This window comes from Pleurodeles waltl, unplaced genomic scaffold (genome assembly GCF_031143425.1).
Source record: "Pleurodeles waltl isolate 20211129_DDA unplaced genomic scaffold, aPleWal1.hap1.20221129 scaffold_125, whole genome shotgun sequence".
In the NCBI taxonomy this organism is placed as follows: Eukaryota; Metazoa; Chordata; class Amphibia; order Caudata; family Salamandridae; genus Pleurodeles; species Pleurodeles waltl.
In genome coordinates this window covers 704987-849165 of record NW_027149831.1, presented here as the reverse complement: position 1 = coordinate 849165, position 144179 = coordinate 704987, and the positions used below count along the sequence as shown (strand labels likewise).

The 144179-nt window shown below is 47.5% G+C and overlaps 1 pseudogene; it reads right to left on the bottom strand.

The window, feature by feature from the left end:
- Positions 1 to 54199: 54199 nt before the first annotated feature.
- On the bottom strand, positions 54200 to 128160 carry LOC138273932 (zinc finger protein 135 pseudogene; annotated as a pseudogene).
- Positions 128161 to 144179: the final 16019 nt, after the last annotated feature.

Here is a 144179-nt window from a genome sequence, read left to right as displayed (position 1 = left end):
ATTCATCAATATAAGATCATTTTATAAACTCTGCAACTAGGAGTCTTCTAATATCAAAAGAGCTTCTTTGTAGGAAGAAAGACTATCATGTTATTAGACACTTCTCTAAGGGGAATTTCCTCTGCATAGTAAGAGGGCCCTGCCTTGAGTGCCCAACTACATATGAAAATGGTATTCTTACATTCAATTTGGCCCTGACATCATGATCATCTAGTGTGTGTGCAGAAGCATAGGTCACCCCAGACAATGTAAGGTCAAGAGTCCGCCCTGTGACCGGGAGGGGTACATCAAGTACGAGGAATTGGAATAAACTCCTTGTCCTGGTTGTCACATGAAATAGTGGCAGCACACCATGACCTGTGAACTTGTAGGGCATGTCACATAAAATAGTGCCAGCACACAATGACTTGTGAACTTGTAGGGCATGTCACATAAAAAATAGTGGCAGCACACCATGACGTGTGCACTTATAGCGTGACCAGACCTTTTTCTCTGAAAAAAGCCCTGAAGGACTGGACCTGCTCCAAGAGTCAGTTTGTTGACCTCCTGTGTAGCTCAAGCGCCACAATGAGGCCTTTTCCCTGAGGTGCCTACCTGACCAGTAAGAACTGGTCCTGACCTGGACCCTGCTGGTTGGCTCTGCTGGATTGAGTCTTGACCCCCAAGTGTTGTTTCTGAGGTTCTGGAACCCTGGGCTCTGCCTACCCAGACTTCCCTGACCACATCTAAAAAGGCTGCGACTTAGAACCTTTTTGGACTTCCAGACCAGGACAAATGACCCCAGTTTATCAGCCCATGGCCAGACTCCTCTGGGCTGAGGAAACAGGTTTCTACCACTCAGAGCTTTTCCACAGCAGCCAAGCACATTCAGCAGACCCTTGTCAATAAGGTTTCCAGCCTTATTGGTGGATACAGACTCCAGCCTTGTCCCGCAGGAGGATTCTAATCTCTGAAAAAGAGAGGCCATAGGTATCTTGCGTGGGCTAAGGCACCAGAAGTATCCGAACAGGCAGTGGACTTTCCTGGATGCAAAGTTTCAACTTTTCCTGCTCTGAGCTTTTCCTGTCAAAACCATCAGCTTCAGTAGATTTTTGTTGATTTGGTTTATTTTACTAATTTGATTTGGGATCCAACAATAGATGGTGGATTTCTGTGCAGCCTTTACCTTCTTCACTCCAACATATCCCATGAAGAGTTGGTCAACCACAGAAAACTCTTTCATGAGGTCAAAGTTGAAGAACAACATTCTTTTTGGGTCCAGAGGGTGAATTCGCTTCTCTTCCTTGGAGGGATGTGGTAGAGCGTATAGTAGGCAAGGTGATGGGTTGGCCTACATGAAAAGTGGTGACAACTTTCAGCAGAAAAGAAGCCCTATTACGCAAAATCAGGTAGTGTAGATGGATGCTCATGTATGGAGGATTTGATGATAAGGCCCAAAGCTAACTGAACCTCAAGGCTCATGTTATTGTCAAAAGGAAGGTCATCTTGATGGTAAGAAGCCTGAAGGGAAAATTATGTAGAGGCTCAAAGGTACAACTCGGCTTGAGCAGAGGATCAATGGTCATGCTCAGAAGCTCAGGCTACCAGACTCTCCATGCTCAGTGCAGAGCCACAAGGATAACTTGGGCCCCGGTCCTTGGCCCGACCTTCGTGAGAACCCTAAGAAGGAGCATTATGGCGGAAAACTGTACAGGATGTCTCAGCTACACTCGAGACAAAAAGTGTCTTCTATGAAGAGCGATCTTAGAAACTACAGAGAGCAAAACTGCTGACTTTGCACGTTCTCGGCAGAGGCAAACAGATCTAACCAAGTCTCTGTCCAATGCTGAAAGAGACTTTGCACCACTTCCGGGTGGAAACGCCTTTTGTGATATTCTAGGCATCGATAGCTGAGTTTGTCCACCCTGGTGTTCAGGGAACTGGCCCGGTGCTGAACCACCAGAGATATGCCCTGTTGTTTCAGCCATGTCTAGAGATGCAATGCCTCTTGACAAAGGGTCCACAACCCCACCCACTCTGTGTGTTTCAATACCATATGAGAGTGGTGTTGCCCGCGAATCTTCCCTTGATGGAGGGTAGAAATTCTTTCAATGCCAGCCAGATCGCATGGAGCTCCAGCATGTTGATGTGGAGTCCAGATTCCGCCGGAGACCAGAGTAATCTTATCTCTACCTCTCCCAGATGCCCAACCCGTCCCAGGAGTGATGCATCTGTCACTACTGTGAGATCTGGCAGGGGAAGGGAGAGGTGTCTGCCTCTGACACTATTGCGGTTCGTAAAACATCACTGCAGGTATTTTGCAGTTCCCTCTGAGATCTGGACCATGTCGGAGAGATTCCTCAGATGCTGCGCCCACTGGAACGTCCGGTCCACTGCAGAGCTAGCATACGCCATCTGGCATGAGTCACCAACAGGATGTGGGAGCCCATAAGGCCCAGCAGCCTCAGGGTCAGACTCACCAAAACTCAGGATAGAGGCTGAAACATCAGTATCATAGCCTGAGCATCCTGCACTCGCAGCTAGGGAGGATAAGCCTGAGACTGCACTGTGTGCAGGACAGCTCAGATTAGAAGGGAGCATCTGCGAGGGGATCAGGTGTGACTTCAACATCTTGATAATGAACCCCAGTGACTGCAGGAGGGTTGTCGTAGTCTGGAGGTGGGAGACACCAGCCTGGGGTGAGTCCACCTTCCGCAGCTAGTTGTCGAGATAGGGAAAGACTAGGAGGAGGCCGGCCTGGCTTGTAGTGGGTACCAGAGGTAGTTACACCTTGTGCCAGGTCCAGTTATCCCCTATTACTGTAGAAGAGGTGTTTCTAGCAGCTTAGGCTGATAGAAGGTAGCTATGGTAAAGCAGATTCGGCTGAACTAGGAGACATGTAAAGCTCATACTTTACCACTGGTGTCATATGCACAAAATCATAAGAAAACACAATACACAGAAGTACTAAAAATAAAGGTACTTTATTTTTATGACAATATGCCAAAAGTATCTCAGTGAGTACCCTCAGTATGAGGATAGGATATATACACAAGATATATGTACACACACCAAAATTATGCAGGTTAGAGCAAGAAAAGTAATGCAAGCAGTGTAAAGTTACAATAGATTGCAATAGGAGCACATAGGTATAGGGGCAACACAAACCATATACTCCAAAAGTGGAATGCGAACCATAAATGGACCCCAAACCTATGTGAGCTTGTAGAGGGTCGCTGGGACTGTAAGAAAACAGTGAGGGTTAGAAAAGTAGCCCACCTCAAGACCCTGAAAGGTAGGTGTAAAGTGCACCTTCTACCCCAGAGAGCACAGAAGTCGTGATAGGGGGATTCTGCAGGAAGAACAAACACCAGCAATGCAACAACAGTGGATTTCCGGACCTGAGTACCTGTAAGACAAGGGGACCAAGTCCAATAGTCGCGACAGTGTCGAGAGTGGGCAGGAGCCCAGGAAATGCCAGCTGAGGGTGCAAGGAAGCTGCCACCTGTTGGAAGAAGCTTAGAGTTCTGCAAGAAAGAAGAGGACTAGGAACTTCCCCTTTGGAGGATGGATGTCCCACGTTGCGGTGAAGCTTGCAGAGGTGTTCCCATGCAGAAAGACCAGAAAGAAGCCTTGCTAGCTGCAAAGGTTGCGGTTAGGATTTTTGGGTGCTGCTGTGGCCCAGGAGGGATCAGGATGTCGCCACTTGGATGAGGAGACAGAGCGGGCACGCAGCAATGTAGGGAGCCCTCACAGAAGCAGGCAGCACCCGCAGAAGTACCTGAACAAGCACTGGGAAGAAGAGTGAACCGGAGTCCACGCAAAGTCACAAAAGGGAGTCCCACGATGCCGGAGGACAACTCAGAAGGTTGTACACTGCAGGTTAGAGTGTCGGGGACCCAGGCTTGGCTGTGCATGAAGGAAATCCTGGAAGAGTGCACAGGAGCCGGAGCAGCTGCAAATCACGTGGTACACAGCAATGCAGTCTAGCGTGGGGAGGCAAGGACTTACCTCCACCAAACTTGGACTGAAGAGTCACTGGACTGTGAGAGTCACTTGGACAGAGTTTCTGAGTTCACTGGACCATGCTCATTGTGCTGAGAGGGGACCCAGAGGACCAGTGATGCAGTCTTTTGGTGCCTACGGTTGCAGGGGGAAGATTCCGTCGACCCACAGGAGATTTCTTCAGAGCTCCTGGTGCAGAGAGGAGGCAGGCTACCCCCAGAGCATGCACCACCTGGAAACAGTTGAGAAAGCTGGCAGGATGAAGCGATACAAGGTTGCTAGTAGTCGTCTTGCTACTTTGTTGCGGTATTGCAGGCGTCCTGAGCAGTCAGCGGTCGATCCTTTGGTAGAAGGTGAAGAGGCTGATGAGCTCTTGCATTCGTTGTCCAAAGAATTCCCCAAAGCAGAGACCCTAAATAGTCAGAAAAGGAGGTTTGGCTACTTAGGAAGGAGGATTGGCTACCAAGAGAGGTAAGAGCCTATCAGAAGGAGCCTCTGATGTCACCTGCTGGCACTGGTCACTCAGAGCAGTCCAGTGTGCCACAAACACCTCTGTTTCCAAGATGGCAGAGGTCATGGACACACTGGAGGAGCTCAGGGCACCTCCCCTGGGAGGTGCAGGTCAGGGGAGTGGTCACTCCCCTTTCCTTTGTCCACTTTTGTGCCAGAGCAGGGCTGGGGGATGCCTGAACCGATGTAGACTGGTTCATGCAGAGATAGGCACCATTTGTGCCCATCAAAGCATTTCCAGAGGCTGGGGGACGCTACTCCTCCCCAGAACTCACACCTATTTCCAAAGGGAGAGGGTGTTACAACCTCTCTCAGAGGAAGTCCTTTGTTCTGCCTTCCTGGGCCAGGGCTGCCTGGACCCCAGGAGGGCAGAAACCTGTCTGAGGTGTTGGCAGCAGCAGCAGCTGCAGTGGAGACCCCGGAAAGTCAGTTTGGCAGTACCCGGGTTCTGTGCTAGAGACCCCGGGGATCATGGAATTGTCCCCCCAATGCCATTCTGGCATTGGGGTGACAATTCCATGATCTTAGACATGTTATATGGCCATGTTCGGAGTTACCATTGTGACGCTGTACATAGGTAGTGACCTATGTACAGTGCACGCGTGTAATGGTGTCCCCGCACTCACAAAGTCCGGGGAATTTGCCCTGGACAATGTGGGGGCACCTTGGCTAGTGCCAGGGTGTCCACACACTAAGTAACTTTGCACCCAACCTTCACCAGGTAAAGGTTAGACATATAGGTGACTTATAAGTTACTTAAGTGCAGTGGTAAATGGCTGTGAAATAACGTGGACGTTATTTCACTCAGGCTGCACTGGCAGGCCTGTGTAAGAATTGTCAGAGCTCCCTATGGGTGGCAAAAGAAATGCTGCAGCCCATAGGGATCTCCTGGAATCCCAATACCCTGGGTTCCTCAGTACCATATACCAGGGAATTATATGGGTGTACCAGTATGCCAATGTGAATTGGTAAATTTAGTCACTAGCCTGTTAGTGACAAATTTGGAAAGCAGAGAGAGCATAACCACTGAGGTTCTGGTTAGCAGAGCCTCAGTGAGACAGTTAGGCATCACACAGGGAACACATAGAGGGTCCCAGTGACACATAGACTAAAACAACATATATACAGTGAAATATGGGGGTAACATGCCAGGCAAGATGGTACTTTCCTACACACCCCCCGCCCCCAAACGAAGGACAATAAGACTAGCCATGACCTGATGAGTCTTCATTGTCTAAGTGGAAATATCTGGAGAGTCCATCTGCATTGTAGTGGGTACTCACAGGTCTATGTTCCACTGTATAGTCCATTCCCTGTAGAGATATGGACCACCTCAACAATTTAGGATTTTCACCTTTCATGTGTTTTAGCCAAAGTAGAGGTTTGTGGTCTGTCTGAACAATAAAGTGAGTACCAAACAAGTATGGGCTCAACTTTTTCAGTGCCCAGACCACAGCAAAGGCCTCCCTCTCTATGGCAGACCAACGCTTTTCTCTAGGGGTCAACCTTCTACTGATAAAAGCAACTGGTTGCTCCTGGCCCTCAGAATTCAGTTGTGATAAGACTGCCCCTACCCCTAATTCAGATGCATCAGTTTGAACAATGAATTTCTTGGAGTAACATGGGCTTTTTAGGACAGGTGCAGAGCACATGGCCTGTTTGAGCTCCTCAAAAGCTTTCTGACAGCTAGCTGTCCACAATACCTTTTTAGCCATCTTTTTACTAGTGAGATCATTAAGAGGGGCTGCTATGGAGCCATAGTTTTTAATGAATCTCCTGTAATACCCAGTGAGGCCTAAGAAGGCTCTGACCTGGGTCTGTGTTGTAGGGGGAACCCAATCCACGATTGTCTGGATTTTCCCCTGCAGTGGTGCAATCTGTTCTCCACCTACCAGGTGTCCCAGATACACCACCTTTCCCTGCCCTATCTGGCACTTTGAGGCCTTGATAGTGAGGCCTGCCTTTTGCAGGGCCTCCCAAACTTTCAAAAGGTGGACCAGGTGCTCATCCCAGGTGGAGCTAAAGACAGCTATATCATCTAGATATGCTGCACTAAAAGCCTCCAACCCTTGCAGGACTGTGATCACCAACCTCTGAAAAGTGTCAGGTGCATTCTTCAAACCAAAGGCCATCACTGTAAATTGGTAGTGCCCTCCTATAGTTGAAAATGCAGTTTTAGGTTTAGCATCCTCAGCCAATTTGATCTGCCAATACTCTGCAATCAAATCAAAGGTGCTTAGATACTTGGCAGATGCCCGTGTATCTATGAGCTCATCTGCCCTGGGTATAGGGTGAGCATCAGTTTTTGTTACCTGATTGAGACCTCTGTAGTCTACACAAAACCTCATCTCACTTTTTCCATCTTTTGAGTGAGGCTTTGGTACATGACCACAGGACTCGCCCATGGGGTTTCAAAAGGTTCAACCACTCCTAAATCAAGCATTTTCTGAACCTCTTGTTTTATGCAGTCCCTGACATGGTCAGGCTGCCTATAGATTTTATTTTGACAGGCAAGCTGTCTCCAGTATCAATTGTGTGTTCACACCAAGATGTGGTGCCTGGCACAGTTGAAAAGAGTTCAGAAAATTGTCCAAGAAGATGTATGCAGTTGTCTTTCTGTTCTGCAGTAAGACAGTCTGCCAAAACTACTCCCTCCACTAAAGCATCTGATTCAGTGGAGAAGAGATCAGGGAGAGGGTCACTCTCTTCTTCCTGTCCTTCATCTGTTGCCATGAGCAGGGTGAGATCAGCCCTGTGATAGTAGGGTTTTAGGCAGCTGACATGAATCACCCTAAGGGGACTCCTGGCATTGCCCAGGTCTACCAGATAGGTAACCTCACCCTTTTTCTCAACAATTAGATGGGGTCCACTCCATTTGTCTTGTAAGAGCTCTTGGGGACACAGGCTCCAATACCCACACCTTCTGTCCTGGTTGGTACTGGACCAGAACAGCCTTCTGGTCATGCCATTGCTTCTCGAGCTCTTGACTGGCCTGAAGGTTTTTACTGGCCTTTTTCATGTACTCAGCCATTCTGGATCTTATGCCAAGTGCATAGTTCACTATGTCCTGTTTGGGAGCTTTTAAAGGTTGTTCCCAACCCTCCTTCAGAAGTGTTAGTGGACCTCTTACAGGGTGTCCAAATAGGAGTTCAAAGGGGCTGAAGCCCACTCCTTTCTGGGGTACCTTCCTGTAATCAAAAAGGATGCAAGGTAACAGGACATCCCATCTCCTCCTGAGTTTTTCAGAGAGTCCCATTATCATACCTTTGAGGGTTTTATTAAACCTCTCTACCAGTCCATTAGTTTGTGGATGATAAGGAGTGGTGAATTTGTATGTTACACCACATTCATTACTCATAGCTTTCAAGTATGCAGACATAAAATTGCTACCCCTGTCTGATACAACCTCTTTTGGGAAACCCACCCTGGAAAAGATTCACAGGAGGGCTTTTGCCACTGCAGGAGCCGTAGTGGTCTTTAGAGGAATTGCTTCAGGATATCTTGTGGCATGGTCCACAACCACCAAGATAAACCTATTGCCTGAAGCAGTAGGAGGGTCAAGGGGGCCAACTATGTCAACCCCTACCCTTTCAAAGGGGACCCCAACCACAGGTAGTGGAATAAGGGGAGCCTTTGGTGTGCCACCAGTCTTGCCACGGGCTTGGCAGGTCACACAAGACTTGCAAAAATCTTTATTGTCCTCTGACATCCTAGGCCAGTGAAACAGGGGGACAAGCCTTTCCCATGTTTTCATCTGGCCCAAATGCCCAGCCAAAGGAATGTCATGTGCCAGAGTTAGGAGGAACTCTCTGTACTGCAGGGGAATGACCAATCTCCTGGCTGCTCCAGGTTTTGGGTCCCTTGCCTCTGTGTACAAGAGGTTATTCTCCCAGTAAACTCTATGTGTGTCACTGACATCCCCATTTTGCTGCTTGACAGTTTGCTGTCTGAGACCCTCTAATGTGGGACAGGATTGCTGTGCCACACTCAGCTCTTCCCTCGTAGGCCCCCCTCCACCCAAAAGCTCAGCAGTGTCTGCTGCCAGCTCATCTTGTGAAGGTTCTGCATAGGGAGGAAATTCTTCTTCCTCAGAAGGAGAATCATCTGTAGAGGGAGGGATAGTGGGTAGGGATTTACCCTTGCTACCCCTAGCTTTAGGGAGCACTTGGTCCATTGTTCCAGGATCCAAGTTACCCTGTCCTTTTTGCTTTTTGGCCTGAGCCCTTGTCAAAGCAAAAATATGCCCAGGAATGCCCAGCATTGCTGCATGAGCCTCCAACTCCACTTCTGCCCAAGCTGATGTCTCTAAATCATTTCCTAGTAGACAGTCTACAGGTAAATCTGAAGCAACCACAACTTTCTTTGGACCAGTAACCCCACCCCTCCAGTTGAGATTCACAACAGCCATGGGGTGGCTAAGAGTGTTGTTATGAGCGTCTGTCACTTTGTACTGGTGACCAAGTAGGTGTTGTTCAGGGTGCACCAGTTTCTCTATCACCATGGTAACACTGGCACATGTGTCCCTGTAGGCCTGAACCTCAACACCATTTATTAGGGGAAGTTGCTTGTACTTATCCATGTTAAGTGGACAAGCAACCAAGGTGGCCAAATCAATGGCACCTTCAGAGACTAACACAGCCTCTGTGGTCTCCCTAACAAGACCAACCCCAACTAAATTACCAAAAGTGAGCCCAGCTACTGCCTTGGATTGGCTATTAGTAGGTTTGCTCCCACCACCACTGCTATTACCAGGGGCACTAGAATTTTCAGTAGGGGTTGTGGTAGTGGGAGATTTGGTGTTCTTCTTTGGACAACTGGAATTAGTTGTCCAGTGGCCTTTGACTTTACACAAATAACACCAAGGCTTTTTAACTTGATTATTGGAAGAGAATTTGGACCAACCACCCCCCACCAGACAATTTTTGTGGGCCTGATGAAGACTCAGTTTTACTTTTGTCCCCACCCTTGTCAGAAGACTTACCATCCTTCTTCTTGCCATCCTTGTCACCCCCTGTATGAACTTTTCTGTTCACTCTTGTTCTGACCCATTTGTCTGCCTTCTTTCCCAATTCTTGGGGAGAGGTCAGATCTGAGTCCACTAGATATTGGTGTAACAAGTCAGACACACAGTTATTCAGAATGTGCTCTCTCAGAATAAGATTATACAGGCTTTCATAGTCAGAACCTTTACTGCCATGTAACCACCCTTCCAAGGCCTTCACTGAACAGTCAGCAAAGTCTATCCAGTCTTGTGAGGACTCTTTTCTGGTGTCTCTGAACTTAATTCTGTATTGTTCAGTGGTTAAGCCAAATCCATCCCAGAGTGCATCCTTCAAAACTGCAAAATTGTTAGCATCACTTTCTCTAACAGTAAGGAGCCTACCCCTACCTTTTCCATTGAAATATAGCCACAATATAGCATCCCACTGCCTTTGAGGGACCCCCTGTACCATACAGACCCTCTCAAGTGTAGTAAACACTTGTTGATGTCACCCCCCTCTTTGTAAGGGGGGACTATCTTGTGCAGATTTGTGGAATCATGCTCTCTAACAGGATTACCATCAGGAATACTGCTGATGCCACCATGGGGTCCAAACTCCAATCTATGTCTCTCGTTCTCCAGGTCTAGGGATTCCCTATCTAAGGCCAGGTGTTGCTGTTTAAGCTTCAGTCTGGTCTCTTCCACTCTCAACTTTTTGAGTTCCCTTTCTAACATGTTGTCTTCAGGGTGGGTGGGTTGGGAATGCTTGGACGCAGAAGATAAATTGGAAACAACAGAGGGAGATCTGTCCCTAACTGACTGAACCCTAATAACCTGGCCTCCAGGAATAAAGACACCCCTACTATGATGGGAGCCTCCATTACTACCAGCATTACTAGGTGGCCTGCTAGGGGGCAGATTTGGAACAGAACCCTCCCCACCTCCCTCAAGGAGATCCCCTGAGTCAGAATGGGAGCCTTCTATTAACCTCTCATTTGAAGTGCCTGCTTGGGACTTATCATTCACAATAAGCATGTTCTATAGAAACTCTTTTGTAGGGTTCGTTCCTATCACCAAACCTCTATCTAAGCAGAGACTCCATAGGCTCTTGTAATTCAAATTGTCATAGGTAGTATTGACCCTTTTAAGAGCAGACTCTACATCAGACATGATAGAAGAAGGTTTAGAGACAGTGAGAACGAAGAAAAAGTTTCAGAACTTTTTAAAGAACAGAGAAAAAAAACTTTTTCTAACTTTTAGAAACTTTTAGAAGTTTTAAAGTACTTTTCAGAACTTAGGGGGTCATTCTGACCCCCTCCGGCGGCGGATGCCGCCGGCCTGGCGGGAACCGCCAGAAGACCGTACCGCGGTCAAAAGACCGCGGCGGTCATTCTGAGTTTCCCGCTGGGCTGGCGGGCGACCGCCAGAAGGCCGCCCGCCCGCCCAGCGGGAAACCCCCTTCCACGAGGATGCCGGCTCCAAATGGAGGCGGCGGAGTGGAAGGGGTGCGACGGGTGCAGTTGCACCCGTCGCGATTTTCAGTGTCTGCATGAAAACCGCCAGAACCAGGCTGGCGGGAAGGGGGGCGGAATGCCCATGGCGGCGCTGCTTGCAGCGCCGCCGTGGAGGATTCCCTGGGGCAGCGGGAAGCCGGCGGGAAACCGCCGGCTTCCCTTTTCTGACCGTGGCTTTACCGCCGCGGTCAGAATGCCCCCGGATGCACCGCCAGCCTGTTGGCGGTGCTTCCGCGGTCGTTAATGACCCCCTTAGCAAAAAGTTTAAGAGGAGAAAAGCAAAACTTTTTGGTTAGGTGTACATACACTGAACTTGTTTTGTATATTATTCTCTAATGAAAAGTACAATATGACAAAGTGGTAAGTAGTTACAAGTACTTATCCCACCGTTGCACAACCAATGTAGGAGGCTGGCCTGGCTTGTAGTGGGTACCAGAGGTACTTACACCTTGTGCCAGGTCCAGTTATCCCTTATTAGTGTAGAAGAGGTGTTTCTAGCAGCTTAGGCTGATAGAAGGTAGCTATGGCAAAGCAGCTTAGGCTGAACTAGGAGACATGTAAAGCTCCTACTATACCGCTGGTGCCATATGCACAATATCATAAAAAAACACAATACACAGAAGTACTAAAAATAAAGATACTTTATTTTTATGACAATATGCCAAAATTATCTCAGTGAGTACCCTCAGTATGAGGATAAGATATATACACAAGATATATGTACACAAACCAAACTTATGCAGGTAATAGCAAGAAAAGTAATGCAAGCAGTGTAAAGTTACAATAGATTGCAATAGGAGCACATAGGTAAAGGGGCAACACAAACCATATACTCCAAAAGTGGAATGCGAACCACGAATGGATCCCAAACCTATGTGAGCTTGTAGAGGGTCACTGGGACTGTAAGAAAACAGTGACGGTTAGAAAAATAGCCCACCCCAAGGCCCTGAAAGGTAGGTGTAAAGTGCACCTACTACCCCCAGAGAGTACAGAAGTCGTGATAGGGGGATTCTGCAGGAAGAACAAACACCAGCAATGCAACAACAATGGATTTCCGGACCTGAGTACCTGTAAGACAAGGGGACCAAGTCCAATAGTTGCAACAGTGTCGAGAGTGGGCAGGAGCCCAGGAAATGCCAGCTGAGGGTGCAAGGAAGCTGCCACCTGTTGGAAGAAGCTTGGAGTTCTGCAAGAAAGAAGAGGACTAGGAACTTCCCCTTTGGAGGATGGATGTCCCACGTCGCTATGAAGCTTGCAGAGGTGTTCCCACGCAGAAAGACCGCAAACAAGCCTTGCTAGCTGCAAGGGTCGCGGTTAGGGTTTTTGGGTGCTGCTGTGGCCCAGGAGGGACCAGGATGTCGCCACCTGGATGAGGAGACAGAGGGGGCACGCAGCAACGTAGGGAGCCCTCACAGAAGCAGGCAGCACCCACATAAGTACCTGAACAGGCACTTGGAAGAAGAGTGAACCGGAGTCCATGCGAAGTCACAAAAGGAAGTCCCATGACGCCGGAGGACAACTCAGAAGGTTGTGCACTGCAGGTTAGAGTGTTGGGGACCCAGGCTTGGCTGTGCACGAAGGAAATCCTGGAAGAGTGCACAGGAGCCGGAGCAGCTGCAAATCACGCAGTACACAGCAATGCAGTCTAGCGTGGGGAGGCAAGGACTTAACTCCACCAAACTTGGACTGAAGAGTCACTGGACTGTGGGAGTCAATTGGACAGAGTTTCTGAGTGCCAGGGACCATGCTCGTTGTGCTGAGAGGGGACCCAGAGGACCAGTGATGCAGTCTTTTGGTGCCTGGGGGTTGCAGGAGGAAGATTCCGTCGACCCACAGGAGATTTCTTCAGAGCTCCTGGTGCAGAGAGGAGGCAGGCTACCCCCACATCATGCACCACCTGGAAACAGTCGAGAAAGCTGGCAGGATGAAGCGATACAAGGTTGCTAGTAGTCGTCTTGCTACTTTCTTGCGGTATTGCAGGTGTCCTGAGCAGTCAGCGGTCGATCCTTTGGTAGAAGGTGAAGAGGGAGATGCAGAAGGACTCTGATGAGCTCTTGCATTCGTTATCGTAGGCTTCACTGGGTATTACAGGAGATTCATTAAAAACTATGGCTCCATAGCAGCCCCTCTTAATGACCTCACAAGTAAGAAGATGCCTAAAAAGGTATTGTGGACAGCTAGCTGTCAGAAAGCTTTTGAGGAGCTCAAACAGGCCATGTGCTCTGCACCTGTCCTAAAAAGCCCATGTTACTCCAAATAATTCATTGTTCAAACTGATGCATCTGAATTAGGGGTAGGGGCAGTCTTATCACAACTGAATTCTGAGGGCCAGGATCAACCAGTTGCTTTTATCAGCAGAAGGTTGACCCCTAGAGAAAAGCGTTGGTCTGCCATAAAGAGGGAGGCCTTTGCTGTGGTCTGGGCACTGAAAAAGTTGAGGCCATACCTGTTTGGCACTCACTTTATTGTTCAGACAGACCACAAACCTCTACTTTGGCTAAAACAAATGAACCTGGCTAAATTGTTGAGGTGGTCCATATCTCTACAGGGAATGGACTATACAGTGGAACATAGATCTGGGAGTACCCACTCCAATGCAGATAGACTCTCCAGATATTTCCACTTAGACAATGAAGACTCATCAGGTCATGGCTAGTCTTATTGTCCTTCGTTTGGGGGGGGGTTTGTGTAGGAAAGTACCATCTTGCCTGGCATGTTACCCCCAAATTTCACTGTATATATGTTGTTTTAGTCTATGTGTCACTGGGACCTAGTGCTCATAAGTATGTGTCCTGTATGTGTTCCCTGTGTGATGCCTAACTGTCTCACTGAGGCTCTGCTAACCAGATCCTCAGTGGTTATGCTTTCTCTGCTTTCCAAATTTGTCACTAACAGGCTAGTGACCAATTTCACCAATTCACATTGGCATACTGGTACACCCATATAATTCCCTAGTATATGGTACTGAGGTACCCAGGGTATTGGGGTTCCAGGAGATCCCTAAGAGCTGCAGCATTTCTTTTGCCACCCATAGGGAGCGCTGACAATTTTTACACAGGCCTGTCAGTGCAGCCTGCGTGAAATAACGTCCACATTATTTCACAGCCATTTACCACTGCACTTAAGTAACTTATAAGTCCCTATATGTCTAACCTTTACCTGGTGAAGGTTAGGTGCAAAGTTACTTAGTGTGTGGGCACCCTGGCACTAGCCAAGGTGCCCCCACATCGTTCAGGGCAAATTCCCTGGACTTTGTGAGTGCGGGGACACCATTACACGCGTGCACTGTACATAGGTCACTACCTATGTACAGCGTCACAATGGTAACTCCGAACATGGCCATGTAACATGTCTAAGATCATGGAATTGTCACACCAAGGGGGGACAATTCTATGATCCCCCCGGGTCTCTAGCACAGAACCCGGGTACTGCCAAACTGCCTTTCCAGGGTCTCCACTGCAGCTGCTGCTGCTGCCAACACCTCAGACAGGTTTCTGCCCTCCTGGGGTCCAGGCAGCCCTGGCCCAGGAAGGCAGACCAAAGGACTTCCTCTGAGAGAGGGTGTAACACCCTCTCCCTTTGGAAATAGGTGTGAAGGCTGGGGAGGAGTAGCCTCCCCCAGCCTCTGGAAATGCTTTGATGGGTACAGATGGTGCCCATCTCTGCATAACCCAGTCTACTCCAGTTCAGGGATCCCCCAGCCCTGCTCTGGCGTGAAACTGGACAAAGGAAGGGGGAGTGACCACTCCCCTGACCTGCACCTCCCAGGGGAGTTGCCCAGAGCTCCTCCATTTTGTCCCAGACCTCTGCCATCTTGGAAACAGAGGTCCAAGAGTGGGGAAAAAAAGAAATAGAAATATACTTACCGGGACTTACGTGGGATGGGTCCCCCATCCTGTGGTGTCCCTCTGGTGTGGGTGGGGGTGTCCCTGGGACCAGGGAAGGGCACCTCCGGGCTCTTTCCATGGTCTCTGACCATGGAAAAAGGCCCACAGGCCCTCTAATGCCTGCCCTGACCCAGGAGTTAAATCATGACGCTAAGCAAGCGTAGCGCCATTATTTAAGCCCACGTGCTAGATTTTAGCACAGGGAATAAATGTGGCACAAAGGCCATGTCGTCCTTTTCTGGATGGGAATGCCTACCTTGCATCTCATTGACGCAAGGTAGGTTTCCACGTCCAGAAAATGACGTTAACTCCATAACTTTGGCGCTAGACGTGCCTAGCGCCAAAGTATAAATATGTAATTAAATTTGCGCTGGATTAGCCTCAATTATTTTGACGCTAATCCAGCGCAAACATAGTATAAATGTGTCCCTGTATACACTCCTTTTTTGTTCTATGGTTCTTAGACTGTGTTATTTCAGAATAAGTCTACAATGAAGCACTGTTGTTTGTTATATATCACAAAAAAATGACAACAAGAAAACAGTGTACAATATCAGTAACCGAAACTGGCAATAGTGAAGGCACACAATGAGCACCCATCGGAAATGTCAAAACAAGGTTCAATTCCCATTGATGCATAAGAAAGGGAGTAGGTGGAAACATGTGTCAGTCCCTTCAAACATCTGACCATAACTGGAGATTGGGAGAAGCATGCCTGATGGCAGCAATGTAGCCTTTGCCGACTGCACAACTCTGCGGGGCCGGCGACGGAGCACAGTGGAAGACTTGTGAAAGGAGTGCATTCAAAGGTTACACATGATCAACACACCAGACGAGGTGTGTGTTTTACCTTCCAGAACAGACCGACTAGGTGGAGGAGCAACAAGCTGACAAAATAACATTGACGGCTTCTATAGCAGATGCAGGGAGCTCCGATGCCCCTCTCAATCACCAGACATGAAGGTGGAGGCTCTGGAGAATGAGGTGGAGGTCCATCCCCTCCAACTGGCAAAGAAGGTCTACCCTGAGAGGCAGAAGGAGCAGGTGGTACAAGGAGAGGCGCAGAAGGACTACATACCACACCCTTCTGGCCAGTCATGGTTGGTAAGAATGGCTTCAGGCCAGTCATGCGGAATCTCCCTGAAAACTGGAGGAATTAAGGAAATGGGGTGAACAGTGTAGTGAAGAGGACAACTCCGTCTCAAACAAAATGTGTCCGTCAAGTTTCCCCGCAGTGGAAACTGGAGGGCACACACTTGTGGACCATGGCGAGGGTGTTATCATAAGAACGAAATAGGTCAACCTGAGGGGTGTCCCACAGGGCTGAGATGTTCTGCACCAGCTCCAGATGGAGAGTCCGAAGTGAAGACATGTTAACTCCAAGAGTCAACACGCAGAAGGAGTCCACAGAGGAGACCTGCTAAGACTTAAAAACATACAGGTAGAGCTATGAAGACTAAGCAAGGGATAGTCTTGTGGGAACCAGAATAGTTATTTGCAGGTCACTCTGGCATAAAGCAGGAGATCTAGCACACGAACGCCATTGCAGGATTGTGGCCACCACAAAATTATTTCAAGAGGGCTGGTTTCTTGGGATAGATACCCTGGACAAAACTGACACAACAAGCCGGTTCTGTAAAATTACTGAGAAGACACTTCTCCACCAGTGCAGCTCTGAATGTCCTACCTCAGATACAAAATAGTGTGCCAATTCTCAGCCATCTTTGCCCTGCTACTTCCATTACTAGATGACATGTTTGGATCCTGTGACATCCAGCAGTATTAGAAATGAACAACAGACCACCATTCCCAGGAGACGAGTGCCTCTACCCATGGAAAACCTTATAATAAAACATAAAAAGATAACCCCCCTCTGGCCACAATTTGATGGCCTGACTGAACTGTTCATGTCACTAGTCAGGAAGGCTGTGAAGTGAGCCAGGTTATCCCAACTATCAATCAGACAAATCTTTTGTCAAGTGCTCAGAGACACACCACGTAGGTCCAACAGAACAAATGTTTGGAAGAAAGAGCCAGACCAGACTGCCACAGGAGGAAGGTGACCCCTGTAAAAGCAGGAGAGCATCTGACCAAGAAGCAAACGCCAAGATGAAGTAATTTGCTGACAAGAAATGTCAGCGACCATTCACTAATGGTTCCTGGAGCCTAGAGCTGGCAGGCAAGTCAATGACACAACAGAAAACTGGATCCCCCATTTCATGAATCTCGAATGAGGGTGATGTAAGTCAAGGGAACCGTGGGCTCTGGAGCATCCGGGCACCAGTTGTTACGTTTCAAGAAATGTCACCTTCCTGCAATTGAAGAACCACCAGTAGATGCTGCGACCTGTGGGTATCACATGAAGAAGACTGTGGTAATGGTCTGAGCAGTGACTTCAGAAGAGAGGGTACAAGAGGGGACCTCGGCACCCTGCAACCATAGGGGCCAACTTCGACTGTCTCTCAGCACTAGGCGACTGCAGGGACGGAGAGGAGAGATGTGGTCGTGGAGTGATCCCCGACTGTCTTGCAGCATCAGACGTCCGCAGTGACTGAGAGGAGAGGAGAGGAGAGGTGTAGTCGTGGAGTGACCCCCGACTGTCTCGCAGCATCAGAAGTCCGCCGTGATGGAGAGGAGCGATGTGGTCGTGGAGTGACCCCTGACTGTCTCGCAGCATCAGAAGTCTGCAGTGACGGAGAGGAGAGATGTGGTCATGAAGTGACCCCCAACTATCTTGCAGCATCAGACGTTGGTAGTGACGGAGAGAAGAGATCTGGTTGTGGAGTGATCCCCGACTGTCTCGGAGTGGGCATCATGCAGGGTGTGTGTGGGATGCTGCCCATCATGAGCCTTCCAGCAGAAATGAAGTGGCCATCATGCAGGGTGTGTGTGGGGCGCTGGCCATCATAAGCCTTCCAGCAGAAATTAAGTGGGCGTCATGCAGGGTGTGTTTGGTGCTGCCCATCATGGCTCTTCCAGCAGAGATGAAGTGAGCATCATGCAGGGTGTATGTGTGTGGTGCTGCCCATCATGAGCCTTCCAGCAGAGATGGAGTGGGCATCATGCAGGGTGTGTGTGGTGCTGCTCATCATTGGCCTTCCAGCAGAGATGGAGTGGGCATCATGCAGGGTGTGTGTGGTGCTGCCCATCACGGCTCTTCCAGCAGAGATGGAGTGGGCATCATGCAGGTTGTGTGTGGAGTGCTGCCCATCATGGCTCTTCCAGCAGAGATGGAGTGGGCATCATGAATGGTGTTTGTGGGGAGCTGCTCAACATTGGCCTTCCAGCAGAGATGGAGTGGGCATCATGCAGGGTGGATATGGGGTGCTCGCTGCCCATCATGGACTGTGTATGTGGGGCGCTGACCATCATGGGCCTTCCAGCAGAGATGTAGTGGGCATCATGCAGGGTGTATGTGGGGCACTGCCCATCATGATCCTTCCAGCAGAAATGAAGTGGGCATCATGCAGGGTGTGTGTGGGATGCTGCTCATCATGGCCTTCCAGCAGGGATGGAGTGGGCATCATGCAGGGTGTGTGCGGGGCGCTGCCCATCATGGGCCTTCCAGCAGGGATGGAGTGGGCATCATGCAAGGTGTATGTGGGGCGCTGCCCATCATGGCTCTTCCAGCAGAGGTGAAGTGAGCATCATGCATGGTGTATGTGGGATGCTGCCCATCATGACTCTTCCAGCAGGGATGGAGTGGGCATCATGCATGGTGTGTGTGGGGCGCTGCCCATCATGGGTCTTCCAGCAGAGATGAAGTGGGCATTATGCAGGGTGTGTTTGGGGCGCCCCTCATCATGGCTCTTCCAGCAGAGGTGAAGTAGGCATCATGCAGGGCGTATGTGGGGAGCTGCCCATCATGAGCCTTCCAGCAGAGATGAAGTGGGCATCATGCAGGGTGTGTGTGGGGAGCTGCCCATCATGAGCCTTCCAGCAGAGGTGAAGTGAGCATCATGCAGGGTGTGTGTGGGTGCTGCCCATCATGGGCCTTCCAGCAGAGATGGAGTGGGCATTATGCAGGGTGTGTTTGCGGCGCTGCCCATCATGGGTCTTCCAGGAGAGATTAAGTTAGCAGCATCATGCAGGGTGTGTATGGGATGCTCAGCAGACAGTAGCACAGGTCACTCCACTGGGTATTTGAAGTTCGCACTATATACTATCTTTTTATTTCCTACAAGATATTTTTTATTGAGATTTTCTGCCATTATCAAGTAGGTTAGTGACCTTCCATTTCTAGGGTTTTGCATCAGCTTCAAAGTTATTTTACAGCTTCTCATTACTCTAAAGAGGGGCATTGCTAATATATTCATGTTTATTTGTCATTCGAACTGCCACACATTTGGTTGTAGAATGTCACTCATGTACACTGAAACTATGGAAATGTCACTCAAAAGCAATCTGAAAACTTGTCAGGGAGCGCTCCTGTGAGAAGACGATGCAACACATGCTGGTATTAACCAGGACCCGGCTCAGCTCCTCAGCCCATGCCTCATAACCTGGTCCCCATCTGGCCTCGGCTCACATCCCGGTCCTCACCAGGCCTCGGCTTACATCCAAGCCTTCACCAGGCCTCGGCTTACATCCTGGCCCTAACCGGGCTATGGCTCACATCCTGGTCCTCACCAGGCCCTGACTCACATCCTGGTCCTCATGTGGCCCGACTCACATCATGATTCTCCCCGGGCCCGGCTCACATCCTGGCCCTCACCAGGCCCCGGCTCACATCCTGGTCCTCACCTGGCCCTGACTCACATCCTGGTCCTCACCTGGCCCTGACTCACAGCCTGGTCCTCACCAGGCCCCGGCTCACATCCTGGTGCTTACTGGGCCCGACTCAACATCCTCGTCCAGCCTGAAAGGCCAGGCCTGGTCCTTTCTGAACCTCAACACAAGCAACCCAAGACCGGTTTCAGCTATCTGGCCCTTGACTGTAGGGTGCAGCTCGATTCCAGTGGTGCAACGAGCACAGGACCCACGTCTGGGCATACCTGGTGTATTTAAGAATACAGGGAATGATAGGTGGAATGTCTGAGTTCATCTCAGCCACTGGTAATTACTCTGAGACATATCCCACCCCAATCTTTTTGTTCTTGTCCTCCGTTGCACCTTGGCATGCAACCAATCATAACGTTTTAGGCAACATTACTTTGCATTCTGGAACTTGTAGTGTTGCTGTTTACTATTCTGAGCATGGGGTTAAAAATCCTGCCTTGCAAAGTGTTTCAGGTAAAAATCAAAGATTGTTTTTAACTTTTCTAAGGGCCTCTTTGGCAGTGGTGCACACCTACACCTTCACTGAATTTCTGGGTGGTTGCTGCCAAGTCTGTACATGTATTGTAAGGCAAGCATACTCCCCTGCTGTCTGTATTGTGCCTATTTTGTAGATGTGAGACTTGCACTTCTGTTGCTCATGCTTTTCACATTTTGTAAAAATGCAGAGCACAAAGTTCCTGATGTACATGTTTTGTAAAGGAGTCTTACAGTGTTTCTTCTGTTTTGTGTGACGGAGGCCTCAAAAGCTGCCTTCTGAGCTGTACCTCTTCCGCTTAAGGGTTACCTACACAGTTGGTTTCTTGCTCTAACTCTTGTTCTAACTCCAATGATCATCCTGTCTTGTTCTAACTCTAATGATCAGCCTGTCTTGTTCTAACTAAAATGATGGTTCTGTCTTGTTCTAGCTCTAATGTTCCTCCTGTCATGTTCTAACTCTAATGTTCAGCCTGTCTTTTTCTAACTCTAATGATCATCCTGTCTTGTTCTAACTCTAATGATCGGCCTGTCTTGTTCTAACTCTAATGACCGTTCTGTCTTGTTTTAGCTCTAATGTTCCTCCTGTCAAGTTCTAACTCTAATGTTCAGCCTGTCTTGTTCTAGCTCTAATGATCAACCTATCTTGTTGTAACTCTAATGTTCGGCCTGTCTTGTCTAACTCTAATGATCTGTCTGTCTTGTTCTAGCTCTAATGATCAGCCTGTCTTGTTCTACCTCTAATGATCAGCCTGTCTTGTTCTAACTCTAATGATCTTCCTGCCTTGTTCTGACTCTAATGTTCGGCCTGTCTTGTTCTAACTTTAATGATCGGCCTGTCTTGTTCTAGCTCGAATGATTGGCCTGTCTTTTTCTAACTCTAATGATCGGATCGGCCTGTCTTGTTCTAGCTTTAACGATCGACCTGTCTTGTTCTAGCTCTAACGATCATCCTGTCTTGTTCTAACTCTAATGATCGGCCTGTCTTGTTCTATTTCTAATGGTCAGCCTGTCTTGTTCTAACTCTAATGATCGACCTGTCTTATTGTGACTTTAATGTTTGTCCTGTCTTGTTCTAGCCCTAATGATCGGCCTGTCTTGTTCTAACTCTAATGATTGGCCTGTCCTGTTCGAGCACTAATGATCGGCCTGTCTTGTTCTAGCTCTAATGATCAGCCTGTCTTGTTCTAACTCTAATGATGGTCCTGTCTTGTTCTAGCTCTAATGATTGGCCTGTCTTGTTCTAACTCTAATGATCGTCCTGTCTTGTTCTAGCTCTAATAATCATCCTGTTTTGTCTGATCGTCCTGTCTTGTTTTAGCTCTAATGTCCATTCTGTCTTGTTCTAACTCTAATCGTCGGCCTGTCTTGTTCTAGCTCTAATGATCGTCCTGTCTTGGAAGAAAATGAAATGGAGAGTCCATCTCGCATGCAACACCTTAGGGGTGGTGCATGCTAGGTAGGGCCACTCCTCCTGTCCTAGGTTTGAATTTCCCACCGTTGCTTCCACCAAAAGTGGGGGTTTGCAACAAGGTGGTCATCTGCTGCTAGCAGCAGGCCTGGAGGTCGAGTTTCAAAGGCGATAAGCCCTTTGAAGCTCACCATCAGGGCAGTGCACATTCCTGAGGGAAGGGATGTTAGCACTTCCACCCAGGAAGTGCTTTGTTCTGTGTCCCAGAGGGCAGAAGCCCTCACCCGAGGGATACAGATTTGTGTCTGGCAGCGGCAGGCTGGTCAGGACCAGTCAGCAACCATGCCAGGGTAGTTAGCTTTTGCAGGGGGAAATTCTAAGGTGACTCCTGGGTACATTTTATAATAAATCCAACACTGGTACCAGTATGGATTTATCATTCTGAGTTGTTTGATACCAAAAAAAACCAGGGTTCAGAGTGCCCATCACGTAGCTGTGAAACTCGTGTTGACCAGTGTCCAGCACATGTTTTAAAATGGCTGCTCTGTTCACTCAGTGTTCCTTAGTTGGGCAAGGACACAGTGGGGGCATATTTCTCATGCAGCTATGCCCTCACATACAGTATGGTGCACCCTCCCTTAGGGCTGTAAGGCCTGCCAGAAGGGTGTCTTACCCATAATACAGGCAGTTTATAGTGGACAGGGCACACAGGCAGTGTGCCATGCCAAGTTTGTACTTTTGGTTTGCACCAGAGCACTCAGTCTACAATGGAAGGACTGGGTGCATCTGGATGCATGGCCCTAGAGGGTGGTTAAATCAGTACTGCTGTCCGAAGGGGCCTACCCTTATTACAACATGTCCTGGGTACCTAGGTTACATTTACTAGGGGCTTATAGTGGCAGCTAAAGGTATTGTCAAATCCATCACAACAGGTTAGGGGAAGAGCTCTGGCCCACGGATCCTGGTTAGCAGGGGCCTAGGGTACTAACAACTTCAAGGCTACATCACATACCAGGTAAAAAGTGGGGGCTAATCATGTCAAAGAAAGAGGCCTTTCCTCACAATGCCTGCTGTCTGGAGGGAGTTCTTGGGTGATTTTCAAGACGAGGAGGTCCTCTGGGGATTTCTAGAGTCCTTCCAGTGTCCAAGCAAACCCTCAGCGGCGATTGTTGAGTCCTGGGTACAGCAGGCAGGATTTGGCGCTTTCTCTTTGTGCAGCAGGGCTTCAGTTCTCGAGCCTTGGGCCTTCTTTGTTGCTGGTCTTCTTGTGTCCTTAGAATCTGATTTCTTGGTCTAGGGATGCCCACTAAATACTGTTTTTAGTGGGCATTTTAGGGGGTACCTAGTAGTGACCAAAGGGCCAGATACCCTAGGGTGGCTACACCCACTAAGTGACCACTTCCTGTGGGCAGAGGTCACTTCCCTACACCTGATTGGATATTTTCCTTCCATGCAAGATGGAGGAAAATGAGATGGAGAGGTCACCTCGCACGCTAGTGACCTCTAAGATCATGGTCCGCCGGCACCAAACCTCACTGTAGATGGTGAGCGGCACAGACCGTAGTCTTGTGCCGCACCAATGGTGTGCCTTTAGTGTCTCTCTATGTCCCCAGGGTCTTATTGTCAATTGTGGGCCTAGGCATGCAGGGCACATGTAGGATCTTGTGTGTGCTGAGGCAAAAATAAAATCAGGATCCCAAATTCACTTGCAGTTCTGTCTCTGAAGGCAAGGGTAGACGGGGCTTAGCCAAGGTGGGGGACAGGGTGAGGAAACAGGTCCCAGACAGTCTATATCTGTGTCTTCGCCTAAAATAATTGGCTTTTAATATTTACATTTATATTTATTTTAGTCTTCATCTGTACAATCACAATGTACTGCAGAACTTTGAGCTGGATGAGGGTTGTGTCAATCAAGGCCAAGTGGGTGGAGCTATCATATAATGCACACACCTGAAATGAAGAGTAAATGCAAGTTACACTATTCTGTATGAAATGCATTGTTCTGGAAACTGTGGAAAGCTCCGCTGGTTAGTGTAATAATTTCTGGTGTCTTTGGGTCAAACAGGAGGGTTGCTAATCTGAATCACGGTTGGTGCACTAGGGAATAGTGACTTGTATATTTACAGTGCTATGATGCCCCTGCCTGTGAGAGGCAGCACTTTGAATAGGTGAGCCAATAGTTTAAAGAAACAATTACACAAGGTAGAAAATATGCTACACAAATTATATGATGGGCTGTATAGAGTATAATTGACTGCTGCAAAATTTGGAAAACGATTGAGTGTGTGAATGTTCACCGTGCTATCAGATGGCACAACTGGAACAGCCTGGCAGGGTGCACACATCTCTACTATAAAAGTCATGCTGGGAGGCAGGAGCTGCCAGGCAGGAGGGATCACACACAATGCAGCCTCAGGGAGACAGTTGCCTTTAGAGATGCTAATATGGAGTGTTGAGTGCAGTTAAACAGCTCTGAACAAGTGACTGAAATCCATGCTGGGGGCATGTGCTGGTGTAGGAAAGAACCATCTTGCCTGGCATGTTCCCCCATATTTCACTGTATATATGTTGTTTTAGTGTATGTGTCACTGGGACGCTGCCAGCCAGGGCCCCAATGCTCAGAAGTGTGCCCTGTATTTGTTCCCTGTGTGATGACTAACTGTCTCACTGAGGCTCTGCTAACCAGAACCTCAGTGGTTATGCTCTCTCTGCTTTCCAAATTGTCACTAACAGGCTAGTGACCAATTTCAACAATTCATATTGGCATACTGGAACACCCTTATAATTCCCTAGTATATGGTACTGAGGTACCCAAGGTATTGGGGTTCCAGGAGATCCAGGAGAAGTAACTTATAAGTCACCTATATGTCTAACCTTCACCTGGTGAATGTTGGGTGCAAAGTTACTTAGTGTGTGGGCACCCTGGCACTAGCCAAGGTGCCCCCACATCGTTCAGGGCAAATTCCCCGGACTTTGTGAGTGCGGGGACACCATTTCACGCGTGCACAGTACATAGGTCACTACCTATGTACAGCGTCACAATGGTAACTCCTAACATGGTCATGTAACATGTCTAAGATCATGGAATTGTCACCCCAATGCCATTCTGACATTGGGAAGACAATTCCATGATCCCCCGAGTCTCTAGCACAGAACCCGGGTACTGCCAAACTGCCTTTCCGGGGGCTCCACTGAAGCTGCTGCTGCTGCCAGCCCCTCACACAGGTTTCTGCCCTCCTGGGGTCCAGGCAGCCTTGGCCCAGGAAGGCAGAACAAAGAATTTCGTCTGAGAGAGGGTGTGACACCCTCTCCCTTTGGAAATAGGTGTGATGGCTGTGGAGTAGTAGCCTCCCCCAGCCTCTGGAAATGCTTTCTTGGGCACAGATGTGCCCAATTCTGCATAAGCCAGTCTACACCGGTTCAGGGGCCCCTTAGCCCCTGCTCTGGCGCGAAACTGGACAAAGGAAAGGGGAGTGACCACTCCCCTGACCTGCACCTCCCCTGGGAGGTGTCCAGAGCTCCTCCAGTGTGCTCCAGACCTCTGCCATCTTGGAAACAGAGGTGCTGCTGGCACACTGGACTGCTCTGAGTGGCCAGTGCCACCAGGTGACGTCAGAGACTCCTGCTGATAGGCTCCTTCAGGTGTTAGTAGCCTATCCTCTCTCCTAGGTAGCCAAACCCTCTTTTCTGGCTATTTAGGGTCTCTGTCTCTGGGGAAACTTTAGATAACGAAAGCATGAGCTCAGCCGAGTTCCTCTGCATCTCTCTCTTCACCTTCTGATAAGGAATCGACTGCTGACCGCGCTGGAAGCCTGCAAACCTGCAACATAGTAGCAAAGACGACTACTGCAACTCTGTAACGCTGATCCTGCCGCCTTCTCGACTGTTTTCCTTCTTGTGCATGCTGTGGGGGTAGTCTGCCTCCTCTCTGCACCAGAAGCTCCGAAGAAATCTCCTGTGGGTCGATGGAATCTTCCCCCTGCAACCGCAGGCACCAAAAAGCTGCATTACCGGTCCCTTGGGTCTCCTCTCAGCACGACGAGCGAGGTCCCTCGAATCCAGCGACTCTGTCCAAGTGACCCCCACAGTCCAGTGACTCTTCAGCCCAAGTTTGGTGGAGGTAAGTCCTTGCCTCACCTCGCTGGGCAGCATTGCTGGGAACCGCGACTTTGCAGCTACTCCGGCCCCTGTGCACTTCCGGCGGAAATCCTTTGTGCACAGCCAAGCCTGGGTCCACGGCACTCTAACCTGCATTGCACGACTTTCTAAGTTGGTCTCCGGCGACTCCTTTGTGCAACTTCGGCGAGCACCGTTTCACGCATCCTCGTAGTGCCTGTTTCTGGCACTTCTCCGGGTGCTACCTGCTTCAGTGAGGGCTCTTTGTCTTGCTCGACGTCGCCTCTCTCTTCAGGTCCAATTTGCGACCTCCTGGTCCCTCCTGGGCCCCAGCAGCGTCCAAAAACGCCAAACGCACGATTTGCAGCTAGCAAGGCTTGTTGGCGTTCTTTCAGCGGGAAAACACTTCTGCACGACTCTCCACGGCGAGAGGGATCCGTCCACCAAAGGGGAAGTCTCTAGCCCTTTTCGTTCCTGCAGAAACCTCAGCTTCTTCTGTCCAGTCAAAGCTTCTTTGCACCCGCAGCTGGCATTTCCTGGGCATCTGCCCATCTCCGACTTGCTTCTGACTTTTGGACTTGGTCCCCTTGTTCCACAGGTACCCTAGATTGGAAATCCACAGTTGTTGCATTGCTGGTTTGTGTCTTTCCTGCATTATTCCTCTAACACGACTTCTTTGTCCTTAGGGGAACTTTAGTGCACTTTGCACTGACTTTTCAGGGTCTTGGGGAGGGTTATTTTTCTAACTCTCACTATTTTCTAATAGTCCCAGCGACCCTCTACAAGGTCACATAGGTTTGGGGTCCATTCGTGGTTCGCATTCCACTTTTGGAGTATATGGTTTGTGTTGCCCCTATCCCTATGTTTCCCCATTGCATCCTATTGTAACTATACATTGTTTGCACTGTTTTCTAAGACTATACTGCATATTTTTGCTATTGTGTATATATATCTTGTGTATATTTCCTATCCTCTCACTGAGGGTACACTCTAAGATACTTTGGCATATTGTCATAAAAATAAAGTACCTTTATTTTTAGTATAACTGTGTATTGTGTTTTCTTATGATATTGTGCATATGACACTAAGTGGTACTGTAGTAGCTTCACACGTCTCCTAGTTCAGCCTAAGCTGCTCTGCTAAGCTACCATTATCTATCAGCCTAAGCTGCTAGACACCCTATACACTAATAAGGGATAACTGGGCCTGGTGCAAGGTGCAAGTACCCCTTGGTACTCACTACAAGCCAGTCCAGCCTCCTACAATGGCCTTATCCTGTACTCTAAGCATGTTAATTAACAGTTCTAAGGAAGGATTCTTCCCTACACTCAAACCTCTCTCTATGCAGAGATTCCTTGCTCCTTTCCAGCTAAGGTGATCATATGCAAGTTTGGACAGATCAACATTTTGGCCTGTGCAAGACATTTTTAAGAGAGAGTTAAAGTGATAGTAAAAGATAAAAAGTTTGTCAGAGCTTTTAGAAAGACAGAGAAAAAAACTTTTAAAACTTTTTAGAACTTTTTAGAAAGTTAGAAGTACTTTTCAGCACTTAGAAAAGAGTGAAAAGAGGAAATGCAAAACTTTTTGGTTATGTGTATATACACTGACGTTGTTTTGTATATTTTTCTCTTATGAAAAGTACAATGACAAGAGTGGTAAGTAGTCTCAAAGCACTTATCCCACCGCTGCACAACCAATGTAGGAGGCTGGACTGGCTTGTAGTGAGTACCAAGGGGTACTTGCACCTTGCACCAGGCCCAGTTATCCCTTATTAGTGTATAGGGTGTCTAGCAGCTTAGGCTGATAGATAATGGTAGCTTAGCAGAGCAGCTTAGGCTGAACTAGGAGACGTGTGAAGCTACTACAGTACCACTTAGTGTCATATGCACAATATCATAAGAAAACACAATACACAGTTATACTAAAAATAAAGGTACTTTATTTTTATGACAATATGCCAAAGTATCTTAGAGTGTACCCTCAGTGAGAGGATAGGAAATATACACAAGATATATATACACAATAGCAAAAATATGCAGTATAGTCTTAGAAAACAGTGCAAACAATGTATAGTTACAATAGGATGCAATGGGGAAACATAGGGATAGGGGCAACACAAACCATATACTCCAAAAGTGGAATGCGAACCACGAATGGACCCCAAACCTATGTGACCTTGTAGAGGGTCGCTGGGACTATTAGAAAATAGTGAGAGTTAGAAAAATAACCCTCCCCAAGACCCTGAAAAGTGAGTGCAAAGTGCACTAAAGTTCCCCTAAGGACAAAGAAGTCGTGTTAGAGTAATAATGCAGGAAAGACACAAACCAGCAATCCAACAACTGTGGATTTCCAATCTAGGGTACCTGTGGAACAAGGGGACCAAGTCCAAAAGTCACAAGCAAGTCGGAGATGGGCAGATGCCCAGGAAATGCCAGCTGCGTGTGCAAAGAAGCTTCTACTGGACAGAAGAAGCTGAGGTTTCTACAGGAACGAAAAGGGCTAGAGACTTCCCCTTTGGTGGACGGATCTCTCTCGCCGTGGAAAGTCGTGCAGAAGTGGTTTCCCGCCGAAAGATTGCCAACAAGCCTTGCTAGCTGCAAATCGTGCGGTTAGTGTTTTTTGACGCTGTTGAGGCCCAGGAGGGACCAGGAGGTCGCAAATTGGACCAGCAGAGAGAGGGGACGTCGAGCAAGACAAGGAGCCCTCTCTGAAGCAGGTAGCTCCCGGAGAAGTGCCAGAAACAGGCACTACGAGGATGTGTGAAATGGTGCTCGCCGAAGTTGCACAAAGGAGTCCCACGTCGCCGGAGACCAACTTAGAAAGTCGTGCAATGCAGGTTACAGTTCTGTGGACCCAGGCTTGGCTGTGCACAAAGGATTTCCGCCGGAAGTGCACAGGGGCTGGAGTAGCTGCAAAAGTCGCGGTTCCCAGCAATGCAGCCCAGCGAGGTGAGGCAAGGACTTACCTCCACCAAACTTGGACTGAAGAGTCACTGGACTGTGGGGGTCACTTGGACAGAGTCGCTGGATTCGAGGGACCTCGCTCGTCGTGCTGAGAGGAGACCCAAGGGACCGGTAATGCAGCTTTTTGGTGCCTGCGGTTGCAGGGGGAAGATTCCGTCGACCCACGGGAGATTTCTTCGGAGCTTCTGGTGCAGAGAGGAGGCAGACTACCCCCACAGCATGCACAAGCAGGAAAACAGTCGAGAAGGCGGCAGGATCAGCATTACAGATTTGCAGTAGTCGTCTTTGCTACTATGTTGCAGGTTTGCAGGCTTCCAGCGCGGTCAGCAGTCGATTCCTTATCAGAAGGTGAAGAGAGAGATGCAGAGGAACTCGGCTGAGCTCATGCATTCGTTATCTAAAGTTTCCCCAGAGACAGAGACCCTAAATAGCCAGGAAAGAGGGTTTGGCTACCTAGGAGAGAGGATAGGCTAGCAACACCTGAAGGAGCCTATTACAAGGAGTCTCTGACGTCACCTGGTGGCACTGGCCACTCAGAGCAGTCCAGTGTGCCAGCAGCACCTCTGTTTCCAAGATGGCAGAGGTCTGGAGCACACTGGAGGAGCTCTGGACACCTCCCAGGGGAGGTGCAGGTCAGGGGAGTGGTCACTCCCCTTTCCTTTGTCCAGTTTCGCGCCAGAGCAGGGCTAAGGGGTCCCCTGAACCGGTGTAGACTGGCTTATGCAGAATTGGGCACATCTGTGCCCAACAAAGCATTTCCAGAGGCTGGGGGAGGCTACTCCTCCCCTGCCTTCACACCATTTTCCAAAGGGAGAGGGTGTCACACCCTCTCTCAGAGGAAGTTCTTTGTTCTGCCATCCTGGGCCAGGCCTGGCTGGACCCCAGGAGGGCAGATGCCTGTCTGAGGGGTTGGCAGCAGCAGCAGCTGCAGTGAAACCCCAGGAAGGGCAGTTTGGCAGTACCAGGGTCTGTGCTACAGACCACTGGGATCATGGGATTGTGCCAACTATGCCAGGATGGTATAGAGGGGGCAATTCCATGATCATAGACATGTTACATGGCCATATTCGGAGTTACCATTGTGAAGCTACATATAGGTAGTGACCTATATGTAGTGCACGCGTGTAATGGTGTCCCCGCACTCACAAAGTTCAGGGAATTGGCTCTGAACAATGTGGGGGCACCTTGGCTAGTGCCAGGGTGCCCTCACACTAAGTAACTTTGCACCTAACCTTTACCAGGTAAAGGTTAGACATATAGGTGACTTATAAGTTACTTAAGTGCAGTGTAAAATGGCTGTGAAATAACGTGGACGTTATTTCACTCAGGCTGCAGTGGCAGGCCTGTGTAAGAATTGTCAGAGCTCCCTATTGGTGGCAAAAGAAATGCTGCAGCCCATAGGGATCTCCTGGAACCCCAATACCCTGGGTACCTCAGTACCATATACTAGGGAATTATAAGGGTGTTCCAGTAAGCCAATGTAAATTGGTAAAATTGGTCACTAGCCTGTTAGTGACAATTTGAATGAAATGAGAGAGCATAACCACTGAGTTTCTGGTTAGCAGAGCCTCAGTGAGACAGTTAGGCACCACACAGGGAGCACATACATATAGGCCACAAACTTATGAGCACTGGGGTCCTGACTAGCAGGGTCCCAGTGACACATAACAAACATACTGAAAACATAGGGTTTTCACTATGAGCACTGGGCCCTGGCTAGCAGGATCCCAGTGAGACAGTGAAAACACCCTGACATACACTCACAAACAGCCCAAAAGTGGGGGTAACAAGGCTAGAAAGAGGCTACTTTCTCACAGTTGTGTTTCGTGGAGTGGAAGGATCTTCAGATTAAGAATCTGGGACCTTTGAAGGATGGCTTGAAATCCATCTCCCCTTTTAAAAGCTCCTTGCATCGTCTGTAACCAGGCACCACCATGCTCACATCTCCCTCATATGTAAAGGGTCATATCCCTGATCCCTAGCTAGGCGCTCTACCCAGGAACCACCAGTCTTGTGTGTAGATGAGCCTGCGTGCCACCTGTAGCCCATCACCTCCTGACATGCTTCTCCGTACAAGAGGTGAACAGGAAAGGGCTACACACACCTGATACACGCCTGTTAACTGATAGAAGTGGTGTTTAGTTGTGCTTCCAATCTCGGTTTTGGCCCTAAAGCTAGTTATTTCAGTAATTTATTTTATGATAGATACTGTGACCAAAATCTTTCTGTGTAATGTGATGTTGTTATGAAAGTATGTGAGTTCATATACAAATAAGAAGAAGAGAATTAATAGCTTCATTGCCATTTTGACATATGCTTTCCCTAGATCTGAGTTTTTAGACTCATTTATTCTTCAAATTGTCCGCCAACAGGTGTTTCAGCCAGGGCCAGACTGGGACCCAAGAGCAGCCCTGGCAAAAATGTTCAAACCAGCCCCGCTCCCTTCTCCTCCTCGTGCAGTCTCTATCCATCCATCCTTCTGTCCATCCGTCCATCCATCCACCCACCTACCCATCCATCAATCCATATGTCCTCCGTCCATCCATCCACCCACCTACCCATCCATCAATCCATCTGTCCATCGTCCATCCATCCACCCACCTACCCATCCACCAATCCATCTGTCCATCCGTCCATCCATCCTCCTACCCATCCATCAATCCATCTGTCCATCCATCCATCCATCCATCCACCCACCTACCCATCCATCAATCCATCCGTCCATCCATCTACCCACCTACCCATCCATCAATCCATCTGTCCATCCGTCCATCCATCCACCCACCTACCCATCCACCAATCTGTCCATCCGTCCATCCATCCACCAACCTACCCATCCATCAATCCATCTGTCCATCCATCCATCCACCTACCCATCCATCAATCCATCCATCTACCCACCTACCCATCCATCAATCCATCTGTCCATCCATCCACCCACCTACCCATCTATCAATCCATCTGTCCATCCGTCCATCGATGTATCAACCCATCCGTCCATCCATCCACCCACCTACCCATCCATCAATCCATCTGTCCATCCGTCCATCCACCCACCTACCCATCCATCAGTCCATCTGTCCATCCGTCCATCCATCCACCCACCCACCTACCCATCCATCAATCCATCCATCTGTCCATCCGTCCATCCATCCACCCACCTACCCATCCATCAATCCATCTGTCCATCACTCCATCCATCCACCCACCTACCCATCCATCAATCCATCTGTCCATCTGTCCGTCCATCCACCCACCTACACATCCATCAATCCATCTGTCCATCCATCCACCCACCTACCCATCCATCAATCCATCTGTCCATCCGTCCGTCCATCCATTCATCCATCTCTCTCACCTCTTATCTGATCGCTTTATCTCTACTTCCCCCTCCCTCTTTCTATCTTTACATCCAACCATCTATTTTCCCTTCTTTCCTCCCTCTCATCGCTTTCTCTCTACCTCTTCTATCCTCCCTTTCTCTCTCTCTCGTTCCACCATTACTGTCTTACATTCTCTCCTCCCTCTCTGATCGCTTCCTCTCTTCCTCCCCACCTCCCTACCTTCCTATCCCTCTCTCTTTTCATTCATCCATCCATATCTCTCCGTCTCACCTCCCTCACTACCTCCTCCCTCCGTCCACCATCCCTTCCTCTCCTTATCTCTTTCCATCCTTCCACTATCTCCCCTTCTATCTTCTATCTCTGATCGCTCTTTCCCCCCCTCTCTGATTCCACCATCTCTCTCCCACCTACTTCGATCTCTTCCCTCCCTCTCTTTCCATCATCCACCCCCTCTTCCCCCTCACTACCACTCTCCTCCCCCTCTCTGCTTCCGCCATCTCTCTCCCACCTACCTCCATCTCTTCCCTCCCTCTCTCTTTCCATCCATCCACCCCCCCTTCTCCCCTCCCTCGCTACCACCCCTCCTCCCCCTCTCTGCTTCTGCCATCTCTCTCCCACCTACCTCCATCTCTTCCCTCCCTCTCTCTTTCCATCCATCCACCCCCCTTCTCCCCTCCCTCGCTACCACCCCTCCTCCCTCTCTCTCCCACCTACCTCCATAGCTTCCCTCCCTCTCTTTCCATCCATCCACCCCTTCTCCCCTCCCTTGCTACCATCCCTCCTCCCCTCTCTGCTTCCACCATCTCTCTCCCACCTACCTCCATCTCTTCCCTCCCTCTCTCTTTCCATCCATCCACCCCTTCTCCTCTTCCTCGCTACCACCCCTCCCCCCTCTCTGCTTCCACCATCTCTCTCCCACCTACCTCCATCTCTTTTCTCCCTCTCTCTTTCCATCCATCCACCCCCCTTCTCCCCTCCCTCGCTACCCCCTCCTCCCTCTCTCTGCTCCCACCATCTCTCTCCCACCTACCTCCATCTCTTCCCTTCCCCTCTTTCCTTCCATCCACCCCCTCCTCCCCTCCCTCGCTACCACCCCTCCTCCCCCTCTCTGCTTCCACCATCTCTCTCCCACCTACCTCCATCTCTTCCCTCCCTCTCTTTCCGTCCATCCACCCCCTTCTACCCTTCCTCACTACCACCCCTCCTCCCCCTCTCTGCTTCCACCATCTCTCCCCCACCTACCTCCATCTCTTCCCTCCCCCTCTTTCCATCCATCCACCCCCACGCTACCACCCCTCCTCCCTCTCTCTGCTTCCGCTATCTCTCTCCCACCTACCTCCATCTCTTCCCTCCCTCTCTCTTTCCGTCCATCCACCCCCTTCTACCCTCCCTCGCTACGCCCTCCTCCCTCTCTGATCGCTTTTTCTCCTCCTTCTCCTTCCTTTCTTTCTTTCCATGCATCCATCGCTCACTCGTTCTTCCCTCCCTTTCTACCCCCTCCTCCCTCCCTCTCTCTTTTCTCTCTCCCTCCCCTTTACCTCTGATCGCTTTCTCTCTACCTCCACCTATTCCCTCTCTTTCTCTCTCTCTGCTTCCACCATCTCTTCTTAAACTCTTCACTCCCTCTCCTGAAGCCCGCCCCCTGCCTGCTGCAGTGACCCCCATCGTTTGGGAGGAGACGGAAGCACCGGGGGGCCTCCTAGGGTCCCGCCCTCCGGGGACCTGCCTGGTGGGATGTCCGAGCAGTCCGGCCCTGGGTTCAGCCTCTACGCGGGGCACAGGCACAGAGATCTTTCAAGGCTGAGGTATATTCACATAAATAATAACAGTCATCAGTTAAACCACACAATATATGATGGGGTAGGGAGAAAAGCAATCCTAGAGGGAAGGAAGAAACCATATAAATATAGGCCCAGATTAAAGAGCGCTGAGCGCCATTCCAGCGCCTTAATAGCATCATTTTGTTTATGCTCGTGTGGCGTTGGAAGGGCAGAAGCACCGCGCCATATTTACAAAGTGGGGCAATGCTTACATTGCACCGCTTTGTAACCCCTTGCACCACATTATGCCTCCACCAGGCACAATGTATGCAAGGGGGACGTTCCGGCGCTGGGGTGGGGCGAAAAAATGGCGCACATGTTTCTTGACGTCATTTTTATCGGCATTTTTAATGAGTGCTAGGAGCAGGCGTTAAAGGGAGGTGCCTATTGTTTTCCATGGTCCTCTAGGTGCTTTGCAGGATTAGCGCCACTTTTCATAGATCTGCCCCATAGTATTTAAAGTATAGACCCAATTACTGAAGGAACTAGTAGTGGATGCAGACAGGAAGTGAAGAAAGAACGTCAATGTCACGACGGTCCCTGAAATGAGAACAAGCACTCCGGAATAAGGGGGAAGTTGTAGTCATCAAGTCAAGCGAAAGTGTATTCTCAAGTAGAGGAGCACTCGCACTCGCACTCGCACTCAACCTTACTTGCGCTGGTATGTGTCCATCCTGTAATTAGATCTGGAGTTTCAGAGGAGGTCACCACAGGGTATCGCTGACACCCGCATATAGTCTGTTGTGCTCTGTATAACTGTCTTGAGAGTTGATTCTATGTCAGGACCAGAGGCTTTGGACTGTGCGTCTCCTCCTTGGCTGTTTATTAAAATTGTTTTCACAACAGCTAATCACATTAAAGATTTTTATAACCAAACAACATTTCCCATAACTCTTGTGTCACATTGTGTACTTCACACCAATCAGTGTGTCCTTGATGCTGTAAAAGTTGTCAGCACCATTTTAGTGCCTCTTGCCCTTGATGTGCTGATGCTGCCTCTCACTCACACCTGAAGGAGGTGCTCAGGAGGTGTGCTGCCTCTCACTCACACCTGAAGGAGGTGCTCGGGAGGTGCGCTGCCTCTTCCTCACACCTGAAGGAGGTGCTCAAGAGGTCCGCTGCCTCTCCCTCACACCTGATGGAGGTGCTCAGGAGGTGTGCTGCCTCTCTCACACCTGAAGGAGGTGCTCAGGAAGTGTGCTGCCTCTCACTCACACCTGAAGGAGGTGCTCATGGTGTGCTGCCTCTCCCTCACACCTGAAGGAGGTGACACCTGAAGGAGGTGCTCGGGAGGTGTGCTGCCTCTCCTTCACACCTGAAGGAGGTGCTCAAGAGGTGCGCTGCCTCTCCCTCACACCTGAAGGAGGTGCTCAGGAGGTGCGCTGCCTCTCCCTCACACCTGAAGGAGGTGCTCAGGAGGTGTGCTGCCTCTCACTCACACCTGAAGGAGGTGCTCATGGTGTGCTGCCTCTCCCTCACACCTGAAGGAGGTGCTCAAGAGGTGCGCTGCCTCTCCCTCACACCTGAAGGAGGTGCTCAGGAGGTGTGCTGCCTCTCTCACACCTGAAGGAGGTGCTCAGGAGGTGTGCTGCCTCACACTCACACCTGAAGGAGGTGCTCAGGAGGTATGCTGCCTCTCCCTCACACCTGAAGGAGGTGCTCGGGAGGTGTGCTGCCTCTCACTCACACCTGAAGGAGGTGCTCAGGAGGTGTGCTGCCTCTCCCTCACACCTGAAGGAGGTGCTCGGGAGGTGCGCTGCCTCTCACTCACACCTGAAGGAAGTGCTCAGGAGGTGTGCTGCCTCTCCCTCACACCTGAAGGAGGTGCTCAGGAGGTGCGCTGCCTCTCCCTCACACCTGAAGGAGGTGCTCGGGAGGTGCGCTGCCTCTCACTCACACCTGAAGGAGGTGCTCAGGAGGTGCGCTGCCTCTCTCACACCTGAAGGAGGTGCTCGGGAGGTGCGCTGCCTCTCACTCACTCCTGAAGGAGGTGCTCAGAAGGTGTGCTGCCTCTCACTCACGCCTGAAGGTGGTGCTCAGGAGGTGCGCTGCCTCTCCCTCACACCTGAAGGAGGTGCTCCCTCACACCTGAAGGAGGTGCTCAGGGGGTGTGCTGCCTCTCCCTCACACCTGAAGGAAGTGCTCAGGAAGTGCGCTGCCTCTCACTCACACCTGAAGGAAGTGCTCAGGAGGTGTGCTGCTTCTCACACCTGAAGGAGGTGCTCGGGAGGGGTGCTGCCTCTCCCTCACACCTGAAGGAGGTGCTCAGGAGATGTGCTGCCTCTCACTCACACCTGAAGGAGGTGCTCATGTTGTGCTGCCTCTCCCTCACACCTGAAGGAGGTGCTCAGGAGGTGTGCTGCCTCTCACTCACACTTGAAGGAGGTGCTCAGGAGGTGTGCTGCCTCTCCCTCACACCTGAAGGAGGTGCTCGGGAGGTGCGCTGTCCCTCACTCACACCTGAAGGAAGTGCTCAGGAGGTGCGCTGCCTCTCACTCACACCTGAAGGAAGTGCTCAGGAGGTGTGCTGCCTCTCACTCACACCTGAAGGAGGTGCTCGGGAGGTGCGCTCCCTTTCCCTCACACCTGAAGGAGGTGCTCAGGAGGTGGGGAAGTGAAGCGTTCGCTGCCACCCAACAGATACACCACCAGGCCTCTTTTTGTCTTGCAGCCCGAGCCCAAACACCATGCTGCGATAAGCCTGATAGCACCGGGCAGCAGGACCACACAACAGCTCTCAGCAAGCACAGAGCCGCCTCAACGTTCCAGGTGGCACAACAAAGTGAAAAGTGTTCAGAAGCTCCCAAACACTTCTCCTTCGCCCAACATGATTAGGCAAGTACAGTCATTATACAGGTTACACCTCAAGGGCTGAAAGCAATTCTTGTGTTCTACTTTGATGTGAGATTGCCCCACCCAATGGAGCCTTGAACTCCCATGCACCTGCCCCTTACAAAAATGTTACAATTCTGCACAGGGTTCAGTTCTGGGCGCTTTCATATCCTAACAGGTTTGAGAACAAACCCACTGCAGAAGATGCCTATGGAAACAAGTATTTCCTTAGCCCTAAGATAACTCTGTCACCCAGTCAGTTAACAGGACCCTAGCTGTGGCCTGTTAACCATTTACTCGCAGGTTATGAAAATACACCATGCATATGCCACTGGTGGTTCCCTCTGTAGAACCTTCACACCCTGTCAAAGACACCCCTCTTACGAGCACCAAGGCCAAAGAAAATTCTTTTGAGTGGCCACATGTGGTCACCATGGACTGCAAATCCCTGACCACGCATATTCAGTGCTGGAACCCTCCTGCTTACCACACCTCCTCTGGGAGACTCCGACAAAACATCTACAAATATATCCAACTCTGACAATTCAACGTCCTACTATAGCCGTCATAAACGTTGGAAACAAAGTTCCCCGAGCCTATCGGGCTCCCTGCCTTCTGACCAACCAACAGACCCTGAAATCCCCCTGTTGTGCTGACTGGGCCCTAATCTCTCCCATCTCAGATTACACCCATGCACGACTGTGTAAGAATTATGAAAGAGAAAATGTCTGTAACCGTCTATGCTTGGAATGCTCCAGTGTAGACATTCCCTATAAAGTAACAGAAACCCCAGAACTGGACCCAAATATGGCAACCTTTCTCAATTGCTCCTCCAAAGACCCTAAGAAGGGAATCAACAGGTCCGGGATGTTGCAGGTCCTCCCTGCAAAATTCTGGAAATGGCTGTCCAAGCGAAAGACACGGATGCTGCTATAGTCCCTGACATTCCAGACTCCAAAGTGAATTCTTTCTATTACAAGCCAATACTAGATGTTGCTTCAGTGGAAAACCTCTAAATAAGCATAATCTGAGGATTCCGATCTAATTGGGGTGTATGCACTTTAATTCTTTCACATGATATAACAATCATGTAGACATCATGAATGGTGCTCACATAAGCATCATCAGCATTAAGGCCCTCATTACGACTTTGGTGGTCTTTGACACAGACAGCGAACCCGCGGGCACCAGAAGACCCCCAGTGCTGGCGGTCTTCCAACCACCATATTACGAGTACTGAGGGATTTCCGCTACAATTTGGGCGGAAATCCTCTAGTAGTAGTGCTGGCGGTTGGAGGCGGATGGGCAGTGTGGCCCCACCCCACCAAAAGGACTCCACCTGCTGTTTTATGACCTGTAATACGGCCTGGTGGTGTCCTGAAGGCGGGGCGCTGCTGGCAGTGGAAGCGCCTGTTCCCTGCCGGACGACCTCCTTGCCAGACAAGGTAAGTCGAGGGTCTGACAGGGGAGGGGAGAGTGGGGGTGGGGGTGTTGTGTGTGCGTGTGTGAGTGGGTGTTGTCCGTGTGTGTATGAATGCATGTATGATTGTTGAAGTGAGTGCGTGTTGGAATGTTTGTGTGAATGTGTGTTGGACTGTCTGTGTGAATGCGTGTAAGGATGCGTGTGAGTGAATGCGTGTACGGATGCATGTGAGTGAATGTGTGGTGAATGTGAGTGAATGCGGGGTGTGTGTGTGTGTGTGTGTGTGTGTGTGCGTGTATGCAGGGGAGGGGGTCTGGTATGGAAAGGGGGTGGGGAGAGGGAGGTATGGTATGCAAGGGGGTGGGGGAGGAGGGTCTGGTGAGATGGAGGGGGGGTCTGGTGTGGAAGGGGGGTGGGGAAGGGGGGGTTCTGGTATGGAAGGGGGCTGGGGGTGTTGGGATTGCAGGGGGTGTGGGGGGGGGGTCGTCTACTGGCGACAGGAATTTAAATTCCTGTTGCCGGTAGCCTTCCCGCCAGGGATTTCGTGGCGGTGCTACCGCCATGAAATCCCTGGCGGGAAGGGGACTTGTGATAGAGCCAGCGGTCTTTGGTGGACCGCGGGGTCAGAGATGCTTATCTCCATCCCGGCGGTCCGCCCGCCCGCCCTGGTGGTAGGAACGGGTAAGTGGCAGTTTGTTTGTCACAGGCCAAACTTGCACACTCGTAATCTGACGGTCTTCACTGCCGGCCCGTCGGCGGTGGGACTACCACTGTGAGTCTGGCGGTCAGTAGTGAGGGTGTAAATTAGGCGGTTTAGCCAGGGATGCATGGCGAATTGTGTTGTATTTACTTTTATTTAATTAATCTCTATATTATTTACATTTTAACAAGGTTTAGAGGCACCCCCCCCTTAGAGATTTCACTTGTTCCCCATTCTAGTATGGAGTGTACCGATTGACAGGGACGACTCGACAATATCATGTGCGTTATTTGTTTTGAGACCCCCGTTAGTTACACCGTCTGGGGTTGATGCACCATAGCGGGATTAGGATTAACACAGTGTGTCAATGTCCTAATCCAGGCTGAATGGTAATATTACCGGTACCTCGGCTGCACCAAGGGGTGCATATGTACATGGTGAACACGTGGGGTTTAAATGCCCACGGATGGGATCACTCTAATAACTGCACCTCCGGGCTCTGCGAGAGGGCACCGTGTCTGTGCTCGTCGCCGGCACTGGAGCATTGCGCACGGGTTTGTGGACACTTCTCGGCTGGACGGAAGGCTTTTGTTTACCCGCATATCAGCGCGGGTCTGACACCGGCGGATGCACGTCACTGGGACACTATTCCAACTGGATGCTTGTTTAACAGCCGGAGCACTTTAATGCTCTTTACGAGTTCACCGCTCACCAGCACTGGCTCTGACATCGGCAGCTACTCACTGCTTGACACCATCCAACACTTGATGTTCGTTAACAGCTTGAGCACTGTTCTTAAGATCTAACTACCACTCACATACATTCCCTCAGTTGTTAACTGCACAACCTTTGATGCCACAATTCATGAAACTGACCGGGAGGTGCGTGGTCACAGTTTGTGGCTCGTTTCCTGTTCACCTCACCCAGTTTACAGTGGTATTTCACCACGCTGAAGGGAGCACAGAGATCATTTCATCGTGACGCTTCCAGGCGCCTTCTTTCATACCACCAATCATGTATTTATTTGTAGGATAATTTCCCCTGAAGAAGGGCTGCGGCCCGGGATGCATTGGGAAGGTTGAATGCGCTTTCATGTCCATGGGAGGAAGAACCCAACAGCGACACAAGGATGTGTATTTATGTTGTACAACACAAATAAAAGAGGTATAGCAAATATGATTCCCAGAGAAAAGTGATGATTTACCCATGAAGAACACACACAGTTCTGGGTACAACATATTATCCCAATGAGTAGACTCTTTAAGATCACAAAGTAGTGCACGGGGAGGACATTGCTCAGTGTTGCAGCAGTGCAACCAGTACATCATTTCTGTCCACACGTGGGACCAGGCAAGCCCTGGTGGATCTCTAGAAGTCATTCTTGGCAAGGGGCTGGGGTACATCAGCAGCCCTAGTTTTGTCGTATTTGCTGCCTAAGGTCTCCTGCAGCTCCTGCTGGGAGGGTGTGTAACAGGCTGGGTTTGAATGGTGTCTGCTGTTCACACATCAGCCGTCTGCAGGTGACCCTGGAGAGTGTGTAGATTAGGGTGGGTGTGACAGTGAGAGAAAGAGAGTCAAGGAGTGGCTCACCTCTTTCTTATATAGGCAGCTGCACCCCTGTTTCCAGTACTTACATGGCAGAGTCAGACAGGACTTGGCATCACCTCCCCCCATTTTTAATACTTACATGATTGCCTTTGCTTTATTCTTCTCCATGAAATCTTGATTTTCAGATGTGTGCTGAACTCAGCCAGCTAGCCATCCATCTGGACCTGGGAGGACGGAACCTGGTCCAGTACACTTATTTTGATCAGCGAGGATGAGTGAGTGGCGATCAACAGACTGAACTCCTCTGGCTTTGAGTGTCCGTGACTTCCAATTGACGTTTTGCCAGACGGACAGTGTTAAGTCAGGTCCCCCACACCTCCGGATGAGGAAGACCGTAGACATATATAAATAAGAAAATAAGAAAATTGCAGAATGAGTGAATGACTCCCTCAAGATTTATTTTAGAATTCGTATATATTCCATGAAACCAATACGTAAATAGTACAGAAGAATACATGAATATCAAAAATGTATTTTAACATTAACTAATCCATTCACAAACACTGGCAGGGAGATGAGGTACTGCTGCATCAAAAGCATAATGCACATCCCACGTCTAATAATCATTATATTTTTGATTAAACATTCAAAGATACACAGGCTAACTAAAAGGATTCCATCGTTTTCACGCCGATAGTTAAATGACACCTGCAGATACATGTCACAGCAGCATCCTTCATCCTATGTGGGACATGAATTGTTAGGCGTGTGAAGTCATTTCTTGACCTAAAACTCACAGACTAGTTTCAGTATGCTTCAAACTTTGGGTATAGGATGTCCTGATCATCTGAGGTTAAAAGGGAAGCTATTACATATTTACAGCTTCTAACACTAGTTTTTTAATATAAATGTCATTCTTATGTTAAGGCCACCAATACATTGACAAACCTAGCTCAGCACACGGATACTTACACATTACTAGTATTTGTTTCCTGTTATCTGTTGCCTCGGCGTCGCAGCGACTGTGTGAACCTCTTTATTCTGTACATCCGCAGTGAGGGCTATGGACAGATGTCTTCTCCATCAACCAACCATTTCATGGGTGGAACATCTTCAGCACCCTCAGCCTAGGAGAACAAGTTACATCTCAGTGAACCCACCGTTCCACGCAGGGCAGGAAGTCATGTGGCTGGGAGCAGTCTTTCAGACATGTGCCGAGACTCTCAGCGGTCATTGTTTGGCAAACACCAAATATGCCAAGATGGACGGACGTCTAGCTACAGAGATGTGCGGTGCTCATCCGGGCGTTTAACAGCAAGTAGCAGTTTAATTTACAAGTTCAGAAAGTGACCTCGTTCCAGACTACCGAATGTAGACCTATATTCATGGGCATTACATCTGGCTTTAAACGTGTGTCTTGTGATATACATAGATACAATGTGTGCTTCTTTTATTAGGTGCAAGTAACCCAAGTGGCTGCTTCCCCCAAAAGTCATTTGTTATTTTAGTGTTTATAGAATATTGGTCCAAGGTAGGTTTTATAGAAATATGAACAGGTGGAACACCAGAGACAGGTCGGTGTCACTGACTCAGCCTTTCTTCCATTTATGTTGGTCAAATATATGTGTCATTACATCTTGTGGTAAAATAAGTCTTTATAAAAGAGACAAATTAGTGAACAGCATGTACTAAGTAAATGGCTGTTTCTAGTATTTAGTGTAGAAAACAACAACTATTCCCATATTTCGCTTTTATCCCAGGATATTTTTGACGAATGTCAAGAGATTGCCTATTGTGGGTGTTGTGTATCCGCTTGTATTGGCTCTTCGTGTGTTTGTCACTTCCCTGGAGGACAGCCTTGTCAGAGGCCGGCCCTCTATGTAGTGTGCAAAGCTAGGCACACTGTGCAGGGGGTCCAGGAAACCGCGCGCTGGTTTCCAGAGGTAACATTAGAACACCTAATGCTCCAATCGTTAAGGTAGCGGTCGAGCAGTGAGGCCAATCCAGGAGATGTGCTAAGTATTTCCTGTGCTCACAAATCCAGTCTTGCACCACACACACTCAAAAATAACTTGGGATCATAATTTATAAAAATACTTCAGATTGTCATATACATTTTAAGACCAAAATCTGTAAGATACGTTAAGTACTTTTTGAGAGATGACTTTTCAAAGTTTTAATAAAGTTAGTCTTTCTGAGCGTAATAACGCACCATTGGAATCAATAGGCAGTCACCTTTAAAAATGCACTAAAAATCATAGATTTGGGTTACCAGTCTCTTCTTTTGCAGGGTGGTCAAGGTCGTCGATGGGCACCGTGTGCCAGCTGGAGACCCTCAGGCAGCTCCCAGTTCTGGCGGGAGCAGCGTTGAAATACCTCTTGGCACAGGGCTACCTGGATGGGCCACTGCGAAAATTAGCTGGATTGCAGATTAAAGTGGGTGCCTGGGGGTCCCCTTGGGCTGATGAGGTCGCAAGGGGTTGGGGACCAGGGGCACACAGCAAATCCCGCGATGCAAAGCTCAGGGCTGCCAGGTGCAGGGCGTTTTAGAGGTCTTGGATGCTGTGCGCAAAGGGACCCTTCGGAGCTGGAGGTAAGTCTTCTTCTTGAGGTCATGCAGGACATCGCAGGCACTCTGGCGGGAGGTCTGGGGTGTCACTGAAGTCCCTAGACTGGGGGTTCCTTCTGGTCCAGTTGCAGCTCTGGGGGAGCTGTTTTTGATGATGTTCGACATGCACTGGTCAGTACCTGGGGTATTGCCACAACTCTGCCACGGGCGGGTGCTGTGCCAACAAAGTTGGCACACTTGCAGGTCTCATCCGGGCAGTCGGTGTGTCATCGGGTCTGGCTGTGACTTCCGGTTGTGGAGATATCGTCCGATCGGTGAAGTGTCCCTCACTGGTTTGCAGGTTTCTTGCAGGTTCCTTTGGTTTCTTGAGTGGTGCCTCTACTCAGGAGGGAGATCTTAGGCTATTTGTGAAGCCTGGAGGTCCTCAGGTTCTTTTGAGGTCGGTCCAGTGGTCAGCTCCTCCGCATCGGCAATTGTTGGGACACTGGTGCAGCTTGCAGGGGTCTTGGAGCCTCTTCTGGTGCAGCAGGTCCTCTGTTCTTGTCTTGGCGGGCTCTTTGGTGCTGTCTTCTTTTCTTCCAGATGAAGCTAAAATCTTGGTCTAGGGGAGCCCACTAAATATTGAATTTAGTGTGCGTTTTAGGGGGAACCTGATAGTGTCCAATGGTACACTGACCTTTGGGTGGCTACACCCACTACAGTGACCACTTCCTGTGGGAAGGGTCACTTCCCTAAACCCTATTGGATATTTTCCTGCCATCCAACATGGAGGAAAATTAGATGGGGGTCCACTTCGCCTGCAAGCCCCTAGGTGTGGTGCATTCTCAGTGAGGCCACGCCTCATACACTTTGTCCGGTTTCCCGCCTTTGCTCCCACCAAAAGTGCAGGTTTGCAAAGGTGGGAAGCACTCTGCTGCTCGCAGTAGGCCTTGAGGTTTGAGTTTCAGGGGCAGTAGCCCTTTTAAGCTCACCGCCAGGGTTTTGCACATTCCTGGGGGAGGGGGTGTTAACTCCTCCACCCAGGAAGGGCGATGTCAAACCAGAGAGCCATGGCTCTCCCCCAGGTTTGTATATTGGCTGTCTGGAAATGGCAGTCTGGATGGAACCAGTCAGCTACTATGCAAGTTTAGGTTAGCTTTTGCACGGGGGACCTCTAAGGTTGCCCCTGGGCACATTTAGGGTTAAACCCAACACTGGTACCAGTTTGGATTTAATATTCTCAGTTGTTTGATACCAAACAAGGCCATCATGTAACTGGGGAACTCGTATTTGACCAGTGTCCAGTACATGTACTTAAAATGGCTGCTCTGTTCACTCACTATGTCCCAGGTTTGGCAAGGACACAGTGGGGTCATATTGCTCATGCAATTATGCCCTCATATATAGTATGGTGCACTCTGCATTAGGGCTGTAAGGCCTACCAGAGGGGTGACTTACCCATATCATATGCAGTGTAGCGTGGACAGGGCAGCCAGGAAGGGTGCCTTGTCGAGTTTGCCTTTTTAGGTTTGCCCCAGTACACTCAGCCTGTACTAGCAGTGCTGGGTGCAGGGCCCTAGAGGGTGGCACAATCAGTGCTGCAGCAGTCAAGGGCCTACCCCTTATATCCCACACCCTGGGTACAGGTGTAGCCATTTACTAGGGACATACAGGGATAGTTAAGAGTGTATCCAATTGTGCCAAGCATCACAACAGATTTAGGGAAAGAGCTCTAGCTCAGGGAACCTGGTTAGCAGGGGCCATGGGCACTACCAACTTCTAGAACACATCAACATCAGGCAAAAAGTGGGGGCTAACCATGCAAAAACAGGCCTCCTCTCACAAGCCTCTTTACCATCCTTCTGAACGGATGACATGTATACTTTCACTGCTCACTGTCAGGAACTACCTTGTCTTTTGGTTAAGCATTGGTTTTGGGCTCATGGGTTTACGGGTTTGGTAACAAATCTTTACATCTAGTTGAAAATACCCTTGTAGACCAAGTATTGTTCATATTGTTGCTTTCACCAGTGGTGTCATCAGGTGTGCTTCAATGTTTTATTTTTCACTCCGTTTCACTCAATAGAAACCAACACTGTTGCTTGTTTCCTGGTGCTTCATGCTTCTGCCGACCTGTAGAGGAATGAGAACAAACACTGTCATAATTCTGCAAATATTTATGTTTTTCTTCTTTCCTGCTAGCTGGGTCTCTATCTTCTACTTTTTATTATCTGGTATTTGAATGTTCCACATAATTATGTTTTTATTTTCTGTAATTTGTTCAACTCACAATAACTGTACACGTTTCCTTGTGTGTGTGTCCACAGATGAGTTCGTATTCTTGCTAATGTACTTAAGTTCTTGCCAAATTTGATGCATTTATAGGATTATTGCCCTGTGTGTTCACGGAAGGTGTGTTTTTGCTTATGGCGGTATAGAACTGATAATCAACTAAAGGCCTTCATACATTTAGTGCACTTGTATTGCTTTTCCCCAGTGTGTATTCTCCGATGCATCTTTAGGTTTGAGGAGTCACTAAAACTACTTCCACTTTCACTTCAGTGGTAAGGTTATTCCTGTGTGTGTGCGCTGATGTCTTTGTACGATTGATGACGGACTAAAGCTCTTCACACGTTCACTGCACTTGAATGGTTTCTCCCCTGTGTGTGTTCACTCATGAATCCTTAATGCCGAAGGGCCACAAAAACGACTTCCACAGTCACTGCAATGGTAAGGTTTGCCTTTGTAGGATTGATGACTAACTAAAGCTCTTCACACATTCACTGCAATCATATGGTTTCTCCCCTGTGTATGTTCTCTGATGTATTCGTAGGTTTGATAACCTACTGAAGCTCTTTCCACACTCAGTGCAATGGTATGGTTTTTCCCCTGTGTGTTCGCTGATGTATTTGGAGGTGTGATGACCGACTAAAGCTCTCTTCACATTCACTGCAATGGAATGGTTTCTCCCGTGTGTGTTCGCTGATAATTCCTTAATGCTGAAGAGTATCTAAAACTACTCCCACATTTGCTGCAATGGAATGGTTTTTCCCCGTTGTGGGTTTGTTGGTGACATTTTAAGTTAGATATCCAACTAAAGCTCTTCGCACATTCAGTGCAATTGAATTGTTTTTCTCTGGTGTGCATTTGCTGAGGATGCTGTAGCTCTGGTAACAAACTACGGCTCTTGCTTCAGGTGTCTGATACTTCTCTCTTTGGGTTGGTGTCTCTGAGTCGGGTATATATTGTTCTACATCCCATGACTGTGCTTCCTGAAGGGCCAAAATGGCTGACGAAGCGCTTGTGTTATTCTACATAACCTGTATGCCGTGTGGTATTTTGCAGGTTTGCTTTGTGATTTAGCAATAAAGTACAACGGTCACCAAATACCTGTCACACTCAAAATGTGTGACAGAAATTTGGTACCCACTGACAATTGAGTCTTTAGACTGGATAATGATTTTTCTCAGTTACAGGTAAAGATTCATCCTCCTTCTGGCTGGTACCTACTGTGACACTCTGTTGTACTGTAGATAGCAAAAACCCTCTTTCCTTTACCCTTCAGTTGTCTGGATCCACTGCATTGTGCTTTTCTCTGGTTCCTGTGGTTTGGCCGGAAAAGGTTTACAACTCACCCAGAGCACGGAACGATGGTCTGTTATCATTTTAGAAAGCAGAGCCCTGTTGTAAACACATCATACCAATCCCATGATCGAAGCTGGCATTGGACACCTGTTTACACAGGAGGCCGCTTGTCAATGTTATTGCCTTAATGTTCTAGAGGTAATTTCTTATTCTCGTGGTGGCGACGTGCACAGCTCGGACTCGTACATTCACTGAAATGATCTTGACTGCTTCATCCAGGATCTGTCAGTTTATGTTCAGGTTCGCCTGTCTCTGACTGCACTCATGTTTTCCTGAATAATGAAGCTCAATTTTTCATTGTTTTTGCAGATTTCAAGTAGTGTTTTCAATATACATAATCATTTAATGTATTCAAGGCTTATTTTCTGTTGGATGTAAAGAGATGTAAAATTACTGAAAGCAAACACAATGGAATGTGACTACACAATGTTTAACTGGTTGTGAAAAACATCTCTTCTTTACCGTATCTGAACCTTAGCAAGGGATATTTCACCATACACAGATGTCCTGTTGATAACATCACATCTTATTTACATCAGAAAAGGAGGTGATTTACCAGTGTTCACAGAGTAATTTAGTTGAGGAAAGGGTGCTCACGGAGTACCCATGTGCTACAGATACACCTCTAGGTAGATGCATTTGGTTAAATCCCACCCCCGTTTGGGCCCAGCCATATGCAAATCAGTCTTGAAACTGCCATGGGAACAGTCCAGCCTGAACTGCCAGATCAGGTCCTCTCTGGAGCGGAAAACAAACTAGGGTGGCATGGTGAGCAAAGAAACGTTGGCTTTAACCCAGATCTGTGACGTGGGGGGGAATGTTTGACAACACAGCTGCTTATATATTTAAAGTTAAGCTCTCATAGAGCAATAGAAGAATTCTCTTTTACAAGTTGTACATGACAACAGCTCAAGCAGGTCGTACCCCGTATGCCAGTGCAGCGGCTCCATAGATTCACTTTGCTAGGATTTTAGCCGTGCAAATTCTTATACGGGCTTAAAGGAACAGCCTTCCATATTATGAAAAAAAAAGCTTAAAATGCTGTTAGTTTGAGACATAGTTAAACCAACATTCTGGATATGATGTTTGCAGGAACGTTTAGACAAAACTCCAACTCTTAAATAACCGTAACTTTATAACTGTTCATCCTCCCCTCGTGCTCGTAGTTTTGTAAGAAACTCCTTGCATTGGGCTTCTACATCCCACACCCATCACAGGTACTGTTGTTACAGATGTAACACAATCTAACACCCAGCAGAAAAAGTATCACTACATACGAACCTTAAAAGAATGAAAAAAATATAAAAATACTTTAGAATCTGACAAATCTATATTTAAGTCAGTCTTGTGACAGAATGATTCAAGTACTCTACATTCTGTGGCATTTATATGGGTTATTGATAATAGGAGAACCAGGACACAGCCATATTTTTAGTTTTCCTAAATAAATCTGGTATTGATTGGGTAAAATGGATGAACTAAATTACCAAAACAGGAGTGAAGCTCTGATCTCAATATTACTGGTAGCACCTCTCTCTCCATCATCACGGAAGGAGAGCTGTTACCATCTCAATCAAAGACCCTCTTTTCATTCCTAAAGACAAGCAACGAGCCGCCCTTCTGAGAGCGCTCGCGCTATCGAGGCTCGACCCCTCCAATGCCACGGATTCTGCACTAGGTTAAAATGCATTCAGTGAATGCACTTCCACTACTAGGTGGTGGCGATGATGGTCAGCAGCAGGGACTCAGCACTTTGTTAAAATGAATCCAGTGAATGCACTTCCACTACCAGGTGGTGGCGATGATGGACAGCAGCAGGGACTCAGCACTTTGTTAAAATTAATCCAGTGAATGCACTTCCACTACCAGGTGGTGGCGATGATGGTCAGCAGCAGGGACTCAGCACTTTGTTAAAATGAATCCAGTGAATGCACTTCCACTACCAGGTGGTGGCGATGATGGTCAGCAGCAGGGACTCAGCACTTTGTTAAAATGAATCCAGTGAATGCACTTCCACTACCAGGTGGTGGCGATGATGGTCAGGTGCAGGGACTCAGCACTTTGTCAAAATGAATTCAGTGAATGCACTTCCACTACCAGGTGGTGGCGATGATGGTCAGCAGCAGGGACTCAGCACTTTGTTAAAATGAATCCAGTGAATGCACTTCCACTACTAGGTGGTGGCGATGATGGTCAGCAGCAGGGACTCAGCACTTTGTTAAAATGAATCCAGTGAATGCACTTCCACTACTAGGTGGTGGCGATGATGGACAGCAGCAGGGACTCAGCACTTTCTTAAAATTAATCCAGTGAATGCACTTCCACTACTAGGTGGTGGCAATGATGGTCAGCAGCAGGGACTCAGCACTTTGTTAAAACAAACTCAGTGAAAGGCTTTAGTTTCTGCCATCTCTGGCTACTGAAGATGTGTCCTTTCCTTTCTTCTGACTTACATGTTTTATTAATGAGCTGCTTCCTCTACGAAAGCCTGGACTATAAGAACACTGTATATATGGCGGTTCCAGCAACACAAAATCACATTTTAGATCATCAGAATGCTCTGGTCGATATTATTTGTGGTCTGAGAAGTCACAACGGGATCACAAAGTTTCACTATTCACTCGCGAGGCAGCACACGCTTCTAGGTCCTTGCCTTCTCCAGCAGAGTTTATAAAATGAGGGTTCCTTTTTGCTTGTAAACACAAACCTCAATATCATTTGTGTTACTTCTCTTCTGAAGCCAGATTTCGTTTCCAGTGCCAAGGTTCCAGAAATGTATAGCAGGCAGTCGACAGTTCAGGACTCTACCTTCTAAGAGCTGGAATTCTTTACTGCTGAAGATTCAATCTTTACTTAACTGTCAAGCTTTCAGAAACCTAATGTGAACTAACATTTTCAACACCTTTTTCTCCTATCAATAATTTTGCCATCATGTACTGATTCTATCTTTTCACTAGTTAGGATTTAGTTGAATGATGATCTGTAAATTAAAAACTGTGAATCACTTATATAATCAGTGGTGAGACAGCAAATCCAGCTTGATGTTGGATGCTTCTGAGGAAGTGCCACTTTGGTGAGTGCATTTACAGATGCATGTGATGATGGAATTGAGCATCACTTCTCCCATATCAGTGCTTGGAGGGGTAACTGTTGTGCACTGCAAGCATTAACCCAGAATTACAGGTCACATTTTCCTGCTGTCACTTCTCATGCTTTTGGAAACTGGTCTCCGGCCGCTGTCACTGAATCATCAGTGCTGCACAAAATGACCAAACACCACAACCAGCTGTGAATATTCTCCAGTGTGAAATTGTTAAACTTGTTCTTCTTGCAGAGTAACTGTCTCAAAGTCAGGTGTATTTTTGGTGACAACCATAACAGGCTTCCTGCTTCAGCCAGAGTGTTGAGTTTATGGGCTTTATCACTGTCCCCGAAGTTATCAGAAAATACCCTTTTGCATCGTAGGTTCTTTACTGATAGTCATAAGCACATAAGAACTAGATTAATTTCCCACTGTGTGCACAGATCCCAGAAAATCTTTTTATATGTTAATTCCATGGAATAAAACTGCATCTGAAGAAATTCTTTTGTCCATGAGTCTTATACAGATATCTTTGGGATGGAGACCACCAGAGGTTCCATTTGTCCTGAATGTTCTGATAAATCTTTTTAATCCATATTCATAAAACATCTTTGTTCCTCTGCACGTTTGCAGCAAAGCATGGTTTTTATGCAGGTAAAATGCAGTCTCTTTGGCCTACATTAACCACAGATAGCAAAGCTGAAAAAACAAGCCTGTCTCTTTAAGAGCCTTGGAGGCGCCCCTTCCACAATACACTGTACTGGCAGAATGTTGCACTTCACCAATTTTGTCCACATAACAAAAGAAACCACTGGTCTGTTCTGTAGACCTTGAAGATGTGTATAATCACATTCCCACAGCAAAGCATGACTGGAAATACCTGTTATTCCCCATAGGAAAAATACCAATCAGTGTGTCGTCTTGGCTCTTAAGACTAAAATCTGTCCCAAGAACATTCTCAAAATGCATGACAGTCATTGCAGCCCATCTCAGAAAAAGCAAGATTTATGTTTACCCATATATAGACGATTGGCTTTTCTCTCCAAAACACACAGCCCGTGATTTTCAGTTCACAGTAAATCTCCTGCAAAAACTAGGCCTAAGTATTAACTCAGAATAATTGGTTCCAAAACCAGTCTAAAGTCTAACTTAGTTGGGAGTGAGAACAGACCGAAGTAAAAAGAAAAAATTTACCCTTTGGAAGAAAAAAAAATCACATCTGTTCAAAGGAATGGTTGGAGCTTGAGAAAAAAATGCTCCATATCAATCATTCACAATTGAATTTTTTTCTTCTAATCCTAAAAGCTTTCCTACCTTTTCTAAAATCAGACACAACCATGATTCAGACAGACAACCCCACTGGCATGCATTACATGAACAAGCAAGAAAAAACAAGATAAAGGCAGGCTCATGCGATGTAGCGTTGGGATCTAACCAGAGAGATCCCTCTATCACCAAATCACATTCCTGGAAATCAGAACCTATAAGCGGATTTCCTCAGTTTACACCACAAGGAAAATCACAAATGTGACCTAGACAATGAAGTAATAAGAAACATCTTTTGAGATTAGGGATCCCAAACATTATATCTGATCGCCATAGCAAAAAGTACTATGTTCTGGGCACCAGAACACAGTGGGCAATGCCCTTTTGATCAATCAGTCAACAGCATTTGTTTAAACATTTCCTTTAATCCCACTCATCCCAACAGTGATTGTGAAACTTAGCAAATCGAATATCAAGATGATTCTAATTGCACCAGTTTGGCTGAGCCAATGGTGGTTCCTGGACCTCACAGACATATCACTAGGATGGCACAATAGACTCTACTGCAGACCAGACCTGCTGACCAGACTCCAAAGGCAAGTCCAACAGTCAAAACTCCAATCCTTGAATTAGGCCGTATGGCTTCTGAGGCCAGACCATATGGATACCTCAACCCACCTCAGGTTTGTATGGACATACTAAAGTATGTGAAATGCCCATTCACAAGATCTTATTATGCTCTAAAATGGAAAAGAGTTTGGGTACGGTGCCACACAAAAGGACATAACCCCATTTCATGTCAAGACAAAGTTTTGATTCCTTATCCACTTCATTGACCGAAAGCCAAGTTACAAATCTCTTCCATAAAAGTGCATCCTTCTACTATAACTGCATACAGAAAATCACCACAACAAACTTCAACAAACTTCAGTCTTTAAATTACCCGTCATAAACCTTTTTCTAGGCTCTTAAAAAAGTGTTCCCTCTTGTTAAAATTGCATCTCCAACTTGGGATCTAAATCTGGTACTGTCTGAATTAATGGCTCCTACTTTTGAACATATTCATAGAGCTACTTTGTAGCATCTTTAATGGAAAACTGCCTTTGAATTGCTGTCACTTCTGCTAGAAGAGTCAGTGAGTTCCATGCTTTATCTTCAATAAAACATTCATTGTTTTTCAATTGAATAAGGTGGTTTTAAGAACACTCCCTTGATTCCTGACCAAAGTTGTCTCAGGATTTCACATCAATCAGACCATTATTTTACCAACCTTCTTTCCCAACTCCTCTACCCCAGCAGAGAGGGCTCTTCATTAGATATCAGAAGGCGCCAAGGACATCAGAAATACAAATCAACTCTTTATAAACTATGGTCATATAAAACAAGAAATGGATACTTCTAAACAATCTATATCTTGTTGCATGCATATAATTATGCTACCAACATTCCAACAAACCAACTATTGCCAGGCAAACCAAAAGCTCATTAAAGAATAGAACAAGCATTTGCAAAGTCAATAAGTTTCGCCTATGGAAAATCTATTGGCTTTGTCAATGTTTTTTTACATATCGCACAGCAGTTGAGCTGCTGTGCAACAAGGCTTAAAATAAAAAAAGCACTGTGAAGCAGCCAGCATTGTCCGTGTCACAGCGCTTTTCTTAGCTTTAAGCGATATTGCACAGCAGCTCAAATGTTCTGCAATATGTAAAAAAACATTGACAAAGTCACTATAAATTGCATTGGTGAAACGTATTGTCCTGGTTTTCGCGTTTCTTCCTGCAATGTGTAGAGAAATGAACAATTCCTGAGAGAAGACACTGTTGGAAATGTCCATCTTTTGCAAGGCATCCCTGGGATTTTTGCTGAACCCATTTTGGAGGCCTTAGGACTTTACTCCTTCTACCTAGTGATAAAGTGCTTATGCTCTTCCTTACAAACATGGTAAAATTGGTATATACCTAATTAGCAAATGTAAATTACTTATAAGTTCCTAGTAAATGGTGCTACATATCCCCAGGGCTTGTAAATGAAATACTACTAGTGGGCAGGAGCACTCATTGTGACATCCTCTAAAGTAGGCCAATAAAGTGATAACTTCAGTTTGAGAACAGATAGAGAAATACTTCTTCCACTCATTTGAAGTGTAATTTAAAATCTTCTTTAATAGTAAAATGATATTTCAACTTACTATTTTGAAAGTGGCACGTTTAGCAAGTTTTTACATTAGATGGGATTTGATTGTGTTCAGACTCATGGGGGAAGGATCAAGTATCAAAAGTGGAAAAGAAACAATAGCTCCACTGGCCACAGAATAAAGTCTGCTGGCCTCTGTGAGTCATGACCTCGCCCAAGTGTTGTCCTGCCCATCATGGACCCTTTGCTAGAGCCAGAGTGTACTTCTAACTGCTCAACTGAAGGTTTCACTGAATGCAGCGCACAATGCCACAGCGCCTCACAGAACTGACCACCCAGCTCCTGATTTATCGGACCTGACGCAGAGATTTGCATCGCAGAACCCTGCAGCTCCCAATCTTCAGCTCCACCGGGGCAGACGCAGAGCTTCACATAGCAGCCACTCCCAATCAGCGCTTCACCAGACCCGGTGCGGGGTGATGCAATCTCACATGACAGCACCACACAACCCTTTAACGGTGGCTTCAACAGGTCCAACACAGCGTCTTCGCACCAAAGGCACTAATTAAACCTGGTCCATGATCCGCCCGTTCTTCACTGTTGTCACCCTGAACTGGTGAGGGTGTCCTGTTCCTGTGCAATCAGATACCCATAATTGGCGCTTTGCACCGTTTGATGCTATTTTTGACTAAAACTGTAAAATCATAAAAACGATTCTACTGATTGGATTTTTGTTGTCATGGTGCCATTTTATTTATTGAAATATCTTCTATTTTTCTAATTGGTTTGGGACTCTTATTCTTTTTGTGTTGTGTTTCACTTTATTACTTATAGAGTGCTACTGGAATACTTTACACATTGCCCATACGTTAAGCCTGACTGCTTAACTAGAGGTTTAATCTCAAGTTTATTTAGTGACATTTGTAGTTCACCCTGACAAGGACTGTGATTAATATTCGAACAGGGTTCTCACTCCCTTCAACCAATAATCCAGTTTCATACAGACACTTTTATAATCCTACAAATATCTCTTCTTTTCTTCACTCAGACTAGTCAGGGTTTCCATCATCTGCTTTTTATCATCTGGTATTTGAATGTTCCACATATTTGTAATTGTATCTTTTTCGGTAATTCCTTCATCTCACAGTAACTGCACTTTTTTGCACCTGTGTGTGTCCACAGATGGGTTACTATTGTTGTCATACTTACATTACTGCCAAAAGTGCTGCATTTCTATCATTATTTCTGTTTGTTTAGCGATGGTGTGTTAGCTGCTGTGTTTGTAGGTTGGAGAATTGCACTACATTTGAATGTTTTTTTTCCTGTGTGTGATCGCTGATGTGTTTTTAGGGCTGGTAACTGACTAAAGCTCTTCACACATTCACTGCAGCTAAATGGTTTTTCCCCTGTGTGTGTTCGCTGATGTGTTTGTAGGTTTGAGAACTGACTAAAGCGCTTCACACATTCACTACAATGGTACGGTTTTTCCCCTGTGTGTATCCTTTGATGGTTCCTTAATGTTGAGGAAAGACTAAAACTACTTGTGCATTCACTGCAATGGTATGGACTTTCGTCTGTGTGTTTGCGTTGATGTTGTTTTAGTTTTGATAAAAAACTAAAGCTCTTCCCACATTCACTGCGCTTGAATGGTTTTTCCCCTATGTGTGTTCGCAGATGTTTTTGGAGGTTTGATAACTGACTGGAGCTCTTCACAAATTCACTACAATGGTATGGTTTTTCCCCTGTGTGTGTTCTTTGATGGTTCCTTAATGTTGAGGAAAGTCTAAAACTACTTGTGCATTCACTGCAATGGTATGGTTTTTCGCCTGTGTGTTTGCGTTGATGTTGTTTTACGTTTGATAAAGAACTAAAGCTCTTCCCATTCACTGCACTTGAATGGTTTTTCCCCTGTGTGTGTTCGCAGATGTTTTTGGAGGTTTGATAACGGACTGAAGCTCTTCACACATTCACTACAATGGTATGGTTTTTCCCCTGTGTGTGTTCGCTGATGTCTTTGGAGCTCTGATGATTGACAAAAGCTCGATACATTCACTGCACTTGAATGGTTTTTCTCCTATGTGTTTGTGTTGATGTCGTTTTAGTTTTGATAAAAAAACTGAAGCTCTTCATACATTCACTGCACTTGAAAGGTTTTTCCCCTGTATGCCTTCGCTGATGTTGTTTTAGGCTCGATAAAGAACAATACCGCAACACACATTCGCTACATTTGAATGGTTTTTCCTGTGTGTGTTCTTTGAAGTTTCCTTAATGTTGGTTTTTCCCCTGTGTGTTTGCGCTGATGTCGTTTTAGGTTGCCAACTCCGTTCTTTACCTTGTTGTTTGTTAAGTTATCTTTGCCACTTCATTAGCCCCCTGGGGGTGGATCAAGCATTTCTGGTTTCTTCAAACCTGGAAGATTAAAGCATTATCGTGAGTTGAGGTGGATTTTCTATCACCATAATATCCCTCCATCTCCCTGAAACTAGTGCAGCTGACACAACCTTGTTCTGGCCCTGACACTTTACACAAACAAGAGTTTCTTTAGTTCCTCCTAAAGCAGATAAAGTTCAGATTCTGTTGCACTTTCAGCTTCTTCCAGGGATTTTTGTAAAACAGAATGAGGGATTCATTGGAATACCTACCTAGACATCATACGCGCAGACAAGGCACACAAACAGCAGCAATATCAGTCATTTAGCTGTTAATAGAGTGAATCCATCACAATCAATAATTGACCTGACATATCCCCGCAGCCAACAGATGTGTTCATATTAAACTACTGTTGCTTTTTGTTCCTTTCAAGGGTATCTGACTCAGTGTTGTCTGTGTGGTGCCGAGGAGGCTACTTTGCAGCCAGATGGGCCTTTGGCCGAGCTGGAGGAGGCGTCTGTTGGCCGCAGGTCAATGGAGCATTTCTACCTTTGGGAATTTCTTATTGCCAGGTTTACTTCATTCCTTTTTCATCACCTGCCTCCCACGCCCCTATATCTGCATACTCACTCTACAGAGCTCATTGTTAGTCAAAACATGGGGAGCAACTCGAAACCTGTACATAGCAGAAAACAGGTAACAGCCTGATAATCAAATGGCCATGGCTGGCAGATCGGGGATCACAAGCTTTATTTTTAGAAGCTCGTCTGAGAGGTACAAACAGAGGCGGTGCACAGGTAGGTGCTTATGAGGTACAAACAGAGGCGGTGCACAGGTGGTGCTTATGAGGTACAGTGTTCCAAAAGAATGGACTCCATTCTGCCAATTAGGGTAGGGGTTCTTTTCAGGAACCACATGCATTAGTCTTACAGGAACAGTAGCCCTCAATCACCACTGGGTGACATGCTTCATTATCGGACCATGCTCCTCGTCCAGGTGGCACTGCAATGACTGGCGGTCCCTACTAGAGGGCTCTTTGCCAGAGATCTTTTTTTAAGCGGATGTGAGCGGGGCAGGCAAAACTGCTAAAAGTGTCTCAAGGTGCCCAAGAAAATTATCTTTAATACAACCTGGCACCCCTACCAAAGTTAGAATAAAAAGGGGGAAGTACAGAAAACAATGATCTAGTTCCCTACCAACAACTAAATGTATGTCTACCACTAATTATGGAACTGTGTGTGGGTATTCCTTACACTACAGAACTGTTCTAGAATTCCTAGCTCTACCAAAAACAAGTTGGTGGAACCCTTCCTTCGTGGACCACATCAGGCAGCCCACCTAGGGGTGTGACTAGCCTGGTAGTGAAACAAGCCTACCTGCAGAGCTAATTTACTGCCTGTCCTGGTGCCAAATGGGCCTCTGGTACCAAATGTGCTTCACAGAAGAGGGTTCCCTCTCCCAGGTCTGCAGGAAGCCAGGATCACATAGCGATGTCTGCAGGTACTTTGAAGTCCCTGGCCTTGGTATGCAGCTTTAACAGCCATCCTGCTGGAGGAGGTGACAGCACCTTCCTATGGAGCAGGCATTGTTTCTGGCCTCTGAGAATGTGGGCTCTCACCTCCAGGGGGGTCAGAAAGTCATCCGTGGTGGCAGGCTGATTGAAACCAGCACACTAGAGGACCAGAAGGTTTCAGGGGCACTTCTAAAGTGCCTCTGGGTGCATGTCATAATAAATCCAATACTGGCATCAGTCAGGATTTATTAAGATGAGGTGTTTGATACCAAACACCATAGGTTTCAGTGAAGCCATTATATAGTTGGGTAACTCATTATGACCAATGCTCAGTAGATACCTTAAGATGGCTTCCTTGTTCACTTGAAATATCTTGCGATTGAACTGGGCATCACAGGGTCAGATCTGCTCACACAGACAGGCCTTCACATGTATTATAATGCACCCTGCCCTAGGGCTCCTACGGCCTGCTGTAGGGTGACTTACATATAAAAATGCATGGCGTTTGGCATGGCACACAACGAGCGTGCCATGCTGTGTTTTCACTCTTGGCTTGCACCATGACACGCAGTCGGCAATAGCTGGCTGTGTGTAATTTGTATGGAGGCTGCTTAGGGTGGCACAATACATGCTGCAGCCCTTAGGGACCCTCTTTAGTACCCATGCCCTAGGTACCGGGGGCACCATTTACTAGGGACTTACGGGAGTACTAAAGTCCTGCCAATTGTTCCATAATTGAGTAGGTTGGTTTTAGGGCAAAGAACGCTGGCACAGGAGCTGGTTTAGCAGGCTTCAGTGCACTATCAGAGTCGAAAACCAACATCTAGCATTTCAAATGGGTGGGAAGACATCTGCAAAGAAGTCAGTTTCCAACACACATTTACACGAAAAGGGCACAAATGGTCTTTGAAGTGGACTTACATCAAGCATTACACCTGCCAAGAGATATTATTCTTTCTTCTCTGCGTTACATCCAACCTACACATGACTAGACTATTACATCAGCACCATAGGCCTTCTCAGAGATAGGCCCAATGTCTCTGGCAGAGCAAGTACCCATAACGTCAACATCCCACTACAAAACTGCATTCAAGAACAGTAGCGACTACGGGATAAAAGGGTACAAAGCAAACCTATAAGAGAAGAGACCCAAGAACAGACAGCCTTTATATAAGGGACAGCGACTCCCAGGACATCTTCACTTTCTGGAAAACCCATTAGGTGAGGTTATAAAGGACAACTTGGCTGCGATAGAAACCAGGCAAAATAAGATTATACAAGAACAAAAGAGACAAACTGGAACTAAAAATGGAAGAATTACAGGTAATTCATAAGAGAACCAGCAGCTTCAAAAAATGGCATACAGTTCTAGTCCTCAGAGCCCACATGGAAATGATAGACACAAACAAACCACACTACGAATTACGAAGCACCAAAGAATGGGTGGGAATAAAGCAGGCAAGATTATATTTTACAAATCTAGGGTGAAGGAGACCAGAGGACTCAAAATAACAGCTGGGTCGGGCATCTCAAATGCGTTCAGGAGCTATCATATGCTGTATACAGCTGAGGCCAAGCCCCTGGAACTTATACGCAACTGTCGAGCATCAACCAATTTAACATCACTCATTGTGTCACATGCAAAAGAGCCTGACTGCTCTATACGGACAGAGGAAGTCATAGCAAGTACAGCCAAGCTCCAAATAAATAAATAATGCACCTGGCTCGGATGGCTCCTCCATACTGTTATACAGAACACTTTATCGCCCTACAGCCCCAATGTTATGGTTCAGTTTCTTAAAAATTGCACTTCAAAGCAATTAACACAATAACAGCATTATTTACCCAAGGATTATCCCTGCTCGCCGCTTGACAGACGCAGTCTCATGTTCTCCTGTCAGATACTCTGCCTTCATGTATCATTCCTTAGGTCTAGATTCTATTCACACTGTGACTATCTGTACGTCTCCACGAGATCTGGGGCGTGTAAATGCTCTCAGTTCTTTATTTCAATACCAGGCCCCGGGTTATCGCAAACTATGATCATTCCTATGTAGTGAATTATTATTATTAGCAGGGTTTTGTAGAGCACTTGGCTACCCAAGTCGGGCAATCCAGCACTAACAGAATTGGTCAGGAAATACACTGTTTAACTGAAGAGATACGTTTTCAGCTGCTTCCTACAACTTGATAAGTTTCCATTTCTCCTAAGATGAATGGAAAGGGAAGTTCCAAAGTTTGGACACCAAGGGGCTTATTTACAAGCCCTGTATGCCGCTGGTCATCACTTTTGGTGACGCACCAGCAGCACATAGCGCAGACCCATATCTACAAGGCCACACAAAGCCACTTTGCGTGGCTTCTCATTGCCTTGTAGATATTGTGTAAGGCATTGCAGCACAAGTTGCTGCGTTGCCTAACACTGTGTAAGGGAGGTGTACCATGGGTGGTGCCGTGGGTGTTCAGTGCACAGATACCCCTTGGGGTGACAGTGCAGCCCAATACAAAAAGGGAATTGATTGATTGATGACCCATGGGTATTGACGCATTCTGAAATTTACAAGAATCTAAACCTGGGAATGCATCAAAACTGTACTTCCCAGTGCGCAGCAGGCGCTACAAGGAGAAATAACTTTTATTTTAATTTTAATTATCCACGTTGTTTCCTCTTTTCAAGTGTACTGCACAGGGCTCTAAAAATCTACTTGACCACTCGCTATGGCGAGTCATATTTGATCAGGTCGAGCTATTTTTAGGATTTACTCGCCCCTTCTGACAAGTTGACAAAGAACAAGTGTTCTGTTCCGTCGGACAGTAGAGGTGCAATAAAATAAGTTTTTAAATCATGTTCTTGCATGTCACATCTGCTCTGTGTTCACAGACAGAGGTCAAGAGTCAGTTTGTCTTGCAATTAATTTTCTTTCTGACTGCAGAGTAGCAGGATTTTGTAAGGTGAACTGTCTGACCTGCTGTTTAGAGTGTGAAATAACAGGCTACAGGGTGTCTGACCTGCTGTTTAGAGTGTGAAATAAACAGGCTACAGGGTGCCAGGTTTTTCTTAACACACAACATTTAAATGACTAAGTCAACTGTACAAACATTTCAAAAAATATATCAGTAGTTGTGAAAGGAATTTGTTTTTGTATTTCTGCATGATGAAAAAATATTGTAATAGGATGAAAACAAATCAGAATACATAAGTGTTGATGTGCAAGGGATATATTTTCTGAAACCCGATTTTCACAGATTGTTAATACAGTATATAGTTTTATCAGTAAATCTGCAAGTTAGTGGAAAGGTTTTTGGACATTTCTTGGTAATTCACTATGTGTAGATCAGTCAGTCAGTTTTTGTAGAGCGCAACTACTCACCTGTGAAGGGTTCAAAACACTAGATGACAGTATGCTACCACATCATGGTTTAGTAATATATTTTTTTAAAGTGAGTGTTTAAACAAACTGAGAAACACTCCTGCCCAGATGGTAATGCTATAAGTAAACTAAAAGCAAATCATGGATCATGTGTCCCCTATATGTGGGCTAGATTCTTGTGAAATATGAAGCAAACTCTTTGGTCTACTTAATCAAACAAAAGAGGTTTTTCTGTACTGCAGGAATGCTGAGCTCACACATTTGAAGGTGCAACCATGTGTGAGAATGAAGATAAAGGCAACTCTGTAAACTATTTCCCTAGGATCACACAATTTGAGACCTGTTTATAGGTCAAGTACATTACAGTTACATCAAGTAGATTATTCAATTTACTCGACCTGCTGGTCTAGTAACATTTTTATGATTTTTCGAGGCCTGCTGCGCTGGTGCTAGGCAGCAATTTGTGCACCAGCACAGGGGAAAAGGGCAAAACTGCACTGTATCTTGTAAATATGGTGCATTTCTGTCAATGGCAATCTCCTGAATGTGGATGGCAATATATTCACAAACATACTAGCCCATGAGAAAAACTTGATTGAATTTGGCCGAACCTTGGTTAGATGGGTCTTTAACAGCTACGCCAATCCACAAACAGTACTGAGCATACATGGAGCAATGCCACCACCACTAAACATACTCCGGGGCGTAAAACAGGGCGGCCCCCTCTCTACTATCATTTTCACACTGTATATAGAGCCAAAGGCAGACAGAGTGAGGTGCCACACTCACTTTACAGGAATAAAATTTATCAGGAATAACCACAAATGTGCCCCATACGCGGACAACATCTTGGTGTTTTGAGCCACCTAACAAAAGAAATGAACCGCTTAGGCAAAGTATGAGGCTTTAGCCTTAATAGTCAACAAGCACTGGCAAAGCTAACAGGTCTTTCTATGCAAGATCCATTGACTTTGTCAACATCTTTGAGCTATGTTGTACAGCAGACAGCTGCCGCACAGCACACCTAAAAGTAAGGAAAAAGTGGCATGACACAGCATGCTTTTTTTCTGGCGGGGGAACGAGGGGTAAGCAGCACAACACCGGAAGGGGGAAATCGTGAAGGACACAACACAGGCAAGCAACACAATGCAGGTGGGCAGAGCAAACATCAACAGCGCGGGTGGGGGTGGGAAGGTGCCAGGAGGTGAAGGGGGGAAACTACGCAATGCAGGGAGTGGGCAGGGGGACGGGGCAAGCAACACAACCCGGGAGCAGGAGGAACAAGGCAAACAACAACAAATAGACGCACAACAATGGGTCAAGCAAAAGCAACAGGCCAAACATCAACAATGGGGTGCGCAACAACAATGCAGAAGATAGGGTGAGAGGACTGGGCAAGCAGTACAAAGTGGGGGGTCAGGCCAAGCAACAAAACACGGAAGGGGAGCAGGGGGCAGGTCAAACAACAGGGCAAGCAACAATCATGGGCAAGCAACAATGATGGAGCAACCAATAACAATGGGGCACGCAACAATTATGGGGCAAGCAGCCACCAAGGTAAGCAACACAATGCAGGAGGAGGGCAGGGGCAAACAACAATAACAGGGCAGGCCACAACGATGCAGCAAGCATCAATGCAGATGGGGCCCGGGCAAGCAACATAACGCTGAAGGTGAAGTGAGAGGACATGATAGGCAACAACGCAGGAGGATCAGGGTGAACAAGGAAAGTGATGGAAGGCAAATGTTTTGCCTTCATCCCACCTAGTTTTCTGAATTTGTTTTTATTGGCCTTAGGTCTCTGTGCAATTTACTATGGCTAACCAGTTCCAAACTGCTTGTGCAGATTTGGGGATTGTACCAAAATAGCACATCTTATTTACTTATAAGTCCCAATTAAAGTGGTGCTATATGTACTCAGAGCCTGTAAATTAAATTGTACTAGTGGGCCTGTAGCACTTGTTATGCCACTCACTAAATTAGCCCTTTAAAACATCTCTCAGGCCTACCATTGCAACTCTGAGAGATGATTTAAAGGGCTGCCAATTCAACTTGGCAAAATAACCCCTTTTCCAATCTTAAAATGCATTTTATATAACATCACCCCTAGGATATGGCCTAAACAGCCCATATGGCAGTTTCATTGTATTTCAGAATTTGGCATGTATGTTTAAATTTTACATGTCCAGGTAGTGGAAAACTCACAAATTTGTTTTTCACTCTTGTGAGCTTTCTTCTCCCGTAGGATAATACAGGGTTACCTTATTACATTTAATAAGTGGTACTTTTGCTTGTGAGTGGGTAGAAATGTTATCTTTGGTGTCTAAGAAGCTGTTTAAAATCCTCTTTAATGGCAAAGTTAGATTTTAAGTTACCATTCTGAAAATGACACGCTTAGAAAGTAATTTTCATGTTCTAACCATTTGGTGTCTGCCGCTTGTTTCCTGGGTGACATGATAGCTGGCAGTTGGCTTTTGTGTGTTCCTCCCAGACGGCTACACAGTAGAGGGAATAGGAGTTGGCATGATGGGCCACCTTGAGCAGGATGGGGGAGCTGAGCAGTGTGTATTTCCCTGTAAGCATACCAGCTTACAGGGAGGAGGAGACACCCCAGGTGTGAAGACAACAGTGTGAGGTGTCTGCGGTTCCACATTTCCTGGCTTTCAGAAGACCATGCAAAGGTCCGCAGGTGCAAGCTGTGAGTCACTCTCACCTGGGGCTGCTTTCTCGACAGCGTCTGGGCTCCTGGCGGCTGCTCCTCGCTCCTCCTGCTCAAAAATAGCAATCACCCACCCAAGGGTCAGCAGCTGCCTTTCAAACCTGCTCCAGAGCTGGTCCACTTCAGGTTTTCATTCTCCTTTCCATTTCTATCACAGCTGCTTTTTCCTTGGTTTCTTTCTGACTTTCTCGATCCAGTATATTTTATATACATGAAAAGGTTTCAGGTCTTCATAAGATTGAGTCAGTGTTCCAGACTCTCCAAATAATTAATATTCAGGAGAGTATATTCCCAGGATCAGAGTATTATGAAATTACTTGCAGAGCAGAGAAAAACATCAGGCACAGAAATCATGGCAAGTGAGATGTATCCTGGAAAAGGCACCATCTTGGGAAGGGGTATGTATAAGGCTAGCTGCAACTATATCTTCAGAGAGAAGGCGGTCTTTGAACATGCATCTCACCAATGCACACACCTTGACATCCTTCTTCCTATGCAACCTTCCATGTCCCGACTGCTGCCTCTCAAACAAGGTGCTCTGCGCAACCCACAGAACACCACTCCACGTAACCAGGGTCTGGACCACATGGGGACAGTCACCTTCCTGCGCACTGAGCATAAAGACCAGAGAGCTGCTGCCTCACCCTGCAGTGAGGGACACCTTCCAGCGCACTGAGAATGAAGACCAGAGAGCTGCTGCCTGACCCTGCAGAGAGTGACACATTCCTGCGCACTGAGCATGAAGACCAAAGAGCTGCTGCCTGACCCTGCAGTGAGTGACACCTTCCTGCGCACTGAGCATGAAGACCAGAGAGCTGCTGCCTCGCCCTGCAGTGAGTGACAGCTTCCTGCGCACTGAGCATGAAGACCAGAGAGCTGCTGCCTCACCCTGCAGTGAGTGACTCCTTCCTGCACACTGAGCATGAAGACCAGAGAACTGCTGCCTTGCCCCGCAGTAACACATTCCTGCGCACTTAGCATGAAGACCAGAGAGCTGCTGCCTGACCCTGCAGTGAGTAACACATTCCTGCGCACTGAGCATGAACACCAGAGAGCTGCTGCCTCACCCTGCAGTGAGTGACACCTTCCTGCGCGCTGAGCATGAAGACCAGAGAGCTGCTGCCTGACCCTGCAGTGAGTGACACCTTCCTGCGCACTGAGCATGAAGACCAGAGAGCTGCTGCCTGACCCTGCAGTGAGTGACACCTTCCTGCGCACTGAGCATGAAGACCAGAGCTGCTGCCTCACCCTGCAGTGAGTGACACCTTCCTACGCACTGAGCATGAAGACCAGAGAGCTGCTGCCTCACCCTGCAGTGAGTGACACCTTCCTGCGCACTGAGCATGAAGACCAGAGCTTCTGCCTCACCCTGCAGTGTGAAACACCTTCCTGCGCACTGAGCATGAAGACCAGTGAGCTGCTGCCTCACCCTGCAGTGAGTGGCACCTTCCTGCGCACTGAGCATGAAGACCAGAGAGCTGCTGCCTCACCCTGCAGTGAGTGACACATTCCTGCGCACTGAGCATGAAGACCAGAGAGCTGCTGCCTCATGCTGCAGTGAGTGACACCTTCCTGCGCACTGAGCATGAAGACCAGAGAGCTGCTACCTCACCCTGCAGTGAGTGACACCTTCCTGCGCACTGAGCATGAAGTCCAGAGAGCTGCTGCCTGACCCTGCAGTGAGTGACACCTTCCTGCACACTGAGCATGAAGACCACAGCTGCTGCCTCGCCCTGCAGTGAGTGACACCTTCCTGCGCACTGAGCATGAAGACCAGAGAGCTGCTGCCTGACCCTGCAGTGAGTGACACCTTCCTGCGCACTGAGCATGAAGACCAGAGAGCTGCTGCCTCACCCTGCAGTGAGTGCACAAACCAGGTGCGAGCTGCCTTCTCACCACTGCACACTGCTGCCTCTGGTAACAAGTCACACACATGTGACAATGCTCTGAGCAGATGAAGCCTCAGGACTGTCCTGCCGGAAGGGACCTCCGGGGGTCCGTCCTGTCCATTGTGGTCTGCTTAGGATTTCTGTCTGAACGTGTTCGTGGGACGTGAAAGCAGCGAGAAATGCACACGTCAGGTAGATTACGTTTTCCAGACTCCGTGCTACGTTGGTGAGTATGTCCGTTCAATGAGGCCCATCACCTGGTACCGCCGGCTTCAGCTACTTGGAGAATATAACATACCAGCCCCGATGGCTGAGCCGGCTCAGCACCCAGAGAACAGGAGGCAGCCGCGCAGGAGTGAGCCGGACCCATGCACATTGTTACAGCCTCTCATCTACTATCTGCCCATCCTCTGACCAATCACGCTCCAGGACGAGACCCTCGTAACAAGCAACCTGCCAGACTCAGAGAAGACCACTGCTCATCTCTGCCCCCTTCCTCTCCAGACCCCTCTTCCATCCGCCTCTGCCAAGGTGCTCATCTGCTTCAGGAATGGGGCATCGACGTCTGGAGCCGGCATTACCTACTAGGATTCTGTTTCATAACCTCAGCGTTTGCTGAGATGGACAAAAATGCCACATTGATGGAATATCATGAGTGATGTAATATGTGAAGATATAAGTAGTGCACTAGCAGGTGCAGTGTAGAGTTCATTAAACCATGACTCGCACATTTCAGTGGCTTTGAGGTTTTTAAACACTAGTTCTTGTCACAGTTCAGCACCTAGGACATTACTTTACCCGTCGCACCTTTTTAGTGAATGTCTCAGTTTTATTTTTACGTAAGTTAGGCTCTTCCTACCATATCCAACTATAGGCCCACTCAAAAATGATAAAGTTCACAAAAAAGGTTTGATTATATTCTGTATGTAGCATGTGTGACGCTCTTCCGGCGGGTTGGCTTATGTAAAGTATGGCCTGTGGCCAGACCTTGCGCTCACTCCTCTGCAAGCCTCCAACCCGCGGTCCCCAAGTTAAAAATAAAGGTGTGCGTGCCCCCGCTCAACACAAAGGCACCCAGGGAAAAGAAAAATGTCTGTCTCCTATCGGTACCCAGGATGGGGAATCAGCAGGGCCACAGGAGTCATGGGGCACTCCCTGGGGCCCCCAATACCCACTAATGGTGAGGGGGCACCGGATGGGCACCTGCGGTACAATAAGGGGGGGATGCCTGTATAAGTGCTGGCTGGAGAGTCAGTAGAGAGTGTGGGGCTTTGGGGCGCGCTCTACGGCCTCAAAGTTAAAATAAAGTATGTGTGTCTTGGGTGGGACCGTGGCACCTCCCCCTCGAAAAAAATATTATAATTTAGGAGCAGGAGGCACCATTTTATTATTCACTGCCCCAGGCAAGAAGCACACCATAATGCCCGGCAACAGCTACTGCTGGACCCTGGCAGTGCCCCATGAAGCATTGTTTGTAATGTCCTGGAGGGCTGCAGGACGCGAGCAGCCCCCTTCTCCCCCCACCCCCCCAAACTCCAGTAACATTAAGAAAAACCCACAGCAGGTCTCCTGGGTCATTGAATCCACGACCCCCAGGACAGCATGCCATATTTGTAAAGCACTCTGACTTGAAGCTGCGTGGTCCTCAGCTGGAGTGTGGGAACCCCTTGTGGTTAGTTCTACGCCTAAACTTTGTGGCCTGAAAAATGTTTAAAAAAGGCTTAAAGACACATTCATGTTTTTTTAAATGCTTTATTGAAAATACAATCACTAAACACTGCAATGGTTGGATTTATAAAATATCCATTTCATTATAGTGACTGGTATCTTATTGAGAAAGCCAATAGGCCTGCCGCTTTATATTTTTTGGGTGTGCTGACCCTTTGACAAAGCCCGTATGTCTGCCCGACTTAAAATGACACTTTTTGTTAGTTCTGTGGCACAGTGAGCTGTGTGTGGCCGAGGATTCGGCGCCCTCGGTGCACCCCGGGGGGTGAGGCCCAGGGTCTGGCTAACGGCGATCAACATCTTACTCTGTAAAAATACAAAGTTGATATTTACTGCAAAACAAATAGACGTTATAGTTAGGAATTGTAATAATATCTTACTGTACTCTGCTTTACATTAAAAAACTATTAGAAATAATTCACTGTAAAAACCCAAGGGTTAAAGGGACATTATAGTTTAGGAAAAATTGTCAGTTAAGACAACTGCTTTATACTAAGAAAGCCACTGAAATCCACGACTTCCGTTAGCACAATTAACAATAACTTGTGCCCTAAAGGAACTGTAATCCGCCCCTTTGCCACGTTCTATGACATCATTGATAACATCACTGCAACATATGAAATGGCATCATTGACAACAATTCTGTGCCTGGCAGGGGCGCGAATCCTATAACATCCTTTTTAAAAAAATATGTTATTGCATTTTTTAAGTTGTAACAGACAGTGCACCAACAGGTGTTCATAATAAAATTTCGGAAACTGCGGTAGAACATTTGTACCATCAGAGGTCTTACACACTGTTGACAATAAATAATCACTTGACATCGTCGTGGGGGTTGAACGGGTGTGGGGTCCAACCCAGTCGATCAAGTGTCCCAATCAGACCCTCTTCTTGAGTTGCATCTTACGTGTCTAGGCCATAATATTCCGTCCAGGTGCCCCATATTTTCTTCATTTGCGTGTGCAGCTTCTAATCTTATATCTGACCCTCTCCGCTGTCATATAAAGGTCCATAACCCTTTCCCATTCCAGCAGTGTCGGTGTCTCCGGGGCAATCCAATGCTTCGCTAAGAGGCATATTTATACTCTGTTTGCACCGAATTAGCATAATTTTTTTTAACTCTAAATCGGTGCAAAACTAACTCCATATTTATACTTTGGCGCTAGACCCGTCTAGCGCCAAATTTATGGAGTTAAAGTCATTTTCTGGAAGTGGAGACCTACCTTGCCTTAATGAGATGCAAGGTAGGCGTTCCCGTGCAAAACATGACTCTATGACCTTAACGCCATATTTAGGGGCATATTTATACTCTGCGGCATATTTATACTCTGTTTGCACCGAATTAGTGTCATTTTTTTTTTACTCTAATTCGGTGCAAAACTAACTCCATATTTATACTTTGGTGCTAGACCTGTCTAGCACCAAGGCCCTGATTTATACTTTTTTTGCACCACATTAAGGTCATTTTTTGACGCAAAAGTGGTGCAAACTTACGAAATATTGGCACTTATTTATACTTTTTGCTGCAAAACTGCACTAACTCAGTTTTGCACCAAAAAGTTTAGCACCGGCTTGCACCATTTCTGTGCACCAGCCGGGCACCATATTTATGGAATGGTGCAAGCCGGTGCAAAGGGTAGGCTAGAGTAAAAAAGAAATGACTTTAGTCGGGTGGGGCTGGCAGTATAGAAGAAGAGGGTTTAGCACCAAAAAATGACTTTAGGCAGGTTTGAGTAAAACAAGTGACTCTAACCAGATTAGCATCATTTTATGGTGCTAACCCTACCATGCCACATGACTCCTGCCTTAGAAAAGGCAGGAGTCACGCCCACCACCCCAATGGACGGCACAGAGGACAAGGGTCCCCTGGGCATGGCCATTGCACCCTGTGCCATGTATAGGGGCCCATTTCAAGGACCCATATGGCACTTTCAAAAATAAAATGCAATCTTACCTGTACTTACCTGGGATGGGGTCCCCCATCCTCCGCAGTACCTCTGGTGTGGGTTGGGGTGCCCCTGGGGACTGGGGAGGGCACCTGTGGGCTTATTCTATGGTGTTCCACCATGGAAATAGGCCCACAGGTCCCCTAACGCCTGCCCTGACACAGACTTAAAAAAATGGGACAAAGCTTTCTTTTTGACCCCGCCTCCCTCCCTTGCACCATTTTTACATGGGAGTCTAAATATGGAGTTAAGGCCATACAGTCATTTTTTTGCACTGGAACGCCTACCTTGCATCTCATTAATGCAAGGTAGGTTTCCACTTCCAAAAAATGACTAACTCCATAAATTTGGCACTAAATGGGTCTAGCACCAAAGTATAAATATGGAGTTAGTTTTGCACCGAATTAGAGTAAAAAAAAAAAGTGATGCTAATTCAGTGCAGAGTATAAATATGCCCCTTAGCATCAAAAAATGACGCTAATCTGGTTAGAGTCATTTATTTTGACTCTAACCTGCCTAACGTCCTTTTTTTTACGCTAGCCTACCCTTTGCACTGTCTTGCACCATTCCATAAATATAGTGCCCAGCTGGTGCTAAAAAATGGTGCAAGCCGGTGCAAAACTGCATTGAAGAGTGTAATGGAACAAAATAGACACCTCGCACTTGACAGAATGGAAAAGCAACTGGCAGTAAGAAAACACCAATCGTTCTCGTGCGGACATATTCTCACACTGGTCATCAATAGCAGCAGCATTGTATCAACTGCTTCAAAGAAGATCAACCAGCTCGCATCCGGCTCTCAAGGAAAAGGAGTGCTGCATGCGACAACCCTACAGTGCATAGGTGAAAGAGAGCAAAAGAACTTTGAGGTAGGCCACTCGCTTCTACAAAAGGAATTGGGACTGAGGAGCTTCGCCATAAAAGCGTAATAGCCAGAAAATTACACAACGGTGTGCATGGCAGTATAAAAAAACAGGAAGACTTGCAATGAGCACGTTTACAGCCTCCTAAAACAATGGCAGAAATCCATCAGCAGTCGTGTTGGCGGTTTCACCGCCGGCACCGCCTGCCAAAAGGACGCCGCCCGCCATATTCCAACCAATAATTCGCGCGGCGGTGTCCTGCCGGCAGTGGAAGTGCCATGACCAATCTCCTCCCACATGACCCCCTCAACGGACGAGGTAAGTGATCGGCTGACAGGGGAGGAGGGTGGGGGGTGTTGTGTGTGTGCATGTGTAAGTGCATGTATGTATGTGCGTGTGTGAGGGGGATGCGTGAATGTAGGTGTGAGTGCGTGTGTAAGTGGGTGTGCGTGCATGTAGGTGTGGAGGGGGACGTGTATGCGAGGTGAAGGTGGAGTGTATGTGATGTGAAGAGGGAGTGTATGCGATGTGAAGGGGGTGCGTGTGTATGCAGGAAGGCGGGGTGAGGAAAGTGAGTACGGGAAGGTGGGGTGCAGGGAGTGAGTACTGGAAGCGGGGGGGGGGTGCCCTAGAACGGGAGGGGATTCAGCGAGGGTGCGTGTGCTGGCGACAGGAAAGGATTTTCCTGTCTCTGGCAGCGTTTCCGCCAGGGTTTTTTGTGGCGGTGTGACCGCTGTGAAAACACTGGCGGACCGCCACCTCGTAATACCGCTAGCAGTGTTACCGTGACCCCCGGCTGCTCACCTCTGGCCCGGTGGTCGGACCGCTCTGGCAGTACCGAAGGCATTGTGGCAGTTTGGCAGGAGCCAAACCGCCACACTCGTAATATGGCGGTCTCCACCACCAGGCCCGCGGTGGTAAGACCACCACCACGAGTGTGGCAGTCCGAAGACCGCCATATTCATAGTGAGGACCTATGTCTACAATTAACACTAAGCACTGCAGTGTCTGTGCACCCTTGCTGCTTGTTTGTAAGATCCAAATACACAGTTAATGGCTCCACTATTGGCACCTTTGACTTGTCATCCCTTTCAGATGCTCAAAACTGTTATGAGCACATGCTCCGTCTGGCAGGCTCCTTTGTCATTTTCGTCCTTGCCTGCCACTCTTGACACACTAGCACCTCTGAGTGCCCTGCCAGCACATTGCACTTCAGTGTTGTTCTGCTTATTGCTGACAGCTAGAAAGGGCTTCTCAGCACAAGTTCGGTTTAACGGTCTGGGATCAGGCTGAATAGACACATTTTTTCTTTTATTCCTCATTGTTCTTTTAGAGCCCCTCCAAACTGACAAATAACACTGCATAGCATTCTACTGTTCTAATGGCCGATGAATGTTGTTTTATCTATACTCTCACATATCATGACTTTTGTAACAATTTTAACTAATTATAACAAATAAGGTATTACTTACGTCTGGCCGGTCTTGATGGTTATCAGCCTGAGAGGGCAGTTGTGCAGCATCTCAATGGGCATGCACATCAGAAATGTGAGTACAGTGTTCAAAGCCCATTGAGGCATGACTAATGGCCTCACATCTGGAACAGAACCTCCTACATGACTTCTCCCAATTTGGGTTCCGCAGCAACCACAGCACTGAGGCAGCCCTTGCAGCTATAGATGAGATCCGAGCCCTACTCGCCGGAGGAGAGACTGCGGCTCTGATTGTCCTAGACCTCTCAGCTGCCTTTGATTTGGTCTCTCACCACACACTCATCACAAGGCTACAGAACATAGGCATCAAAGGAGTCACTCTCATATGGATCCCTCTCCGAAGCCACCACCAACACCAAGACCAAGTTCCACAACTGTATGAGATGTCACCAGCTGGATGAAAGACAACTGCCCAAAGTTCAATATGGAAAAGACAAAGGTACTGATTTTCTGAAACAAATGCTCCCTATAGGACACATCTTTGTGGACCTCAAAACTCAAACCTACTCCTACCCCCACACTAAGAAACTAGCTCCATTCTGGACAAGCTAACCACAACAACTCAGGTCAACTCAGTCTCCTCCTTCTGCTTCTTCTTCCTCCTCATGCTTTGTACAATATTCAAATGGCTACCACAAAGGTCAAGACACACCATCACCCAGGCTCTCATCTCCAGCCAATTGGACTACGGCAACACTCTTAATGCAAGGATCGCAGCTCACCTCCTGTGACAACAGACCTTACAGAACACTGCAGCCAGAGTATTCCTGGATCTGCATAAAAGAACCCACATCACTCATTACCAACGGCTCCCTGTACACAAAAGATACCAATTCAAGCTCCTGATCCACACATATATTGCCCCATAGAACTCGGACAAGCCTATTTGAGCCACCAGCTGAACGTCCATGAGCCTACCTGACACTTCCACTCTGCTTACCCTTCTCTGGCCCTCGCCACCAGCATCCAATGTAGCAGATGCAGAGGTCCCTCCTTCTCCTACCTAGCAGTGAAGACATGGAACAAGCTACCCTTTTATCTCCAGATCTCACCATCTCTACCAGAAAGTCCCTGAAGACCTGACTTTCTGGCTAATCAACTGGATCCTGCCAGTGCCCACATACCCTCATGGGTGATAAGAAGCACTCTGCAAGTCTGCTGATTGATTGAGGAGGACACGTGTTGCATACCTTTTATGAACCAAGCCGCAATGGGTGACTTAAACACAAAAGGTTGGTCTGCCAACTGCAAGAATGCAGAAGTGGCTGAGAGGTAACCGTAACTGTGCTGGGAGAGGAGCCCTGGTGGGCCAAAGAAAGAACAAAAAGTAGAACCTGGGAGAGAGGTGCAGACAGAGTGTCAATATGTCTGGATGATCACCACGCTATAAACTTATCCCACTGAAAGGTGTATACAGTTTTAGTGGAGGGACAACTGGCTGCCAGAATAACATCACAAGCTTCAGGAGGAAGATCGAAAGCTGTCAACTGTTGCCATTCAATCTCCACACATGAAGGTGGAGGGTGCACAGGTTTGGGTGCGGGATACTTCTCTGGTGCTGCAACAGAAGATCCTCCCAAAAAGTCAGCCTGTCTGGAGGACAGATGTTCATGCTCAAAAGTTCGGGATACCAGACTCTCCGTGCCCAGGTCTTTTAGTAATCTTGGATGACACCCACAAAATATTTTACCAATGATTGATTGGTTTCCTCCCTCAGTTCAGCTAGAAGCTCCTTCACTGCTTTGGGTTTGCCAGGCACTTGAATAGTAAAAGTTATTCCCTAGTCCATTGTCTGGTTCAATTAGATCTGTAACGGCACAACATATCACTTTAGCAGTAAACTTTAGAGCACCAGTAACACAAACCTTATGGCGAGGGGTGCCCTCAACATAGGAGGAGACTATATGTGTCACTCATGTCTACACTTCAGTCCTGTAGACCCAAACACAGAAAATGTTTGTACATACAGAGCGCTGCTTTACCTACTAATTATGAATCTTATTGCAACTTAGAACTCCTGTTGGGCTATCAAGGGCACCAAGCATGGTTTGTGGACAACTACTTCATGTATTTCAGAAAATCAGAATGGCACCCTAAAGGAAATAAAGGGGCTTTGTGGTTTACTGTTCACCTAGTTCTCTATTGTTATTTTAGCATGTTGCCTCGATCTGTGCTGCCAGAAGGTCTTTAGAACCTATAGCTCGGACCATATTGTAACCAGTCTGTAGCTTGGTATCTTAGCCCTTGGCTGGAGGTTAGTATCTTAGCTTCTTCCCTTACTCGGGATCTGTTTCCACCTAGGTTTCAGTGTGATAATTGCAACCTAAGCAGATACATACCAAGATCAGCCCTATGTCTATGGTATTCTGTGTGCGCACCCAGTTCAAGTTTGCCATCTTAAAACTACATTGTTTCTAAGAAGCATGTGCTCTTCCCCCGTTATTTGTTTCTTTTGTTTCACTCATGGGGCTGCTTCCTTATGACTCATTCCAGTGGCCACATTTTACATGTTTTTTTCGGTTACTATTACATCCTTTTTCTTTGACTTCGCTGTGTCGTAGTTTTACTCTTGCTCTAGGCAAGACTGTTGATTTAAGGTCAACAGCACTTTTTTGTTTGTAGGCGACTATGCCTATCCTACAACAAGTCACAACTGTCGTCCCAACCCTCCCAGCTCACAAGCATTACCTTACCAAACACATGACAGTAAAAGGTGATTTGCACCAACCTTTACGCTTGGACTCAATAAGACGACATCTCAGGGAGGTTGTGGTTAAACGGAGATTACCGTTTTCTGACATGAGCAATAAGTCTCATTCACACACAGGCAATGAAGGAGATGCAGTGAAGTTTACAATAGGTTTTATTTAAAAAATACTGCGAACTGCTATAGAGTGCATGAGCTGCAATAATTAGGATAATGAACAATGCAAGGAACAGAATGGTAAAAATGAGAGTCATGAACACAAAATCCCTACCATCTTGCAATTACATGAAGTATGAATAGTTGTGAAATAGGCCTAGCACCCTAGCATGGAAAACCTAACCCCTAACCTAGAAGAGAGCTAGGTATGATAAACCTAAACTGCCACTGCCATGTCCATGGAAAGCGCCCCCAACCCTCATTACCTTGGAATGAGGTTTCTAGATCAGACTCCGTGAAGACACGAAGGCTGGGTCTGCATCAAAGCAACGTGTAGAGTAGATAGCGTTGATGGCATCGGTAGGAATCCCTCTGATGGCCTTGTCTGTGTGAGATGTATTTATACAGATGTGGTGGGACCCCTGACGCAGGTGTGTTCTCAAACAACAGATAAGAAGGAATACTTGGATGGCAATTCTATAAACAATTCCTTGAAAAGCACATTCTGGTGACTGTTGCACATAAGTAGGAAAGTACCTAATGTGAATACCTACGGAACTTCTTCTGACACTGATAAGGACGTCTTTACGAAGTAGCACTGATAATGTGTAATATAAACATCGTCCTAACTATAAACATGGCAGCCATGTTTGAAGAAATAATTAAATAAAGGTGCTAAAACAGAGCATCCCACGTAGGTTAAAAGTCACTAGGTGATGGGACACAGACCTGCAAGCCTAAAGGCTTAACTGAACTCCTGATTCCTGATAAAAACTAATCGGATCCACTACAGCTTCAGATCCAGGTCTTGCTACAAGCAACAGCGCCTCCCCACACACGCCCAGCTGTGGGTGGTGAGCTGGACACTGGTGTCTGCGTGACTCCAGAGCAGCCTCACACACGCCCAGCTGTGGGTGGGGAGCTGGACACCGGTGTCTGCGTGATTCCAGAGCAGCCTCACACACGCCCAGCTGTGGGTGGTGAGCTGGACACCGGTGTCTGCGTGACTCCAGAGCAGCCCCACACACGCCCAGCTGAGGGTGGTGAGTTGGACACCGGTGTCTGCGTGACTCCAGAGCAGCCTCACACACGCCCAGCTGTGGGTGGTGAGCTGGACACCGGTGTCTGCGTGACTCCAGAGCAGCCTCACACACGCCCAGCTGTGGGTGGTGAGCTGGACACTGGTGTCTGCGTGACTCCAGAGCAGCCTCACACACGCCCAGCTGTGGGTGGTGAGCTGGACACTGGTGTCTGCGTGACTCCAGAGCAGCCTCACAAACGCCCAGCTGTGGGTGGTGAGCGGGACACCGGTGTCTGCGTGACTCCAGAGCAGCCTCACACACGCCCAGCTGTGGGTGGTGAGCGGGACACCGGTGTCTGCGTGACTCCAGAGCAGCCTCACACACGCCCAGCTGTGGGTGGTGAGCTGGACACCGGTGTCTGCGTGACTCCAGAGCAGCCTCACACACGCCCAGCTGTGGGTGGTGAGTTGGACACCGGTGTCTGCGTGACTCCAGAGCAGCCTCACACACGTCCAGCTGTGGGTGGTGAGCTGGACACCGGTGTCTGCGTGACTCCAGAGCAGCCCCACACACGCCCAGCTGTGGGTGGTGAGCTGGACACCGGTGTCTGCGTGACTCCAGAGCAGCCTCACACACGCCCAGCTGTGGGTGGTGAGCTGGACACCGGTGTCTGCGTGACTCCAGAGCAGCCTCACACACGCCCAGCTGTGGGTGGTGAGCTGGACACCGGTGTCTGCGTGACTCCAGAGCAGCTCACACACGCCCAGCTGAGGGTGGTGAGCTGGACATTGGTGTCTGCATGACTCCAGAGCAGCCTCACACAAGGCCTAATACCAGGTATCTGTAGGTTCCATGCTTCAAGGCCACAGATGAATGTGGCTGGATCTTTTTTGTGGGGTGGCATGGGAGAGGAGACAACCTTCACCAGTATGCTTCATGACTCCATACACTAGAACAGTTGCTTCAACGTAAAGGTTTGAAGGAAAGCCTTGTGCACTCACTGATGGCATAGGGCCCAGAGTAATCTGTCTATATTAATCCAAACAATAAGCTCAGTGAATACAAAAGTCCAAGCGACAAATGTGCGTCCAAAACAATTACTCTATTAAACTCCATAAGATGTCTTCGGAAACATCAATGGTGCAAACTGCACTTGTAACACTTGGACTACTCTAAAAACACAGCGAAGGTACTATCTACACACTTGATTGCCTCACATCGGAGGGACTGCACAGTCGCTACTCTGAGAAAGCGAGAACCCCAGCCCTGATGGATCCTTAGATGCTGTAGATGGCCTAATTTCATCTATACATTCTTAGATAGTGTAAAAGATCAGCTTTCTTTCTTTAAATGATGCTGTTTTGGCAGTGCTTTGGAAAGGCGTCTGTCTTTTATGTGTTACTTGATGTTGCTGAGGAGCCGCCTTTTTTTAAAACCTTTTTTCATACCCCGTGCAGCAACATAGCGTTTTCCTGTGTGTATTCTCTGACGTCCTAAAAGTCGTTCTTTACAATCAAAGCTCTTGCGACACTCACTGCAGTGAAAAGGACTTCTGTGTGTGATTTGATGGTGTGCAAGGGTTCTCTTACGATTAAACCTCTATGCACACACACTGCATTGATACGGCTTCTCTCCTGGGTGTGTACTTTGATGCCCTGCAAGGCGTTCCTTGCGGTCAAAGCCCTTGCCACACACAGGGCAGTGATAAGGCTTCACCCTTGTGTGTATAGTGTGATGGAATACAAGGCTTTCCTTATAAACAAACCTCATAAAACACAGACTGCACTGATAAGGTTTCTCTCCTGTATGTGTTCTGTGATGTCTCTGAAGATTTCCCTTCTGAGTAAAGCTTTTCTCACAGATATGGCAGTGAAAGGGCCTCACTCCTTTGTGAGTTATTTCATGGTGTATAAGAGTTGCCTCGTCAGCAGACCTGGTTTCCTGCTCAGGGTAGGGACACTGTCTTAGTCCTGTGTGTGTTTTTTCGTGCTGTAAAAGATGTGTCTTTCCAGTAAATGTCTTCGTACACTCAGCACACGGATACGCTCCTAGGCCTCTCTGTTTTCTTTTGGGCCCTAGAAGTGCATCATTGTTAGAACTCTCACTCTTGTGTGACCTTTGGTGTTTCTTTTCATTCATTCTGTGAGCAAAATTCTTCCTTCCAGCAGAAGCGTGCTGTATCTCTTTACCATTCAGACTTTCTCTCTGAGACTGCGGTGCTGTGGAGTGAAAACAACACTGAAAGTTAACACGGGAAATATTTCTTGAAACAAATACACTGCTATAATACGTGAAAGGTGGACTAATATCTAGGAAAGAAGGGGAATGTTACTACCTGTAACCAATCGTTTGCTGCTTGTCGTACTGCAGATCACATGTGGTGCACTATCCTGCCGTCACATTCTGGGCTCTGAAAAAACATGTTTAGTTCAAACATTGAGTTTCGATTTGGAGGACGACCCGTGATCATGTAGTTGAAATGCAGAATGCTTCAGCACGCAGACTCCAACTTAAATTATTGTATGTTTTCTCCATAGACATCTGTTTACATGTGCAGTATAGAAAATAAACTGCTTAGTGAAAATGAGTAACCTATATACTTTCCACCCACACAGCAAATAGGTGGCGCATGTGACCATACAACATTACAAGTAATATTTTCCATTTGCACCATGGTGTGCAACAACTTAGAAAAATCTTTACATTTGGGGAGGAGGGAAAAAGAGGTATTTGTGTGACTAACGGTTTCAGAACAATTAGGCACATTTGGGTTTCTTTCCTTGCATAGATGCCCACCCAGAATTACTTTATGAGTGAATGCACAGAACCTCATGTTGCTGCTTTACAACTATCTACTATAGGTATATTGCTTAGTAAATCCATTTGGCACCTTTTCTGCCTTGGAACGAGCCTGTGGTTTATTTTGATGGTCTCTGCGCGAGTGTCAAACCTAGTGCCAAGGTGAGCAAAAAGTGATGGATTAATTGCTTGAGTTAATCTCAGCCCTTGGTAATTACTTGGGGGGACATCCCAGTCCTTCGTTACTTTCGCACACCATACCACCTCAGTTTGAACCAAGCTATATGCAAATCGGTCCTGACCTTGCTCCAATGGGAACAGTCCAGCCAGAACTGTCAAGCCAGGTCTTCCCTGGACCGAAAACAGGCAATCCAGGGCTGTTTTCACCCTTGTTAAGGGCTCATCGGCTGGGTATAGCTTGGTTCCAGTGACACAGTGTACACCTTACCCACATCTGAGCACACCCTTCCCACTTAGTGTGACTTATTAAAGTTTACATAAAGTGATGGATGGAATGCTTGAATTAATCTAATTGGTAATTAGTCGTTATTTTACACACTACGCCACCACCATCACATTCTGAATGCATTAAAATCTCAACTGGGAGCCAGAGTCCTCTAGGTGGCAATAACCCTCCTCAACCCTTCCACAAACGTTTTAACTAGAGTTTTGTCAAATGTACTCAAACATAAGTGTAGGCTGGGCCAGCTTCTTTATGTATATGTGTATATGATTTCTATGGTGCAAGCCTATCCTAAAGGCTGCAGAGCACTGTACAGGGACAAAGACAAGCACAGAGTTTGTTTAAAGAGGTGAGTCCTCAACTCTGTCCTAAACTGGACCAGCCCTGGGACGGTCCTGATGGATATGAGGATTTTGTTCCTGATCATTTGTCCATAGATGGAAAAGGCCTGCTAACATGTTGTTTTCTTTGTTACACTTTTACGTCTGCAGTCTATTGGAGTTCTCCGACGCATTTGTTGTGTTTGAAAATAAGAGCTGGTCTTCAGGGAATGAGAATGACGAACCAGTGATTAACTTCATAAAAGGTATGACAGATAGACTGACAAAACATGAGGAAAAAGGAAAGGCTAAAAAAAGCCATTTGTAACCAGAAAAGCAAGAGTACAGACAGGGAAGAGTCTGAACCTTTGCAACACAATACGGTGAATTAAGGAGAGAGGTAAAAAATGACACTGACACAAAGACAACAGGAGCTTCTGGCAGTGAAGTCCAGCTCAGAAGGTCAATCGGACTCAGGAGATTCTGCTGGTACTCCCCTAGAAGAAGAAAACCTAACTGCAACTTTTTTTTAGCCGAGTACAGGTACTCAGACTGGGGTGGACAATGGAAAGTCATAAAAGAGGGAAAACAAAACAAAAGTGGCACAAACGGAGGAAGAGAAGAAGGAGCAGCTGGAAGACAAAAAGACAACTCGCCTCACAGGAAGATAAAGGTGATGAGCAAGTCGAGGCATGACCATAGGTGGGAATAAACTCTCTATTATCAATCTGACAATGGATGAACAGTATCTCCTGAACCTTGGCTTATATTCCTGCCCCAGTAGGCACTTTGATTACAGTCCATGTAGAATTGACCTATTTCTGTTTCTAAGAGACCTAAAGCTGGTTGAGGCGCATAAAATCAGGCCTAAGCCAATGAACAGGAGACTAGCGGAGCCCAAAACAGAAATATGTTCAAGTGACACTGATACTTTAAAACATCATTGGGGCAGGATAATGGAAATACATGTGCAACAGAAGAGTGGGAAGCCATGCTAGAACGGGGGTACAGGTAGATCAGGGGATCCTATGTGGGTTCAAAAGGAAACCCACATATAACTCCTCACTGCCTCGTGACAATCTGGATATCTTTAACACATTACACAATGACAACAGCATTATCATAAAGTCCTCCGATAAGGTGGGGATGTGGGATAAAATCTCTTGCCAAGCACTGTATAAGGATGGAGTAGAAAATACGGACTTGTTGTGTTTTGCACTGTTGCGACTCAACAGTTACAACAAACAATAATTTGATCATTATCTAGGATGTGATTTCACTAAATATATGTAAATAACACACGTAAGGTTTAAGCGCATGCAAACACTTGTTTTGGAATAAAACAATATCTCAAAATGAATATACATTGATGTTTAGACTTTTGCCTACACAACAGTATTTTCATATTTAAAAGTATGTATTACAGGCAAACCTCTGGTACAGCAATGGCACCTGCTTTCCCCACCTGTGCACGTTTATTCAAGGGCTGATGAGAGAAGCAGGTGGTCTGGACATCACAAAAGTAATGTGGGAAGAACGTAGGAAATAGCTGAAAGCTTCATCCAGAGACTGACTAAACATGATCTGAACCTAACATTCACTCATGAGATCACACAGACCAACGCCAGCATCAGGGACTACCTATCCCAGGATCCTAAGCGCTGCCCCAGATGACTAAGACAAGAAGAGCCTGAGCTATAAACAGCGCTTTCCACTGTCCTGCAGCGTTGGAGGCACGCAGCCGAAGCCTGGGACAAGGACAGGCCATCCACTCCTGTCCGAGTCCAGTGGAGGCTGGGCTGAGCCACCCCTCTAACATTCACTGTCTTTTTATTACCGACTCCCCCCTGTTTGCCTTCATTGCTCACCATGAACTCCAGACGCAACTGGGCAGTTCCGTAGTCTCTATGTGTTTTCAGCACTAGCTGGTGTCCTGGGAAAACCTAAACAACCTCCCGCACCTTGTGACCGAAAACAACAGTGCAGGGGTTCCAGTATTCTAACAGTTTTGGACTTCTGCTGTTGACGCAATAACCAACAAAATCATCTCAGTAGAAGAAGGTCTAGGCGCATCTGCTGCCATACATAACAATCGCATCACTGGCTGTGGGCCTTCACCTGCAGGGGGTGTTCCTTCCACAGGTGAGGTCTCCAGTTCACCCACAGCGGGCAATGTACATTTGGTTGAGGCCACCAGCCACCTGCAGAGAATTCTGCTCTACCATCACCACCCCTCAGCCTCTTCGGAAAAGAAAGAAAGTTGCAAAAGTCGGGGCACCATAGCAATGTTGTGGTGTCACCGGATTTTGTGGGTGACATGCATGTAAATCACTTTAATGAACTGCAAAAGGCACTACAATCCAATTTTCCAGCTTGTAATGATTGGTTGGCTAAGGGAAAGTTTGCTTTGTCGACCGTGCTGAGACATTACCACCTACTCAGTCGCCTGCGTTAGGGGTTCTGTTGTCTGGTATTATTTCAACAGTACGGTCCCGGGACTTAACATCATCAGAAACAGGTGATCAGCATACCATCCCAGCTCATCTAGTTGATTAGCTCCAGTCAAAGGTTTCCCACAGTTAAAATAAAACAAAGTTATTCTTTGGTTAGAGGGGCAGTTAAGAAAAAAAAAATCTACATTTGTATACTTCTATTTTTATGGCACGAAAGGTAAGCTGGTTCGGCAGGCTACCTAAAATATGGACAGGGCTGTATTGTTGTGAACTTTAATAATCCTAGTATTGCTGGCCATTTGTTGATGGGGCTCTCACATCTGTTTATGGCCCATGCCACTAAGCAGTAACTCCCTTTGTGTTATTTTTATAGACCAACAATTAAATCCTCTGCTCCTAAAATGCACCATCAGATACCCTTACTTACTCATACTGGAGCTGCAGTTAGAGACCTTACTCAAGGCGTTTCTACCCAAAATAGGTTTGGCCCTTTGAGTTGGCTCAATGACAATGAATGACTTTCCCGTGGCACGCCCTCTGACAACAGTGTCACCACAGTGACAGGATTCTGGAAACGTTTGCTTAAGGTCAACCGGTTATTCTAAGTTGGAATAAGGCTGGGGTATCCGAAAATGCTAATAATGCTGGGTGGGTCTCTTTGCTGAGGAAGCACAAAGTGTTTTTCTTACATCAAACTTGGGTGGCATCGAGTTGTTTGTTACTGGAGGGTTACAAGGGTTTTGTAGTCCAGGTGACCGGTTTTGGCTCGGGTAGAGCTAAAAACGGTCTCTTTGTTTTTATTCTCTATGTCCGACCTCCGATGCTAAGCAAATGGATACTAGTTCCCTGAATTTGCATGCTGTTTGCTTCTCATTTCGGAATTATGGAAATATCTTGCTTGTTAGTTTTATTAACGCAAACCAGTCCCTATCCCGGATGACAATGCACTCAAGCTAAGAGATTTGTTGGATAAGCATTACTGTTCTTAGGGCATTGTTTCCACAGTGCTTCTGGGTGATTTTAACACTCACCAATGTGAGCCTGGTCCCATTCAGGATGCTTGCAAGTGGTCTCCTCTCCCCAGTTGTTCGCCCAGTTGCTCTCTCTGCCGATGGTGAACTTTTAAAATCTATTTTTAGCAACTTCAACCTGGTCTTGCTTGAAGATCCTATCTCATTCATGAGTCTTTCTCTGAGTGGACCCACCTTCTTCAGGAGATGCTATTTTTCTGTAATTTATTTTATTTTTGTTTCCTTGGGATTGGCTCCTTCTTTATTGAACTTTGAGGTGTTTTGGGACTCTTGAAGCGACCATAATCCCTTAATGCTACTTTCACCTGGGCAAATAATTCTGCACCCTTCAATCATGATTTGTGCGGTCCAGTTTCTATTAAAGATCAGGGATGGGGAATTAGCTGGGACAAAGTTACTCCCAGTCAACTCTATCAAGGATTTTTCTACTTGCTTTTACGAAGACCAGAAGATTTCAACCTCTATTACTACAATCTGCAATGAGGCAAAATCCATCATTATGACCAGTAGGACTAGTCTTCTAAGTCCTAGATTGTAGGAAAGTACCATCTTGCCTGGCATGTTAACCCCATATTTCACTGTATGTATGTTGTTTTAGTCCATGTGTCACTGGGACCCGGTCAGGCAAGGCCCCAGTTCTCATACGTATGTGCCCTGTATGTGTTCCCTGTGTGATGCCTGTCTCACTGAGGCTCTGCTAACCAGAACCTCAGTGGTTATGCTCTCTTTGCTTTCCAAATTTGTCACTAACAGGCTAGTGACTAAATTTACCAATTCACATTGGCATACAGGTACACCCATATAATTCCCTTGTATATGGTACTGAGGTACCCAGGGTATTGGGGTTCCAGGAGATCCCTATGGGCTGCAGCATTTCTTTTGCCACCCATAGGGAGCTTAGACAATTCTTACACAGGCCTGCCACTGCAGCCTGAGTGAAATAACGTCCAAGTTATTTCACAGCCATTTTTCACTGCACATCAGTAACTTATAAGTCACCTATATGTCTAACCCTCACTTGGTGAAGGTAAGGTGCCACGTTACTTAGTGTGTGGGCACGCTGGCACTAGCCAAGGTGCCCTCACATCGTTCAGGGCAAATTCCCCGCACTTTGTGAGTGCAGGGACACCATTACATGCGTGCACTATACATAGGTCACTACCTATGTATAGCGTCACAATGGTAACTCCGAACATGGCCATGTAACATGCCTAAGATCACGGAATTGTCACCCCAATACCAATCTGGTATTGGGGAGACAATTCTATGATCCCCCGGGTCTCTAGCACAGAACCCGGGTACTGCCAAACTGCCTTTCCGGGGTTTCCACTGCAGCTGCTGCTGTTGCCAACCCCTCAGACAGGATTCTGCCCTCCTGGGGTCTGGGCAGCCTCGGCCCAGGAAGGCAGAACAAAGGATTTCCTCAGAGAGGGTGTTACACCCTCTCCCTTTGGAAATAGGTGTGAAGGGCTGGGGAGGAGTAGCCATCCCCAGCCTCTGGAAATGCTTTGATGGGCACAGATGGTGCCCATCTCTGCATAAGCCAGTCTACACCGGTTCAGGGATCCCCCAGCCCTGCTCTGGCGCAAAACTGGACAAAGGAAAGGGGAGTGACCACTCCCCTCACCAGTACCTCCCAGGGGAGGTGCCCAGAGCTCCTCCAGTGTGTCCCAGACCTCTGCCATCTTGGATTCAGAGGTGTTGGGGAAACACTGGACTACTCTGAGTGGCTAGTGCAAGCAGGTGACGTCAGAGACCCCCTATGATAGGCTCTTACCTCTCTTGGTAGCTATTCCTCCTTTCTTGGTAGCCAAACCTCCTTTTCTGGCTATTTAGGGTCTCTCCTCTGGGGTATTCTTCAGATAACGAATGCAAGAGCTCACCAGAGTTCCTCTGCACTTCCCTCTTTGACTTCTGCCAAGGATCGACCGCTGACTGCTCCAGGATGCCTGCAAAACCGCAACAAAGTAGCAATACGACTACCAGCAACATTGTAGCGCCTAATCCTGACGGCTTTCTCGAATGCTTCCTGGTGGTGCATGCTCTGAGGGCTGTCTGCCTTCACCCTGCACTGGAAATCCCGAAGAAATCTCCAGTGGGTTGACAGAGTCTTCCCCCTGCTAACGCAGCCACCAAACTTCTGCATCACCAGCCACTGGGTCCCCTCTCATCTCGACGAGCGTGGTCCCTGGAACACAGGAGCTAGATGCAAGTGACCCCCACAGTCCAGTGATCCTTCAGTCCAAGTTTGGTGGAGGTAAGTCCTTGCCACACCACGTTAGACTGCAAACCTGTGTACTGCATGATTTGCAGCTGCTCCAGCTTCTGTGCACTTCTCCAAGGATACCTTTGTGCACAGCCTAGCCTGTGTCCCCAGCACTCTGTCCTGAAGTGCTCAACCCTCCGAGTTGGACTCCGTCATTGTGGGACCCTCCTTTGTGGCTCTGAGTCGACCGCTGTCCTCAGATCTTCCAAGTGCCTGCTCCGGTACTTATGCGGGTGCTGCCTGCTTCTGTGGGGGCTCTGAGTTGCTGAGCGCCCCCTCTGTCTCCCCCTCCAAGGGGCAACATCCTGGTCCTTCCTGGTCCCCAGCAGCACCCAAAAACCTCTACCGCGACCCTTGCAGCTAGCAAGGCTTGTTTGCGGTATTTCTGCGTGGAAACACTTCTGCAACATCCAGCATGCCGTGGGACATCTTCCATCCAAAGGAGAAGTTCCTAGCCCTTTTTGTTGTTGCAGAATCTTTGGCTGCTTCCACCCGGAGGCTGCCTCTTTGCACCTTCATCTGGGGTTTCCTGGGCTCCTGCCCCCCCCGGACATTATCGCGACTCTTGGACTTGGTTCCCTTGCCTTGCAGGTCCTCAGGTCCAGGAATCCTTCTTCAGTGCTTTGCTGGTGTTTGTGGTTCTTGCAGAATCCCCCTATCACGACTACTGTGTCCTTTTGGGGTAGTAGGAGAACAGTACTCCTACTTTTCAGGGTCTTGGGGTGGGGTATCTTGGACACCCTGACTATTTTCTTACAGTCCCAGTGACCCTCTACAAGCTTCCATAGGTCTGGGGTCCATTTGTGATTCGCATTCCACTTTTGGAGTATATGGTTTGTGTTGCCCCTAGACCTATGTTCACCTATTGCATCCTATTGTAATTCTACACTGTTTGCATTACTTTTCTTAATATTACTTACCTGTTTTGGGTTTGTGTACATATAACTTGTGTATATTACTTACCTTCTAACTGAGGGTACTCACTGAGATACTTTTGGCATATTGTCATAAAAATAAAGTACCTTCATTTTTAGTAACTCTGTGTATTGTGTTTTCTTATGATATTGTGCATATGACACCAGTGGTATAGTAGGAGCTTTACATGTCTCCTAGTTCAGCCTAAGCTGCTTTGCCATAGCTACCTTCCATCAGTCTAAGCTGCTAGAAACACCTCTTCTACACTAATAAGGGATAACTGGAGCTGGCACAAGGTGTAAGTACCTCTGGTACCCACTATAAGCCAGGCCAGCCTCCTACACAGTGTGCCAATGAGAATTGGTAAAATTAGTCACTAGCCTGCAGTGACAATTTTAAAGCAAAGAGAGAGCATAAAAACTGAGGTTCTGGTTAGCAGAGCCTCAGTGATACAGTTAGGCACCACACAGGAAACACATATAGGCCACAAACTTATGAGCACTGGGGTCCTGGCTAGCAGGATCCCAGTGACACATATCAAACACACTGACAACATAGGGTTTTCACTATGAGCACTGTGCCCTGGCTAGCAGGATCCCAGTGAGACAGTAAAAACACTCTGACATATACTCACAAACAGGCCAAAAGTGGGGGTAACAAGGATAGAAAGAGGCTACCTTCCTACAAACATTTTTCAACATGGATAATTTTTGTTTAAGATGTGAATCTAAATTTCATGTAGATTCATCTAAGAGTATCTTCCTAGAAGGGAAGAATGTGTTAAATGTAATTTCTTAGGGACTTTGGGTAGAATATGCAGGAATAGTACTAGGAAGAAGGCGGTCAATATGGTGGTGGTGAAGACAGACAAAGGGTTGCCACCTGGCTAAATAACGTGGTGTGTGTGTGAGTGGATGAGAAAGATGTACCACTAGCCAAGGATCCTATTCAGGGCTTCAATGCTGTCTTTTAGGGGAATATTGGTAAACAAAGATGCATTATCAAGGGTAACTAGTAGCTCATGATTTGGATGCTGGCCACCTGGAGTGTATGTTGATCAGTACGGACCGTAATCCTTTCTTCAGCAATATATGCTGTTGGAAACGGTATATAGATGACATCTTTTTGATCGGGTAGGCACAGAAGGTACACTGAAACTTTTCACTGACTGTCTCAACAATTGCCAGCCTCACTTGAAATTCACATTTAATGTCAAACCCAAACTCCGCTCGCCAAAGCCAGCTGGAAGTGGCTGCCGGGAGTCCTTAATGCCCCCCACCTCGCATGAGAATCACAACCATCACGGGCACGTCCAGACCAGGAGCACCTAAGGCTGCAATCCTGGAACATAGCAGGTGCCCAATCATTGTTGAAAACAGGCTCGCCACCAAAAGCTTGGCACAACATGGATATAATTGCACTCCAGGAAACCTGGTCCAAACAGGTCTTTCCACTATTGGGTTTCACGTCCTTTAGATAAAAAACGCAGTTAAGCACAAGCACCATGGGAGAGCAAGTGGAGGTCTAGCAGTCTACCTCTCACTAACCCTGAAAATGGACATAGAAGAGCTGCCACAAGAAGACAAAGACTGGCAAGTGCTCAAACTCTGCAACTGGAATTCCCACAGTAGGCCACCGGAGTTATTGGTTAATGCCGTACATCCGGCTCTTCCCGCAAACGAGCTGCATTAAAAAGCCTCCAGACCTACCCTGGTTGGGACATCATTTTGAGAGGAGACTTCAACTCAAATCTATTCAAGGCTCAAGAGGAAGAAGAAATACTAAGCGCCGACAATTCCTACTGGAACGTCCCGACACGGGTGTCATCGACCTTTACTCACCGTGATCAACAAGGAGCACAGTGGGTGACGTCACTGGAATACCTCAAACTATGGGTATTAAACGAGAGGCTCACTGGTGACCCCCCCCCGAACCACAACTTCCAGGGCCCTAATTCACGGACTATTTCAGACTACACCCTAGTCACGCTACCCCTGATCCCATTGGTACAGCAATTTCAAATAAAATATACCACTTCCAGTGACCATTTGTATCAAATCCTGACCCCAAGGTCCTCCTTGCCTGTTCACGAACCTGCCCTACCACAAATGGGGCCAATATAGTCAACGGGCTTGAAGAGACTACGCTGGTCATCTGCCACAATAGAAGCCTTATCTTTATCCGCAAAATTGCAGATGCTGGAGAACCTTAAAACCCACGAACACATAATGGATGCCTGGAAGGACTTCCGCGTGAAAATACTGGACCGTTATTCCCATCTCAACCCATCACGGCCAACTCGTCGAGTCACTCCGGCCCACCTCTCAAAACAAGCTCAACTCCTCAAAAAAGCTCAAAGGAAGCTTGCAAGACTTCTGAAGGCCCGCCTAGGCAACCTGCTACTCTGGGAACAACTGAAGAACTCAAAGAAAGCGTACTAAAGACAAATACGTAAAGACAAGGCCAAAGTCACGAGCTCCTTTTGACTAAAAATAACACATGCCGCTAAAGGGAAAAATCCCAGGGAATTCTGGAGTATTATCAATAATCTAAATATGAGAGGAAACTCAATTAACAACTCAAACATCCCGGAAAAGACCTGGGTGAATCACCTTAAGACAATCTTTACAGCAAAGTACAACCCCAGGGGAAACATCCCGCAACTGCCAGCATGGACACCCGATGCAGGAAACAACTCGCTGGACGATGGGGAGACGATCAAACTCACCCAGTCATCTGATAGGACATACCGAACGCTCCTTAAGGCCTACCGGGAAGGAGCCCAGGGCCCAAATGGCCTTCCACAAGCCATTTTTAGGGAAGAAACAGTCTTCTGGTCAGAAGTGCTAACTTCCTTAATACCTAGAAGCAAGTTTAGGAGGAGGCATCCCTGAGAGCTGGCGAGGCTCTATAATCAATCCAATCTTCAATGGTGGCAATAGAGCCAATCCGGGGGACTACAGGTTAATAGCCCTTATTGACATTGAGGTAAAGACCTACGCCTCCCTGCTCCGTGCTGCATTAACAACATGGTCTCAAAAATATAAAATCATCCCCATCAACCAAACAGGCTTCAGGAAAGGAGTGTCAAATATCTTAATAACTTCCCTCCTGGTAGAGAAGAGTAAATGGCGGCATAGGAAACTACATCTTGGCTTCATCGATTTCAAGGCCGCCTTTGATCGAGTGAACAGACATCTGCTCTGGAGCAAGCTTATGCAATGGGGCCTTCGGGCCCCCCTTCTCAACGCTATAATTGCTCTATACTCAGACACATGGTCATAGATAAAGATGGGCGACGGCACAAGGCTTTCAAGGAAAATCTCCACCACCCTTGGCCTGAAACAAAGATATGTACTCTCTCTCATCTGTCCAATCTATTGATGGCAGACCTAACCCCTGCTCTGGACGCCGGAAATGTTCACCCCCCTCGCCTGGGAGGATGCTCATTGACACACCTACTTTACGCGGATGATCTGGTACTGTTCACCTGCACTAAGGTCAGGCTACAAAGATCCCTAAACTTTCTTACAGAGTATGTTCAATCCAACCAGCAGGAAATCAAGGCGTCAAAATCGAAAATAATGTCTGCAGGAGGCAAGTACACCCTCAAATAAAAGATGGCTTTAAGCAATGTGTCACTGGAGATGGTGCTGTGCTACAAATATCTTGCTGTAATTTTAGATGCCCAGGGCTCCTTCCATCAACAGAAGAAATTAATTGCGCAAAGAGTTCCAGCACTAATTTACGCTTTCGCCCTACTGGCCAAACGGCTACACGGGCCATCACTTTGTCCTCTATTAACAGTCATTTCATCCAAACTGCTTCCCACGCTAACCTATGCAAGAGTAGCAATGCACGGCCAAGGATAGCCCCTGATAGACAAAGCACAGCTCAAAGTATTCAGACAAATCTTCAAATTACCAAACCCGCCTCCCAGGCACAGCTCCGTCTTGAATTCAGACTTGTACGGCAAGACTTGGCCGCAAGAGCAGAGGAAGTTAAAACCTGGTACAAAATCAGTCGCTCTGCAGACAAACTGAACGAGGGTCTTTGGCAGTCCCTAGAATATGACCAACACTCAGACTACCATAAGTACCTTTGCTCCTCAATTGTCAAATTACGACTTAAAGATCTGTGGGAGGCAGCCCCGACATACAATTCTTTTTCAAGAGGGGCTTCTAAGACCATTAAAATCTTTTCGTTCACAGAAGGCAAATTCAGCAATCGGGCACACACATGGATGACCACAAAACACTATGCCAAACTTGAACCGGCTGCCTATCTCTCCACAATGTTTGCACCGCACATGAAACATAATCTTATGACAATGAGACTAGGCAGCCTGCCAATCCTGGCCAATGCTCCGTCCTGGAAGAACATCACCTTGCAGCAGTGCAGACACTGTGCATGCCAAAAGGAAGATCTAATGCACACAATCTGCATCTGTCCGGGCCTGCTAGATCTCCAAAAGAGATTTCTTAAGAGGATATTCACAGACAGAGCCATCAGGACCTGCAGGGGAGCCATAGTAGCCTGCTTAAATCCACACGACCCCCAGCTAAACTGCAAGCTTGGCAAGTTCTTGAAACACCAAAAATGAAAATGAATGTCCCAAGGACACCTTGGGTACCAAATACAGAATCTCAGGTGCCTCTTAAAGAAGAGATCTCAGGATAACAAACCACAAAAAAGAAAAAAGCTTGAACTGTTGAAAATTAAACATACACAATACAAAATTCATTTATATATAATCATAGTTTCATAATCTATATAAGCAATTACTAGGACCTAATAAACACTATAATGAACATCCTAAAAATGGACCCGGGAAAGAATAGAAATACTAAAGCCAAAAAATCACAATCATACTACTTCATTCATACCATGTTAAAAAATGGGTAAGGACTCAATTAAATGCATTAAGGCCAACACGGATAAAGCCACAAAGGCTGCAAAGTATAAACATGCCTGACGGGCCACTGAGTTTTCATCAGTGATAACATACACAAGTAGTAGTCCAATAATGTTGTAATATTGTGGTATAGGTAGGCCCAACAAAAGGAATCCTCAATGTCTATTATATATTTCTTAACAGTTCTACTTTCAGACTGCAAAAGTCCTTCTTAATTAGTCGAATATAATCTTTGAACTTTCCTCATGTTAAATGAATAAGTTGATTGTGGATTCTAAAGAAATATCCATGTGAGCCACAGCAAGTGTCTTGTTCATGAAGAATAGTGCCGACGTACGTTTCAGTGACCAGCGGCCTAGAAAAGGTCGCCCACCTTCCTCAGGGCACAGGCCTTTATATTTGTCTAAACAATTCCAGGGAACAATTTGTTACATAAATAATCCTGAAATATAGAACATAAAATAAATGTGGCTGTAATCATGAGATCTCACAAAACAGATAATACAAAGACGAGAAACAAACCGCGACACAAAAAGAAGAAAACAAAATAAAAGACAAGAGGAGAATAAGGAAGGATGAAGAAAATGGTGCCTATGTCCAAAAGTCCTTCCAGAGAAGAAACCTTTAAGATACTTATATATCTCTGTGAGGTAAGCATGAAGCAAATAAATGTATCCAACAATCTGCTGCACACCTCAAGTATAGTGCACCCAAATACTCTCTTCCTTATGACCCCAAGTGCTCTATAAAGTAAGTACTATAAAAAAGTTACCGATATCTAGATGTGTACCACATGAAAATGATGCCATAAGGGGAATGGGCTCACTACTAGCCAAATCTTATTTCCTCTGTGTACCGGTATCTGCAATAAATAGAACATAGTATGTAGAGTATTTATCTCCTAAAAGAAATGAATATCTGCAATACCACCATGAGCATGAGAGCTCATGCGCTGAAACGTCTCCTTCGTTTGTTGTACTTCTGCATATCAGAAAACATGGACAAACTGTCCCATGTCCTACCTGCTGTACCTCACAATGTACTGGAGGATCAGCAGTCTCCTACATCTGTGGACGGCCCAACTCCGATCTCCCGGACACACCGGGCATGCAGAGAAACGTCCGATAGCGTAACCCACTCCAGAATTATACAATTGTGGGCACATTCTTAAAATGTGCATGGTCGTCAAAGCGACAAAAAATCTCATCAGGAGGAAGGACGCAATCCTGACTGACGAGGAACCCGTAGTGCCTATGGACGCGAATACCGTGCCATGGTCCCAATAATATAGATTCAATGATTGTATAACAAACACAAACAAGGGACTAGAATACCTAAAAAGGTAACTCAGAGGAAAAACGTGGGCGCCATCTTGGAATGTATATCGGAAATACATGGGTAGCCACCATTTCCTTGTATTGAGTCCTAAACCGGAACCTAACTAGCATCATCTTGGGTAAAACAGTAAAAAGTCAAGAATAAAAGCATCATATGTATACCCAATACTAAACAGAAATAACAGAAAAAGAATATGATTATTCTGAATGGATGCTCCGAGAAAAGCAAAAAATTGAATAATGTATAATCCTGGCTTACTATTGAACTCACATGGGGACACAGCATATGTAAATATATATGTGAAAATAAACCGAGGTTCTATGAGAGCCTGCTAAAGAAGTTTTTTTTAGTGTTATTCAAAGGATTGAGAAAACTAACATGTAAAACTTGCATCTAAGGATGCTAGCCCCATTTTAGAGGAAAGTGTTCTCCCATGGAATACGTTCATTAAGACCTTTATGTACCGTATCAAAAAAGTCGATCCAAAAGACTTCCCTTTTATTCCTATATTTCTCTTGATCCTCATATGTGAAATACATTTTTTCTAGCATAGTCCATTGTAGTTCACTTTCATGATGTTGTTTTTCCATACAGTAATACACCAAAGGAGCCTTAAGGCGTTCATTTCAATTGCTGACTTATGCTCACTGAAACGCACTCTAAACTGGCGTCCCGTTTCCCCTATGTATCCTAGATGGCATGGACATAGGATACAGTAAATGATATTACTGCTTAAACAATTTGTCAGGTTCTTTAGACTTATTGTATTGTTGTTGTATTTAAATACATCAGAGACTATGGCTTAGGCACAAGCACAGCAAGTGCCACAATGGTGGTTGCCCAATACCGGTTGAGTCCCTTTAATATTCTTTTGAATGAATGTATTTTGACATTGAAGACAAGGTTGTACCAGTTTGTCTCTAAGGTTAGAGTTTCTTCTGAATGCAAACATAGGTCTTGGAAGAGGAGAATCCCCATCGTTAGTATTCAAAATACTCCATCTGGTGTTGATTATTCCTTGTATCTTATTGTTTATGTTAGGTTGTCTGATGACACACACCATCTTGTTTTGTTCTTTCTGTCGTTTCTAAAGGGTTTCTAGCAAGTTTTCACGATTATAATACTTTGCCCTTTTGTAGGCATCTCCTACTACCCTGTAGGGATACCCTCATTGAAGAAAATTTTCTTTCATTTTGGCTGCATTCTTATCATATTCAATTAAGTTACTGCAATTTCTTCGGATTCTGAGAAATTGACCAAAAGGGGTGCTTTGTCTTTGGCTCATGGGATGATAACTATTGAAATGCAGTAGCGTATTCTTAGCGGTCGGTTTAGTGTACAAAGTCACTTGCAGATGTTTGTTTTCTTCAAAGAGCAAAATATCCCAAAACTCTATCATATGAATGCTATAGTTGGAAGTAAATTTAAGATTAATGTCACAAAGGTTAAGCCATTTTATGAAGTTGCTATTCTTTTCCTTCCCATATGAAAAAGATGTCATCAATATATCGTCTCCAGTTTGAGATATTCTGAAAGAAAGGGACAATTTCATTATAAATGTGTTGACTCTCAAAAAGGCCCATATATATGTCTGCCACACTAGGAGCGCAAGCGGCTCCCATGCTGACACCCTTGATCTGTTCGAATACTTCACCTTTGAATTCACAAAAGTTGTTTGTTAACACTACATCCAGACAGCTCAGAATAAACTCTACTGGAGCATCATTGGTTTCTTCCATGAGTACCTGCCTAACAGCATTGTAGGCTGCTTGTTGAGGGATGTTAGTACAAAGTGCCTCAATGTCTAATGTAACTAGGAAGGCCCTATTAGGATTAAACTATATTCCCTCAGTTCTAGTAACCATGTGTCCTGTGTTTTTTATGTAGGAAGGGAACTTGATAACCAAGGGTTTAAGAAAAAAGTCAACATATTAAGATATTGGTTCAATCGCAGATCCAATAGTAGAGACAATGGGTCTCAAAGGAGGATCCTTAGCATGTTTATGAGTTTTAGGTACTCCACAGATGGTGGGTAATCTAGGTTTGCTGGTAAGCAGATAGCCCTCTTGGGCTTTAGCTATGGCACCACTAAGGATGCGCTGGTACATATAGCTCTAATCCTAGAGCCAATGTATGTGCTGGCATTGGTTCTTATTTTCTGATAGTGGGCTGACACTGCTAACATAGTTCTCATCTTTTGTATATAGTTCTGAGTCTTCATCATCACAATGCCTCCTCCTTTGTCACAAGGTTTAACAGTGATTTCCTTATTATTCTGAAGTTCTCGTAAGGCTTTAAATTCTTCTTCTCAGAGGTTTGGAACCGGAGCAGGTATATATTTGAGTACCCTAGAGATTTTACTGTGTTCCTGAAACGCGCCCTGCACGCTGTTTCCCCCAGCTAAACTTTTTAAAGATTTATTTATTTGCTTAACTTTTAACTTTCAACCTACATTTTATTTCTTTGTATTACAATTTTAATCTCTTCCTTTCTTTAGAATATTTTTACCATGTAATCTGGCAAAATTGTTAGGGTTTTAATCAACTGAAACAATACACAGCCAATCAATCACATTTAATGTCGACCAATACAGGATATCCTTCTTGGATTTCCTGATCAAAAATGACAACCAACTTGTCACACTTTTCCGCAAACCAATTGAACGCAATATATTACTGCATAATAGCAGCTTCTATCATAGGGGTCTTAAAGAGGGCTTGCCCTAGGGCCAAATCCTTCGCCTACGCCAGGATTAAAAAAACGGATATGACCATATTTCCTTTACTTGGTCTGGATCCTGTTAAGGGTCATTATAAATGTGGAAATTGTGTTGCCTGTCAATATATGTCTAATGCAAAACTGTTCATACATGGTGATATTCAGGTGACTTGACGGGATCATACCAACTGTGCTTCGACATTCTTGAAATGACTAGCCTAAAAGCACTTCCCATACTATGGGAACCTATTGGGTTTTATCTTCAACTGCTAAATGTGTTCTCTATCATGGTCATTACATGCTGTACGTTTTGAGCTATACAGTCGCCGTGTTGCATTGCAGGATGCATAACATAATGATCCCCGCTGAGATATGGTTGCCTTTTGCCCAGGGTCATTCTATACTTATAAGATGCTATTTAGAACAAACGGCTGAGCCCTGGCAATGGGTTATAACTTGTGCTCACTGTGTTTATTTTTACATTCCTCTCACAGGTTCCCTTTGGTTCTCTCATGAACCCCCCATGATTTAAGTGCTGTTTATGCATTTTTCATTCCATACTGGTTATACTCTTTCCAGTGTTCTGGGTATCTTGTTCACAACACATGAGGCCCTATCACTGGCAAGAGATCTGTACCCACATAGAAATTTGTTTTCAAGCTCTCCCCCCCAAACACTAGCCCACAGAAAGCTCATTAGGACCGACCACAATGAGAACATGGGGATCCTGTCCACTCCGCACTTCCGGCAATGTGATTATAAGCTATAGCTGCATGCTCGTCCCTTCTCACCATGGATATAGCTCATAGAATTTCCACAAGGAACTATCACAGCGGTTTAGCTGTGTTCGCATTCTCGAACCCAAAAATCGCTATTTTCCCCACTTATATTCTGGGTCTTGTACTCCTCCAACTTTCCACCCTGTTCCATGGTTTGACTCCTCTACTCTGAGAGATACTGAAATTACATCACTGTTAACTAATAGTTGCACCCCCCCATCAATTGCCATGGAAGTAGCTCACATGGGTTTCATCAGGGTTTACCACAGCAAACATACTGGGTTTGAGTTCCAATCAGTTTTTTTGTTCAAAAATGTTTTCCTAATTGAATTTTGCTCTTTTATATATGTGGTTTCCTATTATATAAACCTCCAATAATTCGCCCTATCCCACCCCCACCATCCCTTGATGATTCAGGAGAACGAAGAGACAATCAATTTCCAGTGTCTCTAATCCTCGCGTTCTCCATCAGCTGTGGTTCATTACTGAATGCCCCCAGGCGACCACGGCTACACAGTTGCCATTGGTCCTGTTTATTTAAGAAGAAGAGCATAATATTATCCTTTTCTTTTGCATCTCTAATCAGGAAAACATCTTACAAGAATTCCTCATCAAGGGAACTGCTGGTTAATCTGCACCAGTCGCCTCCTTCTACACAAACTATTCCTGTTAACTATGGGTTTTTCACTAACCCCACCCTGAATTAGGAGGAATTATGTTCCTTCTCTCATATAATTCTTTTTGGGTATTTCAGAAAACATGAAATCACCAGGCAGAAAACGGACGGATTTAGCGCCATCAATATAATTGGGTTCGCTTTTTGCCATTCTGGGATGGGGCCCCACATTGATGAATATATGCCTAATCTAAGGTTGCCATTTTTTCCAGTTCCCAGAGGGCTATATACTGGGTTAGGGTGCCGCACTATTAAAAAATCTTATCTCTATGGTGCTTCTACAGTGGAACAATCAGTACGTACCATTTTTTTGAGTATGGTTTTTATAGTTTACAACACCTGTAGCAGTATTAATTTCCTAATTTCACTTTCCCCATTAGTCCCCTAGGTCAGTGTTGTCCTGATGAGACCCTGATACCCACGCCAAAAGGTAGAAATTTCGTCAACAGCAACATGACAGATCCTTTTTGTTTGAACTTAAATAAGAGGATTTGATTTTCTTTATTTTTTGTAAACAAAGTTTATTGCAATTTCGATCAACCAGTCAGTAGGTAAACATAGTATAAGAGAATATACAGTGATCTACATAGACTCTGAGAGCAAGAACTTTTTCAATCTACACATCTCTGCACTAATAGTAAAACAGCACTCTCGCACCCAGCCCACCTAGTTAGTTCTCTGGTCCATTGGGACAGTCTCGGCCCAACTGGATTCTTCCAGGACATCGCTATTTCCCTCTTGGCCAGTACGTAGGCCAAGTCTCGGAACCTGTTGGTTATTTTGTACTTAGCCGTGCGTGGAAACCAGCCAAGCAGACAATGCTCTATTGTGCAAGGGATTTCTCTTCCTATCGCTCCAGCCACCAGTCGGCTCACCTCCGCCCAAAACACCTCCGCCGTAGGGCAGCTCCAGAACATATGCCTAAATTCCGCCTTCTCTAGCCCGCACCTCGGGCAATTTACTCCTTCCACTTCAAAGTACCTGCTGATCCGTTCAGGGGTGAGATATGCCCTATGAAGTACATAAAAATTAATCAGCTTAAATCTGGCATTGCGAGTCATTTTGGGGAAGCCCCCCAGAATACGCTCCCAGTCCACATCGGATATAGTTGTGCCCATGTCTACTTCCCAAGACGATTTGAGCTGAGTCAAAGGTATGGTCCTATCCGCCTGAACCCTGCTGTAGAGATTAGAAACTGCCTTAAAGGTGCCAGAAGAAGTCGCCAAATATGTACAGGTTGTTTGTGTAGTGAGCTCTCCTGTCCGTGTCAGCCAGTGTTTCCTGATACTAGCCACTACTGAGCCATACAATAAGAAGTGCCCTCTTTGTAGACCGAATTGTGTCCGAAGGACTTCAAACGACATCAGTGTCCCCTCCTTAAATAGTGCTCCTACCATCTGTATCCCGGCCTCCACCCAGGACTGGAGTCCACCCCAGTCACCCCGATGGGGCAAAGCTCTTAGGGACAAGAGGGGTAAGTCAGGGGAGTAAGGGGCCTTTACTTTAAGTTTACGCAAAAAGCTCCTCCAACAGCGCGCAAGGACTTTAAATTCAAGGGAATCATGCGTCCCAGTACCCGGACACCCCAACAACAGTTCGTATAATCTAGACTCTGGGGGAGTAAATGCCTTTACCCCCAACCCTGTCGCTGCTCTGTTGGATATCCATTGCGCCAACCACTGGAGCTGTGCTGCCAAGTAGTAAGCCTCAAAGTCCGGGACTGCTAGGCCACCGTCTGTGGACCGCCTCTGAAGTTTGGCCAGAGCCACTCGCTTCCGTCCACCCCCCCAGATAAAGGCTATGACCATGGATTCTAGTTCTGCAAATATGGCCTTAGGAATCCATACTGGCAGGACCGTGAAGTGATATAGGAGGCGAGGCAACACCACCATTTTAAGGATGGCTACCCTCCCCGCTACAGATAGAGGTAAGGTTTGCCAGAAAGCCATGTTGCAACGGAGGGAACGCAATGAGCCTCCAATATTGCTCTCTATTATATCCTGTGTGTAGGAGGCTGGACTGGCTTGTAGTGAGTACCAAGGGGTACTTGCACCTTGCACCAGGCCCAGTTTTCCCTTATTAGTGTATAGGGTGTCTAGCAGCATAGGCTGATAGATAATGGTAGCTTAGCAGAGCAGCTTATGCTGAACTAGGAGACGAGTGAAGCTCCTACAGTACCACTAGTGTCACTTGCACAATATCATAAGAAAGCACAATACACAGATATACTAAAAATAAAGGTACTTTATTTTTATGACAATATGCCAAAGTATCTCAGAGTGTACCCTCAGTAAGAGGATAGCAAATATACACAAGTTATATGTACACAATACCCAAAATATGCAGTATAGTCTTAGAAAACAGTGCAAACAAAGTATAGTTACAATAGGATGCAATGGGGACACATAGGGATAGGGGCAACACAAACCATATACTCCAAAAGTGGAATGCGAACCACGAATGGACCCCAAACCTATATGACCTTGTACAGGGTCGCTGGGACTATTAGAAAATAGTGAGGGTTAGAAAAATAGCCCACCCCAAGACCCTGAAAAGTGAGTGCAAAGTGCACTAAAGTTCCCCAAAGGACATAGAAGTCGTGATAGGGGAATTCTGCAGGAAAGACACAAACCAGCAATGCAACAACAATGGATTTCCAGTCGAGGGTACCTGTGGGACAAGGGGACCAAGTCCAAAAGTCACAATCAAGTCGGAGATGGGCAGATGCCCAGGAAATGCCAGCTGTGGGTGCAAAGAAGCTGCTACTGGACAGTAGAAGCTTAGGTTTCTGCAGGAACGACAAGGGCTAGAGACTTCCCCTTTGGAGGGCGGATCCCTCACGCCGTGGAGAGTCGTGCAGAAGTGTTTTCCCGCCAGAAGACCGCCAACAAGCCTTGCTAGCTGCAAATCGTGCAGTTAGTGTTTTTGGACGCTGCTGTGGCCCAGGAGGGACCAGGATGTCGCAAATTGCGTCAGGAGACAGAGGGGACGTCGAGCAAGACAAGGAGCCCTCTCAGCAGCAGGTAGCTCCCGGAGAAGTGCCAGAAACAGGCACTACGAGGATGCGTGAAACGGTGCTCACCTGAAGTTGCACAAAGGAGTCCCACGTCGCCGGAGACCAACTTAGAAAATCGTGCAATGCAGGTTAGAGTGCCGTGGACCCAGGCTTGGCTGTGCACAAAGGATTTCCACCGGAAGTGCACAGAGGCCGGAGTAGCTGCAAAAGTCGCGGTTCCCAGCAATGAAGTCTGGCGTGGGGAGGCAAGGACTTACCGCCACCAAACTTGGACTGAAGAGTCACTGGACTGTGGGAGTCACTTGGACACAGTTGCTGGATTCAAGGGACCTCGCTCGTCGTGCTGAGAGGAGACCCAGGGGACCGGTGATGCAGTTCTTTGGTGCCTGCGGTTGCAGGGGGAAGATTCCGTCGACCCACGGGAGATTTCTTCGGAGCTTCTAGTGCAGAGAGGAGGCAGACTACCCCCACAGCATGCACCACCAGGAAAACCGTCGAGAAGGCGGCAGGATCAGCGTTACAGAGTTGCAGTAGTCGTCTTAGCTACTTTGTTGCAGTTTTGCAGGCTTCCAGTGCGGTCAGCAGTCGATTCCTTGGCAGAAGGTGAAGAGAGAGATGCAGAGGAACTCGGATGAGCTCTTGCATTCGTTATCTAAAGTTTCCCCAGAGACAGAGACCCTAAATAGCCAGAAAAGAGGGTTTGGCTACCTTGGAGAGAGGATAGGCTAGCAACACCTGAAAGAGCCTATCAGAAGGAGTCTCTGACGTCACCTGGTGGCACTGGCCACTCAGAGCAGTCCAGTGTGCCAGCAGCACCTCTGTTTCCAAGATGGCAGAGGTCTGGAGCACACTGGAGGAGCTCTGGACACCTCCCAGGGGAGGTGCAGGTCAGGGGAGTGGTCACTCCCCTTTCCTTTGTCCAGTTTCGCGCCAGAGCAGGGCTAAGGGGTCCCTGAACCGGTGTAGACTGGCTTATGCAGAAATGGGCACCAAATGTGCCCATGAAAGCATTTCCAGAGGCTGGGGGAGGCTACTCCTCCCTGCCTTCACACCATTTTCCAAAGGGAGAGGGTGTAACACCCTCTCTCTGAGGAAGTCCTTTGTTCTGCCATCCTGGGACAAGCCTGGCTTGACCCCAGGAGGGCAGAGACCTGTCTGAGGGGTTGGCAGCAGCAGCAGCTGCAGTGAAACCCCAGGAAAGGCAGTTTGGCAGTACCAGGGTCTGTGCTACAGACCACTGGGATCATGGGAGTGTGCCAATTATGCCAGGATGGCATAGAGGGGGCAATTCCATGATCATAGACATGTTACATGGCCATATTCGGAGTTACCATTGTGAAGCTACATATAGGTAGTGACCTATATGTAGTGCACGCGTGTAATGGTGTCCCCGCACTCACAAAGTCCGGGGAATTGGCCCTGAACAATGTGGGGGCACCTTGGCTAGTGCCAGGGTGCCCTCACACTAAGTAACTTTGCACCTAACCTTTACCAGGTAAAGGTTAGACATATAGGTGACTTATAAGTTACTTAAGTGCAGTGTAAAATGGCTGTGAAATAACGTGGACGTTATTTCACTCAGGCTGCAGTGGCAGGCCTGTGTAAGAATTGTCAGAGCTCCCTATGGGTGGCAAAAGCAATGCTGCAGCCCATAGGGATCTCCTGGAACCCCAATACCCTGGGTACCTCAGTACCATATACTAGGGAATTATAAGGGTGTTCCAGTAAGCCAATGTAAATTGGTAAAAATGGTCACTAGCCTGTCAGTGACAATTTGGAAAGAAATGAGAGAGCATAACCACTGAGGTTCTGATTAGCAGAGCCTCAGTGAGACAGTTAGTCACTACACAGGTAACACATTCAGGCACACTTATGAGCACTTGGGCCCTGGGTTACTAGGGTCCCAGTGACACATACAACTAAAACAACATATATACAGTGAAAAATGGGGGTAACATGCCAGGCAAGATGGTACTTTCCTACACAACCCCCCCCCAAACGAAGGACAATAAGACTAGCCATGACGTGATGAGTCTTCATTGTCTAAGTGGAAATATCTGGAGAGTCCATCTGCATTGGAGTGGCTACTCCCAGGTCTATGTTCCACTGTATAATCCATTCCCTGTAGGGATATGGACCACCTCAACAATTTAGGATTTTTACCTTTCATTTGTTTTAGCCAAAGTAGAGGTTTGTGGTCTGTCTGAACAATGAAGTGAGTGCCAAACAGGTATGGCCTCAACTTCTTCAGAGCCCAGACCACAGCAAAGGCCTCCCTCTCAATGGCAGACCAACGCTTTTCTCTAGGGGTCAACCTCCTACTAATAAAAGCAACAGGTTGATCCTGGCCCTCAGAATTAAGTTGTGATAGGACTGCCCCTACTCCTAATTCAGATGCATCAGTTTGGACATAGAATTTTTTAGAGTAACAAGGGCTTTTCAGGACAGGTGCAGAGCACATGGCCTGCTTCAGCTCCTCAAAAGATTTCTGACAGTTTGCTGTCCATAATACCTTTTTAGGCATTTTCTTGGATGTGAGGTCATTAAGAGGGGCTGCAATGGAGCCATAGTTCTTAATGAACCTCCTGTAATACCCAGTGAGGCCTAGGAAGGCTCTCACCTGAGTCTGAGTGGTAGGGGGAACCCAATCAATAATTGTTTGGATTTTCCCCTGAAGTGGTGCAATCTGTTCCCCACCAACAAGATGTCCCAGATAAACCACCTTACCCTGCCCTATCTGGCACTTTGAAGCCTTGATAGTGAGGCCTGCCTTTTGCAGGGCCTCCAAAACTTTCCATAGGTGGACCAGGTGATCATCCCAGCTGGAGCTAAAGACAGCTATATCGTCCAAATATGCTGCACTGAAAGCTTCCAGCCCTTGCAGGACTGTGTTCACCAACCTCTGAAAAGTGGCAGGTGCATTTTTCAAACCAAAAGGCATTACAGTAAACTGGTAATGTCCTCCAATGGTAGAAAATGCAGTCTTAGGTTTAGCATCTTCTGATAATTTGATCTGCCAATACCCTGCAGTCAAATCAAAAGCGCTTAGATACTTGGCAGATGCCAGTGTATCTATGAGCTCATCTGCCCTGGGTATAGGGTGAGCATCAGTTTTGGTTACCAAGTTGAGACCTCTATAGTCTACACAAAACCGCATTTCCTTCTTTCCATCTTTGGAATGGGGTTTTGGTACCAGTACCACAGGAGAAGCCCATGGACTGTCAGAGTGCTCAACTACTCCTAGTTCTAACATTTTCTGGACCTCTTGCTTTATGCAGTCCCTGACATGGTCAGGCTGCCTATAGATCTTACTTTTGACAGGTAAACTGTCTCCAGTATCTATAGTGTGCTCACACCAAGAAGTGGTACCTGGCACAGTAGAGAAGAGTTCAGAGAATTGATCTAGGAGATTTATGCAATTATCTTTCTGCTCAGCAGTAAGACAATCAGCCAAAACTACACCTTCCACAAGAGCATCTTGATCTGTGGAAGAGAAGAGATCAGGTAGAGGATCACTGTCTTCTTCCTGTCCCTCATCTGTTGCCATGAGCAGGGTGAGATCAGCCCTGTCATAGTAGGGTTTCAGGCGGTTGACATGGAGCACCCTAAGGGGACTCCTGGCAGTGCCTAAGTCAACTAAATAGGTGACTTCTCCCTTCTTTTCAACAATTGTGTGGGGACCACTCCATTTATCTTGGAGTGCTCTTGGGGCCACAGGCTCCAAGACCCACACTTTCTGCCCTGGTTGGTACGGAACCAAAACAGCCTTCTGATCATGCCATTGCTTCTGGAGCTCTTGGCTGGCCTGAAGGTTTTTACTGCCCTTTTTCATGTACTCAGCCATCCTTGATCTGAGGCCAAGTACATAATCCACAATATCCTGCTTAGGAGCTTTTAAAGGTTGTTCCCAACCCTCCTTTACAAGTGTGAGTGGACCCCTAACAGGGTGTCCAAAAAGAAGTTCAAAGGGGCTGAAGCCCACTCCTTTCTGGGGTACCTCCCTGTAGGCAAAAAGGAGGCATGGTAGAAGGATATCCCATCTCCTGCGGAGTTTTTCAGGGAGACCCATAATCATGCCTTTGAGAGTTTTATTAAATCTCTCCACCAGTCCATTTGTTTGTGGATGATAGGGTGTTGTGAACTTGTACGTTACACCACACTCCTTCCACATGGCCTTTAAGTATGCAGACATGAAATTGCTTCCTCTGTCTGATACCACTTCCTTTGGGAAGCCCACCCTGGAAAATATTCCCAGGAGGGCCTTTGCCACTGCAGGTGCTGTAGTGGTCCTTAAAGGAATAGCTTCAGGATATCTTGTGGCATGGTCCACTACCACCAAGATAAACCTATTGCCTGAAGCAGTAGGAGGGTCAAGGGGGCCAACTATGTCAACCCCTACCCTTTCAAAGGGAACCCCAACCACAGGTAGTGGAATAAGGGGTGCCTTTGGGGTGCCACCTGTCTTGCCACTGGCTTGACAGGTTTCACAGGACTTACAAAATTCCTTTATGTCCTCAGTCATCCTAGGCCAATGAAACAGGTGAACAAGCCTGTCCCAAGTTTTCATTTGTCCTAGATGCCCAGCTAAGGGAATGTCATGTGCCAGTGTTAGGAGGAACTTTCTGTACTCCTGAGGAATCACTAATCTCCTGGCAGCTCCAGGTTTAGGATCCCTATGCTCAGTGTACAAGAGGTTGTCCTCCCAGTAAACTCTGTGAGAGTCACTGACATCCCCATTAGCCTGTTTGACAGCTTGCTGTCTGAGACCCTCTAATGTGGGACAGGTTTGCTGTGCCACACTCAGCTCCTCTCTGGCAGGCCCCCCTTCACCCAAAATCTCAGCAGTGTCTGCTTCCAGCTCCTCTGGTGTAGGTTCTGCACAGGGAGGGAATTCTTCTTCCTCAGAAGTAGAATCCACTGTAGAGGGAGGGATAGTAGGAAGTGGTTTGCTTCTACTAGCCCTAGCTTTAGGGAGCACTTGGTCCATTCTTCCAGGATCCAAGCTTCCCTGTCCTTTTTGCTTTTTGGCCTGAGCCCTTGTCAAAGCAAAAATATGCCCTGGGATGCCCAGCATTGCTGCATGGGCCTCCAACTCCACATCTGACCAAGCTGATGTCTCCAAATCATTCCCTAATAGACAGTCTACAGGTAAATCTGAAGCTACCACAACTTTCTTTGGACCAGTAACCCCCCCCCAGTTGAGATTTACAACAGCCATGGGGTGGCTAAGTGTGTTGTTGTGAGCATCGGTTACTTGGTACTGGTGACCAAGTAGGTGTTGTTCAGGGTGGACCAGTTTCTCTATGACCATAGTCACACTGGCACCAGTGTCCCTGTAGGCCTGAACCTCAACACCATTTATTAGGGGTAGCTGCTTGTACTTATCCATATTAAGGGGACAAGCAACTAAGGTGGCTAAATCAATAGCCCCCTCAGAGACTAACACAGCCTCTGTGGCCTCCCTAACAAGGCCAACCCCAACTAAATTACCAAAAGTGAGCCCAGCTACTCCCTTGGATTGGCTATTAGTAGGTTTGCTCCCACCACCACTGCTATTAGTAGGGACACTAGGGGTAGCAGTAGGGGTTGTAGTGGTAGGAGCATTGGTGCCTTTCTTTGGACAACTGGGATCTGTTGTCCAATGGCCTTTTATTTTACATAAATAGCACCATGGTTTCTTTTCCTTGTTCTGATTAAAGGAGGATTTGGACCCACCACCCCCACCAGAGTGTTTTTGTGGGCCTGATGGAGACTCATTTTTAGATTTGTCCCCACCCTTGTCTGAAGACTTACCATCCTTCTTTTTGTTGCCACCTTTGTCACCCCCTGTATGAACTTTTCTGTTCACTCTTTTTCTGACCCATTTGTCTGCCTTCTTTCCCAATTCTTGGGGAGAGGTCAGATCAGAGTCCACCAAGTACTGGTGCAACAAATCAGACACACAATTATTAAGAATATGCTCTCTCAGGATTAAGTTATACAGGCTGTCATAATCAGTAACTTTACTGCCATGTAACCACCCCTCCAAGGCCTTCACTGAATGGTCAATGAAATCAACCCAGTCTTGTGAAGACTCCTTTTTGGTCTCTCTGAACTTTATCCTGTACTGTTCAGTGGTTAAGCCATAACCATCCAGGAGTGCATTCTTAAGAACTTGGAAATTATTAGCATCATTTTCTTTCACAGTAAGGAGCCTATCCCTACCTTTTCCACTAAATGATAGCCATAGGATAGCAGCCCACTGCCTTTGAGGGACATCCTGTACAACACAGGCCCTCTCAAGTGCAGCAAACCACTTGTTAATGTCATCCCCCTCCTTATAAGGGGGAACTATCTTGTGCAGATTCCTGGAATCATGCTCTTTTGCAGGATGACTATGGGGAATACTGCTGCTGCCACCATGGGTTTCTAAACCCAGTTTCTGTCTCTCCTTCTCTACTTCTAAAGTCTGTCTATCCAAATCCAGCTGTTGCTTCTTGAGCTTCAGTCTGGTTTGTTCCACTCTCAATCTATTGAGCTCCCTTTCTAACAATCTGTCATCAGGGTGGGTGGGAGGGACATGCCTTGAAACAGAAGTATGGTGAGAATGGACAGAAGGAGACCTGTCCCTTACAGAAGCCACCCTAACAGCTTGGTTAACAGAAACATTACTACCAGTATGGTGAGAATAAATGCTTTTGCTATGATGTGAGACAACACTATTTGTATGGTGTGGCTCATCATCATTACCAACTATGCTAGACTGTCTAGTAATGGGCAGGTTAGGAAGTTTCTTTCCTGAATCTTTTCCTGGGGGAGTCCCTGAATCAGATTGAGAACTATTAGGTACTTTTTCAACAGATGAGGCACCTATGGCCTTATCTTGTTCTCTAAGCATGTTAAGTAACAGTTCCAAGGAAGGATTCTTCCCTACACTCAAACCTCTCTCTATACAGAGACTCCTTGCTCTTTTCCAGCTAAGGTTGTCATATGCAAGTTTGGACAGATCAACATTTTGGCCTGTGCCAGACATTTTTAGAGAGAGTTAAAGTGATAGTAAAAGATAAAAAGTTTGTCAGAGCTTTTAGAAAGACAGAGAAAAAAAAACTTTTTAAACTTTTTAGAACTTTTTAGAAAGTTAGAAGTACTTTTCAGCACTTAGAAAAGAGTGAAAAGAGGAAATGCAAAACTTTTTGGCTATGTGTATATACACTGACCTTGTTTTGTATATTTTTCTCTTATGAAAAGTACAATGACAAGAATGGTAAGTAGTCTCAAAGCACTTATCCCACCACTGCACAACCAATGTAGGAGGCTGGACTGGCTTGTAGTGAGTACCAAGGGGTACTTGCACCTTGCACCAGGCCCAGTTATCCCTTATTAGTGTATAGGGTGTCTAGCAGCTTAGGCTGATAGATAATGGTAGCTTAGCAGAGCAGCTTAGGCTGAACTAGGAGACGGGTGAAGCTACTACAGTACCACTTAGTGTCATATGCACAATATCATAAGAAAACACAATACACAGTTATACTAAAAATAAAGGTACTTTGTTTTTATGACAATATGCCAAAGTATCTTAGAGTGTACCCTCAGTGAGAGGATAGGAAATATACACAAGATATATATACACAATAGCAAAAATATGCAGTATAGTCTTAGAAAACAGTGCAAACAATGTATAGTTACAATAGGATGCAATGGGGAAACATAGGGATAGGGGCAACACAAACCATATACTCCAAAAGTGGAATGCGAACCACGAATGGACCCCAAACCTATGTGACCTTGTAGAGGGTCGCTGGGACTATTAGAAAGTAGTGAGAGTTAGAAAAATAACCCTCCCCAAGACCCTGAAAAGTGAGTGCAAAGTGCACTAAAGTTCCCCTAAGGACAAAGAAGTCGTGTTAGAGGAATAATGCAGGAAAGACACAAACCAGCAATGCAACAACTGTGGATTTCCAATCTAGGGTACCTGTGGAACAAGGGGACCAAGTCCAAAAGTCACAAGCAAGTCGGAGATGGGCAGATGCCCAGGAAATGCCAGCTGCGGGTGCAAAGAAGCTTCTACTGGACAGAAGAAGCTGAGGTTTCTGCAGGAACGAAAAGGGCTAGAGACTTCCCCTTTGGTGGACGGATCCCTCTCGCCTTGGAGAGTCGTGCAGAAGTGTTTTCCTGCCGAAAGGACGCCAACAAGCCTTGCTAGTCGCAAATCGTGCGTTTGGCGTTTTTGGACGCTGCTGGGGCCCAGGAGGGACCAGGAGGTCGCAAATTGGACCTGAAGAGAGAGGGGACGTCGAGCAAGACAAAGAGCCCTCACTGAAGCAGGTAGCACCCGGAGAAGTGCCAGAAATAGGCACTACGAGGATGCGTGAAACGGTGCTCGCCGAAGTTGCACAAAGGACATGTTCTTTCATGGATAATGATGGCTCTATGTTCACTCTGAGATTCATGACTGCCTCAGAGTGGAAGTGGCACCCAATCCTGAGACAGCTTTCATCCCTTTGGAGAAGCATTCATCACAGCACCAGAAGGGCAAAGAGCCTGTAACTGGCATTGAGCAAAACTATTCTGTGGCTTGCACTGTAGTGCAGGGAGTATCTGAGGATGGTGACTTCAAGGTGCTACATACTGACACTTAGGGGCCCCTAGTGCCACTGGAGCGTCACTTTACGTGACGCTCCGGTGGCGCTATGCCCAGCACCGTATTTACAAGCTGGCATTAAACCATTTTTGTGGCTTAATGCCACCTTGTAAATACGGCCCCTTCACACGCAGCACTGTGCAATGGGTGTTGCTGTGCGCGTGGCAAGGGTGGTGCCCAGAGCTCCTCCAGTGTGTCCCATACTTCAGCCAACTTGCTTTGCAAAGTATGGGAGCACTCTGGAGGGCTCTGACTGACCAGTGACAGCAGGTCACAACAGAGACCCCTCCTGATAGGTCCATACCTGATAAGGTCCCCTCTCAGGGCTATTTAGGGTCTCTCCTGTGGGTTTTCTTCAGATTCTGCTTGCAAGTTTCCTTCAGGAATCGTCTGCAACAACTTCAGACTCTTCTGACCTCAGATCAACCGCAGCCTGCTCCAAGAAATGCTGTAAGTGCAACAAAGTGTCTACAAGAGACACTTTTCTTCAGCAACCTCTGCTCCAAGTCAGCATCTGCAACAGTTTTCACTGTGTGCATGCTCTGGGGACTCCCTGTCATCATCCTGCACCAGAAGAACCGAAGAAATCTCCCGTGGATTGACGGAGTCACTCCCCTGCTCCAAGCAGGCACCTTTCAAGATGACGACCTGGGACTCGTCTCACAACAAGGAGCATGCTTCTAAGGACACAGAGGTTGGACATCATCAACATAGACTGTCCTGAGGTCCTGCTGACGCAATTTGGAGGAGGTAAGACCTTGCCTTCCCCGAGAACGACGGTACCCCTGTGTACTGTGTCTTCTTCACCTCCTGAGGCCTCTGTGCACTCTTTGCAAAAATCCTTCATGCACAGCCTGGCCCAGGTCCCCAGCACTCCACCCTGCGACGCTCAACTCGCTGAGTTGTTCTCCGGCAGCGTGGGACCTTCTTTTGTTGTGCTTCATCAACCGTGTTTTGCACCTCCTTTGAAACCGGATCCTGCTGCTTCTGGGGGAGCTGGCTGGCATCCCGAGGGCTCTCTAAAGTGCTGAGAGCCCCCTCTTCCTCCTCACACAGGGTTAAGGCCCCCAAGTCTCTCCTGGTTCCATCCAGCGCCATTTTGACAAAAAACGCACTTTTGTCATAACCAAGGCTTGTTGGCGCCTTCCATCACAAAATCTTGTCTGCAACGATCTTCACTCCATGAGACATCTTTTACATCATGCAGGAACCTGCTGGCATCTTCCTAGGGTGCATTTCTGCAGTCTTCGACTAACAAGGGGATTCTTCTTTTGCACCCTCTTATGGGTTGGCAGGGGCTCCTGTCCTTCCTGGAACTTCTTTCGACTTCTGGACTTGGTCCCCTTCCTTTGCAGGTCTTCAGGTCCAATATTCCCGCAGTTGTTCTTTGCAGACTTGGTTGGCTGTTGCAAAATCCCAAAAACGAGGTGTAGTGTGTCCTAAGGAAACTTGCAGTACTTTACTCCTGCTTTTCTGGGCTCTGGGGCGGGGTCATTTACTTACCTTTACTGTATTCTTATTCTCTCAGCGATTCTGCACACACTACACTTTTCTAGGGGGGAATTCATGATTCACATTCCACTTTTTTAGTATATGGTTTGTGTTGCCCCTAGACCTATTCTCTCCCATTGCATTCTATAGGATTTACTACTGTTTGCTTTGTTCTATGCCTATTTACTTGACTAATTTTGGTGTCTAGTGTATATATTGTGTATAATACTTACCTCCAGAAGGAGTATTGCCTCTAAGATATTTTTGGTACTGAGTCACCCCAAATAAATACCTTTATTTTTGTTAACACTGTGTATTGTCTTTACTTGTGTATAAGTACTGTGTAACTATAAGTGTTATTGCATGAGCTTTGCATATCTCCTAGTTCAGCCTAAGCTGCTCTGCTATAGCTAACTTTATCAGCCTGAGCTGCTAGAACACTACTACTTTACTAATAAGGTATAAATGGGCCTGGTATAAGTACCCAAGGTACCCACTACAAACCAGGCCACCCTCCTACATTGGTGGCAGCAGTGGGATTGGAACCCACGCCTCCGAAGAGACTGGTGAATACAGTCCTCCAAGGTTTGGAAGCTTTTAGTGCAGCATATTTGGACTATATTGCTGTCTTTAGCTCCACCTGGGATGATCACCTGGTCCACCTCTGGAAAGTTTTGGAGGCCCTGCAAAAGGCAGGCCTACCTATCAAGGCTTCAAAGTGCCAGATAGGGCAAGGGAAAGTGGTTTATCTGGGCCACAAGGTAGGTGGAGAACAGATTGCACCACTTCAGGGGAAGATTCAGACCATTATGGACTGGGCTCCCCCTACAACTCAAACCCAGGTCAGAGCCTTCTTAGGTCTCACTGGGTATTACAGGAGGTTCATTAACCCCTTCGCTGCCAGGCCTTTTCCCCCTAAGGTGCCAAGCCTTTTTTTTTCCTGCTATTTGGGGCAGTTCGCACTTAGGCCCTCATAACCTTTTGTCCACATAAGCTACCCACACCAAATTTGCGTCCTTTTTTTCCAAAATCCTAGGGATTCTAGAGGTACCCAGACTTTGTCCAAAACACAGTGAAAATTTCATTTTTTTCAAAAAGGGAAAAAGGGCTACAGAAGAAGGCTTGTGGTTTTTTCCCCTGAAAATGGCATCAACAAAGGGTTTGCGGTGCTAAAATCACCAGCTTCCCAGCTTTCATGAACAGGCAGACTTGAATAAGAAAACCCAATTTTTCAACACAATTTCGGTATTTTACTAGGACATATCCCATTTTTACGATTTTTTGTGCTTTCAGCCTCCTTCCAGTCAGTGACAGAAATGGATGTGAAACCAATGCTGGATGCCTGAAACCCAAACATTTCTGAAACAAAGACAAAGTTCTGAATTCAGCAATGGGTAATTTGTGTAGATCCTACAAGGGTTTTCTACAGAAAATAACAACTGAAATAAAAAAATATTGATATTGAGGTAAAAAAAAACAGCCATTTTTCTCTACATTTTACCCTGTAACTTTTTCCTGCAATGTCAGATTTTTTAAAGCAATATACTGTTACGTCTGCTGGACTCTTCTGGTTACGAGGATATATACGACTTGTAGGTTCATCAAGAACCCTAGGTACCCAGAGCCAATAAATGAGCTGCACCTTGCAATGGGTTTGTATTCTATACCGGATATACAGCAATTCATTTGCTGAAATATAAAGAGTGAAAAATAGGTATCAAGAAAACCTTTGTATTTCCAAAATGGGCACAAGATAAGGTGTTGAAAAACAGTGGTTATTTGCACAGCTATGAATTCTGGGGTGTCAATACTAGCATGTGAATTACAGGGCATTTCTCAATTACACGTCTTTTTTACACACTGTCTTACATTTGGAAGGAAAAAAGGAAGAGAAGGACAAGGGGCAATAACACTTGTGTTGCTATTCTGTGTTCCCCCAAGTCTCCCAATAAAAATGGTACCTCACTTGCGTGGGTAGGCCTGATGCTCGCAACAGGAAATGCAACATGGACACATCACATTTTCACATTGAAATCTGATGTGTTTTTTTCAAAGTGCCTAGCTGTAGATTTTGGCCTCTAGCTCAGCCGGCACCTAGGGAAACCTAGCAAACCTGTGCATTTTTTAAAACGAGACACCTACGGGAATCCAAGATGGGGTGACTTGTGGGGCTCTCACCAGGTTTTGTTACCCAGAATCCTTTGCAAACCTCAAAATTTGGCTAAATAAAACACTTTCTCCTCAAATTTCAGTGACAGAAAGCTCTGGAATCTGAGAGGAGCCACAAATTTCCTTCCACCCAGCGTTCCCCCACGCCTCCCGATAAAAATGATACCTCACTTGTGTGGGTAGGCCTAGTGCCCGCAACAGGAAATGCCCCAAAACACAACATGGACACATCAAATTTTCCCAAAGAAAACAGAGGTGTTTTTTGCAAAGTGCCTACCTGTGGATTTTGGCCTCTAGCTCAGCTGGCACCTAGGGAAACCTACCAAACCTGTGCATTTTTTTAAACTAGAGACCTAGGGGAATCCAAGATGGGGTGACTTGTGGGGCTCTCGCCAGGTTTTGTTACCCAGAATCATTTACAAACCTCAAAATTTGGCTACAAAAACACTTTCTCCTCACATTTCAGTGACAGAAAGTTCTGGAATCTGAGAGGAACCACACATTTCCTTCCTCCCAGAGTTCCCCTAAGTCTCCTGATAAAAATGATACCTCACTTGTGTGGGTAGGTCTAGTGCCCGCGACAGGAAATGCCCCAAAACACTATCTGGGCACATCAAAATTATCAAATACGAAACTACCTGTTTTTGGGGGGAGGGGGAGGCAGGGCAACCTGCGTTTTTGGTCCTGGGCTCAGCAGCAATCTAGGGAAACCTACCAAACCCAGGCATTTCTGAAAACTAGACACCCTAGGGAGTCCAGGTAGGTGTGACTTGTGTGGATCCCCCAATGATTTCTTACCCAGAATCCTCAGCAAACCTCAAATTTAGCTAAGAAATCACTTTTTCCCACATTTCTGGGTGGGATCACCGCACAGGGACAAATTTGCTACCACCCAACGTTCCCCTCAGTCTCCCAGCAAAAATGATACCTCACTTGTGTAGGTGAGCCAAGTGCCTGTGACAGGAAAGAGCCAAAAACATGTCAAAATTGAGGGGGAACCTAAGTGGGTCCAAAAGGGCAGTTTGAAAAAAAAACATTTTTAGGCTAACAAGTGCAGCAGAATTTGTATTGGTATAGATGGGACAATGTTGGGTGGTAGGAATTTTGTGGATTCCTGCAGATTCTGGAAGGTTCCATCACAGAACTGTGGGAAAAATATGTGATTTTCAGCAAATTATATTAGGCTGAAATGGCCTAGAAACAATTTGGCCCCACCGGTCGCTCTCTAAACATAAAAGAAAAAAAAAATCCCTTGTGTCTATGGGGTTTTCTGTTAATTATATTAGGCTGATCTGGCCCTAGGGGGCGCAGAAATGGCCTAAAAAGTATTTGCCCCCCTGTGGAGCTCCCCTTGCCCAAGAGGCCGCTCCCCTCATGTTAATTTCACACACAAAAAAATCCCTGGTGTCTAGTGGGCATTTCTGCTGCCCGATCGCAGCAGAAATGCTTGCAGAGACATGAAAGGAAAGGCCTTTCCTTTCCTTTCATGTCTCTGCTGGCCACCTCCTCCCGAGCGGAAGAGAAATGCTGAGCATTTCTCTGCCGCAATCGCACTGGAAGCATGCTTTCAGCGCGATGGGAGGTGACCTCTGATGAGGTCAGCACGCTTTCATGTGCTAACATCATCAGACGTCAATGGGGAGTCAGGGGGTCGGGTGGAAGGGGAAGTGATTCCCCTTCCTGCCCTGAACAGGGGGGCGGCCCTTGGGGGGAGCGCTAGCGCTTCCCCAGAGGGCCGGTATACGGACGCAATGGTTACGTTCATGGTGCCACACAGGTGCAGCCAGGGAAGTAACCATTGTGTCCATGGCGGCAAAAGGGTTAAGAACTGTGGCTCCATTGCAGCACTTCTTAAAGACCTCACCAGCAAGAAAATACCTAAAAAGGTATTGTGGACAGCTAGCTGTCAAAAAGCCTTTGAGGAGCTTAAGCAGCAGGCCATGTGCTCTGCACCTGTCTTAAAGTGCCCAAACTACTCCAAAAAATTCATTGTCCAAACAGATGCTTCTGAATTGGGGTAGGGGCAGTTCTATCACAGCTTAACACTGAGGGCCAGGATCAACCTGTTGCTTTTATCAACAGGAGGTTGAACCCTAGAGGAAAGCGTTGGTCTGCCATAGAGAGGGAGGCCTTTGCTGTGGTCTGGGAACTGAAGAAGTTGAGGCCATACCTGTTTGGCACTCACTTCATTGTTCAGACAGACCACAAACCTCTACTTTGGCTAAAACAAATGAAAGGTGAAAATCCTAAATTGTTGAGGTGGTCCATATCCCTACAGGGGATGGACTATACAGTGGAACATAGACCTGGGAGTACCCACTCCAATGCAGATGGACTCTCCAGATATTTCCACTTAGACAATGAAGACTCATCAGGTCATGGCTAGTCTTATTGTCCTTCGTTTGGGGGGGGGTTGTGTAGGAGGAAAGTACCATCTCCCTTTGCATGTTACCCCGATTTTTCACATGTATGTCAGTATGTTTTTGCCTGTCTTACTGGGATCCTGCAAGTCAGGACCCCAGTGCTCATAAATTATGGCCTAATGTGTATGCCTGTGTAGTGCCTAACTGTGTCACTGAGGCTCTGCTAACCAGAACCTCAGTGTTTATGCTCTCTCTGCTTTTAAATTTGTCACTGTAGGCCAGTGACTGCATTTACCAATTTCAATAGGCATACTGGACCCCCCTTATAAGTCCCTAGTATATGATGCCTAGGTACCCAGGGTATTGGGGTTCCAGGAGATCCATATGGGCTGCAGCATTTATTTTGCCACCCATAGGGAGCTCAAACAAACCCTTACACAGGACTGCTATTGCAGGCTGCGAGAAATAGTGCACACACTATTTCACAGCCATTTTCACTGCACTTAAGTAACTTATAAGTCACGTATATGTCTGACCTTCACTTGCTGAAGGTAAGGTGCAAAGTTACTAAGTGTGAGGGCATCCTTGCACTAGCAAAGGTGCCCTCTACATAGTTCAGGGCCATTTCCCCAGACTTTGTGAGTGCGGGGACGCCATTACACGTGTGCAGTACATATAGGTCAATACCTATATGTAGCTTCACAATGGTAACTCCGAATACGGCCATGTAACATGTCTAAGATCATGGAATTGTCCCCCATTCCCAATCTGGTATTGGGGAGCCAATTCCATGCATCCTTGCGGCTCCACCATGGACCCCCAGTACTGCCAAACCAGCTCTCTGAGGCTTGCACTGCAGCTACAGCTGCTGCCACCTCACAGACAGGGTTTTGCCCTCCTGGGGTCTGGGCAGCCCAGTCCCAGGAAGGCAGGACAAAGCAGTTCCTCTGAGAGCAGGGTGTTACACCCTTTCCCTTTGGAAATAGGTGTTATAGGCTGGGGAGAGGTAGCCTTCTCCAGCCTCTGGAAATGCTTTGAAGGGCACAGATGGTGCCCTCCTTGCATAAACCAGTCTACACCAGTTCAGGGACCCCTTCTCCTCTGCTCTGGCGGGAAACTGGAAAAAGGAAAGGGGAGTGACCACTCCCCTGTCCATCACCAACCCAGGGGTGGTGCCCAGAGCTCTTCCAGTGTGTCCCAGACTTAAGCCATCTTGCTTTGGAAGGTGTGGGGGCACTCTGGAGTGCTCTGAGTGGCCAGTGCCAGCAGGTGACGTCAGAGACTCCTCCTGATAGATCCATACCTGATAAGTTGGCCAATCCCCCTCTCAGGGCTATTTAGGGTCTCTCCTGTAGGTTCTCCCCAGATTCTGCTTGCAAGTTTCCTTCAGGAATCCTCTGCAACAACTTCAGACACTTCTGACCTCAGATCAACTGCAGCCTGCTCCAAGAAACGCTGTAACTGCAACAAAGTGTCTACAAGAGACACTTTTCTTCAGCAACCTCAGCCCCAAGTCAGCAACTTCAACAGTTTCCACGGTGTGCACGCTCTGGGGACTCCCTGTCTTCATCCTGCACCAGAACCGAAGAAATCTCCTGTGGAGTGACGGAGTCACTCCCCTGCTCCAAGCAGGCACCTTCCAAGACTACGATTGGTACACTGGGACTCCTCTCACAACAACGAGCGTGCTCCTAAGGACAGAGAGGGTGGACATCATCGACATAGACTGTCCTGAGGTCCTGCTGACGCAATTTGGAGGAGTTAAGACCTTGCCTTCCCCAAGAATGACGGTATCCCTGTGTTCTGTGTCTTCTTCACCTCCTGAGGCCTCTATGCACTCTTTGCAAAATTCCTTCATGCACAGCCTGGCCCAGGTCCCAAGCACTCCACCCTGCGACACTCAACTCGCTGAGTTGTTCTCTGGTGGGGTGGGACCTTCTTTTGTTGTGCTGCATCAACCGCGTTTTGCACCTCCTTTGAACCCAGATCCTGCGGCTTCTGGGGGAGCTGGCTGGCTTCCTGAGGGCTCCCTAAAGTGCTGAGAGCCCCCTCTTCCTCCTCACACATAGTTGAGGCCCCCAGGTCCCTCCTTGGTCCATCCAGCGGCATTTTGACGAAAAACATACTTTTGTCGTAGCCAAGTCTTGATGGCGCCTTCCAACACAAAATCTTGTCTGCAACGATCTTCCTAGGGAGCATTTCTGTATTTTTCAACTAACCAGGGACTCTTCTTTTGCACTCTTTTCTGGGTTGGCAGGGGCCCCTGTCCTTCCTGGAACTTCTTTCAATTTTTGGTCTTGGTCCCCTACCTTGGCAGGTCTTCAGGTCCAATAATCCAGCAGTTGTTCTTTGCAGACTTGGTTCGCTGCTGCAAAATCCCAAACACGAGGTGTAGTGCATCCTAAGGAAACTTGCAGTACTTTACTCCTGCTTTTCTGGGCTCTGGGTGGGGTCATTTACTTACCTTTACTGTATTCTTACTCTCCCAGCGATTCTGCACACACTACACTTGTCTAGGGGGGAATTCGTGATTCACATTCCACTTTTTTAGTATATGGTTTGTGTTGCCCCTAGACCTATTTTCTCCCATTGCATTCTATAGGATTTACTACTGTTTGCATTGTTCTATGACTATTTACTTGTCTAATTTTGGTGTCTAGTGTATATATTGTGTATAATACTTACCTCCAGAAGGAGTATTGCCTCTAAGATATTTTTGGTACTGTGTCACCCCAAATAAATACCTTTATTTTTGGTAACACAGAGTGTTGTCTTTACTTGTGTATATGTACTGTGTAAATATAAGTGGTATTGCTTGAGCTTTGCATGTCTCCTAGTTCAGCCTAAGCAGCTCTGCTATAGCTACCTGTATCAGCCTAAGCTGCTAGAACACTACTACTTCACTAATAAGGGATAACTGGACCTGTTATAAGGTGTAAGTACCCAAGGTACCCACAACAAACCAGGCCAGCCTCCTACAGGAACAAATTAGGCAAACACTTGTTTGTGGATGTCTGAGGAGTCAGCCGGCATCACACAGTGACTCGCATACCTGCTTGTCCCACATGGAGACTGGCACACCTGCTCCACTAGGATGTCACAGATTCAGCCTGTACCACATAGTGACTGGCACTCCTGCTCCACTTGGGTGTCTGGGGATTCAGCTTGCACCACACGGTGATTGGCACACCTGCCACTTGGGTGTCTGATCTGCTCAGGAACAGCTGTAAGACAGTGCTACAATACAGGCCACTTGAGCACAAGAAACTGTGCTCTGGTCCTAGGAGCATGGAATTAGCTCTCCAGGTACATGGACCCTCAACTCTGAGGTCCACTGCTTCTGCTCACTCTGGACGATCGCACGTCCTGCATGTTTGTGCACTCTCCCTCTTTCAGCAGCTGCACGACAACAAGACAACTCTTGCTTCCAGGGCTGACTCCAGGTGACATCCCCTGACTCCTGTGAAGCTGGATGACAAGCAGACAACAGCTCTGGTTCATAGCACACCTCTAAGTACTCTGTAGATCACTCCCTACCTCAGTCACAGACAACATGGAACTAAAACAGCAAGTGGGTCAACAGCTCCCATGCAGTCAAGGCCGACAAGAATGTGGGCTTTCTGTCTACACCCCCAGAACCAGTTAGAGTTTGTTCTTTTTTTGAAGTGTCCTCTGAAGGCTGTCTTCCAGACACAGTGATGCTCTTCACAGCAGGGTTGTTTCCAGTTTGCACCACCCATAACTGAGGAACAAAGAGCTGTGAGTTTTCTGCACCTGGCTATCAACAGCCACACACCACAGTGATCAAGAAACACACAAAAGACTGGCCTCAGCTAAAGGAACCTTCACACCCTGAACAGAGACTGCTGACCCACCCTTCACCCTCACCATCTTCCGAATGACAGTACTCATGAAGACAAGTCACATACACTCACAACAAAAGGAGCATATTGAATGTCTCCTCTACCACTTCATGGTGCAGGCCTCCTCCCTCTAGCTTCAGGAACGTCATGAAAACACGACCACTTTCTGGGGAAAAAAGCAACCCCATCTTGTACACTCGGCCAGGCCAGGCACTTCCAAAATGAAACCCACTGGTCTCCATTTCTCTGGTTCACTCAAACCCACAATGAATGTCCCATACAGGTAAGACACGGACGCTCGCACATAACATGCACAGGAAGTTAGCACTATGACGTGGGTTAGCGCATAGAAGCAGAACGTTACATGAGTGGGCCAGTAGGCCTCTATTCAGGTGACACAGATAAAAAGGTCTGTTCAAAACTTCTGATTCACAACACTCTGTACGCTGCCACCACCCCTCTACATGATAAAACCATGACCAGGATTTTAGTCTGTTGTGCAACAAATTAGGGCATGCTTGGGTTGCCCCTCCAGGTGCAGGTCAAGGGACAAGCAAGCCTATACCTTCACACACACAAACCAGATCAGTGTGACATTGGGGGCAAATGAAAAACCAGGACACCAGATTGTCCTAGTTAGCCACCCAGGGCAAGGGAACACAAGTGGACACCATGCACAGGACCTTCCCAACCCAACACTAATGGTAACCCTATGAAGCACCCTAGAAATGTAGGGATACTCATACACAGAGGAACCCAAATCCCAGTCATGAACAGCCAGCAACCAGTCTATGGTATGGAGATTAGTTTCTAGGAGCTATAAATCTTTCTTGGGTCACATCTTGACTACACAGCTTGCTAGAATCTTATTTATGTGGTAGTCCTGATTCTACCTGCCCTACCTATACATGCAAATGTATTCTTTTAACAGCTCTACCAGGATATGAAGTATGCTGTCTAAAAGTATCCTATCATATTTAAGGAAACCAGATGGTTTCACGACCCCTGGACACCACTTCTCATGTCTTCACTTTGCTTTTACATATCATTATCAGGAGAGTTGGTCCAATTAGTCAAATTAAATTGAATCAAAAGTAAAACTCCCAGAATGTACTGATATAAATGAATGAATAAATCTTTATTGTATAGTTAACAAAAACCATTACAATCATTAAAATCATAGTATCACCACATAAAACACATAAATATTGGAACTTCCTGAAATAAATTAACATTTAAAAGGTAGACTTGAAAAATAACCTCCATATTCTACATAAATGCACTGATAGGTTAAACTAAAACACAGGAAGGTTCACTCCCAGTGACATGGAGTCATCTGGTTACCCTTGTAATAACTTACATTGAACTCCACACCTATTGCCAGATATTTCTGCAAGATCTCTTCCATACTGGTGCATGAGAGCAGATCCAGCTAATGGAGGATCTTCTAATGATCTACCAGAAGATCCAGTGGAAACCAAGCTGCTTGAAGTTTGGGAGTTTTCCCTGGGTCAGCTGTAAATACAGCTGCCTAAAGAAGGTTCCTCTTCCACCTTAAGGAGTCTGACAACAGCCGGTCTACTAGTGATCTGAAGTGTATCAATTATTTACCGGGTCACTCCCACTCATAAGCTGTCAGCAGCCATGCCCTCCCAGAACAAGGTCTCTGTCCCTGTGAACACTCAGCATTTCTGGATAGGAACCAGTGAAGTTTCCATCCACACGTGGGACCAAACTAGTCCTGGTCGATCTCTAGGACCAGTCACTCAGGGCCAGTGATCGGGTCAGTCAACAGTCTTAGTTGTTTCATATCTGCCTGAAGTGTTCACATATGAGTCTTCTACACTGTACAAGAAGTGCAGGAGAAAGTACAGAATAGGTTGGGTCTGACATAGAAAGCTTCTGGTGTTCACCCACAAGCCTCCTATAGGTGCTGCTGGAGTGGGTGTAGAATAGTTTTTGTTTGAAAGAGAGATTCTTGTGTTCACCCTCAAACCATCTAGATGTGCTGCTGGACAAAGTGAAGAATAGGTTAGGTTTGACGGAGTCAGAGAGATACTCATGAAGGGTCACCCTTAGCATATAAATTATCGCACTCCTGTACGCAGTACTTGACTGGGGAAAGTCACACAGGAGTTGGTGTTGCCCCAACCGTCCTTCTCAATGCTTACATGACTGTCTGGCCTTTAATCTTTACATTGTGAAATCTTGATTTTGAAATGCATGATGAACTCAGCCTGCTAGTGGTCCATCTGAACAAGGGAGGAGGGGACCTGATCCAGTTCACCTACAGCTATCAATGAGGATGAGTAAGAGGTGATCCGCAGGTTTGAGAATGGAATCCTCTGGCTATGAGCCTGTGCCTCCACCTTAATCTGTGACTGAACAACAATGTTAAATCAGGCTTTTTGATCCTTCATGTGTGTAGGAAGCTGGCCTGGCTTATAGTGGGTACCTGATGGTACTTACACCTTGTGCAAGGTCCAGTTATCCCTTATTAGTAGATTAGAAGTGTTCTAGCAACTTAGGCTGATAGAGGTAGCTATAGCAGAGCAGCTTAGGCTGAACTAGCAGACATGCAAAGCTCCTACCATACCACTTATATCACTTAGCACTATATCATAAGAAAACACAATACTCAGAGTTACTAAAAATAAAGGTACTTTATTTTAGTGACAATATGCCAAACGTATCTCAGAGGATATACTCCCTTAGGAGGTAAGTAATATACACAAAATATACACACAAACGAAATCAGGTAAGTAAACAGTTAGAAAAGTAGTGCAAACACTGTAGAATACAATAGAATGCAATAGGAGACAATAGGCCTGGGGGCAACATAAACCATATACTCCAAAAGTGGAATGCGAACCACGAATGGACCCCAGGCCTAGTGTAGTGTGTAGAGGGTCGCTGGGAGTGTAAGAAAACACTAAGGGTGTCCAAGATACCCCACCCCAACACCCTGAAAAGTAGGAGTAAAGTTACCCTACTACCCTAGAAAGACAATAAAGTCGAGATAGGTGATTCTGCAAAGACAACAACTGACTGCTAAGCACTTAAGATGGATTCCTGGACCTGAAGACCTGCAAAGGAAGGGGACCAAGTCGAAGAGTCACGCAAGTGTTTAGGGGGGCAGGAGCTCACTAAACCCCGGATGAAGGTGCAAAAGGGCTGCCTCAGGGTGGAAGAAGCCGAAGATTCTGCAACAACGGAATGTGCCAGGAACTTCTCGTTTGGTCAGAAGACGTCCCACGGCGTGCTGGAGGATACAGAGTTGTTTCCACGCAGAAAGACCGCAAGCAAGTCTTGCTAGCTGCAAGAGTTGCGGTTGAAGGCTTTGGGTGCTGCCAGGGCCCAGGAAGGACCAGGTCGCCCCTTGGAGGAGGAGACAGAGGGGGCGCTCATCAACACAGAGAGCCCACGCAGAAGCAGGCAGCACCCGCAGAAGCACCTGAACAGGCGTCCAGAAGATCTGAGCACAACGGTCGACTCAGCAAAACTCAGCGAGTTGGGCAATGCAGGATGGAGTGCTTTGGACCTGGGCTAGGCTGTGCACGAAGGAAGTCTTGCAAAAGTGCACAGAAGCCCTAGCAGCTGCAGTACACAGCATTATTGTCTGGCGTGGGGAGGCAAGGACTTACCTCTACCAAATTTGGACAGCAGGGCCACTGGAATGTCGGGGACACTTGGATCCAGCTCCTGTGTTCCAGGGACCACGCTCATCAAGATGAGAGGGGACCCAGAGGTTTGGTGCCTGGGTTGGCAGGGGGAAGATTCTGCCAACCCACGGGAGATTTCTTCTTGGCTTCCAGTGCAGGGTGAAGGCAGACAGCCCTCAGAGCATGCACCACCAGGAAACAGTCAAGAAAGCCGGCAGGATGAGGTGCTACAATGTTGCTGGTAGTCTTCTTGCTACTTTGTTGCGGTTTTGCAGGCATCCTGGAGCAGTCAGCGGTCGGTTCTTGGCAGAAGTCGAAGAGGGAAGTGCAGAGGAACTCTGGTGAGCTCTTGCATTCGTTATCTGCTGAGATACCTACAGGAGAGACTCTAAATAGCCCTCAGAGGAGGATTGGCTACAGAGATAGGTAAGCACGTATCAGGAGGGGTCTCTGACGTCACCTGCTGGCACTGGCCACTCAGAGGTGTCCATTTTGCCACCACACCTCTGCATCCAAGATTGCAGGGGTCTGGGACACACTGGAGGTGCTCTTGGCACCTCCCCTGGGAGGTGCTGGTCAGGGGAGTGGTCACTCCCCTTTCCTTTGTCCAGTTTCGCACCAGAGCAGGGCTGGGGGGATCCCTGAACCGGTGTAGACTGGCTTATGCAAGGAGGGCACCATCTGTGCCCTTCAAAGCATTTCCAGAGGCCAGGAGAGGCCTATTTCCAAAGGGAGAGGGTATAACACCCTCTCTCAGAGGAAATCCTGTGTTCTGCCTTCCTGGGACTGGGCTGCCCAGGCCCCAGGGGGGCAGAAACCTGTCTGAGGGTTGGCAGCAGCGGTAGCTGCAGAGAAAACCCCAGCAATTTAGTTTGGCAGTACCCGGGCTCTATGCTGGAGCCCCAGTGATGCATGGAATTGTCCCCCCAATACCAGAATGGTATTGGGGTGACAATTCCATGATCCTAGACATGTTACATGGCCATGTTCGGAGTTACCATGGTGACGCAACATATAGGTATTGACACAAAGTCTGGGGAAATTGCCCTGAACAATGTGGGGGCACCTTGGCTAGTGCCAGGGTGCCCTCACACTAAGTAACTTTGCACCTAACTTTCACTAAATGAAGGATAGACATATAGGTGACTTAAAAGTTACTTAAGTGCATTGTAAAATGGCTGTGAAATAACATGGACGTTATTTCACTCAGGCTGCAGTGGCAGTCCTGTGTAAGAATTGTCTGAGCTCCCTATGGGTGGCAAAAGAAATGCTGCAGCCCATAGGGATCTCCTGGAACCCCAATACCCTGGGTACCTAGGTACCATATACTAGGGAATTATAAGGGTGTTCCGGTGTGCCAATCAGAATTGGTCAAATTAGTCACTAGCCTGCAGTGACAAATTTAAAAGCAGAGAGAGCATAAACACTGAGGTTCTGATTAGCAGAGCCTCAGTGATACAGTTAGGCACCACACAGGGAACACATACAAGGCACACTTTATGAGCACTGGGGTCCTGGCTAGCAGGATCCCAGTGACACAGGCAAAAACAAACATATATAACATGCCAGGCAAGATGGTACTTTCCTACAATGTGAAAGACCCAAGACCAGTGGTTTTTAACCTTTTGACTTCCATGGACCCCTGTGTCATTATTGGAACCTGGAGACCGATACTGAGTGATTAGTGGAAGCCGGGGAACCTGGCCTGAGCATTTTTGATCTTTTCAACCAGACAACAAAACTATGTCAAAAAAAAAAAAAAAAACATTTAGCAAGCAAATACAGAAACAAATAAATATTTTATTTAATGTGCAAAAAATATGAAAAATCAACATTTAAATTTTAATAGGAAGCTTGGCGCTTTTCAAATTCAATTGAGGCCACTCATCGTCCATACTATATTTTGTTTGATGCACTTGCACTGCTCCCACAAATCAATCTGGGGATAGCAACTTAGTTTTCAGGCTCTAATTTCAAATCCATTCACACTTAAAGAATGTTTTTAAAAAAGTTCACTTGTACATTCTGCGTCTTTTCTTACGTACACTTTATTAATCTCTTCACTTTTGAATTTTCCAAGCAGTTATGGACCCCTTAAGAAGGCTTTGTTGTGTAGCCATTTTAGCTATAGCTCCATGCACGTTATTTTAACACACTAGGCCAAGCTGCTGTGCACTCTAACCTAGATATATTTTATTCAGCTTTATTTTATTATTGTTACAATAGCCACTTTTACAGTCTTGTTTTATTTTCTGTTTATCTAACTGTTTTTGCCTAGGCCAGCACTCTGTTCTCAAACAAGACATTCTTGCTCACTCTGTGCTTCTTCCAAGGCAACAGCATTGCCGGTGAACGTGGTATAATTATAGTCTCCGACATTCGTAGAAAACACACATCCTTAAATCGGGCCGTTTTCTCAGAACATCAGCTGTTTTGTTATAAAAACACTTCCCTTTCCCTTAAACGTTAGAGGGAGATTCCAGCCAGAGAACCACTACTGTATGCTGTTTGCCGAATGCTTAGTTACAGTTGCTAACGCAGACTACAGGCCTTTGCTCAGATATGGAGAATTATGTCTTCCCAGGGGAACCTGAAGGGCAGAATTAGAGCTTAACACACTGTGCTCTATCATAGCCTACATAGGAGTTAGTCTATTGACCGTAGTGACAATATGATAGCTCTATTTCTATGCTTCACTCTCCTTGTCACAATTTTAATACTGTCATGCTGTTTCGTCCTTGTTATTGCAGCTCACGCTTTGCTATCTAGGATGCAGTTGTTTAATTAAAATCATTATTGAAACATATACTGCCTCTGTTTGTCATTTTATATATGAGACTAAGATAACTGAGAGAAACGGGTGAGACCTGAGTGACCACGGCTACCCTGAGAAACCAATTATGTCATGCGCTCGGCTGCCCAGTCATCCCTGCCCTCGGGTAGGGATGAGGCACTGCTAGTTGGCTGGAGCAAAACCCGGATTGGAACAACAGGTGTCACCTGCAGTGGGTCAGACTCAGTCTACCACGCCGCGAGCAATTCTGCCACTTAAAATCCAGTAGTCTCATTAGAATAATGAGAATCTACGTGACAGCTTGACAGACCCCTCCCTCCGGTTACGTGGACAACAGTATTAGGAATCACAGTCCCAGGCATATATTTCAGTATTCTCTCTTCATCAATAAGAAAATCACTGAAGAGTCGAGAGAAAGTGAGTGAATGAATCAATCAAGATTTATTTGAGAATTAATATGCATTAATGAAACGATACATCAATAGTAAAGAAGAATACACAAATTACAAAAATGCATATTAATCTTTAGCTAATCAATTCATAAACAGTACTCAAGAAACAGAGAACTGCTGCACCAGAAGTATAACATACATCTATTGTTTAAATACTAACTTAATGGAATCCATAGTTTAGAACACCAGTGGCTGAATCAAACTTGCAGAAGTATGAACCAGCAGCTTCCTCCAACATATGGAGGACATAAATTGTTAGGCTATTGATGTCAATTTATGAGCTAAAACTCACATACTTAGACAATTCCTCTGTAGTTTCAGTATGGTTCATACCTTTGGCCAGTTATTACAGAACACCTGGGTCATATGATATTAGGAGGAAAGTTATAACGTATTTACAGCTTCTTACATTAGTTTTTTTTTTTTTTTTAAAGATGGTTATTTTCATTTTAAGGACAACAATACATTGACAAGCACAGCTTGAAAAATGAAATTCTGTTTCCCTGTTATCTGGCGCCTTAAAATTACACAATTCGGTGTCAGAGCAACTATATGCAGCTCCTTGTTCTGCACGTCTGCACTGTAAGTTAGGGACAGATTTCTTATCAATCAACCATTTAATTAATCAGACATCCCTACTGTCCTCAGCCCAGGTGGAGAAGACGATTTTCAGTGAACTCCCACCATGTCACGCAGACAGGAAGGAATGAGGGTAGGAAGGTAAAAGTTTCCTACCTGTGGTAAAGAACTTTTTGGTGGATACTCTTATCTGCCTGGAGATTCGTCACCTGTAGAATAATCCCAGGCACCATTCTGGATCCGGAAACTTCAAAGCTCTTATTAACTATCCCTATAACACATCCATCAAATGGGGAGGTAGGGAGGTCAATGAGGAATCTGCAGGTAGATGGAGTATACCTGAGAAATATTGTTACAGCAGGTAAGTAACCTCTTGTTCTGATGGACTTGCTTGAGGGTCGCCATGCTAACAAGACAAAGTCTACCACCTTCGGGGCAGCTGCATGGAGTTCAGATTTCCACGCTCAGTCTCTAGGCATGAAGGAGAAGGCCTTGGAAACTAGGATACAGCATCATTCCCTTTGACTGGGAAAGAAGGTGTAATTTGCAAGGCAGCTTCCGAAGGGGGCCTGTAGAGAAGTGCTGAGGGTCTTCATACCTCACTCTGGGGCAATGAGAATGACATGTGACCGGTCTTGGTGTAACTTCTGCAGAACTCAAGAAATAAAAGGAAAAGCGTAGTTCAAAGTTCCACCTCGACTGAAACATGTCTCCCAAGGCTCCCATGAATGGGCACTGGAGGGCACAGAACTGCTGGAACTGAGCATTTACAGAAAAGGCAAACAAGTCTATCGAAGGAGCACCCCACCGGGTAAAGATGCCCTGGGCTAATATCCATAGCAGACACCACTCATGATCGGCAAGATAACGCCAGCTGAGGCTGTTGGCTTTGATATTCAGGGACACTTTGCTAGGTGGTCGGTCGTCATCCAAATCCCTTGGAGGTGTGCCAAAGACCAGTATTAAAGCTTACAGGCAAATGAGATGAGACCCTATTCCTCCGAGCGTATTGACATAACACAATGCTGCAGAGTTGTCGGCCAGGATCTGGACAGACCAACCTTGGATGGAGTAGAAGGAGGCCTTGAGTGCCCACCACAATGCCCACAGTGCTTTCCGGAACAACAGGTTCTGTTCGAAAAGGCCTCTGATCACCAGATCCCTTAGGCAAGCTCCTCACCCCAAAGTGGAAGCATTAGTGACTAGAGTAGCCATGGCTGAAGGGGGAGCAAAGGCCATCTTGCAATTCATGTTCACCTCATTCCCCCTCTGAACTACTCCTGTTGCAGGACTGAGGGAGATTATGATGGGGACCGACAGATCTCCCCCGTACTATAGCCACTGCCCGCACAGGCACCACTGCAGGGTCCACATGTGCCAATCCATTCAGGATTTGGTTGAATGATTCTCTGCAAATAAAAAACCCATAAAATGTATTTACATACAATTAATCTAGCAATGAATAATTTACATAGACCGTGGTGAGCCGTCCAATCTCTCAAGGATACAGTTGTTGAACACCACTGGGGAAGAAACGCTATGGTGGAAGCATTTACAGATGCATGTGATGATGGAAATGAGCATCACTTCTCCAGAGTTAGCTCTTGGGAGGTAAATGTTGTGCACTCCAAGCACTAACCCTGAGAGTTACAGTTCATGTTTCCGTCTTTCACTTCTTGTGCTTCTGGGCAATGTTCTCTGACCGATGTCACAGAATCATCAATGTTGCATACAGCGCCCAAACACCACAATCAGCTCTGAATATTCTCCAGTTTGTGCTTGTTAAATCAGTTCAAGTGTGTTGGGTTTATAGGTTTTAGAACTGATACCTAAAGCTGAAAATAAACTTGTTAGTCCAAGCACTGTTCACAGTGTTGCTTTTACACGTAGCATGATCAGGTGTGCTTGGATGTTTTTCTTTATAGCTCTACTTCATCAGAGGGAAAACACTGTTTCTTTTCTTTTATTCTGCACTCTGCTGATGTCTTATTGTGTTGCTTGCATCTTCTTTTCTTTTTTTATATATATAAAGAAATGAAATAATCAATCACTGACAACAGACTTTTATAATTCTACAAATAGGTGGGTGTTTCTTCTTTTCTGACTAGTCGGGCTTCTATCATCAACAGTTTTGGCATCTGGCATTTGAATGTCCCACAAAATTAAAATGTTGTCATCTTCTGTAATTTGCTGATGGCTATGTAGGCTTGGTATTGACTAAAGCTGTTCTCTTATTCACTGATTTTGAATAAACCTTTGTGTGTTCGAAGATGGTTTTGGAGGTGAGATAACAGACTACAGCTCTTCACACATTCAGTGCAGTTGTATGTTTTTTCCCTTGTGTGTTTTTGATAATGTCTTTGGAGGTGTGCTAAGCGACTGTAACTCTTCACACATTTGCTGCACTTGATTAGTTTGACCCAGTGTGTATTTGCTGATGGCTTTGGAGAGCTGATAATCGATTAAAACACTTCACAAATTTAGTGCACTCAAATGGCTTTTCCCCTGTGCTTATTCACTGATATTTCCTTAATGTTGAAGATTCACTAAAATTACTTCCACATGCACTGCACTTGAATGGTCTTTCCCCAGTGTGTGTTCGTTGATGCTGTTTTAGGACTGATAATTGACTAAAGCTCTTCATACACTCAGTGCACTTGAATGGGCTTTCTTCTCTGTGTGTTTGCTGATGAATCCTGGGATTTGGGGAATCACTAAAACTACTTCCACATTCATTGCAATGGTACAGTTTTTCCACTGTGTGTGATTGCTAATGTTTTTGGAGATCTGAAAAATAACTGCAGCTCTTCACACATTCATTGCAATGGTATGGTTTTTACACCTTTGTGTGATTGCTGATGTATTTCGAAGTATGTCAAACGACTGAAGCTCTTCACACATTCATTGCAATGGTATGGTTTCTCCTCATGTGTGTTCGGTGATGTCTTTGGAGGTTTGATAACAGACTAAAGCTCTTTCCACACTCACTGCAATGGTATGGTTTTTCCCCGGTGTGTGTTCGCTGATGTATTTGTAGGGTTAATAAGTGACTAAAGCTCTTCTCACATTCAGTGCAATGGTATGGTTTCTCCCCTGTGTGTGTTTGCTGATGTATTCGTAGGTGTGATAACCGACTGAAACTCTTTCCACACTCACTGCAATGATATGGTTTTACCCGTGTGTGTTCGCTGATGTTGTTCTAGGGTTGATAAGTGGCTAAAGCTCTTCACACATTCACTGCAATGGTATGGTTTCTCCCCTGTGTGTGTTCGCTGATGTATTCGTAGTTGTGATAATTGATTGAAGCTCTTCACACATTCACTGCAATGGTATGGTTTCTCTCCTGTGTGTGTTCGCTGATGTATTTGTAGGTGTGATAACCGTCTGAAGCTCTTCACACATTCACTGCAATGATATGGTGTCTCCCCTGTGTGTGTTTTCTGATGTATTCGTAGGTGTGATAACCGATTGAAGCCCTTCACACATTCACTGCAATGGTATGGTTTCTCCCCTGTGTGTGTTTGCTGATGTCTTTGCAGGTTTGATAATCGACTAAAACTGTTCACACATTCACAGCATCCGAATGGCTTTCCTCCTCTGTGTGTTTGCTGATGTTGCTTTACTAGTGATGACAAACTACAGCTCTCACTGCATGTGTATGATTCTTCTTTCTTGGTTAGTGCCTCTGGGTCGGGTCTATATTTTTCTACATCACATGACTGTGCTTCCTGATGGGCCAACATGGTTTTAAAACACTTACAATATTCTCACATTCCTTGTATTTGTTGGTACTTAGGACATTTGATTTCCCATTTAAAAATAAAGTACAATGGTCACTAAATACTTGCCACACTCACAATATGAGCAAGGCTTCCTTACGAGAGATTATGGGGGTCATTCTGACCTCGGCGGTAAAAGGCGCTTACCGCCGGTCAGAAATCCTCCATAATCCCGCCGCGGTCGCGGTAACCCGCCACGGTCATTCTGACCCACAGCAGCCAAACCGCCGAAAATCCGACAGCCACAACAGACCGCCAGACCAGCGGTCGGCGGAAAAGTGGAGGTGACCAAACCTCCACCGTCACGCCAACAGAAATACGCCCATGCCATTCTGACCCACGAATCCACGCGGCGGTCTTTCAATTGCGGTTTTCCATTGGCGGTACACACCGCCGCGGTCAGAATACACACAAACGAACAAAACTCAGCAACATTGGACGATTTGAATTCCACACACCTGATACACATACACACACCACTCCCACACACACAATACAATATAAAACACACACCCACATCACCCACAAACCCCTTCGACCAGAATCCAAAAAGAAGCACTGAGAGACACAGCAGCGATCATAGAACACCATCACACAGAGGCACACTACACCATCACCCACACAATATCCACACACAAAACAACACACACCACCACACTCAACACACTTAACTACACATACTCCACCCCACACATCATACACACCACTCCATGGCACCCCAAAGACACCCCCGCTTCTCAGACGAAGAACTCAGGGTCATGGTGGAGGAAATCGTTCGGGTAGAGCCCCAGCTCTTCGGCACACAGGTCCAATACACCAGCATTGCCCGGAGGACGGAGCTATGGCAGAGGATTGTCGACAGGGTCAACGCTGTGGGACAGCACCCCAGAAATCGGGAAGACATCAGGAAGCGATGGAACGACCTACGGGGGAAGGTGCGTTCCATGGTATCTAGGCACAACATCGCCGTGCAGAAGACTGGCGGAGGACCCCCACCTCAACCCCCACAATTTACAACATGGGAGGAGGAAGTCTTGAACATCCTGCATCCTGACGGCCTCGCAGGAGTCGGCGGAGGAATGGATTCTGGTAAGTTGAAGCTTCAATACTGCTTCCCCCCCACCTGCATGCCAAATCATACCCCAACCCTCACCCCCATCCTCGAACCCCACCCTCACCCCCACCCCCATCCTCACCCCCACCACCATCCTCACCCCCACCACCATCCTCACCCCCACCCCCAGCACACCTATTCCCTGCCAATGTCTCACCATCACAACCCACACATCCCAAAACCTAGGCCTGCATGCGTCCACTAAGCATGGACACCCATCACCAAAGCATGCCCAATGCATATACACATCCCCCCCACAAGCCACCCTCACCAAAGCCCCCACACACGAATGCCAGCACTTGGGGACACGGGAACCCACAGATACACCCATATGGCACACATTGAAACTATAACCATACCTCTATACCCCTGCAGGACCCGACCGCCAACACACCGCCACGGAGGGCCCAGAATTCTCCACACCCCCCACCCAAGAGGCCGTCAGCGATGACAGCAGCTCTGTCGACCTGGACACTGATGACCAGCCCGGACTATCGGGGACCTCTGGACAGTCGGTTCCCCTCAGACAGCCACAGGCCACTACAGACCCAAACCCCTCCGGGAACACCAGCACAGCTCCCACCCAGCGGGCCCATGCCTCTGTCTCCAGGGCGCGTCGATCAGCGGTGTGTCTACCACTACAGGGCACCCAGGATAACCCACCACCCCAACAACAACAGGGACCTGGGGGCAGTGGTAGTGGGCACACCGGCCAGGGGGCAGAGGCCCAGGGAAACAGGGGAACTGGGAGGGCAGCTGTGCGACAGGGGGGGGACGGGCCCAGGGAACCCACTCTCCACGAGGCCCTCACCACCATCATGGGAGCATACAACCGCTCCCAGGAGACGATGGCGACGGTACTGGCCAGGTTCACCGAGATCCAGGTACTGCAGGAGGAACACTATCGGGGGTACAGGGAGGACATCAGAGCCCTCACCTCCACCCTGGTTACCATGGTAGGGCTGCTGCAGGAACTCATCAACACCAGGACGGACACTCAACAACAACAAAGGGCCCCTGCCACTAGCCTGGACCAAGAACAGCCAACCACCTCCGCCGGCGCTAGTGGACAGGAGGCCCCCGCACAACAGCAGCCCACCAGACCCCCACCTCCTGCAGGAGAAGAACCACCCCGCAAGAGGGCCCTGAGATCTCGCAAGAAGACAGAGTAGGATGTCAAGACCCCCGCCAGCAAAGGATACCACCTGATGTCATCCCACTGTCCCACATTGTCACCCTGTCCATCCTTGAACTGCCCATGCTCCATCTCTCCACAGGCCTATGGACAATGCACCTGTGTGACTGTTACTCTGGACTCTGCATTGGACATTCCTTCACCATAGCCCCCACCCACTTGAAACCACCCATCCCATTTTGAGCACTGAAATAAACACCTATTTTGCACAAAACCATCTGGAGTCTGGCTGTGATTTCAAAATATTGTAATTGACATGACAGTGCAAATATGTCCTTGTACATAGTGAAGTCAACAAACAGCTGCCACAAAGCTGTAGTCCATGGGGAAACGAAGCACAGGACTCGTAGTGGGGACCCCAGATCTGAAATAGGGAGGGAAAAGCCACAACTCAGTCATCATACACTGGGGCAAATAGACAGGCAGCAGAGATGCAGGAGAGTAGTTTACATTTACTAAATTATGTTTGAATTGTTACCTGTGTCCTATTGGAAGTACTGTTCAATGATTCTGTCCCTGTTGTCTGTTTCAGCCCCGTCGTCTTCCTCCTCGTCACTCTCCACAGGTTCCACAGCTGCCACAACACCACCGTCTCGACCATCCTCCTGCAGGAAAGGCACCTGGCGGCGCAAAGCCAGGTTGTGAAGCATGCAGCAGGCCACGATGATGTGACACACCTTCTTAGGTGAGTACATTAGGGATCCACCTGTCATATGCAGGCACCGAAACCTGGCCTTTAGGAGGCCGAAGGTGCGTTCGATCACCCTCCTAGTACGCCCATGGGCCTCATTGTACCGTTCCTCTGCCCTGGTCCGGGGATTCCTTACTGGGGTCAGTAGCCACGACAGGTTGGGGTACCCAGAGTCCCCCAATAGCCATACACGGTGTCTCTCTAGCTGTTCCATCACGTAAGGGATGCTGCTATTCCTTAGGATGTAGGCGTCATGCACTGACCCAGGGAAATTGGCATTTACATGCGAGATGTACTGGTCAGCCAAACACACCACCTGGATGTTCATGGAATGGTAACTTTTTCTGTTCCTGTACACCTGCTCCCTGTCTCTTGGGGGAACCAAAGCCACATGGGTCCCATCAATGGCATCAATGACGTTGGGAATATGTCCAAGGGCATAGAAATCACCCTTCACTGTAGCCAATTCGCCCACCTCAGGGAAAAGGATGTAGCTCCTCATGTATTTCATCAGGGCAGACAACACTCTGGATAACACCTTCGAAAACATGGGCTGAGACATCCCAGAAGCAATTCCCACTGTTGTCTGAAATGACCCACTTGCCAAGAAATGGAGTACTGACAGGACCTGCACCAGAGGGGGAATCCCTGTGGGTTGGCGGATGGGGGACATCAGGTCGGGCTCCAGCTGGGCACACAGTTCATGTATAGTGGCACGGTCAAGCCGGTAGGTCAGGATAATGTGGCGTGCTTCCATTGTCGACAGGTCCACCAGCGGTCTGTACACGGGAGGATTCCTCCTTCTCCTCGCCAAACCCAGCGGACGGTGCCTAGGAAGGACAACATGGAGCACACAGTCAAGCAACCCACAGGTACGTACTCACAGCTTGCACAGTAAACGATTCTCTATGCAGTGAATGGCGTGTATGAGTGGCTATGCAAGGCCTAGGCCTGTGTGACGCAGTTGAAATTGAGCCATGTGGACCCTCGAAATGGCGGCTGCCTGACCTGTGAAGTGTGACAATGGGATGTGAGGTCAATGCGCTGGCGTGGCACACTGCGGCGGTCGGCGGTCGAAGACCGCGGCGCGAAGCCGCATTGGTTAACATTGAAGCCTATGGGTTTCAGGAGCCAATGGCGAAGGGCGCCGGCGGTACGCACCGCCGCGGTACGCACCGCCGCGGGCGTGACCGCCATTTTCTATCTACTTATTCACTTGCGACTTGAACTTTCACAGGAGAGGACCTATACTGCAAGTGTTGCTGTGACCTCGGTCTGGAAGGGACAATGGCTGCTGCGCCTGGGGAAAGGGCCCCTGCCTTCACTGGAGAAGAGTTGGAGAAACTTGTGGATGGGGTCCTCCCCCAGTATGCGCTACTCTACGGTCCTCCAGACCAACAAGTGAGTTTAATTCAATATGGATTTGGGGCCACTGGCTGGCTTGGGGGCCTGGCGGGGGGCCTGGCGGGGATGGGGGGCATGTTGGGCCTGGCGGGGGGCATGGCGGGGATGGGGGGCATGTTGGGCCTGGTGGGGGGCCTGGCGGGGGGCATGGCGGGGATGGGGGGCATGTTGGGCCTGGCGGGGGCATGGCGGGGGGCATGGCGGGGATGGGGGGCATGTTGGGCCTGGCGGGGGGGCATGGCGGGGGGCATGGCGGGGATGGGGGGCATGTTGGGCCTGGCGGGGGGCATGGCGGGGATGGGGGGCATGTTGGGCCTGGCGGGGGGCCTGGCGGGGGGCATGGCGGGGATGGGGGGCATGTTGGGCCTGGCGTGGGGCCTGGCGGGGGGCATGGCGGGGATGGGGGGCATGTTGGGCCTGGCGGGGGGCCTGGCGGGGGGCATGGCGGGGATGGGGGGCATGTTGGGCCTGGCTGGGGGCCTGGCGGGGGGCATGGCGGGGATGGGGGGCGTTGGGCCACTGGCAACGAAAATGCAGACAAACTTGAACGTGGTATTTCTCCCTCCCTGTACGTGTCACATAGGTCCGCGCCCATGAGAAGATCGGGATTTGGCGTGCCATCGCCAAGGAAGTCCGGACCCTGGGGGTCCACCATCGACGGGGCACCCACTGCCGCAAGAGGTGGGAGGACATCCGCCGCGGGACCAAGAAGACCGCTGAGTCTCTGCTGGGGATGGCCTCCCAACGTAGGCGGGGTGCCTGCCGTCAACTGACCCCCCTGATGTTCCGGATCCTGGCGGTGGCCTACCCTGATTTGGATGGGCGCGTGAGGGCAGCACAGCAGACACAAGGGGGTGAGTACAAGCATAATCTACTCTGTTGTCGCGCAGTGGAGGTGTCTGGGTGGGGAGGAGGGCTGTGGGTCCCCCTAGGCCAGGGCGATATCTGTAGGCTGGGCCCCCCCGTAAGCCCCTGTGTCCCCAGCCACCACCCTCAGTAGTGTGCCAGTACAGCCATCCCTGGGCCGTGTCATCCATGGGTGCAGTTGTCAACTCTAGGCGTGTAGGGCATGTTCCACGGAATGCGTAGCGGACCCCAAGTGCGCAACTTAGTGCAGGGGGCATCTGTGTCTGTCATGTCCGCTAACTGTACCAGTGATCCATGTACTCAAAATCTCTTTATTTCTCTCTCCCCCCCCTTTTTGTTTGTCTTTCTGTGCTTGTGTGCATCAGCATCATCAGGCGGAGGAGAAGTGGCATCGGGGCAGGAGGGAGCTGCATCTCACATGGCCCAGGAGGGCCATGCCACAGAGTCTGACTGGACCAGTGAGACGGAGGGCGAGGGGAGCTCCACAACGGGGACGACTGGACCCTGCAGCGACACGGACACGTCCTCGGAAGGGAGCTCCCTTGCGGGGGTGGCACCATCCGTGCCCCCCGCCATTACAGGTACAGCCGCCACCAGGCGCACCATCTCCGCCCTCCCAGCAGCCCCTCAGCGTTCGCCCCGTGCCCGCTCTGCCAGGAAGCCGGGCATCTCCTTCGCCCCAGGCACCTCAGGCCCTGCCCCTGTTACCCCCGCTGCCCTCAGTGAGGAGGTCATTGACCTCCTCCGGACGCTCATTGTTGGGCAGTCTACCCTTTTGAATGCCATCCAGGGGGTGGAGAGGGAGGTTCATCGCAGCAATGCGTACCTGGAGGGCATTCATTCGGGTCAGGCTGCCCATCAGTGATCGTTCCAGGCTCTGGCCTCAGCACTGACGGCAGCCATTGTCCCTGTCTCCTGCCTCCCTCTACTAACTCCCTCCTCCCAGTCTCCTGTTCCTCTGCCTGTCCCACCCACACCATCAGACCAGCCTGCACACACCTCAACACCCAAGAGCAGGTCATCCAAACATAAGCACCACAGATCACGCAGACATTCACACGAGCAACATTCCGATGCAGACATGCCAACAGTCACTACCACCTCTATGACCCCCACCTCCTCGTCTCCCTCCTCCCTCCCTGTGACGTCTACACTCACACCTTCATTCACCTCACCATCAGCCAGTGTTTCCATCACCAGCACACCCTCCAGTACAGTCCGCACACGTGCAGTCACCACCCCCACTGCCATTTACACGTCCCCTGTGTCCTCTCCCACTGTGTCTGTCACCCCCTCTTCCACACCACACAAACGCACCCACCCACCCACCCAACAGCCACCCACCTCACGACAGCCTATCCCTCCTGCACCTGCACCCAAAGACAGCAAACGTGACTCACCTACAACACATCCTCTCCCTCCACTCCCATTCCCACTGTACCTACCACTCTCCATTGTCCCAAGAAAATCTTTCTCGCTACTGCTAACTTCTTTCCTGACCCTGAGCCCCCCCCTCCATCTCGTCGGGGTAAAAAGAGCACCTCAGCCACCACCAGCCCTGCAGCACCCTTGACAAAGGTGCAGGGGTATTGGAGTCCACCAGCCCACAGGTCCGGATCCTCGCCCAGCAGCAAGGGGACAGCCAGCCCACCCCCAAGGACACTACCCAGCCACCGTCACCAGCCACAGCTCCAAAGGGAGGAAAGGGCCACAGACTCCCGACTAAGGAGGGCAAGGGCAGCAAGGCGGAGAAGTCAGGCAGCAGGCCTGCTGCCCATGGAGGACCCGTCACAGCTGCCCAGGAGGAGCCCACAACCCCCATAGCCGCTGCCCAGGGAGGAACCGTCACAGCTGCCCAGGGAGAGCCCACCACCCCCATAGCCGCTGCCCAGGGAGGACCTAGCCCAGCTGGCCAGGAGGGCCCCACCACCCACAGCCCAGGTGGGCATTGAAGGAGCACCATCCCCGCTGCCCAGGAGGGCACCACCAGGCAATGAGCAGTTGGCCATAGATTGGCCGCCGTCTCCAGCACCGCTCCGCTGGGGACCGCCGTCTCAAGAACCGCTGAACTGGGCCCTTCAAGGCAAGAACCGCTGAACTGGGCCCTTCAAGGCAAGAACCGCTGAACTGGGCCCTTCAAGGCAAGAACCGCTGAACTGGGCCCTTCAAGGCAAGAACCGCTGAACTGGGCCCCGCCGTCTCCAGCACCGCTCCGCTGGGGACCGCCGTCTCAAGAACCGCTGAACTGGGCCCTTCAAGGCAAGAACCGCTGAACTGGGCCCTTCAAGGCAAGAACCGCTGAACTGGGCCCCGCCGTCTCCAGCACCGCTCCGCTGGGGACCGCCGTCTCAAGAACCGCTGAACTGGGCCCTTCAAGGCAAGAACCGCTGAACTGGGCCCTTCAAGGCAAGAACCGCTGAACTGGGCCCTTCAAGGCAAGAACCGCTGAACTGGGCCCCGCCGTCTCCAGCACCGCTCCGCTGGGGACCGCCGTCTCAAGAACCGCTGAACTGGGCCCTTCAAGGCAAGAACCGCTGAACTGGGCCCTTCAAGGCAAGAACCGCTGAACTGGGCCCTTCAAGGCAAGAACTGCTGAACTGGGCCCCGCCGTCTCCAGCACCGCTCCGCTGGGGACCGCCGTCTCAAGAACCGCTGAACTGGGCCCTTCAAGGCAAGAACCGCTGGCCCTTTGGCAGACGTGGCAGGGCAGGATCTGTCTCGGGCAGGGCTGCAGGATGTCCTCTAGCCAACATGCCTCCTCCAGTGGCAGTGGAGTCTGTTATGGACTGTTTGGACTGTGGCTTTGCACTCCTCAGGATGGCCCAGTGGGCAGGCTACCCACTATATGGACTGTATGGACTGTGGCTTTGCACTCCCCAGGATGGCCCAGTGGGCAGGCCACCCACTGTATGGACTGTATGGACTGTGGCTTTGCACTCCCCAGGATGGCCCAGTGGGCAGGCCACCCACTGTATGGACTGTGGCTTTGCACTCCCCAGGATGGCCCAGTGGGCAGGCTACCCACTGTATGGACTGTATGGACTGTGGCTTTGCACTCCCCAGGATGGCCCAGTGGGCAGGCCACCCACTGTATGGACTGTATGGACTGTGGCTTTGCACTCCCCAGGATGGCCCAGTGGGCAGGCCACCCACTGTATGGACTGTATGGACTGTGGCTTTGCTCTCCCCAGGATGGCCCAGTGGTCATGGAGTCCCCTCGTGGATCTGGCGTCGTGTACTCAAGTGGCTGAGGTGCCCCCCCTTCCGTTCCCCCTGAGGTGCCTGTCCTTTTTTCTTTCCGATGCCCCTGCAGTGTTCTCTCCGTGGAGTTCTTGTCGTGGGACGGGGCCTTGCCCCTTTGCTCAGGACCCCTGTGGTCCACGGACAGTGGTTGGACTACATATAGTAGATGTATATATTTTGTACATAGTTTATTTATTTATTTGGATTACTGCTGTCCATTTTTCAATATATCTGCCCGTTTAAGATCTCTTCTTTTGGTCTTTGCATTATTTCGGAGGGAGGGGTTTGTGGGTTGTGACAGTGATCTGTGGGAATGCATTGATGTGTGTGTTGTAGTGGGTGTGGGTGGGTGGGTGTGTGCCGGTAATCTTTTCCCTCCCATGTGTCGTAGGTGCAGTACTCACCGATGTCTTCCGCGCCGCCGGGCGTGCTCCTGGTACAGGAGCAGGTATAGGAGTGCGGGGATGACCTGTAACTCGGGTTCCATACTGCCGGAATCTCGTGTGGAGTATGTGGAGGTGAGCGTTTTCCCGTTCGTAGTCTGTTTCCGCCGTGTTTTTATCGGCGGGGCTCCCGCCCCGGAAAAGGTGGCGGATTGGTGGGTCGTTATCGGGTAGGCGGTACATTGTCTCCCGCCGGGCTGTTGGCGGTGACCGGCAGGCTGTTTGTTTGTACCGCCGTGGCGGTCGGAGTGTTGAAGCGGCGGTCTCTGTTGGCGGGAACCGCCAGGGTCAGAATTCCATTTTTTGGACCGCCAGCCTGTCGGCGGTATGGTCGCGGCTTTAACACCGACCGCCAGGGTTGGAATGAGGGCCTATGTCTTTAGATTGGGTAACAGGTTTCAACGCTTTGTGGGTAAGGATTAATCCTTCACCTCTTGCTCGGTGCAAAATAGGACAGTCCGTTGTATTGTAGACAGGCGAACTCCTCTTTCCTTTACCCTTAAGTTGTTTTCTCTGATTGGTGTGATGTAACCAGGGTGAGTTTACAATACACCTAGGGCTTTTAGGAATCAGAGCACTGTGGTTGTCAAATCATACAGATCCCACTATCAAAGCTGGTGTTAGTCACCTGTTTATTCAGGAGGTGGTTTGTCAGTGTTGTTGCCTTAATTGTCTAAAGGTCATTTCTCAGTCTTGTGGAGTGAAGGTGCACAGCTCAGACTCTTACATCCACTGAATTGTCCTTCAGAGCTTCTTCCAGCATCTATCAGTCTATGTTCAGGGTCCTCAGTCTCTGATTATTTCTGACTATTTTGTGTTGATTTACTGAACCATTGTTGTTATTCATAAACATTTCATGCATTCAAGGCTTGTTTTCTGTTGGATGTAAAGAGATTTAAAATTAGGACATGTAAGTGTAACAGAATGTGAATACACAATATTTAACTGGCTATAAACACCTCTTCATTTAAACATAAACAGATTGTTAAACAGAAGGAGCAGGATGTACTGCTGCTTCTTCAGTTTCAGGAAGTGTATAAAAAAGTTAACTCCTCTGGAAATATGTAACAAAGGTTACTGCACTGTACTGAAGTGTATAACAAAGTTAACTACCCTAGAAGTATATCACAAAGGTTGCTGCATTCAAATACTTTAATGCTTTCCTGTTCACATTGGATCAGCTCAGGTGCCAACTCCTGTCTTTACCTTGTGTATACCAGACACAAGGGAATGAGAAAACTACTCAGAAAACTAAACTGGACTTCAAAGTGATTGATATGGGGCTCCTACGAGCAGATTAAGCCATCCTCAGGGACAGAATAGATGTGAACAAATAGGTGCTGGCCGGAATGCACTCTTCGTTGATGGAGATGCAGTCCCACATCAAGGCTCTCCAGATAGAGGTATCACAACTATGTGCCAGGGCAGAGCATGCCGAAGGCCAATCTCGCCTGAACAATATAAGAGTGGTGGGCCTTCCGAAAGGCAGAGAAGGCCCCAATAAGAAACTTTTACTTGAGGACTGGCTATTTCATACAGTCCTTGGTGTTAAAAGTACCATATCTTCTCACTGGAACAAGTCCACAGGGACTTGTTACTCCCCAGCGAGGGGTGATGTGTCTCTTTAACTACTGGGACCACAGCCACATACTGCAAGTTGTTGGGTCCAAGGATCCCTGACGAATCTTCAAGGCCTCAATGAACATGTATCCAGACTACAGTACTCATTCTTGCTGGTCAAACAGAAGCCCAAGCAACTCGGCCAAATATTCTCTTATGTACACAGCCAAATTGCGTTGGTGGACTCTCAAGCCACACTATTTTTCACAACATTGACAGATGCCCGAGGCGGGCTGGAGACAAGGGGGGTGTCGCCATTGCCCCACGATGTTCAACGGGATACAGACTGGAAACCTTCCAGATCACAACCGCACAGGCACCGGTTACCCAGGAGCAAGACCTTTAGCAAGCAGGTGGAGCAAGAATGTGCCATGGTTGTAGCAGAGGTTGAATTGTGCCACAGTCAAACAATGGCCTTCCGTAGGTCCCCTTCCCCCACCCCGACCCAGAGATGATCTATAATTTGGACCTCATTTCGGCGGAATTATGTACAGGGCTGGTAATTAATACCAATTATGTCTAACCAAGTTACATGACACCACAAACTGTGTCCTGTTTTGGAGTGGAGGGGCCTCTCAGAGCACATTTTGAGAAGGCCATATTCCTCCTGGTCACAGCTGGGGCATAGGGAGATGAAAAATGGGCACCACCATTAAATTACGGATTGTGCATCTCTTCCTTTGGCAACCCAAAAGACTGTAATCTTCTGGATCCAGATCGAACATGTTCCTCTTGTCTGATTTCCTTTTTTAGTTTTCCTTTGGTCATGGCCACATTTGATCACAGTAAGGATCATTGTTTTATGTTTTTGTTCGTGGACATATTGCATTACTCTATACACACAGGTCAGGGAACGGCTGAGTTCACAGCCAGTAGAATTACGAGCCTGGAGGAGGGCAGAAGATCAACCTAGGCACTGACATGCTGATGCGTCACACTACATTTACGCCCACATAATACATGGTGACTTGAAATATCTGGGCAGTGGCCAAGCATGGATGCAGTTACTTAATTTATTTGTACTTTTGAAGAAGGAAACAAATCTGACAGCTAGGGAACTCATTATACTGCAAAGACAGTGAGGGCCAACTAGGGGCAAACTCATTTGGCCTATCAATCAATCAGTCAACTCAGATTTGCAGGGATATCCAAGCACAGTGTTCTTGCTGGGATCAGCCAAAGAGCGAAGTCTTGAGTCCTTTTCTGAATTCAGGGAGAGAGAATGGTGTTCGGAGGTGTAGGGGGAGGTTGTCCAGGACCTGGCAACACCGTTTCTTCATAGGATGTGGGTATCATAGCGAGGGAGGCGGAGCGCAGGTGTCTAGAGGGTTGCTCAAAGTTCAGACAGTGGTTGATGTATGCTGGTCCTTGATCACAGAGGACTTTGTAGGCATGTGCCAACATCTTGAATTGGCATCATTTCTGGATGTGGAGCCACTGAAGGTTCCTAAGGTGGGGGGTGAATTGGGTCTGTTTGGGTCTGTTTGAGAGTGAGTCTGAGGGCTGAGTTCAGTATCGTCTGGAGTCTCTTCAGGAGTTGGGAGGTGAGTCCTGCGTAGAGGGCACTGCTGTAGGCCATTCGGCTGGTGACTAGGGCTTGAGTGACAGCTTTCCTGGTGTTGACAGGGACATTCTGAAGATCTTTCGGGCATGTGAAGGGTGTGGAAGCAGGCCAAAGAGACTGCGATGATCCTTCATTTTAAGGGGAGTTTGCTGTCCAGTATGATTCCAAGGTTGCGGGTGTGATCTGTCGGCGTGGGTCTGAGTTCTGAGGGCTACCAGGTGTCATTACACAGTGAGGTGTTGTTCCCAAAAATAAACACTTCCATCTTGTCTGTGTTGAGCTTCAGGTAGTTGGTCTTCATCCAGTCAGTGATGTTGGTCCTGCAGCTGTGGAAGTTGGTCCTAGTGGTAGCGGGGTCTTCTGAGAACGAGAGGATGCACTTAGAGGATATGATGGTTTGATGATGTCATCTGGGGGTGTAATGTACGTGTTGAACAGGGTGGGGTTGAAGGGATGAGCCTTTGATGAATGCCGTAAATGATGTCCTTAGGCTCTGGAGCGAAGGGTGGCAGGCAGATCTTTTGGGCTCGTCCTGTGAGGAAGGATGCAATCCATTTAAGGGTGTCTCCCTGTATCCCGATGTGGCAAAATATTTGGATGAGGGTCTGGTGTGATACAGTGTTGAACACTGCTGAGAGGTCAAGGGAGATCAGTTCTGTGGTTAAGGAAGGACCTGATGTCAGTGGCAGTGATCAGGGCAGTCTCGGTGCTGTGGTTGGCATGCAAGCCTGTTTGGGAGGTGTCCAGCAGATTGTTGCTCTCCAGTTGTTTGGTGAGTTGGTAGTTGATGGCCTTCTCTGGAAATTAGGTGGGGAAGGGGAGCAGAGAGATAGGGTGGTGATAGTTCTTAAGATCACTGGGGTTGGTGGAGGGTTTCTTGTGGAGGAGTCTGACCTATGCTTGTTTTCATTGATCTTGAAAGGTGGCTGTGGTGATGGATGCATTGACTATTGAGGTGCACAACTGATTTTCTTGCTCCCATGATTGAAGAAGTGGTGGGGCAGGGGTCCATGGGTGCTCCATAGTGGATGGAGTTCATGATGGCTGTGGTGCTCTGTCTGGTGAGTGGTTTCCATGTGGTGAGTGGATGGTTGTGGGTGGCATCAGTTGGTGTGCAGAGGCTGTAGAGGTTGGTGAGATGGGGTTTGAAGTTGCTGTAGATGGTGGATACCTTGTTGTGGAAGTAGTCAGCCAGGATGTTGCAGAGTTCCTGGGAAGGGGAGATGGTGCTCCTGGAGGCTTATGCCAGGAAGGTGAACATCTGGTTGGTCCCTATGGTGCCCCTGGTGATAGCCTGCACACTGAGAGACCCCAAAGGATGATATATGGTGGGAGAGGTAACTGGATGGGGCACTAATCATCCTGATCATGATATAAGCGCCCAATTGCAACCAACCACAATTCCTGATTGTAGGAGGCAAAACTAGGCACACTGTGCAGGGGGTCCAGGCAACCACACTTTGGTTTCCAGAGGTACAATTTAGACCACCTAATGCTCCAATTTTTAAGGTAGCTTCCCGAGCAGTTAGGCTAATCCAGGAGATGTGCTAAGCATTTGTTGTACTCACAAATCCAAGCATGCATCACACATACTCAATGAATATCTCACAACCAGAATTTAAAAAAAATACTTCAGACTTTTATATAACTCTTAAGACCAAGATCTTTAATAAACATTGAGTACTTTTAGAGATATAACTTTTTGAAGTTTTAATAAAGTTAGTCTTTCTGTGCGTAATCACGCACCAAAAGCCACACTACGCAGTCAACTTTAAAAATGTATTAAAAATCATACAGTTATGTTACCAGTCGCTTCTTTTGCAGGGTGGTTGAAGTAGTTGGTGGGCACACTGGGCCAGCCTCTGGTGACTCCTGGTTCCGGCGGGAGCAGCATTGGAAACCCTCTTGGCACAGGCACATGGCCACGTGGAGGGGCCACTTGGAAAAGGAGATGGTTTGCAAATTTAAAGATGGTGCCTTGGGGCCATCTTGAGCTGTTGAGATCGCAAGGGGTTAGGGATCTGGGGAACACAGCAGATCCCGTGATGTAAGGCTCAGGGCGGCCGGGTGGAGGGCGATTTAAAGGACTTGGATGCTGAGTTAAAGGGACCCTCTAGAGCTGGAGGTAAGTCTTCTTCCGTGGGTCCTGCAGGACAACCCTGGCACTCTCGTGGGAGGTCCAGGGTGTCACTAAAGTCCCTCGACTGGGGCTTTCTCCTGGTCCAGTTGCAGCTCTGCGTGAGATGCTTTTGGGGTTGTCCGACGTGCACTGACCAGTACTTGGGGTATTGGCATAACTCGGCCAAGGCAGGACGCTGTGCCACCAAAGGTGGCACACTTGCAGGTCTCGTCTGGGCTGTCGTTGGTGTATCGTGAGGTCTGACTGCGACTTCCGCTTACCAAGATATCACCCGATCGGTGAAGTGACCCTCACCGGTTTGCTGGTTCCTTGCAGTGCCTTTGGTTTCCTGAGTGGTGCCTCTACTCAGGAAGGAGTTCTTGGGCTATTTGAGAAGCCTGGAGGTAATCTGGGTCTTCTGAGGTTGGTCCAGTGGTCAGCTCCTCCGCAGCGGCGATTGTCAGTACTCTGGTGCAGCAAGCAGGGGTCTTGGAGCATCTTCTGCTGCAGCAGGTCCTCTGTTCTCGTGCTGTCAGGTTCTTTGGTGCTGTCTTCTTTTCTTCCAGATGAATCTAAGGGCCAGATGTAGCAATATTGCAAATTGCGAGTTGCAATTTGCGAGTCCCTCCGAGTCGCAAATTGCAACTCGCAATTTGCAATGCAGAACGGTGTCTCAGACACCGTCTGCGAGTCGCTATGGGGTCGCAAAGACCCACCTCATTAATATTAATGAGGTGGGTCGCAAATTGCGGCCCCATAGCGACTATGGGCACTCGCTAACATGGAGGCCTGCTGTAGTCAGCAGACCTCCATGTTCGTGACTGCTTTATCAATAAAGCAATTTTTTTTTCAAGTGTAGCCCGTTTTCCTTAAAGGAAAACGAGCTGCACTTAAAAAAAAAATACGAAACCTTTAGTTTCTGAATTTTTTCAGGGCAGGTAGTGGTCCATTCACAAAGGGGAAGGGGTCCCATGGGGACCCCTTCCAATTTGCGAGTGGGTTACCATCCACTTCAAGTGGATGGTAACTGCGACACCAAATAGGAAGGAAACACCCCTTCCTATTTGCGATTCGGAAATGCATTTTGCGAGTCGGTCCTGACTCGCAAAATGCATTTCTGCATTAGAAACTCCGGTTTGCGACTCGCAAACGGCAAATTTTGCCGTTTGCGAGTCGCAAACAGTTTCCTACATCTGGCCCTAAGTTCTTGGTCTAGGGGAGCCCACTAAATACTGAATTTAGTGGGTGTTTTAGGGGGAACCTGGTAGTGTCCTGTGGGAAGGGTCACTTCCCTAAACCTCATTGGATATTTTCCTGCCATCCAACATGGAGGAAAATGAAATGGGGGGTCCACTTCGCCTGCAAGCCCCTAGGAGACCACTCCTTCTACCCTTTGTGTGGTTTCCCACCTTTGCTCCCGCCAAAAGTGGGGGTTTGCAAAGGGGGAGGCCATCTCCTGCTAGCAGCAGGCCGGGGGGTCGAGTTTCAAGGGCAGTAGCCCTTTGAAGCTCACCGCCAGGAAGGTGCACATTCCTGATGGAGGGGGTGTTAGCTCCTTCACCCAGGAAGGGCATTGTTTTACAAACTAGAGAGCCATGGCTCTCCCCCAGGTTTCTATATTGGCTGTCTCGAAGTGGCAGGCTAGATGGAACCAGTCTGCATCTATGCCAGTTAGATTAGCTTTTGCTGGGGGCACCTCAAAGGTGACTCCTGGGTACTTTTG